Source organism: Lynx canadensis, chromosome A3, assembly GCF_007474595.2.
Source record: "Lynx canadensis isolate LIC74 chromosome A3, mLynCan4.pri.v2, whole genome shotgun sequence".
Lineage (NCBI taxonomy): Eukaryota > Metazoa > Chordata > Mammalia > Carnivora > Felidae > Lynx > Lynx canadensis.
Window position 1 is genome coordinate 91,255,101 of NC_044305.1, and position 144,179 is coordinate 91,399,279.

Consider the following 144,179-nt stretch of genomic DNA (forward strand, 5'->3'; position numbering starts at 1 on the left):
GGCCTTCTTTCTCAGGCTGATGTAACAGTTCATGTATCTTTAAGATGGCAAAATAGAGTCATGGGGGCAGGCTGTAGTGTTTTTTTTTTTTTTTTAATTTTTAAATTAAATTAAATTAAATTTTTTTTGGAGGAGGTTGTTTTCTTTTTGGGCATTTGATTTTCATCCCAGGGTCAACAAAAAACTATGGAAGACTTTAAACTGGGGCAAGGCAATGGATGAGGTATGTATGTCTGAGCCACCTTTTGGGTTGCTATGTGGAGAAGAACTGGAGGGACCTGGAGGCAGGAAGACCAATGAGAAGGCAGGTACAGTGGTTTGCAGTGATCCTGAGGAGGCAGGATGGTGATCTGGATTAGTGATATGGGTGACAGGATGAGAAAGTATAAGGATTATTGAGATAATTTATGGTACTACATGTAGTTTAAGGAACTTTACCTGACAGACAGGGAGACACCAAGGATGGCACTAAGATATTTGGCGTTAAGCAACAGATTGTATGTTGAAGCCATCACTTGAGATAGCCAACACTGGGGAGGTGGTTTGGAAGTAAACGTAATGCATTCAACATGAACATGGTGAGTCTGAGATGCTTTGGGACATTAATTCAACTGGAATGACCAATAAGTAATTAATAATCACATTACTCTGAGTGTGAAATCCTTCCAGTGGCTCACCATTGTCAAGGGTACAAATTCCAAATTTCTCAGCAAGACTTATAACCTACCCTTTTGAGTTTCATTTCTGCCACCTATCCCAGCCACATTGCCCAGCCCAAAGTCAATTTTAGCATGCTCTCTGGAGTCTCAGGGACCCTGTGCCAACTGCATCAGGAACTATTTTCTTTTCTTTTTCTTGCATTCAACAAAGAGTGAGGGCCAGATAACTGGTAGGTGCTGGGATAAAATGGTGAGCAAACATGACCTCGTCCATGCACTTTCCGCGCTAGACAATAATCCAATAATTACACAAGTAATTCTAAATTAAATTAAATTAAACTAAATTAAATTAAATTAAAAATAGAATTGCAAATGGTATCAGAGGTGCTAATGGAAAGTACCTAGTAAGGATAAGAGCCTATACCGGGGTTTTGATGTAGCGAAGCCTGAGAAAGTGAAGATAGAATTGATTCACAGAGGGAGGAAAGTGTTCCTATGGAGGGGTAAAACTTGGCACACTGTGGGGGAACTAGAGAAATATATACTTTCTCTAAAATACTTAGGCCAGGGTTGGGGGTTATTGGGGGGAGTGGAGAGGAAAAGGAACAGAGGAAAAACCAAACCAAAACAAAAAAGCCTTTGGCTGCTTTGTCCCATAGCAGCCGCCGTCCTATCTCAAGTAGTCCCGACCTCGTCGCACTGATTATTGGGAGTTGTAGTCTTGACCTTAGCGAGCAGACATGGCGGCCTCCGTTACAGGGGCTTGCGGGGCCGCAAGGGACCTGTGTCGAAGTTTTCGAGCCGCCAGGGGGCTGCTTCCTGCGCTAGCCTCCGTCACCTGGCGTAAGTGGAGCGGGGCTTGCACACCGGAGGGAAGAGGGAGCTCGGGGCGAGGCTCGAGGGAGGCAAGCCTAGAAGTCAGGAGCAACCCTCGTGGGACCGCGAGTTGGGGGAGATTGCAGGGCTCCGCGGGAGTTCTGGGCGAGTTCTGTTGACCTCTGTCGCCCGCTACTGCAGGGGCCCGCGTGGGGCCGGGCCGACAGCAGAGCACCGGACCTTCGGAGCCGGGCGCGTTCAAGCCGCCGCCGAAACCGGTCATTGTGGACAAGCGCGGTCCCCCTCGTCAGGAAAGGAGGTGAGGCCCAGGCCGGCGCGCGGTTCCCGCTTTTTGGGTCTGTGCGCTTGCGAACCTGCCTTTACTTTGGAGATCTCGCCTTTAAAGCAGAGGTGGAACCCCCACTGCACGAGTTTGTGTGCAGGATTCATGAGCTCGTGTGCAAAGCTCAACCACCTCAGGTTTGTCTTCCCCCCTTTTCCCCTTTTCTAGCGTTGAACTTTCTCTGCAGCCTTATTAAATCAGAACTAAAAGCAAGGATTCTCCCTATTTGAAGCTCTTTGCTTCAGCATTCAGATTGTATCAAGAATTTTCCTCTCAAGTACATAGTATTTTACTTGTTTGAGAAACTGATCATTCCTTGCCTCGGTAGAAATGGATTGGCCAGAGCTCACCCTGTTTTCCTTTCTCTACACACGTGTTTTAGTTTCCTGAAAATGCTATACAGTGATAAAATTTTCCGGTAATTGGTGTCTTAAATTTGCTTTTAAAAACAGTGTGCTTAAGTGACTTCTGGGTGGCTCAGTCCGTTGAGCGGCGGACTCTTGAGTTCCACCCAGGTTATGATCTAAAGGTTGGTGAGATCCAGCCTAGCATTGGGTTCTGAGCTGATAGCTCAGAGCCTGCTTGGGATTCACTCTCTCCCTGTCTCTGCCTCTCCCCTGCTTGCGGCCATATTCATTCATATTCTCTCTCCCTCTCTCTCTCAAAAATAAATAAACTTAAAAATAAATAAATAAATAAAACCCAGTGTGTTTAAAAGCCTGGTTCACTTAAATGAATGGTGGCAACTTTGGAGGTATCTGTAAGTTTAGGTAACCTAGTTGTATAACAACCTTATTAAAAAGGCAATTTTAGCAGGAAAAAGTTGGTGTGATTTGGCTATTCCTTGTTGGTTGGATTATCTCTGCATGCCTATGTGTGTGTGTTTAACATTGCAAATATCCTGTTCTAAGTTGAACATTGAATTTATGGAAGGTAGAGATTCAGAAAACATTTCCTTACACAACTTTTTTTTTTTTAAGTTGAGAAAGGAATATCTCTCGTAAATGGCAACAGTTATTATAATTCAGTTAAATGGGAATGTAAATTGTATAATTACTTTGGGAAACAGTTGAACAAAATTTAGTAATTTTGAGGTTGTGTATACCTTTCCACCCAGTCGGTACACAACTTAAAGTAATATGTACAAGGAAATATGTACAGAAATGAACACAAAAGGTATTTATAACAAACAAAAATGTAGAAGTAGCCTCGATAGCCATCAGTAGGTGAATAGGTAAATGCATTTATACAATGGAGTATTATACGGCAGTGAAAAATAAATGAACTGGAGCCGACATGGATAAACTTCATAAATATGTGTGGAGAAAAAACAACCTGCAGAAGAATTGATATAGTATGATAGCATTTTTATATTGCTCAGACATGCAAATGTAAAGTATAAAATGCGTATGTACGTTTTACATACATACATGCATATGTAAAGTATAAAATGTACAAGGGAAATTCTCCACAGAGAAATCAGACCTATGGCTTTCCCAATAGCCATACAAGCTGACATTACATACCTTGTGATGTGATAGGATAAGATGATCACCTCTATAATATTTTTACCCAAAATGTTTAACCTTGGTCTAGGCATGTGGAAACAATAAACATTTCCAGAATCCAGGGATGGTGTATAAGACAGTAGGTTTTTGACTCTTCAGAAAAGTCAGTGTTATAAAAATACAAAGATGGGGAATAGTAGCAGTTTAAGAAACTAAAGCGAGTAATACCCAGATATAATGTGTGAAGCTTGATGGTGGCTTGGATTGGGCAACAAAAGGCCTTTTCCAGGACAATTAGATACTGTTAGTTCAGATATGTTTAAATACAAACTACATATTAGATTTTGTTGTTGAATTATTGCAGAAGTTCTTAGGTGTCATAAAAGTATTGTGATAAATGTAGCAGAAAGTCCCTATTCTTAGAAGCTTTCTAAAGTATTCTGAGATGAAATACCTTGCTATTTGACATTTCAAATAGTTCAGGAAAAAAATTATATGTATATATAAAGCAAATATGTCAAAATGTTGGCAGTTGATGAAACGAGATGGTGTGTATATGGGTATTCATTGTATTACTATTTCAACTTTTTGGTGGGCTTAAAAAGTTTCAAAGTAGGAAATGAGTGTTGGGGATCATCATCAAAAAGACATGACTGCTGATTGACCCATGGGCTGAACCCCAGCTCCTCACCCCTTCCCTTGTCTTTGGAATGTGGGTTCTGCTTGCCTTTTCTGCTCCTAGAGGCTGCTCCAAAGACATAGCCTCGAGATGATGATGTGGTATTGAAAATACCTACATAGTGTATGTGACTGAGACCACTTAGGGCCTCTTTGTAAATTTTTTTTTAATTATCTCATTTTATTTTTTTAAATTTACATCCAAATTAGCATATAGTGCAACAATGATTTCAGGAGTAGATTCCTTAGTTCCCCTTACCCATTTAGCCCATCCCCCCTCCCACAACCCCTCCAGTAACCCTCTGTTTGTTCTCCATATTTAAGAGTCTCTTAGTTTTATCCCCCTCCCTGTTTTTATATTATTTTTGCTTCCCTTCCCTTATGTTCATGTGTTTTCTATCTTAAAGTCCTCATATGAGTGAAGTCATGATATTTGTCTTTCTCTGACTGATTTTGCTTAGCATAATACCCTCTAGTTCCATCCACATAGTTGCAAATGGTAAGATTTCATTCTTTTTGATGCAGGGTAATACTCCATTGTATATATATATATATATATATATATATATATATATACCACATCTTCTTTATCCATTCATCAATCGATGGACATTTGGGCTATTATTGATAGTGCTGCTATAAACATGGGGGTGCATGTGTCCCTTCGAAACAGCACACCTGTATCCCGTGAATAAATGCCTAGTAGTGCAATTGCTGGGTCGTAGGGTGGTTCTATTTTTAACTATTTGAAGGAACCTCCATACTGTTTTCCAGAGTAGTTGCACCAGTTTGCATTCCCACCAGCAGTGCAAAAGAGATCCTCTTTCTCCGCATCCTCATCAACATCTGTTGTTGCCTGAGTTGTTAATGTTAGCCATTCTAACAAGTGTGAGGTGGTATCTCATTGTGGTTTTGATTTGTATTTCCCTGATGATGAGTGAGGTTGAGCATTTTTTCATGTGTTTCTTGGCCATCTGGATGTCTTCTTTGGAGAACTGTCTCTTCATGTCTTTTGCCCATTTCTTCACTGGATTATTTGTTTTTTGGGTGTTGAGTTTGGTAAGTTCTTTACAGATTTTGGATACTAACCCTTTATCTTATATGTCGTTTGCAAATATCTTCTCCCATTCTGTCAGTTGCCTTTTAGTTTTGTTGATTGTTTCCTTCACTGTGCAGAAGCTTTTTATTTTGATGAGGTCCCAATAGTTCATTTTTGCTTTTGTTTCCCTTGCCTCCAGAGACATGTTGAGTAAGAAGTTGCTGCAGCAGAGGTCAAAGAGTTTTTGTCTGCTTTCTCCTCTAGGATTTTGATGGCTTCCTGTCTTACATTTAGGTCTTTCATCCATTTTGAGTTTATTTTTGTGTATGATGTAAGAAAGTGGTCCAGGTTCATTCTTCTGCATGTCGCTGTCCAGTTTTCCCAGCACCATTTGCTGAAGAGACTGTCTTTATTCCATGGGATATTCTTTCCTGGTTTGTCAAAGATTAGGTGGCCATACGTTTGTGGGTCCATTTCTGGGTTCTCTATTCTGTTCCATTGATCTGAGTGTCTGTTTTTGTGCCACTCTTTGTAAATTTTTAAGATTTGGTGTCTTGCTGCCACCCAGGACAAGCCTGTATGTGAATTCCCTTTGCTGTTACTAAAACTGTACCCTACCCACCCTGAGTGGCCTGCCTTTTTCTTCAGTATCTCCTTGTCCTTAGAGTATGGGGCCCAGTTTCAGAGTATACCTGGGAAGCTCCTGAGAAAGGGGTGAACCAGAAAAAGGAAGAAACTTCATGGGAAGAATTATCACCAAATTTAATGAATTACCCCATAGTAATTAACTGTGGGGGAGGGAAGGGTGCACTGGGGCTTCAACTGTATTGATCATTTATTTCTTAGGATGGGTGATAGGGACATGATTTTTCACTGTAATGTCATTTATGCTTTTAAAGAGGTTAGCTTAGGGGTACCTGGGTGGCTCAGTCAGTTAAATGTCTGACTCTTGATCTCAGCTCAGGTCTCGATCTCAGGGTCGTGAGTTCAAACCCTGCCTTGGGCTGTGTGATTGTTGTGAAGCCTATTTAAAAAGAGAGAAAAGAAGGAAAGGAAGGAGAAAGGCAGGAAGAAGTTAGAGAAGTTAAAGAGGAGAAGAGGGAGATTATTTTTAAGGACATAGTTAAGATTTATATTTGTATTTTTCCAGACTAAATTTATTCAAAAAAATTTTTTGTTTTAGTGTTTATTTATTTTTGAAGGAGAGAAAGAGCATGAACGGGGGAGGAGCAGAGAGAGAGGGAAACACAGAATCAGAAGCAGGATCCAGGCTCTGAGCTGTCAGCACAGAGCCCGACGCGGGGCTCCAGCTCACAAACTGTGAGATCACGACCTGAGCCGAAGTTGGACACTCAACCGACTGAGCCACCCAAGTGCCCATCCAGTGTAATTTATTTTAACACGCACAACTCGATGTGAGGCTTGTGGTTTATGGCCATAGGCTTTGTTGTCTGACAGACATGCCTGTGTTTAAATCTTGACTTGATTAGTTCGTAGCTAATATAACAGTACGTCAGTTTACCTTCTGCAAGCTTCATTTTCATCTGTGAAAGGAGATGATGACAGCATGCTCGCCTAATTGTCGTGAGGATTAATTTATGCTCTCGGTGTGTCGTAAACCTTTAACAGGATGCGAGGTGAGTACTCAGGAATTGTTAGCTATTTTCTTGAGCATCGACAACAGTTTTAGAAATAAATAATCAACTTTTCTTAGGAAGAAAGAATAAAACACGTCAACATCATAATCTTTAATTTTTAAGTTTGCCTTTAATTTTTTTTTATTTATATTCTTCACAGGTTCTTGAGTCCTGAATTTATTCCTCCAAGGGGAAGAACAAATCCTCTGAAATTTCAGATGGAAAGAAAAGATATGTTAGAGAGGAGAAAAATACTCCACATTCCAGAGTTCTACGTTGGTCAGTAAGAGCTGCACGCTTTCATTATTGGTGGTGGGCGGGCTTAGTTTTTTTCACATAGGGAAGAGTGTTTTTCACAGATCTGGGTTTTGCCCAGATGAGATACTTATTCCTAATATATTAAAATATTTAGGAAGTTAGGAGGTTACCTAGAAATGCTGTTTGTGTGTTTCTGCAAGTCTTGTAAAAGTTCACTTCTCTTTTGAATTTGTAGGAAGCATACTTCGTGTTACTACAGCTGACCCATATGCCAGCGGAAAAACCAGCCGGTTTCTAGGGATCTGTATCCAGAGATCAGGAGCAGGCCTTGGAGCTACTTTTATCCTTAGGAATACTATCGAAGGACAAGGTAGCTTCCATTTCATTAGTTTAATTTTCTGGAAAACGGTATCTCAGGTTCTATTTTGTGTTCTGCATGCCGGGAGAAAACGTCTGGAACTTGAAAGTGAAAGGGATTCCGAGGCCTGACCTGGGCCCATGGCCTAAGAATGGGATGAGACTGGAGGCTGCGGAGTAAGCAGTCGGTGCTGTGCTTTCCCTTGAGGACTTCTTTCATCACAGGACGACCACTGTCAGATTTTCCGACCTCTGCCAGCATCACAGGAGGAGACAAGTGACTATTAACAGTGTGGGGAACATTCAGTGTAGGGGGCAATAACCCATGAGAACATTAAGACAAACATAATGATGTCTGTATACAGAGTCACTTTTCCCTAAAATGAATGCCCCCATTTTGCTTTATATTATGATAGTCACCACAATAATCGTTGTTTGATAAGAATTAGAGGAATTTTTAAAAAGGCAAAACTTGTTTGTTATGCCTAATAAATAAGACAGAGGCCCAAGTGGCAAAATTCTAGAAACATTATGAATCGACATGACAGAACAGTAAAATTTTCTTTTTTTCTTTTTTTTAAAAATGTGTATTTATTTTTGAGAGAGAGAGAGCAAGTACCTGAACAGGGGAGAGGCAGAGAGATCGGGGGACAGAGGATCTGAAGTGGGCTGTGCACTGATAGCAGAGAGCCCGATGCGGGACTCATCTTGTAATGACCTGTGGTGCCGTGCATGTCGGAGCTTAGCAGGGCTTACAAGTTGCAGAAATGTGTGCCTTCGATCAGATCATGTGTTTGGAGAAGCCTTGCAGTAGAAAACCATGATCATAGGTGTGTGAGATGGACCTTGGTTTGATATTCTTTCTTTTTTAAATTTTTTTTTTTTAACGTTTATTTATTTTTGAGACAGAGAGAGACAGAGCATGAACAGGGGAGGGTCAGAGAGAGGGAGACACAGAATCTGAAACAGGCTCCAGGCTCTGAGCAGTCAGCACAGAGCCCGACGCGGGGCTCGAACTCACCGCGAGATCATGACCTGAGCTGAAGTCGGCCGCTTAACCAACTGAGCCACCCAGGCACCCCTGATATTCTTTCTTAAAACTGAGATATAATAGTTTCTGCCTTAGTGTTGTGGTCCATTGTGGGTGATAGTCTACATGAAGTACTGAACACTGAATACTCCAAAAATGTTCACTCCCTGTTGCTCTCCCCTAAGGTACTTTTGACTGTTACAACCTGTTTCAACCTTCCCCATCGATACTCCTTTCTTTGGTGTTTTTCCTAGTCCACTGGCTTTAAATACCATCCATATGATGAGAATTTCCAAATTAAAAAAAAGAATTTTTTTTTTTTTAATGTTTATTTTTGAGAGAGAGAGACAGCATGAGCAGGGGAGGGGCAGAGAGAGGGAGACACAGATCCGAAGCAGGCTCTAGGCTCTGCACTGTCAGCACAGAGCTCGACGTGGGGCTTGAACCCACGAGCGTGAGATCATGACCTGAGCTGAAGTCAGACGCTTAACCGACTGAGCCACCCAGGCGTCCCGAGAGCTCCCAAATTTAGATCTCAAGGACTGACCTTGTCCAGGTTCCGGATTTGTACATACAACTACCTCTTTGACATTTCCGGGTGGATGTCTTTTAAGCATACGACAAGCTCAGAATAGGATTGTTTTCCTCACAGTGTGTTCCTCTTGGTTTTTTCTATGTCCATAAGTGGCACCACTGCGTACGTACTTACTTAATCAAAAATTCAGGAGCTATTTTTAATTATTCTCTTCATATATCCAGTCAGTCAAGTTTTCTTGGCTTAATCTCCAAAAATTCCAGTTCTGTTTGGTTCTCCGTCTCCATGGCCACCACTCGTGTCCATGCCGCCCTGCCTCCTTCCTGCCTGCAGCTATGCTGTATCCCTGATTAACTTTCCTGGCCCACTGACTTACTGTGATCCAGCCAAAAAGACCTTTTTCTGTTTTGTTTTGTTTTTCCCCCCAATATAGCAAGTTTGTTAGGACCCAGGGCCTTTGCATTTGCTGTTCTTTCTGCCTTGAGCATGCTTGGCTATTTGTAGTGTCAGTCTAAATTGTGTTTTTAGAGAGGCTTTCCCTGGCTATACTATTCATATACTATTTATTCCCCAGCCACAGTATTACCACTCTGTTTATATTGACTATATGAAATTACCTTAAATTATGAATTGTAAATGAAATTTTGGTGTGTCTATTTATTGTCATCCACTAGAATATAAGCTCTATGAGAGGAGAAGGATTTGATCTATTTTGAGTTCACTATAGGCACAGTCCCTAGATCAGTACTTGGAACAGAATAGGTATATAGGAAATAATGGATTAAATCCTGGTATTAAATAGTGGATGTTAATGTTCATACATATTTGTATTTCTCTTGGGATTATTTCAGAAAACCTCAGAATATACTCTTTCCCTTAAGTGTTTGGTGCTGACAGAGGTTGTATCTTAAACTATTACTTGTAGCATCTTGAAACAGCAATGCTGTTCCTAGCTTGCTTCATATGGAGAGCCCCAGTATGTTTTTTTTTTTAATGTTTTATTATTTATTTTTGAGAGAGAGAGTGTGAGTGGAGGGGAGGCAGAGAGAGAGGGAGACACAGAATCTGAAACAGGCTCTAGGCTCTGAGCTGTCAGCACAGGGTGCGACACAGGGCTCAAACCCATGAACTCTGAGATGATGACCTGAGCCGAAGACGGACGCTTAACCAACTAAGCCACCCAGGTGCCCTGAGCCCCAGCGTGTTTTAAAACCTAGGCCAGAGTGTCCGACTCTTGATTTTGGCTCAGGTCATGATCCCAGGGTCATGGGACTGAGCCCTGCATTGGGCTTTGCACTGAGTGTGGAGCCTGCTTAAGATTCTCCCTCTGCCTCTCTCCCTCACTTGTGCACTTTCTCTCTCTCTAATATAAAAAAAAATTTTTAAAGGAACTGATCTGGATTAAAAAATAAATAAAACTTAGGCCATCCTTAGGAGGGACTTCTAAACCAAAGTTAGAACTTAAAAATGTATTAACTCTTTGCATCATTACTCCTGTTGCCCTTAATGTAGGAGATCAAGTTTTATAAGTAGTTGGGAAACAAACAAAAATGTGACAGTGAAGAATTTACTCAAATTTTCTCCAGGTTAATAGTATCAGAAGTGAAGAGTGTGGGGATGGGCTAAATGGGTAAGAGGCATTAAGGAAGACACTTGTTGGGGTGAGCACTGGGTGTTACACATAGGGGATGAGTCACTGGAATCTACTTCTGAAATCATTATTGCACTATATGCTCACTAACTTGGATGTATATTTAAAAACTAAAAAGAAAAGGAGATGAAGAAAACATTCTCAGGATCTAATCCCTCTTCTGATACTAGACCCTAAACAATTTTAACACTGTTATCATGGTCTCTTAAGATCTTTTTGGGCCAGACCAATAAATAAAAAAGGATTTAAAAAAAAAAATAGTACCAGAAGTGAAGAGATGTGTGACTGTATTTATAGAAGACATTTTTCTTTAGACTATCATTCTAACTCAGATTTTTTTCACTTTTTAATCTACATGGACTTTAATTTATTTCTTTTTCTTTCGGTAATCTTTATCTTAAAAATTACAAATTTACGTCACATGTCCTATGTGCAAAACCCTGTGCTAGTTCCATTATAAAATAGTTTTTACTGTTGTATAAGGCTTATACAGGCGTCTAGGTTCAGATTGTAAGAATATGTTTTCTCTGTTTAGGTGTTGAGATTTGCTTTGAACTTTATAATCCTCGAATCCAAGAGATCCAAGTGGTCAAATTAGAGAAACGGCTGGACGACAGTTTGCTATACTTACGAGATGCCCTTCCTGAATATAGCACTTTTGATATGAATATGAAGCCAGTCGTACAAGAAACGAGCCACGACGTTCCTGTTAATCAGGTATGAGTTGTATTTGTAGAACTGAAAGTTCTATATAGAGTAAGAAAGAGTCACCTTAATGAAAACTTTTAGAAGAATTTTGCTTTCTACTAAACAAATTCTTTCTTTCTTTCTCTTTCTTTTCTTTTTTTTTTTTTTTTAATATCATCTGCAGCTGAAAGTAAAAATGAAGCCTAAGCCCTGGTCCAAACGCTGGGAACGTCCAAAATTTAATATTAAAGGAATCAGATTTGATCTTTGTTTGACTGAAGAGCAAATGAAAGAAGCTCAGAAGTGGAGTCAGCCGTGGCTTGAGTTTGATATGATGAGGGAATATGACACTTCAAAAATTGAAGCTGCAATATGGCATGAAATTGAAGCATCGAGAAAATCCTGATTCTGAGACTCAGTTTGGTTATTTGCAGAGGATGTGCTGACTCCCAGAGGATTTACTTAAAGACCAATTTAATTTTATATACAAGGACATAGTCATCAAATCAATTAAACATTCATTAGTTTATGAGTACTGTTGCAAAAAAATAAAATTAGCATGTCAGTTTATTACTTCAGAGTCAAATCATTACCAAAATTCTTTTCATTGAGCCTGGAATCTGAACACGGAAGTGATGGGATTTCTTTCAGTTTGTGGAATAAATTATAAAAAGTGTATGATATAAAGAGTAATAATAGAGTGAGTATTGATGTAGCCACCTCAGGGTTAAGAGGTGAAACATGTAGTAAGATCCAGGAAGGTTAAGAAATAGAACACGTACTAGGGTTTGAGAAGCTTCTTCTGTGTCTGCAATTGCATCCTTCTCCCCTCCCAGATACAAGCACTATCCTGACTTTGTGTTAATCATTCCCTTGTGTCTCGTTTGATTTTATTGTATACATATACATTCTAAAACAACATAGCTAGTTTTGGAAAACCTGTTGGCAGATAAAAAAGGACAAAATTATCATTATTACATGAAGGCTCCATGGAGAAGGTAACAGTCTTTTGCTCATAGTCTGGCTGCATTTTCTCTGATTGTTTGCAAAAGTCACTTTGAGGTAGTTCGTGGCCAAGGTCATGAGTGAGTCCTGCTTAACAAGAAGGCTCACCACAGGGCATCTGACAATTGATGTCTGGCAGAAATGGGGTTGGAGGGAGTAGACTTCTCTATATTTTCTGGTTTTCAGCTCATGAAGAATCAAGCTCCAGCTCACAGGATAGGTCAGAACTATGCTTCTGTAGGACGATGTGTGTATCCTTGCTGATCCATGTAGCTGAGAGTGGAATGGAAATCTGGCATATAATGGCATATGGTATTGAGGGCAACCCTCAACCTGTTTTGAATTATGCTGCTCAGATCTACCCTCTGGTGCCTGGCTAATTTGGGATTTGCATTGACTTCTCTCCTGTGCTGATTTTTTTCTGGATGTTTTGTTTTTTATTTTACTGGTTACTAATTTATTTTGGTGGAGCACATCTTTTGGTAGCTTTCAGAGGAAGTAGGTATGGAGGTAAATCTTTGGAGTCCTTGCATGTCTGTCCTATTTGATTGTTAATTTTATAGAATTCTAGGTGTGAAGTAGTTTTCCTTCTGAATTTTGAAGATATTGCTACACTGTCTTGTTTCCAGTTGCGTTGAGAAATCCAAAACTATTTCGATTTCTGTTCTTTGTGACCTGAAAGCTTGTAGACTATCTTGCTCCTCAAGGTAATGAAATTTCACAGTGATGTGCTTTCGTGTGGGTCTGTATCCATTATGTCCGGTATTTGATGAACCCTCTCAGTATGCTAACTTGTGTCTTTTGTTTCTGGGAAACTTCTCGTTCATTGATGATTTCCTCTCCTCTGCTTTTCTCTTTTGGGAGAAGTTAATTTGATGTTGGTTCTCCAGGACTGGATCTCTTTCCCCCCTTCCCCAACCTCATCTCTCTTTAATTCAGTCTTCTAACTCTTCTTTGCTCTCATAATTTTAAATCTGAAGATCCCTTTTTGATTTCTGGATGCTCCTTTTCTTACATGGTGCTTTGTTCTTATTTTATATTTTTGCCTATGGATGTCTTCTGTTACCATTCAGTACATTCATGATAGTGTTTGTGTGTTGTTGTTTTGTTGGGGTTTTTTATGAAGTTGTTTTTCTGTAGGATCTGTTTTCTTCAAATTTCTTCTTCTGTGTGTGTGTGTGTGTGTGTGTGTGTGTGTGTATACACACATTTTTTTTTTTTCTTTTCCTGTTTTAGGCTTTTCCAGGACATCTGACAATCCTTGGCTGTCTATTTCTGGTCAAATAGTGGACTAAAAAGCTGATTAGGAGCCTTGGACTTGTGAGAAGGGTTGTTTTTAGGGTTATTGGGGTGGACTTGTTTTGGGAGTTCTGCCCTCCACATATGTGAATGTCTTCGTTTGGTCACATTCTCCAGAGTAGAGGCTTCCAGTCTCCCTCCTGGATGGCAAGGATCTGTCTGCCGGTGTTGTGAGAACCTGATGGGGGAAGAAGCATGGGGTTTCAGTCACTATATGTGTATGTGTTAGCTTGTCCAACTTTCCCCTCCCCACCAACACGCTACTGGCTTGCTACCCTCAGTACCGGAAGTCCAGAAAAACTGTCTTTCAGATGTCTAGAGAATAAAATTCTGGCCTTTTACTGGCGTGGGGAAGGGCTAGACAAGCAATGGTGAGGAATAGAGGAAGGGATATTAGGCATATAACCTCCAAATACTTCTCATTAGGTTCTTCTATTAGCCACTGTCCTTAACCCCCAGCTGCCGGGGTATTGAATCTGCTGACTGGACAATTATGAGGGCGAATTAGGTTGATTCTCACCTTTCTCCACTGCTGGCTTGATTTGCCTTTCTTGAGTCTGCTAATCCATCCGTTTGCTTTGTCAGAATTGTGTTCTGATTGTTTCTTGTCCTGTTCTCTCCTCTGGTTTTGTGTCTCATTCATAGGCTTTCAGTGGTTTGTACTGCTTGCCTCTTGTCCTGTTTTCTCTGTCCTTGTGGATTTGTTTTTTCCCTATGGTGTATTTTAATGGTAATTTGAATAATTCATCTGACAAATTAGCCTATGTAGCCATTTTTTCAATAATAGATTTCTTCTCCAAAATAAATTTTTAGATATTAACCTTGGGGTTCTCAACATTCAGTGCATCCTTGATCTTTTTTACTAATAGTTGTTACACAACATTCTGATTACACTTAGGAAGCAGTGGAATTTACCACTTATATGTATTACTTGCTGAGAAAGCTCAAAAATTTTAACAAGAGTCTGATTGATATTTTTCTTCTCTTTTTTTTTTTTTTTTTTTTTTAGAGAGAGAGAGAGAGAGAGAGAGAATGAGTGGGGGAGGGGCAGAAGGAGAGAGAGAGAAAGAGAATCAAGAATCTCAAGCAGGCTCCACGATGCTGGGCTCAATCTCATGACCATGAGATTGTGACCTGAAGCTGAAATCAAGAGTCATGCTTGACCGACAGCCACACTGAGGTGCCCGATACTTTTTTTCCCTTTAACTTGTCAAAAGATAATCATTAAAGCCTGTTCATTTTTTACCATGGTAAACATACTTCATTCAACCTTGGCAGAGGAGCAGATGAATGATACATCTCAAGATCTAAAGCTGGGTAAATATGATCAGCTCATAAGTACATGTGTTCATAACACAATGCATACTGTTTTCACTCTAAAATTATCTTTAAAATTCTTGTGAGTTTTCCTCCAGAAACAAAGTAAATCTTAATATATTAATTAATGTGTATAGGATAAAAATTTGTATTGTAAGATATATAGCAAAATTTGCCCTTTAACCATTTTTAAGTGTATGTTTCGGGTGGCATTAATTACATTCACAATGCTGTGTGGCCATCACCACTAGAACTTTTTCCTTACCACAAACAAACTCATTAAGTAACTCTCTATTCCTATCCCCTCTCTTCCAAGCTCCTGGTAAATCCCATTCTACTCCTTATTTATTTTTTACTCTTTATTAATTTACCTATTCTAGATACTTCTTTTAAGTGGAATCACAAAATATTTGTACTTTGCGTTTGGCTTCTTTCGCGAATATGTTTTCAAGATTCATCCATGTTATAACATCAGAATTTCATTTCTTTTTATGGCTAAATAATATTCTACTGTATAATTACTATATTTTGTTTATCCATTCATTTCTTGATGCACACGGGTTATTTTCACCTTTTGGTTATTGTGAATAATGCTGCAATGAAGACTGACATGCAGGTATCTCTTTGAGTTGCTATTTTTATATTCTTTTTAAACATATTCCAGGTTTATACCCTGGAATGTAATTGCTGGTACATATATATTTAAATATTCCTTTCCATTTCTTTAACCCCTTTTCTGGATTTGCATTGGGGCTGTTTAATTCCCACCTATTTATGAATTTTCCACTTTCCCTTTTGTCAGAGAGGATACTTTGTATGATTTCAAAGTATCATTTTAAACTTTATGGAAAGTTGTTTTGTAGCTTAACATGTGGTCTGTCCTGCAGAGTGTTCCACGTGCACTTGAGAAAACTAGATTGTGTTGCTGGGTGGAGTGTTTTGTAAACATCTGTTAGGTCTAATTAATTTATAATGTCCAAGTCTTCTGTTTTCTTATTGACCTTGTAAGTGTTTTATCCATTTTGACAGCAGAATGTTGAATTTTCCAACAGTTATTATAGAACTCTCTAGTTTTCCCTTTAATTCTGTCAGTGTTTGCTTCATGTATTTTGGGGGCATATTGTTCACTACATAAATTATTCTATCTTTTTGATGAATTGACTTATCAATATGTAATATACTTTGTTTCTTGTAACAGTTTTTTGCTTATAGTCTATTTTGCCCGATATTACTACAGCCACCTCTGCTCTCTTGGTTACTGTTTACAGAGAGTATCTTTTTCGGGGAGCTTGGCTGGCTCCCCAGTAGAGCATGGGACTATTAATCTCAAGGTGTGAGTTCAAGCCCCATGTTGGGGGTAGACTTTACTTTAAAAAAAAAAAAAAAAAAATATATATATATATATATATATATATACATACACACACACACACACACACACATATCTTTTGTGTCTGGCACTAAAGTGAGTTTCTTATAGACAGCATAGAGCTAGATCTTGTGTTTTGTTTTTTTTTTATCTGTTTGACAATCTCTGTCTTTTGTTTGGAGAGTTTAATACATTTGCATTTAAGTCAGTAAAAAGAATGGACTTACTATTTTGTTATTTGTTTTCTTTATATTTTATACCCCTTTTGTTTCTCGTTTTCTCCATTACTGCTTTCTTCTGTGTTGTTGATTTTTTTGTAGTGAACTGATGGTCTTCTCCATTCCTTTACAGGTATATTTGTTAAATGTTTCCTTTGTGGTTACCATGAAGATTACATTTAATATCCGAAATTTATAATAATCTAGTTTGAACTGATACTAACATAACTTCCATAGCATACAAAATCTCTACTACAAAGTTCTGTTCTGCCTTTATATTATTGATGTCACAGATTTTATCTTATAGAGTGTGTGCTCCATAACGGATTTATAATTGTTTTGTATGCATTTGTCTGTACTTACCTTTACTGGAGATCTTTATTTCATCATACAGATTCAGGTTACTGTCTGATGTTCTTTTTTTTCTGCCCACAGTACTCCCTTTAGCATTTCCTGTAGAGCAGCTCTGATTGCAAGGAACTCCCTCGGGTTTTGTTTATCTGGGAACATCTTCATTTCTCCCTTATTTTTGAAGGATGGTTTTGCCAGATACAGAATTATTGGTTGGCGGTATTATTATTTAAGCACCTTAAATAGTCACCCCATAGCATTCTGGCCTCTATGGTTTCTGCTGAGAATTGGCTGTTACTTTTATTGAGGATCTTTTGATCTTGAGGAAGAACGTTTCTTTTTTGCTGCTTTCAAGATTCTCCCTGCCTTTGTTTTTTGACAGTTTCATTCTACTGTCTTGGTGTAGGCCTCTACATTTATCCCACTTGGAGTTCACAGAGATTCAGGATTTGCAAATTCATGCCTTTGCTCAAATTTTGGATGTATTTGGCCATTATTTCTTCAAATATTCTTTCTGCTTCTTTTTTCTGGGACATTGATAATACATATGCTGGTCTGTTTGCTGGTGTCCCTCCAGTTCCTCAGTCTCTATTCACTTTTCTTCTTTCTATTTTCTTTCTAGTCCTCAGACTTGGTCACTGTAATTGTCCTGTTTTCAAGTTTGCTGATTCTATTTTCTATTTTGGTACAATTAGCTGTTAAACTCTGCTAGTGAACTTTTAATTTCAATTATTTTACTTTCTAGCTTCAGAATTTGTTTGGTTCCTTTTGATAATTTCTGTGTATTTATGGATATTCTCATTTTATTCACCTATCCCTTTTCTGATTTTCTTTAATTCCTTGTCCCTGGTTCCCTTTAGTTCTTTGAGTATATTTAAGACAGTTGCTTTGAAGGCTTTGTCTATTAATTCCGATGTCTGTGGTTCTCCAGGGATGTTTTCTATTATTTTGTTCCTTTGAGTGGCCATACTTTCCAGTGTCTTTGAATGTCTTTTGACTTTTTTTGTTGAAAACTGGACGTTTAAATATTATGGTATGATTCTGGATAACAGATTTCCCCTCCTTCCCCAGAGTTTCCTTTATTACAATTATGGGACTGCAGTCCATTTGTTTACTGATGTTCAGAAGCTATTTTTGCAGAGATTTGATTCCTTATTGTGTGTGATCACTGAGTCTGTTTCTTAACTTGTACTTAGATAGTATTTCCTTGAAAGCCAGGAGCTAAAACAAATACCTCTCCCAGTCTTTGCCAATTGTCTCTTCTGGGTTATTCCCTCAACACTTACCCAGGCTCGCACTAAGCCTAACAGCCCGAGTGGAAAACTTAGGATCCTCTCGGATCTTTTCTTACCATGCTTCTTGCCCTTGGCGTATGTGTGGCTTTCTAAATTTCTTTTGAATATATGCTTTTGAGTATCTTAATTTCCCAAAGGAACTACCCCCCCCCCCGTTCCCCCTCCCCCCCAAGCTTTTTCTCCCAGTCTTTAGGTGATCTGTTGTGTATCTCAATGATATCTTTTCACCCAGGCCTTTGTGGATTGTTGGTTTGCCTTACACCCGTATTTGAGCAATACCTGTTGCTTTCTGGACTGAGTTTAAGGTGAGAGCAGAGATGAGTGCTCCGCTTCAGTCCTTCCACCCATGGATAGGCTAGTGTAGATATAAACCATAATTTGTCAGTGGTCTGTTCTGTTCCTTCCAGCAATGGGGACCAAGGTCCAACACAGAAACTACCGCTGCCATTTTCAAGACTGCTGCCACATCAAAAGGGGAAATAAAAATGTCACAAAGATTTCCTATCATTATGTTTATTATTTTTTCCAGTTTTATTGAAATATAGTTGACTATAGCACTGTGTAAGTTTAAGGTATACAGCATAATGATACGACTTTCATGTATGGTGAAATAATTACCACAAAAAGTTTATTAATAATCATACATATAACAAAACAAACAACAACAACAAAAAAAACATGGAAAAAGTTCCATCCGTATTGTCACAAATGGCAGGAATTCCTTTTTTATGGCTGAATAAGATTCCTGTGTGTGTTTTCCCATTCTGCAGGTTGTCTTTTCTTTTGCTGTGCAAAAAGCTTTTTTAATTTCATGCAGTCCCAATCATTTTTACTTTGTTCCTTGAGCTTTATGTAGGTGGCATATCCAAAAAATCATTGCCAAGACCTATGTGAAGAATCTCTTTTCCTATGTTTTCTTCTAGGAGTTTTATGGTTTCCAGTCTTTCATTTAAGTCTTTAATTCATTTTGAGTTAATTTTTGTGAATGGTGAAAGACAGGGGTCTAGTTTCATTCTTTTGGATGTGAATATGCAAATTTTCCACCACCATCTATTGAAAGACTATATTGAGTATTGTCTGTTTTGTCATGTATTAGTTGCTTTTGTAGGCATGGGTTTATTTCTGGGTTCTCAATTCTATTCCACTGGTCTATATGTCTGTTTTTAAGCCAGGACCATACTGTTTTGATTGCTATAGCTTTAAAATATAGCTTGAAATCAGCAAGTTTGATGCCTCTACTTTGTTCTCCTTTCTCAGGATTGCTTGGGCTATTTGTTTTCCGTGTAAATTCAGGATTTTTTTTTTCTTTTCTGTAAAAAATGCCATTGGAATCTTAATGGGAATTCCATGTAATCTATAGATGGTTTGGGGTAGTATGGGCATTTTAACAATATTAATCCCTCCAATACATGAACATGAGATACAGTTCCCTTTATTTGTGTCTTCTTTGATTCCTTTCATCAGCATTGTATAGTTTTCAGTGTATAGAGTTTTCACTTCCTGTTTAAATTTATTAAGTATTTATATTATTTTTGATGCTATTGTAAGTGGGATTGTTTACTTCACTGATTTTCCAAGAATCGTTGTTAGTTTATAGAAACACTACTGATTTTTGTATGTTAATTTTGTTTCCTGGAACTTCACAGAATTCTTTGGTTAGATCTAAACGTTTTTTGGTAGAATTGTTAGGAGTTTGTACATATAAAATCATGTCATGTGCGAGTAAAGTCAATTTTACCTCCTTTCCAATCTGATGCCTTTGTTTCTTCCTCTTGCCTGATTGCTCTGGCTAGGATTTCCAGTACTACGTTGACTAGGAGCTGTTGAGAGGGGGTGCATTTGTCTTGTTCCTGATCTTAGTAGAGGGAAAGCTTTGAACCTTTAACCATTGAATATGTTAGCTGTTGACTTGCCATAAATGGTCTTTTGACAATTTATAATGTGTCTCAGTGTAGGTCTTTTCAAATTCAACCTATTTGGGGTCTTTTGGTCTTCATAGATCTGGATGTTCATTTTTCTCTCAAGGTTTTGGAAAATTTCAAGGATTATTGCTTTAAATATACAATTGATCTTGAACAACACAGGTTTGAACTGTGTGGGTTCACTTGTGCGTGGGTTTTTTTTCCGATACTGTGGTACTGTAAATATATTTTCTCTTCCTTGTGATACTCTTAATATTTTATCTTCTCTAGCTTAACTGTAAGATTATGGTATATGTATTATATGTTAAATCCATATGCAGAATATGTGTTAATTGTGTTATCAGTAATGACTTAACTAATCAGTAATGATTAGTTAAGTCATAGGCTATTAGTTAAGTTTTGGGGGAGTCAAAAGTTTTATGTAGATTTGCAAGTGTGTAGGGGTTGGCACCCCTAACCCCTGCATTTTTGAAGGGTCAACTGTACTTTCTATCCCTTTTTCTTTCTGGAATTCCCATAATGATATTGTTTCTTTTGATGGTATTCCATAAGCTCCATAGACTTTCTTCACTCTTTTTCATTCTTTTTTCTTTTTCCCCTCTGGATAATTTCAAATGTCCCATCTTCAAGGTCACTGATTCTTTCTTTTGTGTGGTTGAGTCTGCTTTTGAAGCTGTCTATTGAATTCTTCAGTCATTGTATTTTTCAACCCTAGGATTCCTGTTTATTTGGCTTTTCTTTCTTTGTTGGACTTCTCATTGTGTTTATGCATTGTTTTCCTAACTTCCTTTAGTCGTGTGTGTGTTCTTGCAGTTCACTAAATTTCTTTAAGAGGATTATTCTTTTTCTGACAGTGCACAGATCTCCATTTCTTTAGGGTCAGTTGTTAGCGTTTTACTAGTTTCCTTATGGTGTCATGTTTATCTGTTTTTTTTGCAACCCTTGACTCCTTATGTTGGTATGTACACATTTGAGTAAGCAGTCTCTCTTCTAGACTTTTTAGGATTGCTTTGGCAGGGAAAGCTCTTCACCATCTTCTCAGTTTGAATGTTTAGACTTGTCAGCTGGTAGCATCCTTGGGCAGGCGGGACTTGCTATCAGGGTCTATTTTGGGGTAAGGCCACTGCTGGAGCTCTGAGGTGGGCGTGGGATGCTGCTGGCTGAGAACATCGGATAGGACTGCTGGCTTATTTCCCTGATCAAGCAAGGCTGTAGATTGGGCTCTGTGGTTGCCTGGGTTCTCTGGTCAGGCTTACTAGGCAGGATGAGGTGCTATATTCAGCAGCAGGTAGGATTATGAATTAGCCCCCCTGTGCTAGCAGGGCAGCAGAACAGGTCCCAGGTCCTGCACCGCAACTTGTTGGGGGACGTACATGGGACAAGACTGTGCACTGAAGTCTCCGGCCCGATGGAGCCAGCTGACCCTGCTAGAGTCTCCACTTAAGTGTTGCTAGGCTTATGGAGCTTTCCTGGTGTTCCAGCCAAGCTTTCTGGGCCAGCGGGATTCAGGAGCCACCCTCAGCAGTGGGAAGGGCTGTCAACTAGCTTCCCTACCTAAATAGAGCAGGAGAGTGAGCTCCAAGCAGCCTCCCAGCTGTTCCTGGTTAGTTTTCCCACTCAGATGGGGCCAAGAGCTACTCAGCAGTGATTGGGCCTATGATGTAGCTTCCCACCCAGAAAAAGCAGGAAAGCCAGCTCTCAGCATCCTCTTAGGTGTTCGTAGTCAGGCTTCCCGGTTAGGAGGGACCAGGAGCTACACTCGGCAGTGTTACAAATTTTTCTTCTCCACCCTGGGTGGAGCAGAGGGCCTAGCTTGAAGTCTGGATAAGTAGGCTGTTTGTGGTCTTGACCAAAGCTGACTTGCCCCCCAGGTTCTCCCGCTGAATGGTGCCACTGGCTTTGCTCGGAGGATGGTCAACTCTGCCCTGCTGCTCTCTCTGCTCGAGCACAGTGTCCAGTGTCCTGACCAGGCTTTTCTTGGAGGTAAGACTGGGTGGGAGTCCCAGTAAGTGACCAGATGTGCGGGGGGGATGCCGGACGTCCATCCTGTGTTCTCTTTTCCCCCTGGGGGAACCACAGGCTCAGGGAAGGCCTCTTGTTGTGGTGCTGCCTCAGCCTAAAGAGGGGCAACGTGGTGAGCGTGTAGATGCTTCTCTTTTTTAATGGAGTCTGTCTTGGTCCCTGTGGTGTGTGTGTGTAGGGTGCTTCAGCCTCACTTCTGTGTTCCAGGTTTTTTCAGTGGTGTTCATGCATATCTCATGAGGAGGCGCGAAGTCTGGAACAACCTATGTTGGTATCTTGGTGACTTCCTGCCTTTTTATAAGTTGCCTTTTATTTGATCCTGTGTTTGCTTGGTTAATATAAACATGACTGCTTCCCACAGTTCTGCAAAAGTTGGTTGTGACCATTCCTGCTTGTCTTCCAATGTTTCTGTGGGAGGACAAGACCTTGAATCTGCACATTCCATCATGTTGCTCAAGAGTGTGTTGTGTTTAAACCTCCATTTAGCGTTGCAGTAGGGCAATTAATGGTTTAAAAGAAATAACTCCCTGAGCCTTTTGTATAATGCACAGCATTCAAACTGTTAGGTTTTTCCTATTAGAAAAAGAATGATATATTTAACTTTTCAGTTTTCAGGGATAAGCTAGTCTTTAACCCATTAGAAGGGCTCCTCTGTTCCAGACACTGTGCAAGGCATCTCATGTCTCTTATTGTTCATCAAACCTTATGAGACAGGTGCTTCTACTCCATTTTACAAATGAGATCGCTTTAGAGAGGTAAGCAGCTGTTCTGAAGTGGCACAGATGGTGGCTGGTGGGGCTAATGTTGAACCTCACAAATGCCTGAGTCAGATCTCTTTGGTTTTCTGTTTAAAGTTTATTTATTCATTTTGAGAAAGAGGGGGTGGGGAGGAGCAGACAGAGGGAGAGAGAGAGAAATCCCAAGCAGGCTTTGTGCTGTCAGGGCAGAGCCTGACATGGGGCTCGAACCCATGAACAGTGAGATCATGACCTGAGCCAAAATCAAGAGTCAGACGCTCAACTGACAGAGCCCCACCCCAGAACTAACTATCTATCTATCTATCTATCTATCTATCTATCTATCTATCTATTTATAAATGTTTATTTTAGAGCACGCGAGCAGGAGAGGGGCAGAGAGAGAGAGGGAGATAGAATCCCAAGCAGGCTCTGTACAGTCAGCACAGAGCCTGATGTGGGGCAGGAACCCACAAACTGCAATATTAGGATCTGAGCTGAAACCAAGAGTCGGATGCTTAACTGACTGAGCCACCCAGGCGCCCCCTGAGAATTCTTTTAAAATCGGTTTTTAAAAAAGTCTCCAGGGGCGCCTGGGCTGCTTAATCAGTGGACCCTGCAACCCTTGATATTGGGGTTGTGAGTTTGAGCCCCATGTTGGGTGTAGAGATTACTTGAAAATAAAAGCTTTTTAAAAAAAATGTAAAAAGTCTCCAGACTTTATCAAAATACCAAGGACAGTGATGGATTTTAGTGTTTTAAAAAGCTCCTGATGTGATTCTAATGTACAACTAGTTCTGAGAATCAATGCATTTAACATTTTGCCTCCTATAGAAACAGCAGAATGGAGGTGAAATTCAAGGCAGGTCATTTTGCTTTAAATTAGGCCTCTAACTAAAATGCTTGGGGCGTTTTCAGTGAAGGCAGTAGAGTGACCAAATTGTCCTGGTTTGCAGGGAACTTCTCCGATGTTAGCACCAGAAGCCCTGCATCTTAAAAACACCTTAGTCCTGGCAGACTGGGAAGGCTGGCCACCCTACCAGGCAGATATTTATGAAATTTAATGGTCTATAACAGTCGTTTATGATTTAAAAATCCTAGAGGTGTTCCTAAAAATTTGAGCACAATAGGGAAGTCGTTTCCCTATGTTTTTCCCTCTCTAGCTTTAAGAAATCCAAATGGGGCACCTGGCTGACTAAGTGGATAGAGCGTGCAACTCTTGTCCTTGGCGTTGTAAGTTTGTGCCCCACACTGGGTGTAGAGATTACTTAAAAATAAAATCTTATACAAAAATAAGTCCAAGTGTGTCTAGGAACATTCTGTGTTTTTCAGTGAAAAAGCTATCAGTGGTTCTTTCTCACTTTATAGAACATTTAGTTTTTAAGACATTTTTAATCTTTTTTTTTTAAAGTTTACTTATTTTGAGAGAGAGAGAAGGGGTTGGGGGAAAAGAGAGAGAATCCCAAGCATGCTCCTCGCTGACAGCATGGAACCTGACTTGAGACTTGAAGTCATGAACCCGTGAGATCATGACCTGAGCCAAAACTGAGAGTCAGATGCTTAACCAACTGAACCACCCAGGTGCTCCTGTTTTGTTCGTTTGTTTTTGTTTTTTTTTAATTTACATGCAACTGAGCATATAGTGCAACAATGATTTCAGGAGTAGAATCCAGTGATTCATCCCCTACATATAGCACCCAGTGATCATCCCAACAAGTGGGATGGGCCCCTTGCCCATCTAGCCCATGCCCCCCACCCTCAACTCCAGCTACCCTCAGTTTGTTCTCTATATTTAAGAGTCTTTTATGTTTTGTCCCCTCGCTATTTTTGTATTATTTTTGCTTCCTTTCCCTTATGCTCATCTGTTTTGTATCTTAAATTCCACATATGGGTGAAGTCATATTTGTCTTTCTCTAATTTCGCTTAGCATAATATCCTCTAGTTCCATCCACGTAGTTGCAAATGGCAAGATTTCATTCTTTTTGATTGCTGAGTAATACTCCATTGTATGTATATACCACATCTTTATCCATTCATCTGTCGATGGACATTTGGGCTCTTTCCATACTTTGGCTATTGTCGATAGCACTGCTATAAACTTTGGGGTGCACGTGCCCTTCTGAAACAGCACACCTGTATCCCTTGGGTAAATACCTAGTAATGCAATTGCTGGGTTGTAGGGTAGTTCTATTTTTAGTTTTTTGAGGAACCTCCATACTGTTTTCCAGAGTGGCTGCACCAGTTTGCATTCCCACCAGCAGTGCAAAAGAGATCCTCTCTCTCCGTATCCTCTCCAACATGTTGTTGCCTGAGTTGTTAATGCTAGCCATTCTGACAGGGGTGAGGGGGCATCTCATTGTGGTTTTGATTTGTATTTCCTTGATGATGAGTGATGTTGAGCATTTTTTCATGTGTCTGTTAGCCACCTGGATATCTTCTTTGGGAAAGTGTCTATTCATGCCTTTTGCCCTTGTTCTCTGGATTATTTTTTTGTGTGTTGAGTATGATAAGTTCTTTACAGATTTTGGATACTAACCCTCTATCTGATATGTCATTTGCAAATATCTTCTCCCATTCCGTTACTTGTCTTTTAGGTTTGCTGATTGTTTCCTTTGTCGTGCAGAAGCTTTTTATTTTGATGAGGTCCCAGTAGTTCATTTTTGCTTTTGTTTCCCTTGCCTCCAGAGATGTGTTTAGTAAGAAGTTTCTGTGGCCAACATCAAAGAGGTTTTTAAAAAAAAATTTTTTTTTAACATTTATTTATTTTTGAGACAGAGCATGAGCGGGGGAGGGGCAGAGATAGAGGGAGACACAGAATCGGGAGCAGGCTCCAGGCTCTGAGCCATCAGCCCAGAGCCCGACGTGGGGCTCGAACTCACGGACCGCGAGATCGTAACCTGAGCTGAAGTTGGATGCTTAACTGACAGCCACCCAGCCGCCCCTCAAAGAGGTTTTTGCCTGCTTTCTCCTCGAGGGTTTTGATGGCTTCCTGTCTTACATTTAGGTCTTTCATCCATTTTGAGTTTATTTTTGTGTATGGTGTAAGAAAGTGGTCCAGGTTCATTCTTCTGCCTGCCACTGTCCAGTTTTCCTAGCACCACTTGCTGAAAGACTGTCTTTATTCCATTGGATATTCTTTCCTGCTTTGTCAGAGGTTAGTTGGCCATATGTTTGTGGGTCCATTTCTGGGCTCTCTATTCTGTTCCATTGATCTGACTGTCTGTTCTTGTGCCAGTATCATACTGTCTTGATAATTACAGCTTTGTAGTACAGCTTTAAGTCTGGGATTGTGATGCCTCCTGCTTTGGTTTTCTTTTTCAAGATTGCTTTGGCTACTGGGGTCTTTTCTGGTTCCATACAAATTTTAGGGTTGTTTGTTCTAGCTCTGTGAAGAGTGTTGGTGTTATTTTGATAGGTATTGCATTGAATACATAGATTGCTTTTGGTAGAAATGCTATTGCATTTTTAACAATATTTGTTCTTCCAATCCATGAGCATGGAGTATTTTTCCATTTTTTTGTGTCTTCAATTTTTTTCATAAACTTTCTATAGTTTTCAGCGTGTAGATATTTCACCTCTTTGGTTAGGCTTATTCCAAGGTATTTTATGATTTTTGGTGCAGTTGTAAATGGGATCAATTTCTTCATTTCTCTTTCTGCTGCTTAATTATTGGTGTATATAAATGCAACCGATTTCTGTGCATTGATTTTATACCCTGCAGATGCCCCTGTTTTTTAAGGAATTTTTAATGGAGCCCCCTAGACCACAAGAAATGCTTAGCACCATTTATTACTTTATTTAAAAAATTTTAATCATTATTAAAGACAGAGTGTGAGCAGGGGATGGGCAGAGAGAGAGGAAGACCCAGAATCTGAAGCAAGCTCCAGGCTCTGAGCTGTCAGCACAGAGCCCAATGCGGGGCTCGAACTCACAAACTGTAAGATCATGACCTGAGTTGAAGTCTGATGTTTTAACCGACTGAGCCACCCAGGTGCCCCATGCTTAGCACCATTTATTAACCAGTTAGGTCTAAATATTTAAAAATAATACACATATAAAATATTGCATCCTTAAATTATAATTACTAATTGGGTTGTGTGTATCTGCCCCTAAGCAACTTATCAAACCTTGGAATCAAATTGGACATTACTACTCATTTTCTGTTCCACATGGAATTTCATGAGGTACTTGCTTTTATCACAGTGTCAGAAGTTCAGAAATAACAAATAAAACCAGGGAATCACCAAAGTAGTAATTAAAAATAGTTTGTAAACTGGGAGCACTTAAACCAAAACATGGAATAAAGCTCAGGGGTGTGTGTGTGTGTGTGTGTGTTTAAGTTTTATTTATTTCAGTAATCTCTGTACTCCATGTGGGGCTCGAACTCATGACCCCGAAATCAAGAGTCTCACGTTCTTCTGACTGAGCAGCTGGATGCCCCTCAGTTGTATGTTGGTGTGAGCAGTTTATATAGTGAGAAAGCAGTGACAGTTTATTCTAAATTCATTGGTTATATTAGAATTTTCTTAAATGATAGTGAATTGGTCAGTGGTTACCTCATACCAACCTTGGGAAACAGTTTAAGTTTTATTTATGATTTTTAGAGGTGTAAATAAGAAATGACCCAGGTCAAGTCAGTCTGGCAAAATAAGCTAAATTAAGCTTTGCTTGTAGGACTAAACTGGTTTTGCCTGCTTAGGGAATTTTCAAGGCTGGTCTCCATTTGCTTTTAACAGCGGCCTCTGGAAACCCAGCTTCACAAATACGTGTTGTCTTCTAAAGTACTGTAACATGATCTAACGTTGACACGGAACAGCCTTGAGCTAGAAGCTCCAGTGGTTTGTGAGTGGTGTTGAGTACTGCTGTCTCCCTTGAGAATTTAAAATGTCCCACAATGTCCTGTGGGTTACGACAGTGCCCAGGGCATCTCAGCTCAGTTTGGGAACTGTTGGGTCTATAGATAATTCTGTCTTGAAACCATCTACATGAAAATACTCAATTGAATCGTCAACCTGAATCTTCTTTTTACAGGCTTTTTATTAAATGTCAAATCTTTATTGACATTAATTCACATTTCTCTGGACTAACTCCATGCGACTTGACTAAGAGAATATTGGCAACATAAATTAGTCCTTGATTCTCTTACAGAATTTTCCTGGGGGCATTTCTGGTTAGCAGATCACACTGAATCCCTTATGTGAAATCCTTCAGGGCAGTCATTCTAAGGTACTATTCTTGACAGAAATGTGTTAGGTTTAGGTTCATTTGGGTGGAAAAGGGGTTGAAAACCACTGGTCTAGTGGCACCTGGGTGGCTCAGTCGGTTAAACGTCTGACTCTTGATTTTCACTCAGGTCATAATCTCCTGGTTTGTGAATTTGGGCTTTGCGCTGACAGTGCGGATTGGGACTCTCTCTCTCCCCTCTCTCTGCCCCTCCCCCACTCACTCTAACTCCGTCTGTCTCTCTCAATTATGATAAACAAATCCAACACTGGTCTAATGGACTAGGTATGTTAAAAACAAAAGTATCTCTGGATATCCCTACCAGTTTTCCTCGGTTAACATCTAATGACTTTAGAAAGTATCACGAAGAACAATTAGTATGGTATTCAAAGGTACTCAGCCCATGGGTAACAGTGTGTGAGATAGTTCACTATTCCAGACACTTGTCTGATCTATAAAGTATTTTAAAAAATTGATGCACCACTATAACATTCAATAAAACACACAGATCTTAGGTTTTCCATTCAATGAATTAACTTTGAATACACTCCTGTACCCATTATGCAAATCATGTTACAGAGCATTTCCATCACTACCAGATTCCTCGTCTATTTTCATTCCTCCATCGTTTTAGGTCTGTTCTTACGTTGAATCATAAAGTATGTATTCTTTTCTAACTTCTTTCATTTAATGATGTTTTTGAGATTAAGTTATATGCATTAGCCCATTTCTAATGCTGAGTAGTTTTCCATTTTATGAATACACCAGTTATACCTTCTGTTTTGGGCTATTAATAAGGCTCTTATCAACAGTTATGTATACTCATGTTTTTGTGAACATATATATTTTTTTAATGTTTATTTTTGAGAGAGAGGGAGAGAGAGACAGAGGGGAAGCAGGGTAGAGGCAGAGAGGGAGGGAGACACAGAATTCGAAGTAGGCTCCAGGCTGAGAGGTCAGCACAGTGCATGACGCAGGGCTCAAACCCACAAACTGTGTGATCACGACCTGAGCCAAAGTCGGATGCTCAACTGAGCTACCTGGGCGCCCCGACATATTTTTTCTTGCGTAAATGCTCAGGAATGGTTTTGCTGAATTGTATGGCAAGTGAATGTTTAACTTTACTAAGAAACTGATGAATAGTTCTCCAAAGAGGTTGTTCATTTTATACTTCCAGCAGCAACATAGGAGTGTTCCAGTGGCTTCACATTCTTGGCATTTGTGGATGTTAGTTTTTTTTTTCCCCCAGTCATTCTAGTGTATGTGAAATGGTGTATCATGGTGGTTTTAATTTGTACTTCCCAGAGGACCTAAGACGTTGCGTAAATTTTGAATTTTAAATCCAACTTGTCCTTTTTTTTTCTTCGTTTAGTACTTTGTGTCCAAGAAATCTCAAATTTTTTTTTCCTACATACTTTTGTTTTTGGGTTCTACATTTAAATCCATGATTTTGTGTGTGTATGTGTGTGTCTGAGTAGAGATTAAGAGTCAAGGCTTTTTATTTCGTACATTCAATTGTTTCACCAATATTGTTATACTTTCCTTTTCCCACTGAATCAACTTGCCATCTTGGTTAAAATTTGTGTACGTCTGTTTCTGGACTCTTGACTGATTCTAATACCACAGTCTTGATTACTTAAACTTCATGTAAGTTTTTTGTTAAATAGTTTAGTAATCTCTACACCCAATGTGGGGCTTGAACTCACAGCCGCAAGTTCAGGAGTCATAGCTCTTTCAACTGAGCCAGCCAGATGCCTCCTTTAAATTTTGATAGCAGGTAAACATGTCTTCCAACTTAAGGTTGTTTGGCTCTTGTAAGGTCTTCGCACTTCTACATAATTTTTAATATATTAAACCAGTCTTTTTTTTTTTTTTAAGTCTAATGGAATTTTGATAGGGATTGTGAAGTATAAATCAGTTTATGGAGAATAGACCCCTTAACCGAAAACTGTTTTCCAATTCACGAACATGATGTCTCTCAAGTCCAAGTTTTCATCTTCTCAGCAAAGTTTTGCTCTTTACTGCAGAGGTCTCATAGATCTATACATTTGTTCCTAGGTATTTGATGTTTTTTTTGCTACTAGAATGTTACTGTTTTTAAACTTTAAGTTTCTAATCAGATCACCAGCATGCCCCAGGCCTTGATTTTTCTAAGATCTTGGTAAATTCACTTATTAGTTCTGGCTGGTTCTCTTTTTCTTGCGGAGTAAGATTTTCTGTGTAAACAGCCGTATCATTTGTGAATGACTATTCTGAGCTCTTGTGTTCCAATCTTTATGACTTTTTCTTGACTGATTGTATGGCTCTTACAGAACAGTGTTGAACAGAAATAGTGAGAGCAGACATCCTTGGTTTGCTTAGTATTTCACCATGAAGTATGATGTTAAGTGTAGATGTTCTTTTGCAGATGCTCTTTGTAAGACTGAGGAATTTAACTCCTAGGGTTTGTATTGTGAGAGGATGTTGAATTTTGTCCAGTGCATTTTCTATAATCATTGATAGGATATTTTCCTCTGTTCACAGGTAAATCATATTGATTGACTTTCTAATGTTAAATAGACCTTGCCCTCCTGGAATAAAACCTATTTGGTGAAGATGTATTATCCTTTGCTAGGTTCAATCTGCTAATGTTTGAAGGACTTTTATTCTTGTGTTCATGAGGGATATTGGTCTGTTATTGTTATAGCTTTTTCAGGTTTTGAATCATATATGGTATTTCTTGGGAGTCCTCTCCATAAATATTTTGTCACAGGCCTAAGAAATGCAAAAATCAATTGTTTTGAGGTGTTTTTAGTGTCCATTTTTGGGTTCCTAAGAGTCAATATAAGTTTTTTTACAGAATAAGAAAGATGACTTTTTAAAATTTCATATTCTTTATATGAACGAAAAGCTGAAAAAAATCCAGGGAGAGAATTGAGATGTGAGATGAATTGTTAACAGGAAGAAGAGAAAAAATCTGCACTGGGGATTAAGGAAGTTTCACAGATGTTTTTGATTATCCTCCATTATAATATATGACGGTTCTTTGAATCTTGAGGTTCAAACTCCAAGTATAATGAAGCCTACTATAATGAAATTTAGTTAAATTATTGGGAGTTTAAAGCAATTTGTAGTTTTGAAAGCAGTTCTAATATTTCCCATTCTACAAAAAGAAAAATCTCTCTAACCAAATTAAAAATGTAAACATGTCCAACACAGCTTTAATTAAAAATGCAGGGGCACCTGGGTGGCACAGTTGGTTAAGTGTCCGATTCTTGATCTCAGCTCATGAATTTGAGCCCCACGTTGGGTTCTGTGCTGATGGTGGGGAGCCTTGTGGGATTGTCTCTCTTCTCTGCCCCTCCCCCTGCTTGTGCTCTCTTTCTCAAATAAACTTAAAAAATTAAAAAAAAATACAAAAGTCAGGGAAATTTCCAAATGTACACTTTATTAAAACTAAAATTTCATATGCAATAAAGATCTGCCTTTTGTGTTAACACACACATGTACGTTTGTGTAAGAGAAAAAGTCTGAAATGGTAACATTAAAATGAAAACAGCAGTTACCTCTGGGACAGTAATTGGTGCAGGAATGCTAAATGCTTTCTAGAAGAGATCCTATTCTTATATAATTTGTGTAACTAAAAGAGCATTCAAACTGTTCATACTAGTGAATCACAAATAGAAATAACACATCAATCTGTTAAAATATACACAGCTTCAGGGACACCTGGGTGGCTCAGTCGGTTAAGCATCTGAACTTGATTTTGGCTCAGGTCATGATCTCATGGTTTCGTGAGTTCGAGCCCCACGTCGGGCTGTGTATGCTGACCATGCAAAGCCTGCTAGCATTCTATCTCCCTCTCTCTCTGCCCCTCTCCTGCTCTCTCTCAAAATAAATAAATGTTAAAAAAAAAAAAAATACACGGCTTCAAAACTAGAGGTGAAAATGTCAGAAGCCACATGCTGAAGTCCTACAATATAGTATTTTTTTCCCTGATATTCTTTGGGGCAATAATTTACAAAATATATATTCAGGGTCACCCTGGAGTTATTTAATGAACAGATTTAAGAAAAAAATATTAGTAAACTCATTTTGAGAAATTTTCAGTCTCTTTTCAATTACACAAATATTTTATCGGAAAGTTTATTACATGTTCTGAATATTCAAAATACGTGTATCCTAAGCCTATCACCAATGACAAAAACCCTAACAGAAGAGAAATCTAAGTACCTAACAAGTAATGTTAGCACACTAAAAACATCATACATTAAGAGAAAAAATGACAATATGGAAAACAGTAACATAGGATAGACAAAACATTGGTATCTTTAAAACAAAGTTCTTACAAAGCCATTAACATGAGTGGATTTCAAAAAGAATTGCAAATGGCCAAAAAAGTACTAACAGCCAAAAGAATAATTAAAATTTTTTACATCTACTGAATTTGTACTGAGTTAAAAAACAAAAACAAAAACAAAAACAAAAAAAAAAACCTATGGCGGGGGGGTGGTTTGCTGGCTTATTACACTTGTTTTGGCCCAATACATTGGTACGGATTTCTGAAGGACAATCTGACAATCAATAGTTATCAAAAGCCTTAAAATACCTTAATCAGTTAACCCTTAGCAAATGATTCATTCCAATTAAGATTTCCATTTTAATTTTTTGTGAATAGAGACGGGATGAAGAGGACTAACAGATGTTGCTACGGTCAGTTCAGAAGACTCACCAAAGCCAAAGCAGCAAGGTTTCCCCAACTCTTCTCTTCCAGTGGAAAAGAGGTCCAAAGAATCAAAGGGAAGTATGTTAACTCTTACTGCTCCTGTGGGCTTACTTCCTGCAAACACCACAGAGGGGCAGCCTTTCGCGATACCAGAAGGTAAAATAAGGCGAAGGAATGGAGGGAATCCTGCGGGCACCGCCGCCCCGAGCAAATGAGCCATGAGTGATTATATTAAAATCTCACGTTAGTACTTCCCACAGTTTGCTCAAACTTCTTTAATTACTGATTTAAGATGGTCTAGGTGACATTCTTCTATGAAGGATTCTGCTTGATTCAAAGCTTTTATTTTCACCAGAATAAGAATTATTTCTTTGACTTCATCCCTGGGAAACAAAAAAAGGAAAATGAAGTGCATGAGACAGGGAACCATTAATTGTTAATCTGAAAAAGGTTTAAGCCAGTATCTCATATTCCAGACTTTACCTTTTCCAAATAAGCATTCCACTAGAGACTCTTATTAGATGTGTATGCTGGCAAATTTTAATGTGAATGGCTGTAAAAAGTTAAAGCTATCATCAGAAAGCTGAGTTGCGGCATGGGGGCTATCAGCTTGTATGGGCTATTATGGTGGGAGTCTCAGTGGGAATATTTACCCACAGAAATGCTACAAATCTAGGTTTTTTTATTAAAAAGAATTTTTTTTTAAACATTTATTTATTTTTGAGAGACAGAGACTGAGAACGAGCAGGAGAGGAACAGAGAGTGAAGGAGACACAGAATCCAAAGCAGGCTCCAGGCTCTGAGCAGTCAGCACAGAGCCTGAAGTGGGGCTCGAACCCACGAACCGCGAGATCATGACCCGAACCGAAGTCAGTTGCTTAACCGACTGAGCCGCCCAGACGCCCCTTGGTTTTTTATTTTTAAAAATGCTTTAGTTTGATTTTGGAGAAGTGCTTAATCAGAACGCAACTGTACTTAAACCCCTAAACATCTAGTGAGGTGAATGAGACACCCAAAACAGATCTAGCTACTCCTGGGTAAACATCAGGCTGCAGACCTGCACTTAACAATTACTGAGGTTTTAAAATGGCTAGGAAAATGAAAAACACTTTGAAAACATGCTATAAGAGGTTTTTGATTTATAGTTTCCCAAATCCCCTGTGCAATAGTTTTCTGGAAATGCTTACTTTGGAAGAGATTTACATTTAAAAATACGAACTACTGGGGCGCCTGGGTGGCTCAGTCAGTTAGGCGTCTGACTCTCGATTTTGGCTCAGGTCATGATCCCAGGAACTGTGAGATCGAGCCCTGTGTCAGGCTCTGTGTTGCACTGACAGTGCAGAGGCTGATTGGGATTCTCTCCTTTTCCTCTTTCTCTGCCCTTCTCTGCTCAAAATAAATATGTAAATGTTAAAAAAGACATGAACTATTATGCGTGAGGTGTGAGTATAAAATAGTGATTCCTAAGATTGCACATGAAAATATCTACTAATTCTATAGTGATAGTCTCTAAGGACTTATTATTTATTGATTTAAAGATTTTGTTTTTAAGTTATTTCTATGTGGGGTTTGAACTTGCAACCCCAAGATCAAGAGTTGCATGCTCCAGCCAAGCCAGCCAGGGGCCCCTCCACAGAGTTTTTCCAGATGTAGAGTGAAAGTACAAATTTTCCTAAAAATTGCTGAGTGTAAAAAAGAAACCTTGAACTATGCTTATGGAGATACAAATGTGCACAATTACCTGAATTCACTTCTGGATAATTTCTGTGCAGACTGCAACAAGAACTGAATGAAGTTTTCTAGCTGGGGAATAGACATTCTCATGGCAGAGCTTTGGAACCATTTTGCTGGTAAATATGCTGCTATCTGTTAATCAAAATACACAGTCATTGTTTAGTAACAACAGTTATCTAAGGCCTTTTGCTAACATCAATCATCTCATTTAATCCTTATAGTGATCATGCAGGTTGTATATTTTCCCATTTTATGGCTTATGGTTGATTATATTTTGAGAAGTTTTCTCGGTCAAGGGTTATACTTTCAAAAAATCCTATATTTTAATGCTAAGAGCTTAAAATAGGCTATTCTTTATGACTAATCATTAGTGGTATTTGTGGTACAGAATAAATTTAGTGGTAAAGAATAAAAGAATTATGGCTCTGATCTAATTTAATACACTGCTTTAAAAGTTCATGGCAGCATAAAGAGTCAATTACATTCAATTTTTCTTTTTTGGGGAAAATATGCTATAGGTAATGCATGATTGGGGGAAAGTTTGGTAAAAACAGAAAAATGTTTAAGTAAAAAAAGAAAATTTCCTCAGAGCAGAAGACTAGAAGGAAAGAGAGAATGAGAGAAAGAAAAAACCTGAGATCATATACAAAGAAACTCTTTGACAAACAGGTTATGCTATAGTTGGTAATATCAAGATCAGTACTTACAAATGTAAAGTTGGGGAGGAATATATACCCTATACACATTACAAAATGTTAAGTGGAAGTTCTGGAATGTATGCTTTTCAAAACACAGTTGAGGCAAAGATTTAGCCTATTCTTTAATCACCTTTTTCAATTATCCAGAAAAAATGGGGAAACATGGACTGCCGAGGGGTAGAAATATTTAGCTCTTTTCCAAGGTTTAAATACTAGCCCTTACTGGACTGAAATTTAAAGTTATTTGCACATGCTTTTCACTTGTTTGTATCACCAATCTCAATAAGATTTCCACAGAACTCCTTCACTTTTCCATAAATGATCCCAGGACTTAAAGCCACACTGTCTTAGCATGGTTATCTAGCCACAAGCTGTGGAGAGAATGTCCTGTGTCGTCTTCTCTACTTCTCTAGTAGACTCTTCTGGTCAAAGAGGACTAAACTGAACGTGAAATACAGAGCATGGGCATTGAATTCAATTTTGGGGAGATAATGTAGTTTAAAACTATGTGATATAAAAACCATAGCCCAAGAAATCAGAGTGGGGTAGGAATTGCTATCCAATGTTTTATGTTGTTTTAAAGTTTGTATTATAAACATTTTTCCATATTCTGAAATTCTTAAAAATGACTTATCTGATGAACAATGTTTTTGGATATCTAAGTTGTTTCCGACTATTATAAGTGATACTACAATAATATTCTTTGTACTTAAATTCCAGTAGAAACAGCTCTTTACAACAGCAAACCCAAGACTTCACTGTAGTTTCAAGTCAGCCCAGGAATGCCACTTCTTAACCTTCAATCCTGAAATTTCTGGAGAGGCACTAGTGAGGTTGTCATCATGATTAAAAAGGTGGCCTTCTCCTCCCCAGTATAAGACAAACTCCTGGCCTGAAACAATCCTTTTCTTTTGCTAATAGCTTTTTTGCTCCACCCTCTTTCTTATGAAAATCTTTCTTTCTTATGAAATCTTCCATTTTGTACAACTCCTGAGAGATGTCTCTGCTTGCTATGTGGAATGCTGCCCAATTCATTAGATCTCAAATTTACTCCGCTGAATTTTCTGTTTTAACAAATTTTTATGTGCATCTCGGATTTTTAACTTAGGATAAATTCCTTGAGGTAAAATTACTAAGTCAAAGGTAAGAACTTTAAAGGTTTTGTAGCCATCATGCCAGAAGTCTCCAGAGTTCTATCCCCTATTGCAGCAGTGGACTGTTTCTCAGAACCTCTGCACCACACGTTGGAGGTGCCCCTGACATGATGTGACTGTGGTTTCCTCATGCTTTTGACAATATAAGCAATTAGGAAATAACAGCAAAAAAAACAAAGCAAAACAAAACCCAGCCAGCATAACAGGTAAAATAATATCCTTACTGTATTATTTTGCATTTCTCTGATTATTAGTATTCTTAATCTTTTCTATGTGTTTAGGAATTATTAAAATTATTTTTATATATTCTTTTTTGGGTGAATTTCCTGTTACATGTCTTTTGGCCATTTTTAATTGGAATACCTGAATTATTACTAATTTTAAAGATCTTTTTAAAAATGTAGATATTAATCCTTGTTATCGTTTACAACTTTTGTCAGTTTTTCAGCTCCCTTTCTTTTAAACTTTTCATTGTAGAAAATTTCAAACAGGAGAAGGAATAAGTATGGTAACCCCCAACGAACCTATCCTCCAGTTTTAACAATAATCAAATAAATAATCCTGATATTTAATGCTTTTTGATTCACTGAAGTTTTACACATTCATCATCAAATCACTTACCTTTTTTCGCTCATTTCTTCTTTTAAGTTCAAAAGGATTCCCTTACCATCAGCTATATTTATCTTCTTGGTACAATATTTTATAGTTTCATTTTTATACTTTATTTCATCTGAAATTTATATTGGTATTTACTGAGAAGTGAGGATTTAATACTATTTTAGTTGGTTTACCACTATGTACTACTTTTTCTTCTCCCTGCTGGTGATAATTCAAACCAGTATACTAATTCTTACTGAGGTGTTGGTTGCTTTTGGGTTTCTAGTCTATTAAATTGATTTGTTATTATGTGAGTACCACAATTTTAATTATTCTGTTACAAAATAGATTTTAAACTTTAAAGGAAAAAAGTAATCTCTACACCTAAAATGGGACTTGACCTCATGACCCTGAGATCGAGAGTCACATGTTCTACTGACTGAGCTGGCCAGGTACCTCACAAAACAGATTTTAAGAATCCATTCCTACATACTTACCTGGCTGCACTTTTTAACAACATCTGGCCCAGGACTGACAGTAAGAAGAGCTGTCATAAGGTAGCGATTCAGCAGCTTCCCGAGTCCTAGTTCTTGCAACGTGTCATCTGGGAGGAGTCCATTCCAAAGAAGAATATTGCGGAAAAGCTAAAGTACAGTATCAGGTGAGTATGTGTAGCTGTTTCTCTAAAGAAAAACTGTAATAGTTTCCAGCAAACATAAAACACTGGTGAAATTCTTTTAAACTCTCCTTATTAGTACTGGTAGAAGTGTCAGTTTTATTTATTTTTTAAAGTTTATTTATTTTGAGAGAGAGAGTGAGAGTGAGTGATCATGAACAAGCAAGCAGGGGAGAGGCAGAGAGAGAATCCCAAGCAGACTCCCATGTTGTCAGTGCAGAGCCCAACATGGGGCTCGATCTCAGGAACTGTGCGATGGTGACCTAAGCCAAAATTAAGAGTCAGATGCCTGAGTGAGTCACCCAGGCACCCCAGACGTGTCAATTTTAGAAACAGCAGAAAAGATTTTTTATCAATTGCCTAATTCTTTCCAAACTCTATATATTTGCTCATCCTATCTCAATTTTTAGGACTATCACCCCAAATCCATCTCAAATAAGTTCACTGGAGCCTTCCTTTCCAGATCAAAAATTTTCCTCCTCAATTTACATGCCCAGAACCTGGGGCCATGGGGAAGACCACAGGACTCAAGGAAGGATTCATAAAGGACTACTGTTAAGCCAGTGGTACTGGGGCACTTGAGTGGTTCAGTCAGCTAAGCTTGTAACTCTTGGTTTTGGCTCAGGTCATGATCTCACACTTGGTGAGTTCAAGCCTTGCATCAGGTTCTTTGGCACTGGGCTCTCTGCTGTCAGCACACAGCCCGCTTTGGGTCCTCTGTCTCCCTCTGTCTTACCCCTCCCCCACTCACTCTCTCAAACATAAACACTTAAAAAAAGAAAAAGAATGAAAAAGACAACTCCTCAAAAAAACAAAGCCAGTGCTACTGTTACCAATGGATGATCCTGATATACCATCAAAGCTGACAATCTTATTGCTCTAATATATAAGATTAATAATCTGTGAGTCTGGAGATAAACTGGGTAAAACACTCATAAGAAATTCTAACAAAATTAACACTGGTTGCCTTTTTTCCTCCAAATCCATCTCTTTCAGTACATTTTATGGTGTTTTCCATTTTCTTTCCACACTTTGTGCTATATTTACTGCAGTGTCTTTCCACACTTTGTGTCATTGTTGATGCTGCTCCCTCTTCCTGGGAAGTCTTTTCCCTGACTCAACCATGTGATAAATAATGGATTCACCCTATTAAAATCTACACTTGCTGAGGTCACTTACAACCTTCCAACTGTCAAACCCAGTAAACATTTTCAGTCTTTCTCCCAATTCTCTTCGGTGGCATTTAATACCCTGCCTTCATTCTTAAAAACCCTTTGATTAGTTCTCATGATGCCACCCTCTTGTGACCACTCTAAGTTTCACAATAAATTCTAAGGTTTCTTTTAAGACTTCATTTCTCTGCCTGCCTCTTACGTCAGTGTTTCCCAATGTTCTGAGCCTTCTTCTCATACTTCACCTCATGAATCTCTCCCCAGAGGCTGTCATTTCTGACCATGGCTCCAAACACTGCCTAGATGTGGCTGACTCCCAAATTTCCAGCTCAGATCTGTCCCCTGCAATTCAGACACCTATATATATTCCTGTATTTGTCTCACGGGTATCTTCAATTCACTATATCTGAAACAGACCTTTATCTTTCTCCAAACCTATTCCTACTGTATCCCCTCCAATGCCCTCAAAGAATGTCATTATAAGTTACCAAGTTGCCAAAGTCAGAAACTTGGCTGGCACCCTACAATTGTCTTCATATGTAATTAATTAGTCATTAAGTACTTTCAGTGCTTCATCCTAAGTATCTTCTGAACCCAACTTCTTACCATCCCTCCCTATTACCACTAACTTAGCCATGACTTCATCCTTTATCTTATTTTTCTAAATGTTTATTTATTTTGAGAGAGACAAAGCAAGCATGCGCCTGAGCAGGGGCAGAGCAGAGAGAGAGAGAATCCCAAGCAGGCTCTGTGCTGTCATTGCAGAGCCTGACGTGGGGCTCGAACTCACAAACTGTGAGATCATGATGTGAGCTGAAATCAAAAGTCAGATGCTTAACTGACTGAGCCAACCAGGTGCTTGCCTTCCTTTATCTTTTAGACCAGGATAGGACAATGAGGGATTATGGGTTAAATCTAGCTGACTGCCTGGTTTTGTAGAGCCGATAAACTAAAAATGGTTTTTATATTTTGAAAGGATTAAAAAAAAAAAGTAAAATGGTAACGTGAAGATTATGATGTTGAGATTTCAGTGTCCAGAAGTGAAGTTTTACTGAAATACAGCCATGCTCATTTGTTTACAAATTGTTTATAACTGTTTTTGCACTACAAAGGCGGAGCTAAATGGTTCAACAGAGAATGTATAGCATTCAAAGCCTAAAATATTTACTATCTGGTCCTTTACAGAAGTTTGATGATCTCTGCTCTATAGTACTCTGGATTTAAAATTAAAAAAATTTATTTTTGTAGTTTTTGCTTACCTTTACACTCGACCAGAACTGTCTTTCTTGGAACTTTGAATGTGGTGATGTTTTGTTTTCTATAGTGCTAATTTGAAACAGAGAAAGAACAAAATGCAAACTGTTAATCTTCCAGAACCAGAGTTTAAAAAAACTCAGTTTTTTTTAACCAAACTAAGCCTTAACACATTAACAGAATGTACATGGAATGCTCTGATGACATCGAAATTACAAGTACACTTTGATCCAACAACCCTATTTCTGAGAATGCCTTCTATACGTATACAGAATGGTAGCATTGTTGCTAATGGTTTATTACTCACATGCCCACCAGTTACAGTACATTATATGAAGATATATTATGCAGCTTAAAGAATGAAGAAACTACTCTTGTGATGACGTGAAATGACCTCAAAGATGTACTAAGTCAAAAAAAAGTAAGGTACAAGACAATGGTTACAATTGTACTCCTTTCCTATAGAAAAGGGGGGGAAATAAAGACTCCACCAAAACTACTAGAACTGATAAATGCATTCTGTAGTCACAAGATACAAAATTAATATAGAGAAATTTGTTGCATTTCTCTACACTAATAATGAAGTAGCAGAAAGAGAAATTAAGAAAACAGTCCCATTTATAACTGTACCAAAAAGGATAAAATATCTAGGAATAAATTTAACCGAGGAGGTGAAAGACCTATACTCTGCAAATTATAAACTATGGATAAAAGAAAGAAACTGAAGACGACAAAAACACACGGAAAGTTAATTCCATGCTCAGGGACTGGAAGATCCAATACTGTTAAAATGTCTGTATTACCCAAAACAATCTATATAGATTTAATACAATCTCCATCAAAATACCAATGGCATTTTTCACAAAACTAGAACAAATAATACTAAAATTTGTATGGAACCACAGAAACTCCACAAAAAGTCAAAGCAACCGTGAAGAAGAGGAACAAAGCTGGAGGTATCACAATTCCAGATTTCAAGATATATTACAAAGCTGTAGTAGTCAACAGTATGGTACTGGCACAAAAACAGATACATAGATCAATGGAACAAAATACAGAGCCAGAATTAAACCCAAGCTCATATGGTCAATTGATGTACAATCAAAAGGGCAAGATACACAAAGTGAAAAAGACAGTCTCTTCAACAAATGCTGCTGGGAAACTGGACAGCAACATGCAAAACAATGAAACTGGACCACTTTCTTACAACACACACACAAATAAACTTACACCACACATACACAAAAATGGATAAAAGACCTAAATGTGAGACCTAAAACCACAAAAATCCTAGAAGAGAGCATAGGCAATAATTTTTTGACATCGACCTTAGCAACATTTTTCTAGATCTGTCTTCTCAGGCAAGGAAAACTAAAAACCAAAAATACCCTACTTGTTTCATAAAGTAAATCCACATTTCACAGATACTTTCTGGCTTTCTGTGCCAGGCACTGTTTTGAGCGTTCTCTTTATCTTCACAAGGTCCTGTAAAGTAGGCATGAATTTACATACAAAGATACTGACGCACACAAAGGCCCAAAGTCAAATATCTAGTAATGCTAACTCTGGGCTCCCAGAATCTGTGGACTTAACTACTCTGTGATGCCACCTGTCATGTTCTTAACATAAAAAAACCTATGTCCAGGTGTCAGGCATCATACATGGCATACAAAATGTGACTAATATTTTTTTGAAATCTCAACTTGCATCTTAATAGGTGTATTTATATTTGAGAACACTTAATATAGTCCCTTTTGCATTACTTTCTTAAATCTGTATTACATAATTAGCTATTTCATATAATCTAAATATTAACAGCTCTTACCTCTTTGGATATAGAGGAATAAAAACATCATCTTCTATTGCTTTCTTCACTCTCAAAACAATGGATTTAAGTAAGTCCTATTATATAAAAATTTAAAAGCATCAGTGATAGTCATAGGTCTATTTACCAAAAGAAGTAATTTTAACAGTATAGTACAAATATCAATTAGGTACAAGAGAACTTTATTCACCATGTTGGTGCATTTTCATTGCTGTATAGTATATTCTGTTGCATGAATACTAATAATGGGACATTTAGGTGGTTGTGAGTTTGGGGGCTATTATACACAATACTGCATAAAAGTTCTTGTACGTGTCTTTTAACATATATAGGTATAAATTTCTAATGGAATTTAGTTTATGTCTCTACATTCAACTTTGTACACAATGCCAAAAAGTTTCCTGAAGCAGTGATATTTCATTTACATTTCCACCAGCTACGTACAAGAAATCCTGCCTCCCTACATCTTTACTAATAGGTGGTATCCTTTTGTTTTTTAATGTTTGCAATTCCTGGGATATGCAGTCATACTTTATTATGTTTTTTAAATATTTTTTTTACTTTGAGAGAGAAAGAGAGAGGTTGGGGGGAAAGGGTCAAGAGGGGGGTAGAGAGAATCCCAAGCAGGGTCCATACTCAGCCTGGACCCAGTATGGGGCTCGATTCCACAACCTGGGGATCACAACGTGAATTGAAATCAAGAGTCAGTCCCTCAACTGACTGAGCCACTCAGGTGCCCCTGTTATGGTTTAATTTTTATTTTCCTTTTGAGTAATGTCATGATGAGCATCCACTCATTCTTATTTGGCATTTGGACATGCCATTTTGCTAAGTACCTGATTAAAAGCTGCTTGTCTATTCTTTTTTAAAAATTAGATTCTTTCTTACTGATTTGTAGAAGCCTTTTATATATTCTAGCTATGGGTCCTCTGTTGGTTTATCAATGCACTTTGATGTAGTAAATTCACTTTGGCACATGCATTTTATTGTTTGTGTATCAAAAATTGGGAACCAAAATATTCAATCATAGAGACTTTTTAGTCATCATGATATATCCATCCATTGCAAGAAAATATTAAAGTTTATAAAGACTACTGTAGTAACATACAAAATTAAATATTTAATGAGATAAGGGAAAGAAGTAGGATCCAAATGTACACAGTCACTAAGATTATAACTTTGAAGTAAAAGGCTGGATGAAAACATCCTACAATGGTGTCTAGTCCTTGTACTAGGATGAAAATATAAAGGGAGTTTGAATTTTTCTTCATGTATTACCAAAATTTCTATATTACCCTCCTTCTTAAAAAGAAATCCACATTTGAAAAATAAAAATTCCACACAACAGGCTATTTTTCAAGTCAGTGACAATGTGTGTTAGTACAAATTAAGCTGTCAAAAAACTCTATACTGACCAAATTACTCATAAATGTAGAATTCAACCAAATAGATTTTTTTTCACAAAAAGTATTTCTAACTGAAGTCCTGTTTCTTTTTCCAGATATCTATGAATATGTCATAGATATGTGACATGTTCCTCCATGGCCACATATCAATGTTTAATTAATATTAAAAACAAAAATTCAATTTTTTATACTCCAGTTCTTAAACATTCTGATATTTTAAAAGAATAAAGATCATTTTTCTAGGCATTGTCTCCATGGAGTAGTATTTGGACTTATATATATGTAAATTACTGAGTTAGTGTTTGTACTGGAAAAGTTATGCTTTTTTTTTTTTTTCCATTTAATTTAAATGTTTTTGAATGCTGGCCTGGACAAACAGTTTTTTTCTTTTTTAAGCAGGCTCTATCTGGGCTTGAAACTCACAACTCTGAGATCAAGACTTGAGCTGAGATTGAGAGTTGGATGCTTAACCGGCTGAGCCACCCATGCACCCCTCCATATTGTTTGAACTTCTGTTTCTTAAAAATAGTTCTCTCAAACAATGCTATAAAGGACATTATTGAGTCAAACAATGGAAGTGGAACATGGATGGTAGATTAAATATAGTCAAGTTTACTGAAAATGATTAAGTGTCCCATGGTTATGTAACAGACTATCTTCATTCTTAGCAATTAGGCAATTTACTCTCAAATTTGTTCAGGAGAAACAAATCATGTGTATATATGCAATGGGACAGCAAATAGTAAAGCAAATGGGGCAAAATATTAATGATAAGTGAATCTGGGTAAAGGGCCCATGAGCATGCTATTTTTACTCATGAGAATTTTCTCTAAGTTTGACATTTTTTCTAAAAAGACTGTTTAAACATTATTTATTTATTTATTTATTTATTTTTGGGACAGAGAGAGACAGAGCATGAACGGGGGAGGGGCAGAGAGAGAGGGAGACACAGAATCGGAAACAGGCTCCAGGCTCCGAGCCATCAGCCCAGAGCCTGACGCGGGGCTCGAACTCACGGACCGCGAGATCGTGACCTGGCTGAAGTCGGACGCTTAACCGACTGCGCCACCCAGGCGCCCCTAAAAAGACTGTTTAAAACAAATTAGTATATTTTAAAATTCTGAGCTTATTAACTTTGAGTATTCAAAATACATTATTTTGTGGGGAAAAAAAAGTTCTCCAAACAGTAACCACACAACCACACACACACACCTCTATATATGCTTTAAACTAGCTTTGAAAAGATTCATAAGCTTTAGCTAGCTGGTTTTTACACTGCTCTTTATATTCACAGATAATCCTGGGTGGCTTGGGCAGATGTTGAGGCCCTCAAGGGAGAGTGTGGGCAGGCACTCACTACAGCACGAGCAGCTGTGCTTTTGTGTGTTTGTGTATAGGGGTATGTAAGAACTAATTTGATAAAAGGTCTGTTGATGAAAAAAAAATTTTGAAAATTAGCAATCTAAATACATAACTGATATTATTTTCACATTTGCACTAACTAGTCAACTAATCTATGCCTAAAAACATTTAATGATAGGTAATCACTATCTCATGAGGCCACCCATATCTTTGGGCAGCTATTAACTATTAGATTTCAGTTAACAATGAGAAACAAACTTCTCTCCTGTTCTTCCACTCGCTGGTCCTGATTTACTTCTTAGGATTATACAAACAAATCTAATTTCCCTTCCACATGACAATTCTTTAGATTCTAAGACTAATACCTCACTTTTCTACATTTTCTCTTTCCCATACCATCTTAGATACTCTCCATTTAATATACTTATACCCAGAATTAAATGCAACACACCCAGGAAAATCTTATCCGTGAGTATAGCACATATAACATTTTTACTCAAAACAGCACACACCCAGTAAAAAGAATTCCCCTTAGTCTTTCTGTTACTCAAGTGACACTGCTGACTCATATTGGGTTTACTGTCGATTATAGATCTCTCTCTGGTTTACCTATATTGTTTCAAAGCTATTTCTTTCCTTTTATTTATGCAGCTGACTTTTTGAATGCAAGGGTAGTACATAATGTATATTCCTTTCACATCGCATATTTTGAGAGTCCATTTTCTCAGTATTTGAAATCTTTTTGGATACTATTCTACTATCCAGAAGCCTGTGATAGAATTCCTAGCTTTGTGCCATTGACAAACTTTATTACCATGCATTTTACATCTTCATCTAGTTCAAAAAAAAATATTGAACAGGGCAAATACTGAGAAGATATCTCATACTAAAAGACTACCTCCATAGGTAGCCACATCCCTCTTGGTCAGTATTCTTTAGGTATACGCTACCAGTTTCTTGTATCTCACCATACCACTGTTAAGCTTATCATTCCCCATTTGATCCATAAGAACGATCATAGCATACTTAAATACATCACCTGCTCTAACTGCACAGTACCTTATTTATCATGAAAGTAACTGAGACAGTATGAGAGAATTTGAGTTTATAAGCAATCACCTGTATTTAGGCACTCTATCAATGACAGATTACAGTAATCACTACTTTTTTTTTTAAAAAGTCTTCATAATCCACCTCTGTAATCTATTTTAGAACTTAACAAGAATCAAAACTATTCTCACCAGGGATTAGCTTACAGAATCATCTGGTTCTTACTTCGAAAACAGGAACTATGCTGTATGATTCCACTCTTCTGGAACCTTTTTCATCTCTTCAATTTCTTACACATCACTGAAAAAAATACAGTGATCTCACTGGCAAGGCCAACCGTCTTAGTAGCCAGAAACATTATGTAGTTCAGTGATTCTTAACTAGGAGTGACTGTGCCATGCCCAGGGAATATCTTACGATGTCTGGACATATTTTTGGTTGTCAAGACTGGGGAGCACTACTGTCATCTAGTGGGTAGAGGCCAGGAAAGCTGCTAGCATGCTACAATGCACAGGACAACTTCCCACAACAAATAATTATCTGCTCCAAGTGCCAAGGCTGCTGAAACTGAAAAATCCTGATATAGTCAAGTGTCTTACTAATCACACAAAGAACCCATTTTCAATATTCATAGTAGGAGGGCTTCCAGAATAAAAAATTACTGGTCTAAAAACTTCATAAGTCTATCTGTAACACTTTTGAAAGATTTTAGTTATTATAAGTTGCAAAGTGTCAGACCTATTGCTTAATACCCAAGTAACCTTTTACAAGTGACATGGCCCTCTGGGCCCCACCTTCTTCCATCTGTAAAATGCAGTTAAAGTCAACACATTTTACAAGGCTGTGAACATCAAGTGAGATAATGTGAAAGTGTTTAATAAATGGTAAAGCACTGGGGTTACCTGGTGGCTCAGTCGGTTAGTGTCTGACTTTAGCTCAGGTTGTGATCTCACAGTTTGTCAGTTCAAGCCCCACTTAGGGCTCCCTGGTGTCAGCACAGAGCTCGCTTCGGATCCTCTGTTCGCCCCTGCTCTCTGTCCCTGCCCTGCTTGTGCTCTCTCACTCAAAAATAAATAAACATTAAAAAAAAAATGGTAAAGCACTATTTATATTTAGGTTATAATTACATAGTCTCATATAAGGAGCAAACACAGGATTCCATATCTACTTCCTTATAGATCTTCCCTACTAATCCTGGTTCCATGCTCTGTAACAACACAGAATAAATCTATTCCTTCTTCAAATACAGAATCTTCACGCATATCTTCTTCTAAGTTAAATATCTCTACTTTCTGCAATGATTTTCATATGTTATCTGTCTTTATCCTTTTGGAGAAAGGTGAAAAATGCCCTCTTTCCCATCAGTTGCTATGTTTAAATCCTTTACTTTCCATTAGGTCCCAGTTCAAATGCACCTTGAACATAAAGTCTTCCACTGTGAAACATAACTTCTTTCTCCTGTTTCTCTTTTGAAGTTTCATAGCATTTTATCTGGGCTGCTCAGGGAAGGCCACGTGGTCAGTGACATGGGCTTAGGCTTTAAAATAAGATTAATTAAGGTTCAAATCCTGGCTCCTGACTCAAGATATTACTACGAACAAATTTCTGACATTCAGTTTCTTCATCTGTAAGATGAAGCTATCATCCAATTTTTAATAGAGCTGCTAGAACCAAGTGAGATGTCACAGGTATAAGACCTAACAGAGTGCCAAGTACACAGTGGGAATTAAATAAGTGTTCCTTGTCCTCCTCCACCTCTCACTTCCTATTTAATTTATTTTTAAAGTTCATTTATTTTGAGGGAGGGAGAGAGAGAGAGAGAGAGAGAGAAAGCAGATGGGAAGGGTAGAGAGAGAGGGAGAGAGAGAATCCCAAGCAGGCTCCACACTGTCAGAGAAGAGCCCAATGTGGGACTTGAACTCACAAACCGTGAGATCATGACCTGAGCTAAAATCAAGAGTTGGCTGCTTAACCAGGAGCCATCTGGACGCTCCTCACTTCCTGTTTTAAGTAACAATTTATGTAAATCTTATTTCCTTTAAGATTACATGCTTCTTGAAGGCAGAATCATGCCAATTTCCCTCTTCTCCCTCCTACTTCTTACAGTTTCCCTCCTTCATAATAATTCCAAGTGCTAAAATTTAATGGTGTTCAGAATATGAATGTGACATGTCTCCTTGCTTCTCAACCACCTTGGTTATTCTACTCCAGATACTCTCTAGATAGTCAATCTCTCTCAATTTCTTTAAAGTTCAACATATAATTGGTTTACTGAGTTAACTGCATGAATATATGACATTCTCATCAACAGAATGATTAAAAAACAGAGTACCACAATAAAAGTATAAGATTTACTGGACTCTCATCAAGGCCTCTATAAGGTCCCTCCTTATATGTTAAGTAAAACTCAATTCTAAATCATGGTAAGATGAAAACCTATACTCTGAACTTTTTTTAAGGATTTTTTTTTAAATTTTAGGTACAACTACACCCCAATGTGGGGCTCGAATTCACAATCCTAAGATCAACAAGACTCACATGCTCTACCAACTGGAGCCTACCAGGTGCCCCATATCCTATTGAACTTTGAATCTCAAAGGGATTACTGTTCTTAACTTTGGCAGACTACAAATATACAGTTAATATCATGAATGTTAACCCAATTTTAAAATAACCATTAAAGCAAAGCCAAAATACTACTAGATTTTTGCCAAAAGAACAAAGGTAAAGAATTCTTTTCTTTTAGAAGGAACAAATTTGCACTAATTCATTTATGCCTGCTCATCTCTGCAGTGCCAATGTATATTTACAAACCTAAAAGATGGCTGGCTGGACCATGAGAACAAAAATCAGACCACTGAACAGAGAAGAATAAACTAATTAGAATAAAAGCAATAATATGGGTCTTATTACATGTATGTGTATTTTATAATTAATAACGATTGCCATCCCTGTTAAAGTGTTCATAAATATCAAGGTATAGTCTTTCATCTAATTATTACAAAGAGCAAGAAATGGTCAATCCTAGTTTTTATAAATCAAAAGTAAATCTATCTTTCACCAAATTGCGTTCTGGTAATTATTTCTTCTGCATCTTCTATAAACAAACATTTATAACAAAATTACATTAAGTTATAAATAAATCAAGAAGTTTGTAACTCTAGAAATTATTACCTGTTTGCCTTTACTAACTTCATTTCCACAAGTGGAAAGTTCTTCAAGAATCACTGTGCAGTGTGTTATTAAACTTGTTGTCTGTGAGGTCGACAAGGGATCCCAAATGAATTCTACAAAGTCTGAAACAAAAGTTTCAGTAGTGTACAATTTATTTCCTAGATTGCTTTGCCTGTCACGTGTAAATAACTCAGGTCTTCAGAAAAGACTTCCCTCCTTCGTATTAAAATCCATGCCATTCATTACCATTATGTATTTGCATACATCTTCAATTTCCTTGTCCTTTTTGGGCTCTGCTGAACTTGTCTCACTCAATCACAGCCCTAGTTAAATCCACTGGTCATTGAGTCTGTGGCTCCAACTATGTGGCTAAAACTTGGCTAGAAAACAATACACTTTAAATTTATCACTGTGAAACCCCAGTGAACTCTTCAAGCTGTCTAGTAATCATGGTTTCCCTGGCCCATTCCCCCTCCCTCCCATGCAGATGATTATTTCCTGTGCTTTCCTTCCTCTTCACTCTGTTAATGGACTTGACTCTTCTAGATGACTATTTACTTTTTTTCTTCTCTTCCCTTCCTCTCATCTTCAGCTGATTACTTCCTCAACGATGAGAAAACAGATCAGAAGAGATGTTCTACAAAGGACTACCACAGAATCTACACACCTACCTGCATCTATACCCACATATTCTTGTCTTCCATTCTCATGGATAAAGCACCACACTCCTCGCTAAGGCCAATCTTTTATTTGTGCAAAAGGTATCAACCCCTTTGGCTTACTGGAAGATTCTGTTCCCAGAATTCTACCCTCTTTATTTAAATATTTTTAAAATATTTATTTATTTTTGAGAGACGGTGGCGGGGGCGGGGGGGAGCAGGCAGAGAGGGAGACACAGAACTCGAAGCAGGCTGCAGGCTCTGTGCTGCCAGCATAGAGCTCAATGTGGGGCTTGAATTCACAAACTGTGAGATCACAACCTGAGCTGAAGTCAGGTGTTTAACTGACTGAGCCACTCAGGCACCCCCAGAATTCTGCCCTCTTAACTCTGGTATTGCCATTGCTTCTACTGAATCTTCCCTATCAGTCTCCAATTATTCTCTTACATTAAAAATAATGCCTCCCTTGACCCTTCTTTCCCCTCTAGTACGGCCTTATTTCTTTCATTTTATAATAATTCTTCAAAAAACTCTCTGAACTGTCTATTTCCAATTTATCTCCTCCTATTAACTCTCGAATACACTTCAATTAGGCCTGATCTCCAACCATTCTACCTAAACAACTACTTTTACCATCACAGGTGACCCTCACATTGCAAAACCTAATGGTTGATTCTAGTCCCCATCTGATTTATCTGCAACAGTTGATCATTTCCCTCACAAACATTTTTAATAATTTTTATTTATTTTTGAGAGAGAAAGAGAGGGAGAGAGAGAACAAATGCAGGAGGGGTAGAGAGAGAGAATCCCAAAAAGGCTCTGCCCTATCAGTGCAGAGCCCCATATAGGGCTTGAATCCACGAGCCACCAGATCATGACCTGAGCCACCCAGGCATCATCAAACATTTTTTTTCTTGGCGTCTGGGATACCACTCCGAGTTTTGCACCTACCTCTCTGGTCTCCTTTGCTGGCTGCCTTTCATCTCTTTTGACTTTAAAAACGCTGGAGTAACTCAGGACTCAGCTCACTTACCTTCTCTTTCCTATTCATGTTTATCCCTTAGTATTTAAGGTCAGTTTTGCAGCTTTAAATGTCATCCACGTGCTGATAAATTCCAAATTTATGTCTGCTACTTGGACCTCTCCTTTATGCTGATATATTCAACAACCTAGCTGATATCTCTACCTGGATGGTAGGCATCAGAAACTCAACATTTGTCAAACTGAGCTCCTGATAACACCTCCTTACCCTAAAGCTCCTCTCAGTCTTTTCCATTTCAGGAAATGGCGAATTTGTCCTTCCAAATGCTCAGGCCCAATCCCATGCGGTCACTCTTGATTCCTCTCTTGCTCACACAACCAATCCATTCTCAAACTGTTAGTGCTGTCTTTGAAATGTATGCTTAATTCGACCACTTTTCAGCACCTCCACTTTTAACACTCTAGTCCAAGCCAGTATCACCTGTTGCTTAATTACTGCAAAAGCTTAAGTAGTCTGCCCACTGTTCATTCTCAACACAGTAACTACAGCGATTCTGTTAAAATGTTAGGCAGATAGTATCATTCCTCTGTTCAAAACTCTCTGGGCACCTGGGTGGCTCAGTCAGTTAAGCAACCAACTTCAGCTCAAGTCATGATCTCGTGGTTTATGAGTTCAAGCCCTGCATCAAGCTCTCTGCTGTCAGCACAGAGCCCACTTAGGATTCTTTGTCCACCTCTCTCTCTGCCCCTCTCCTACTTGTTCTCTCTCTCTCTAAGTAAGTATACTTAAAAAAAAATAACTCTTCAATTACTTCTTACTTTTTCACTTACAATAAAAAAAATGAAGTCCTTACAAATGATTATAAGGACTCACATAATGTAGCTCATGTCATTTTGTTAACTTCTACCTGCTTTCCACCCTTCCTCATTCTAGTATAGCTACACTGGCCTATGTGCTGTTTTTCAATCAAATTAGGCCAGCTCCTGCCTCAGGGCCTTTGTGTTTGCTGTTTCCACTGCCTTGGATTCTGTTTCCTCAGATATTCATATGGCCCACTTCTTCCTTTCGGAATTGGCCAATTTATTTTATTTTATTTATTTATTTTTTATTTTAGAGGGAAAGCGTACATGAGTGGGGAGGAGAGGGAGAGGGAGAGAGAATCTTAAGGAAAATCTTAAGCTGGCTCTAGTCTAGGGCAGAGACCAACATGGTACTCTATGCCATGTCCCTGGGCTCATGACCTGAGCTGAAATCAAGAGTTGGACGCTCAACTGACTGAGCCACCGAGGCACCCCTAGCCAATCTATTTTACATTGCACTCCTCTTCAATAATTTGTATCCCTTTCCCTTACCTTTTCATCTTAGCCCTCATAACTAATATGTTCTAGATTTTATCTTGTTTATTATTATTATTTTTTTTTACAGAATATAAGCTCCTGGAGGGAAGGGATTATTATTCACTATATATGCTGAAGCAACAACAGGGTCTGACATAGGACAGACCCTTGTAAAACACAAGTTAAATAACAGAAAAAATGAAATAGGTTAAAAAAAAAAAAAAAAGCAAAAAACAAAACAGTGATTTCTCAAGCATCTGGAAAGTTAGGCTTCTAATAACTTTAGAGATAACTGGTCAACTAATACTGAGAGCTTACTATGTACCTAATGTTCAGTACAAGAGACAGCATAAACAAGATTATTAGGTAGGTAGCTGCCTTTGAAGAACTCTAATGGCAAATACATTTATATCAGCATATACAATTATATACAATTCAATGTGTAAGTATCACTACAAGTTCAGAGTGCTACAGGAACCCAGAAAGGTGTGCCTAAACCAGTTCCTAGAAGTGATGTCCATACTGAGTCCTGACAGATAAAGAGGAGTTAGCAAGATAGAAGAAGTGGGCTGGGAGGTTTGTCAAAAGGATGAAACATAGAAGATACAAGAAGAATACAGCTGAAAGTACACAAGTGGGGATGAGGGAAAAGAGGAGTGGAGCTCAGCAAGAGATGGGGTTGGAGAATTACTAAGCAGAGAGGTGATTCTGAAAGACTAAGAAAGTCATGTTAAAGAGTTTAGACTTCATCCCAAGGGCAGTTAAGAATAATAAAGTGTTTTAAGTGAGGTATGACAGAAGCAGATTCACATTTTAGACAGATTACTTTGGTTGTTGTATAGAAAATAGGTTAGAAAATGGAAAAAAACCAGATGTGGCAATTGCTTATGGAAGGACGGAAGGAAGGAAGGAAGGAAGGAAGGAAGGAAGGAAGGAAGGAAGGAGGAGCGAATGACTTGAAAGTCCTGGTTTGAATACACGGGTAGATAGATGGAGATGTCACTTTCTAGACAACGAATATAAGAAGAACAGATCTACAGCAAAGGATTTAAGTATGATCTGACATGTGGACTGTGAGGTGCCTGTTGAACATCCAAGTGGATGTATTCGGAAGGTACTTTGATAAGAAAGATCCGGATTTTCTCCGGTTCCTTTGGACTTAAAATTGTGTAGAGGAGTACCATCCAAAGTAACTTTCTAAATGATGGAAAAAACACATTATATCTGCACCATTTGATGGACACGACCTACATATGACTACTAAGAATTTAGTGTCATTAGTGTGACTGAGGGACTGAATTTTAATTTTTATTTCCTTGAAATGTGTATTTTAATAACCACATTTAGTTACTGGTTACCACAATGAACACAAATATAGATAACACTAAAACAGAGTATGAAATAGCCTAGGGGTTCATGAAGAGTACAAGGGCATCCAGGACAGAACTTAAGAATAAATACACAGTATTAATTTCTCATAATTCTACTTACTTGAGGTTTAATTTTAAGTGAAGTATTTGGAGTTTTCAGAAGAGTATTTAAATCAGTCATATATATTCTGTGCTATCATTAAGACAACTAGGTAAAAGTAGTAACTTAATACAACCATGACTGCACTGCAAGATATGCTGAGAAAAATCTTAAAGTTTTAGCCAAATTGGCTAAGAAGCAATAGAAAGTAGTTGCTTCATCATTTAAGACAGTTCTATAGACTTTGCTATCAAAATCCATTCTCAGGGCCATGGTGAAACAGATCTTTATCAAGTACAATTTCAGTTTAAATAAGCCTTCAGACTGAAGCACAAGCATCAATGCTAAATGCAGATATGAAGATGTAGTAATGTTTTTTAAAGAAAAAATAACAAGGGGCGCCTGGGCGGCTCAGTCAGTTAAGTGTCTGGCTTTGGCTGGGGTCACAATCTTTCAGTTGGTTGAGTTCAAGTCCCTCGTCATGCTCTGTGCTGACAGCTCAGAGTCTGGAGCCTGCTTTGGATTCTGTGTCTCCCTCTCTCTCTGCCCCTCCCCTGCTCATGCTCTGTCTTGCTCTCTCAAAAATAAACAAACGTTAAAAAAAAAATAACAAGAAAGGGGAAGAAGTCAAGGGAAAGGAAGAAATACATGCAGTAGGAATCAAATAAATGACTTAGGGGTTATAAAAGCAACACTAATGTCACAAATGCTAAAGGATGAAGAATACTAGCTAGTCTGGTAGCCAATCACTTGTGCAAACAAGCTCTTTTAACCACCTTCAATTATGACATCTCTTGATTTTTAATGCATATTACTTTCCTTGTGTTTGAAAACTTCTGATAAAAGAATCTGTGACTGTAACAGAAATTAATGATCTCCGATCTGCCAGAGAACAATTTAATTTTATCAAGTTTACAAAGCAGTACCTGTAAGTCGAGGAATAACTGTTTTATTGATGATAGCAGACAAGATTTTCTTATCAGAACCATCTTCCTTCTTTGAATCTTCCATACTGCCAGCCATATATTCTTCTATAGATGTGAACCATGGCATCTGTTTTAAGCCTACAGCATCAAACTTATAAATAAAATTATTAAAGTTATCAATAAATTCTTACACAGTTTATTTTTAAAAAGTTAGTTTTTTCAGTAATCACTAGAGCTTTTCTGAGGAAAAAAAAGAGTAATTCCATATTTTAACCCCCTGTATAAAGCACTAGACCAAGGGTAGGCAGGATGGCATGACTAGGACAAGATGTCTCAAAAATATGACAGAAAACTACATTCCATGCATCACTCATATGACAAATATGCCAAAAATGCCATATTCAGAACCTACCACACTTTACTACTGAAAAAAATATATACATTTGTGAGAATATCACTTAAAATAAATACAGATTTTGTTTACAAAAATTCAATTTACATCATACAAAATTCACTTTTGGTTCCCTCAATTCTCATAGGCACAAGTGTGTATTTTATAGGTGGTTTAGCTTATGAGGCAAGTAGCAGATGGCCAATTATGATCTGTTGAATGAATGAATGAATGAATGAATGAACAGATCTCCACTAGGTGTAACAGAGTACTCAATTTGGCCTGAGTGCTTAACAACGAGGCTCCTGTGCAACAAACTGCTTACCATCTTCTTAGGGATAAGCTTAGTTTCTATACTATGAAGACTGCCTGGCCGTGAACCCACACAGTGAGCAACAGACATGCATGACTGGGGCAGAGAAAGATAAAAGGACATGGTTCTGTCGCCTTCACTTCGTTAAATTTTTATCTTCAGTTTTCCTCTATTCTTACAACTTTGTTTTCTCATTTCCATTTTCTTACTAGGCACATCCACATGGACGTTCCACTATCATTTCAGCATCCATGTACAAAGTAAAACTTCCTTCAAAATCTTTTTCCCTCTGGAAAGTTCCCGTTTCTATTAATGGAACTACCGCTGTTCTAATAACCCAGAATCAAAACACTGGGGTCACCTTTCAATGTGGTGTGTTAAGGTTATTCTTGGTATTTTACTAATTATTTAATTTTAATTCCAATATAGTTAAAATAGTTATATCAGTTTCAGGTATACAATATAGTGATTCCATAATTCCATACATCACTCAGTGCTCATCACAAGTGCACTCCTTAATCCTCATTGCCTACTTCACCCATTCCCTTAACCCTCTCCCTTCCGGTAACCATCAGTTTGTTCTCCACAGTTATGAGTAAATTTCTTGATTTGTCTCTTTTTCCTTTGCTCATTTGTTTCTTAAATTCCACATTTGAGTGAAGTCATATACTATTTGTCTTCCTCTGACTTATTTCACTTGGCATTATACTCTCTAGCTCCATCCATGTTGTTGCATATGGCAAGCTTTCATTCTTTTTTATGGCTGAGTAATATTCCATTGTGTATATAGAGACACACACGCATACCCCACATCTTCTTTATCCTTTCATCAGTCGATGGACACTTAGGCTGCTTCCATACCGTGGCTACTGTAAATAACGCTACTACAAACGTAGGGGTGCGTGTATGAATTAATGTTTTTGTATTTTGGGGGTAAATACCCAGTAGTGTGATTACTGGATCAGAGGGTAGTTCTATTTTTTAACTTTTTGAGGAACTTCCATACCATTTTCCATAGTGGCTGCACCAGTCTGCATTCCCACCAACAGTGCATGAAGATTCCTTTTTTCTGCACATCCTCGCCATCACTTGTTTGTGTTTTTTATTTTAGCCATTCTGACAGGTTTAAAGTGATGTCTCACTGTGGTTTGATTTGTATTTCCCTAATGATCAATTATGTTGAGCATGTTTTCATGTGTCTGTTGGCTGTATGGATGTCTTCTTTGGAGAAATGTCTATTTGTGTCTTCTGCCCAATTGTTAATTGCATTGTTTGGTTTTTTGAGGGTGTTGAACTGTGTAAGTTCTTCATACATTTTAGATGCTAACCCTAATTTATTAGATACGTCATTTGCAAATATCTTCTCCTGTTCAATAGGCTGCCTTTTAGTTTTGTTGTTTCCTTCACTGTGCAGAAGCTTTTTACTGATTCTTAATTCACAAAACCTCCTATAATCAACCCTTTATTTCTCTTCCCTTTATCACTATCACTGTATGTAAGGGATTCACTACCTTGGACTTGGGCTACAGCAATAGCCTTCCAGTATTATCTCACCTGTTTCTTCCCTCCAAGTTAGCCAGCTGCTAGGACTTCCTAAAACACTACTTTCATAATTCTACTCTTCCCATTATTTATCAAAATAAGTTCCTATCTCTTAGTTTAGGATCTGAACCTCTATGCAGCCTCTAGCTCCTGAACTAGGATTTCTCCTTACGTACCTTTACAAAAAAAGTTTTCCTTTTTTTCTCCTGTTTTAAATCTTATATAACCTTCAAATCCTCATTTAAATCCCTCCTCCTCAGTGCAGCTTTCCAAACCAAATAGTCCCAATATAGCATCTCCAACTTCAAAACTCTGGGTACCTATATCACACAGACTAAAATTCTTAAAAGCTAATACTACCTTCACATTTTTCAATGATTTAAAAATGACCTTAACTTACCATAGAAGAAGCTGAAAGACAACAAAAAAGTGTTTCCTTGACAGATGTTTAGTGCTATTCAGCCTTAAATATAAGAGAAGAACCAAGAAAACATGAATGCAGACTACTACCCCAAAGCACTAATTATCAATTCCAACTCTGTGTATTTTAAAGCTAACCTAATAACAAGGGCACTTCAGTAATGAACAGGACAGAATTATTTCTTTCACATGTTAAGCTTAAATACCTTAAGAGGATTCCAATCAATCAACTGAAGTCGGATTAGGGGATTTAAAAGCTTCGGTATGCATAAACTAATGAAAGCTTCATAATAAGAATCAGGAAACTTTTCTCGCCATTGTTGAAATTTCAACAAAATATTTTGGATATTACAAAAATCATCATGTACATCTTCAAAAATCTGCTTGTGATCCCGTAAAATTTCACCTGTAAACAAAAGGAGTCTCTGTATATTTTGCATTTTAAGTTTGTGAGCTTTGCTTCCTATAAACATCATCATGTGTAACGACGTATGTACTCAACAGAGCTGAAAACTTTCCTTTGATATTAACAGATAAATTACCTTTTATTTTTAAAAAATCACTTTAATAGCAATACTGACACTAACAAAATCAACCACTTATTGATTCCCTGCTATTTCAGCATCATAACTATCTTCTCTACAAGGTAGGTGTGACTATTTATAGACAAAAAAATGAGCAAACAACATGAGACTCAGGGAGGTCAATGGATCTAAGATCACACAAAATAGAGACAGTCTTCAAACCCATCTGTTTGACTGTAAAACCCACATTAAAAAAATTTTTTTTTAACTTTTATTTATTATTTGAGAGACAGAGTGGGGGATTGGAAGGGGGAGAGGGGGAGAGAGGGAGGGAGGGAGGGAGGGAGGGGGAGAGAGAGAGAGAGAGAGAGAGAGAGAGAGAGAGAGAATCTGAAGCAGGCTCTAGGCTCTGAGCTGTCAGCACAGAGCCTGACGCAGGGCTCGAGACCATGAGCTGTGAGATCATGACCAACCTGAGCCAAAGTTGGACACTTAACCGACTACACCACCCAGGCGGCCCTGTAAAGCCCACGTTCTTTCAAATATGTGACATTTTACCTATGAATCACTAAAATAATGTTATTAAATTTAAATGTTTTATTTTCAAAAGATTTTATTTTTAAGTAATCTTTACCCTAAACATGGGCTCTAACTCCTAATCCTGAGATCAAGAGTCGCATGCTCTACCAACTGAGTCAACCAGACACCCCTAAATTTAATTGTTTTCAATTAAAAATGATAATATAGAAGGTATACAATAGAGAAATGAAACCAAATTGTTCATGGCTCCTTTATAAAAAATGAGAAAAGCTGAGGGAAAAAACTATAAGGATGCAGAAAACTCACAATGTTCCTCCATTTTATGCCATTTTTTCAAAGGTAGGAAAAATCTTTTTTTTTTTTTTTTAAGTAAACTCTACCCCCCGTGTGCAACTCGAACTCATGACCCCAAGATCACAAGTCATATGCTCTATGGACTGAGCCAGCCAGGCACCCCAGGAAGTCTTAAAGGTGAAAAAAAATGTGTTCCTTTTTCCTTGAATTTCCCCAACGATATTTAAGAGCAATCACAGCAAAGCATTTCCTACCATTTCGATACTTCAAATTAAGACCTATTAGAAACCTGGTAACTGACCTTGGGTTTTTTGGAAGTCAATCATGTCTGCTGAAGACAGTTCATCATCACTAGATGTCCCTTCTTGATGATCACAATTCCCAGAAAGTGCCCTTGCTTGTCTTCTTTGTGACCTATGTTTTGCAATAAACCGAAAACAAATTTAAAACAGTTCCTAAAAACAAAAACAAAACAAAAAACAGTTCCTGCTGAAAAGAAGTACTTTAAAACAAAAACTAGGAGTCATCATTTATTTACAATGTCTAGAATACATACCATATTATTATTATTAGCACACAATTTTGTTATTGTTTTTGGCATTTTAGCTTAATTAATCTGAATTGGTGGTTCTCCCTCTTTTCCTTAAAGTACATTCCCATGGGCTACCCAGATTTTAAAGAGGGGGTAACAATATAATAACCGGCTTCTAGTTATAAGCAAGTCCCAGACCGATAAATGCCATCTTACCCGTTCCTTTTGACTGATCCAATATACCAATGTGTCTTTAAACCCTGGGGGTAAGGACTGTTTAAATTTTGGTTTTATGTCATTCTCACAAATTAATGTTCAGTTACGGTTATTATACCATATGGGCTAACTATGGTTAAGTAGTGAAAAATACTTGCTCAAGTCTTCACTTTATATATAGCTACCTTCGAGATTCAATCTCTTCCAAAATCCATGGAGTTTTTTCACCTACAGCCAAACTTCCATTTGTTGATGTCTCAGCTTTGCCTGTTAACACATAAAATTAATTTCATACTGCAAATTCTTAAAAGAAATAAAATGAAATATTCTGAAAACAAAAGTTGTATTTTGGGTGTATATACATGTAGGTATATATATAAACACACTTACTTTGCTTAAATCGCATACTTCATCATATAACGAAATTATAATGTTAACTCCCTATCACAATATTGATAGGCATTGAGCCTGCTAGCCTAAGATACCCTGACTGGTGAATATAGTTCAGCACTTGAGAACAGTAATAAAATTCTACCGTGTTTCTTTTTCTTGTATTCTTTTTCAGGTGTTTTCACCAGTTTTTTTTTTTTTTTTCCTCATCCCTGAATTACTAGAAATATTTGCATTACCAGTAAGTTATTCATATTATTTGTTACTTTAGTATGTACCATAATTTATAACTAACTACAAGTCATGTGTTTGAAAGTCATTTTGCTTTAATCAGCTACTTGGTTACGATCTCATCTCCTTCACTATTCCCCAACAGAACCTAATCAAAGGAAGGCATCTCTGAAAATACAAAACCAGTGTGAGAACTAAAAGGCAGCATCCAAATCTTATTTGAGATCTTACAGATGATTCTCTACTAAAACCCACCAAAATGTCTTTAACCTCCACACCTAATCCGTGGATCAGCCATGAAATCTTTAAGTTAGATTTCTGACACAGCCTACAGACTATGTCAACTCATCTCAACAAAGTCATTATATAGCCATATACTGTCTCAAATACCAAATGATTAGAAGTTGTAATTTTTATTTTTTTTGTCTTAGGCTTAATTCAAGATATTTTGAAGCCCTAGTTCTAAATATTTTGGGGTTTTTGCAAAGAAATAGGTGAAAGGTTAGTGGGAAAATACACAAAAAGGCATTTTTTTATACAGAAATAAAAATATTTTTATTCTCTAGCTGATAAATCATAAATGATATTGAATATGAAAAACACTAACGTGATAACTGTTGTAAATACGTTGATTCATGTTTTAATTCATCTTGCCTGCGTTTCATAAAGGTCATGGCTTGTTTTAAAAGGAGTGCATGCATGGATGACTCTATTTCTTGGATGCTGATAATCTGAAATACACATATAAGTAACATTTTGTAGGTCATCAATAATCAATTATAAAAAGTAATACTCAGATAAGCATATGTATGTGCTCAATACCCATATAAAAGAAACATTTCCAATACTACCACATTTTAATTAAAAAAAGATTGTGAGATACAGACCTGGCTGCCAATACTTTAATATCGATAATCAATTTACTGCACCGAAACAGCTATAAATATCATAAAAAATGAAAGCAAATGGGTTCGAGTCTGGAATATGGATAGGAGTGAATAGATAAGAAATAGGACATTTTTTTTTTTAATTTTGAGAGAGAAAGCACACGTGCGTGAGTGAGAGAGGGGCGGGTGGGGGGTGGGGTGGGGAGAGAATCCAAAGTAGGCTCTGCACTGTCAGTGTGGAGCCTGATGTGGGGCCTTAACTCACGAACTGTGAGATCATGACTGAGCTGAAATCAAGAGTCGGATGCTCAGCTGAGTCACCCAGGCACCCCCAAATAGGATTCTTTTTTATTTGAGATATTAGGAGGAGAAAATAAAGGGTGCAGATATTTTTCATAAGCCGAGGGGGCAGACTGTAGGAGAGCACTTGAGGAAACTGTTAAACCTGAAAAAAGGGGAGAATGGAAGAGACCTAACCAGACAGGTAAGAAAGCTATGAAGCAAAAATGAATGATTAGTTTCTTACATTTCTTGAGCAACAATTCTCCCCACTCCAATGATGTTCCCATAGCAGCTGCCCTGGGTACATCAATGTGTAGGCCAATGAAACTTTAATTCTTCAAGGATCAATGAATTAAGTTGTATTGCAATAAATACTTCAGAAAGTAACTACCAAGCGACAGTAAAAGGTAGTCAACTTGAAACAACTGGAGAGAAAAAAATCCAATTATTTGGTAATATTTTAAATGTAAATAAAAAGCAATGAAGAAAGTACAGTGTATTTTTTAAATGGTTTGTCTACTTAAAAAAAAAAAAGTCAACTCAAGACCCAATTGTAAGGACTTAGTATGTATAAAACAAAAGCAGACTTATAAAGGGAAAGAATGATTCATAAATCTGATTAACACAAAAATGTCAAATGATCAGGATGTCAAAAAAAACACTGCAAACGAAATCAAAAGACAAACTGGAAAGTTTACCTGTATCAAGTGGCATTAAAAATTTTAAGCAGTAAAGAATTTTCACCATATAAGGAAAAAAAAGGAAAAAAAGAAAAATTGCCAATATGAAAAAAGATAACAAGGCAAAGACAACTCACCAAAAGAGACTGCATGTGTTAATAAAACAAAGGTTTTGTTTGAGATCAAAATAAGTATGTACAAGCAAAAAACATTATTAAAAAAAATTTTTAATGTTATTTTTGAGAGAGAGTGTAAGTGGAGGGGGGAGGGCAGAGAGAGAGAGAGAGACAGACAGACAGACAGACAGACAGACAGAAGATCCTAAGCAGGCTCTATGCTGACAGCAGAGAGCCCAATGTGGGGTTCCAACTCATGAACCATGAAACCATTACCTGAGCCAAAGTCGGATACTTAACTGACTGAGCCACCCAGGTACCCCTGCAAAAATCGTTTTTTAAATGAAGTAAGCTAAAAGTAAAACTGATGCAATCTTTCTGGTATTCAAATAATTTAGCAATGTTTCATAAGCCTTAAAAGATATTTAGAAACTTTGACTTAATAATTCACTTTCTAGGAATTTTTTTAAACAAATGGAATTTTAACACAAAAATTTATATTCAAAACTTTGTTACTTATAATACCAAAATAATTGCAAAAAAACCCCAACTGTCCAATATTAAGGGGATACTTAATATCACAGCATGTCAAAAATGTGTAGGAAAACCCTGAAGGAAATTAGTTGTGGGATTTTAGACTTTAAAAAAAAAATCTCATAGTAAGGGGATTTCTTTATAAAAAGGAAATATTGTATTTATGACCATGTACCTTTTCATTAAGACAGTCAATTAAATTTTCCACATAAATTTTCATGCTTTTATAGAATTTAAAATTTAGAGCTTGATTTGATGAATTCTCTAGTTTCTGGATGGTACTCTTCGAACTCTTGACATCTTGTATGTATTTTTCATATTCCCTCAGGTGTGAGCGGTGAGTATCCTGTAGCAGTGTTAATCTAAATAAACAAAATAAAAATAAATGAAAACTGCCTTGTTTCTCCAACTTTGATTTCTACCACGATAACTATCAATCTAATGAAATTTTTTTTTAAAGCTATCTTACAGAGCCCACCAAGGAAACGGACAAGCCTATAAACCTGTGTTTACGAGACTTGCTGAGCAAAGGACACCACAATGAAAAAGGTCTCAAAGGAAAAGGGAGGAAAGGACACTTACAGGTTTCAGGTGCTTGAGCTAATCAGAGGATAATTCTACAGTGAAAGTTAGTAAGTGTGGATTGATCAGAATTTGTAAACTAGGTGAGTTGCTAGACAATCCAAGGTCTTATATTTGAAATACGGGAATCCACGTGGAGTTACTGTTAAATCAGTTTGTGGTCTTTCTTCGAATACGGGTATTACTGAATAAGCTGGTATTAAAACCATTTGAACATGTTATGATTTGGTATAATTTAATGTTTTATGACTCGATGGTTTTTTTTTTCTTATTAAATTTTTTTTTTTTCAACGTTTATTTATTTTTGGGACAGAGAGAGACAGATCATGAATGGGGGAGGGGCAGAGAGAGAGGGAGACACAGCATCGGAAACAGGCTCCAGGCTCCGAGCCATCAGCCCAGAGCCTGACGCGGGGCTCGAACTCACGGACCGCGAGATCGTGACCTGGCTGAAGTCGGACGCTTAACCAACTGCGCCACCCAGGCGCCCCATGACTCGATGGTTTTATCTGTCATTAGAATTTGATGTTCTTTCAGGCATATTTCCTGTTTTTGCTGTAGTCCCCCATACACTGCTTTATTGATAACACAGCCTACTTTTATTTTATTTTTTTATTTTTAAATATTTACATCCAAATTAGTTAGCATACAGTGCAACAATGATTTCAGGAGTAGATTCCTTAGTGCCCGTTACCCAACAGCCTACTTTTTTTTTTTTTTAACTCTTATTAGTATCACATGTATCAACTAACGTAGCAAGAAACAAATGTCAAATATAATTCAATGTCTGCTTATTTTTTAGAAGTCAGTTATCTTTCTGTATATTTGCCAGTAGAGGAATAAGAAACACTATTTCTTTAAAAATATCTGGAATGTGTTTTCCACTAATATTTGACACTGTGAGTACATTACAATTTGAGAATTAACTACAAATGAAGTAACAAATTCATAGTATGTAGACTTGAACTTTCTTAAAAAAATTCAACTCCTTCAGCTAACTTGCTGTGTATAATGAAAAATCATTAGTAAACACTTGCTTAGACCAAATGTCATCTTTCTTTTTCTTAAAGACCAAAAATGTTTTCTAAGTTTCCCTGGAACAATGACTAATGCATTCGTCTTTCCAAGTTTTTCCTTGCATTATGTAAAGAATAGAGACAGTTAAGAAATAAGACAATAATGTACAGAAAGCATTAAAAAACTGCTTTAATTAAGTGGAATATTATTGGTTATAGCAGTAAGATCATAAATACATATTAAATGAAAAAAGCAAGGTAGAGAACAGGGGATATGATGTGCTTTAGTTTTGTATAAAAAATGGGGCAATATATAAGTATATATGTACTTGTATCGACATACATACAGACTACTTCTGGAATGAAACATAGAAAACCGGGAGGAGTGGTTCTTTGGGGAAGGTGACTTCCTTTTCTCTGTATATCCTTTTGTACCATTTGATTTTGTCTAGACAATAAAAACGTATTTTCTTTTTAAAATAAACTCAGTTAATGAAAAAATAAAATACACTAAATTTAAAATTAAAACCTATCCAGATAAAATGAAATGCTACTATTAGTGATCTGCTACCTTTTTTTCCCTATAATGCATGCAAGACAACTCTCTCAAACACAATTCCAAAAAAGGCAAAAAAACAAAAACCGCTAAGTCCTGAATTATATGCAATTCTAGATGCAACAGCTGTAATTCTGGCTCTTTTCTTTCAGTTAACGAAGGACTATCAGAAGGACAGTAAATAGGGAAGTTATTACAAAAATAATACAGAATCAAGGCAATTTTCATCATTTAACATCACTACTGAAAACCAATCATCTAGAATAGAGGTTGGCAAACTTTTTCTGTAAAGGTCCAGATAGGAAATATGGTTGCTGTTGCAACTACTCAATTCTGTGATGTAGCTAAAGCAGCCACAGACAATATGTAAATGCACAAGTATGGCTGTGTCCCAATAAAACTTTACTTAGAAAACAGGGAGTGGGTGGGGAGTTTGCCAAGTCACTATAATACAGAGGTAGCCTAATATCTAAAAACTGGTATCATCTAAAGACTTTTATGTTTATTTCACTATACAATGCTATTGAATGTCCTTTTCTTTGTCAAACCATATAAACGAACAACTATGACCAATATGTTTTAGTTGCAATATAATTAAGAAGTGAAGCTACTTTAAAGCTGATTTATATAAAAGACACAGGGTAAGAATTCTGAACCTATTACCAAGTATTAGAAGAAAAGTTCCTAAGTATTTAAAAAAAAAAAAAAAGGCAAAGAAAACGTTCTTTATGAATACTAACTTGGGCAGGAGAACCAAGTTCTCTCTTTGTATCACATGTTATATAGGACTATTTAAACTTTTCCTATCATACTCATTCTTTCAAATATCTAAAGAAGCACACTAGATTCTGAGTAGTAAAACAGAAAAATATTTAAGACAAAACAACCTATCATGATGGGTTTGCCTTATCTTTAGCAAAACATACTATTTATATTAATACTCTCCACTTAAGTTTTAATAGTAGGAGAATAAAAGATGTGTCCAGACTGGCAATCTATTTCAAGAGCCATAAAAATATGCATCATTTTACCCAGGTCACCTTTCCTCAGACATTTAAGAAATAATGTAACAGATTAAATAACTTACAAGAACATTCATTATCTTTAGCATTATTTATGAGAGAAAAACTTAGAGGTCAGAATGTCCAACAGAGAAATATTTAAGTAAATTATTATAAATCAAGTATATTAACAAAATATGCTTATTTTACTGCAGTCAAAAAACATGTAACAAAATTTATAATCTTAACCTTATTTTTAAGTGTGCAGTACAGTATTAACTTTATGCACACTGTTGTGAACAGAACTCTAGAACTTTTCATCTTGTAAAACTGAAACTTTATACCCACTGATCAACAATTCCTCCTTCCTCTCCTCCTCCTAACCATGGCAACCACCATTCTATTTTCAGTTTCTAAAAGTTTGATACTTTAGAAAGATCATGTAAATAGAGTCAATGTAGTATTTACCTTTTGTGAATGTCTTATCATTTAGTCCTCAAGGTTCTTGTTGTAGCATATACTGAGATTTCCTTTTTTAAGATTGATAATACTCCACTGTATGCAAAGATTTTTTTTTTTAAAGGTTTATTTATTCTCAGAGAGATAAGCACATGCTTGTGCACAGGGGAGGGGTAGAGAGAGGAGAAGGAGAATCCCAAGCAGGCTCCACGTTGTTAGCGCTGAGCCCTACGTGGGGCTCAATCCCATGAACCCGTAAGATTATGACCTGAGCTGAAACTAAGAGTTGGATGCTCAACTGATGAGGCACCCAGGCGCCCCTGTAAATTGTTTTCTGTCTTATTTTGTGCACATACACACACACACAAAAGTGGAATTGCTGGATCATATGGTATTTCTATTTTTAATCTCTTGAGGAATCTCCATACTGCTTTTCACAGCTGTGGCACCATTTTACAGTCTCATCAATAGCGTATAAGGATTCCCTTTCCTTTACATCCATGAGAACACTTATTGTTTTCACAGTGGCCATCCTAATCATTGTGGCTTTGATTTATAATTTCCTGATGTTTAGTGATGACCATTTTTTTCATATGTTTTTTGGCCACTAGTATGTCTACTTTAAGAAATGTCTATTTTTCAGTTGGATTTTTGTTGTTGCTGAGTTGTATGAGTTCCGATACTTTGGATCAGATAGTGTGCAACTCTTTTCTTACTCCACAGTGTGCCTTTTCACTGTTCATTATTTCCTTTGCTGAACAGAGGCTCTTTAGTTTTAGTTTGATGTAGTCCCACTAGTTTATTTTTGCTTCTATTGCCTATGCTTTTCTTTCTCAAGACTGTTTTGATTATTGGTTTGAATAATCAAAACAGTCTTGGGTTCTTCCAGATTCCATATGAATTTTAGAATTTTTTTCCTATTTCTGCAAAAATTGCCACTGAAAATTTGATAGGGAATGTACTGTCTCTGTTGACTGCTTTGGGTAAAACTGGGTATTTTAACAATATTAGGTCTTCTAATCCATGAACATGAAATGTCTATTTATGTCTTCTTCAATTTCTTCCAGCAAGGTTTTATAGTTTTCATTGTACAAATCTTTTACCTCCTTCATTAAGTTTATTCCTGAATTTTATTCTTTCTGATGCTATTGTAAATGACTTTTTTTAAACACACTCTTTGGATTTTTTATGGTTAGTCCATAGAACCATAACTTTTTGTGTTGATTTTGTATCCTGCAAATTTGCTGAATTAGTTCTAACAGAGTTGTGTGTGTGTGGAGTCTATTTAGAGTTTATGACATATAAGATCATATCTATATAGAGTTAATTTTACTTCTTCCTTTCTTATTTGGCTGCCCTTTATTTCTTTTACTTGCCTGAATTCTCTGGCTAGGACTTCTAATTCTTTGTTGCACAGAAGTGGCAAGAATAGGGGTCCATGCCTTGTTCCTAATCTTACAGGAAAAGCTTTTGGTTTTTCACCATGGATTATGTTAGCTGTGGGCTCTTCCTATATGGACTTTATTATGTTCATAAATTTCCTTCTATCCCTAGTTGGTTGTTTTTATCATGAAAGGGTATTGAATTTTGTCAGGTGCTTTTTCTGTCATCAACTGAGATGATCATGTGGTTTCTGTCCTTCATCCTGTTAATGTAGTGTATCACACGAACTGATTTTTGCTACCAATCATCCTTGTATTAAGTAGATCTCACTTGGTCATGATGTAGAATCCCTTTAATATGTTGTTGAATTAGGTTTGCTAGTGTTTTGTTGAGGACTTTTGTATCAGTATTAATCAGGGTTAGTGGCCTATAATTTTCTTGTTAATATTTTTGTCTGGGCTTTGGGATTAAGGTAACACTGACCTCATAAAATGGGTTTGGAAGTGTTCTCTCTTCTTCAGTTTTCTGGAAGGGTTTGAGAAGGAATAGTGTTAATTCATCTTTAAATGCTTGGTAGAATTCTCCAGTGAGACCATGTTATCCTGGGCTTTTGCTAGTAAGGTTTTGATTCAATCACCTTACCAGTAATAGGTTTGATTAGATTTTTAATTTCCTCATGAATCAGTCTTGGTAGGTTGTACATCTCTAGAAATTTAACAATTTCTTCTTGGTTATCAAATTTGTTGGTATATAATTGTCCATATTAGTCTCTCTCTCATGATCCTTTTAATTTCTGTGACATGTTTTAATTTTTTGATTTGAGCCCACTCTGTTTTTTACTTAGTATAGAGCTAAAGGTCAATTTTTGTCAATTTTACTAATCTTTCACACAAAAAAACAAACCCAACTTTGTTGATTTTTTTGTTGTGTATTTTCTGTTACCTCTGCTTTGATCTTTATCATTTCCTTCCTTCTGTTAATTTTGCACTTAGTTCTTTTTCTAGTTCACTGAGGTGTAAAGTTAGGTTGTTGATTTGAGATCTTTCTTTCTTTCTAATATAAGAGTTTATTGCTATAAATTTCCCTCTCAGTAATGCTTTAGCTGTGTTCCCTGTTTTGGTATATTGAGCATTTGCTTTCATTTTTCTCAAGAGATTTTAAAATTTCTAATTTGATTTCTTCTTTGATCCACTAGCTGTTCAAATGTGGTTTAATTTCTACATATTTATGAATTTTTGCTTTTCTTCCTGACTTATTCATTCCATTGTGTTTGGAAAAGATACTTGGAAAGACTTCAATATTAAACTTGTTACGACTTGTCTGTTACCTCACATTAGATCTACCTTGAAGAGTATTCCATGTGTGCTTGAAAAGAATGTATATTTTGCTGCTGTTGGGTAGAAATGTTCTGTATGTCTGGTTAGGTCCATTTTGTTCAAGATCACAGTTTCCTCATTGATTTTCTGCCTGGATTTTCTATTCATTATAGAAAGTGGGATATTGAAATCTAATATTATTACTGTATTACTATTTTTCTCTTCAGCTCTGTCAGTATTTGCTTTACACAGGTGCTGTAATGTTAGAGGCATATATAACTGTTTACTATAATTCCTGATAAACTGATCCCTTTATATCCTATGTCATTCTGTCTTTTAAAATAGTTTTTAACGGGGAGCCTGGGTAGCTCAGACAGTTGAGCATCCAACTTTGGCTCAGGTCATGATCTCACGGTTCGTGAGTTCAAGCCCCACGTTGGGCTCTGTGCTGACAGCTCAGAGCCTGGAGCCTGCTTCAAATTCTGTGTCTCCCTCTCTCTGCCCCTCCCCATCCTGCACTCTGTCTCTCAAATAGTTTTTATGTCACTACTGTTCTTTAGTGTACTATTTGCATGTGATATATTTCTCAATCCTTTCAATCTCAGTCTCTATGTATTCTTAAATCTACATCAGTCTCTTACAGACAGAATATAATTGGATTTTAATTTTTTTAATCCATTCAGCCATTCTGGTTTTTGACTGTAAAGTAATATTAATACAGAAGGACCTGCTATTGCCGTTTTGTAAACTGCTTTTTTTTTTTAAAGTTTATTTTGAGAGCGAAAGCACCCATGCACACTACTGGGGGAGGGGCAGAGAGAGGGAGAGAGAGAATCCCAAGCAAGCTCCCTGCTGTTGGTGCTGAGCCTAATGTGAGGCTCAATCTCATGAACCTGTAAGATTATGACCTGAGCCAAAATCAAGATTCGGATGCTCAATGAGGCACCCAGGTGCCCCTGTAAATTGTTCTCTAGCTTGTAGTTATTTTGTGCCTTTTCCTCTCTTGCTACCTTAGTGTTTTGAATTTGTAGTGACATGCTCTCAGTCTTTTCTCATTTTCTTTTGTGCTTCTATACATTTGTGTGTGTGTGTGTGTGTGTGTGTGCACACACCATGGGGATTACAAAAAACATCTTATAGTTCTAATAATCTACTTTAAGCTGATAACAACTTCAATCACATACAAAAATTCTTATTCCTTATTTCCTCCACTTGTAACTGATGTCCCAAATCATATTTAAACAATTTTTATTCATTAACAATGTTATAGTTTTTTGTGTTTATCTTTTAAATTTTATACCTGAACTGATTTTTACATCACCCTTAGAATACTACATGATTCTCTATTTGTCTACATACTTAATCTTTACCAGCTTTATATATATTTTAAACCAAAGCTGTGTCAAATTATTATTTTCTTTAAGTAAACTCTACACCAAACATGGGACTTGAACTCACAACCCTGAAATCAAGAGTTGCACGCTCGCCTACTGACTAAGCTAGTGAGGCACCCCAGACAGCCTTAGATTTTCATATGCTTCATGCTACTGGCTGGCCTCCTTCCATTTGAACTCGAAGTACTTTTTTTTTTTTTTTTTTTGTAAGTACACTTCCTTTATTCAGGGTGAGAAACCAAACCAGAATCCCAAACATGTAAAAACCCAAGGTGCTAGAAATACAAAATTAATTCACATTCAAGCTTGTCCAGACCCTGGCCACAAACCCTAGTGAGGTGCATGTGAATACTAAGTCATGGAGAGGGGGACAGGAGTGAGGCCAAGAGAAAGGGTAGAAAGGGGCTCCCATAGTCCCCCTAGGGATCACTTCACAGTGGTACCTCTACTTTCCCAGTGACAGTGAAGGCTAAGTCCTAACCTTTTAACCCCCACCCATCCCTAGCCAGGGCTTTGAATGCCAGTCCCAAATGGTTTTACCCTCTCTTGCCCCATCCTCACTTGCTCAGACTTCCAGCCTCACTCTTCTCCTCCTCCATACTCTTCTCTGTGATTAGTACCAGATTAGGGTACTATTTGAACTACAGTGAAACTAGGGTAGAGAAGTTAGGTACTACTTGAACTACAGTGAAGCAGGGTAGAGACAGGTGAAAAAAGAGCAGTCCAAGAATCTCCCTCTTCATGGGATCCCAAACTATACAATCAGCTCCTCTTTCGCATCTGCTTGGATTTGAGAAAGTGCACTATAGGCATAAGCAGCTATCCTGGAGACCCGCTGCAAGTCAGAAAAGGAGATGGGCTTGCTGGCCAGCACTTGGGACTGGCTGGTAAGACATGGCAGCGGCAGCAGCTTCTTCCAGTGGGTTAGGCTGCTCAGCACAGCCAAGTGGGTGCCGTACTCCCTTGCCTGGCCCGTGCACTTGTGCTGCTTCATGCCCTGGGAGTCTGTAGCAGACACGTCAATGATATTGCTGGCTCCCTTAGCAAGCATGGGGAGAGCAGGGCCTGCTCATCTATGTGAGTGGAAGGCAGGCTGGTAGTTGGGCTCAGCTCCACTGAAGGCTTTAGTAGGGGGCTTCTAGGGTCAAGCAGTAGCAACTGCTCCTCTTGATCTTTATCTCAGTCCTTATTCTCACTGCTCTAGCAGTGACCCATGGCTGGGTTCAAGTGTTCAAGTTGCGCCGAGGAGGGACATGTCCAATGGCAGCCCTTTTAGTCACATCTTGAAGGACTCTCTTTTTAAAAAAAATTCTAATATTTATTTGTCTGTTTTTTATTTATTATTATTTTATTATATTTTTAATGCAATTTATTGTCAAGTTGGCTAATATACATTGTATATAGTGTGCTCTTGGTTTCCGGGGTAGATGCCCATGACTCATTGCTTACATACAACACCCAGTGCTCATCCCAGTGCCCTCCTCAATGCTCATCACCCATTTTCCCCTCTCCCCTCCCATCAACCTTTCTGCCTCCCCCCTATCAACCCTCAGTTTGTTCTCTATATTTAAGAGTCTCTTATGGTTGTAATAAACGATTTCACATCATGATCCCAACTATGACCTAAGTCATATACGGATTATATCCTTCTTTTAACAGAAACTAAAACATAAAAAGGAAAAATGATCTGTTTAAGGTTACTTATTGAGTCATAGGCATAGAACTCAAATATAAGCTTTCTGTTATTTAATTCTTGTTCAACTTTTTTTTTTTTTTTTTAAATTTACATCCAAGGTAGTTAGCATATAGTGCAACAATGATTTCAGGAGTAGATTCCTTAGTGCCCCTTACTCACTTAGCCCATCCCCCCTCCCACAACCCCGCCAGTAACCCTCCATTTGTTCATATTTAAGAGTCTCTTAGGTTTTGCCCCCCTCCATGTTTTTATATTATTTTTGTTTCCCTTCCCTTATGTTCATCTGTTTTGTCTCTTAAAGTCCTCATATGAGTGAAGTCAGGATATTCGTCTTCCTCTAATTTCACTTAGCATAATATCCTCCAGTTCCATCCACGTAGTTGCAAATGGCAAGATTTCATTCTTTTTGATTGCTGAGTAATTCTCCATTGTATATACATACACCACATCTTCTTTATCCATTCATCCATCGATGGACATTAGGGCTCTTTCCATTCTTGGTTATTGTTGATACTGCTGCTATAAACACTGGGGTGCATGTGTCCCTTCAAAACTGCATACCTGTATCTCTTGGATAAAAACCTAGTAGTGCAATTGCTGGGTTGTAGGGTAGTTATATTTTTAATTTTTTGAGGATGCTTCATACTGTTTTCCAGAGTGGCTGCACCAGTTTGCATTTCCACCAGCAGCGCAAAAGAGATCCTCTCTCTCCGCATCCTTGCCAACATCTGTTGTTGTCTGAATCGTTAATGTTAGCCATTCTGACAGGTGTGAGGTGGTATCTCATTGTGGTTTTGATTTGTATTTCCCTGATGATGAGTGATGTTGAACATTTTTTCATGTGTTGGTTGGCCACCTGGATGTCTTCTTTGGAGAAGTGTCTATTCATGTCTTTTGCCCATTTCTTCACCGGATTATTTGTTTTTGGTGTTGAGTTTGAGTTCTTTATAGATTTTGGATACTAACCCTTTATCTGGTATGTTGTTTACAAATATCTTCTCCATCAGTTGCCTTTTAGTTCTGCTGAGTGTTTCCTTCGCAGTGCAGAAGCTTTTTATTTTGATGAGGTCCCAACAGTTCATTTTTGCTTTTGTTTCCCTTACCTCTGGAGACGTGTTGAGTAAGAAGTTGCTGTGGCCAAGGTCAAAGAGGTTTTTGCCTGCTTTCTCCTCAAGGATTTTGGGCTTTCTGTCTTACGTTGAGGTCTTTCATCCATTTTGAATTTATTTTTTGTGTGTGGTGTAAGAAAGTGGCCCAGGTTCTTTTTTCTGCATGTCGCTGTCCAGTTTTCCCAGCACCATTTGCTGAAGAGACTGTCTTTATTCCATTGGATATTCCTTCCTGCTTTGTCAAAGATTAGTTGGCCATATACTTGTGGGTCTATTTCTGGGTTCTCTGTTCTGTTGATCTGAGTGTCTGTTTTTGTGCCAATGTTTATTTATTTTTGAGAAAGAGAGAGAATGAGAATGAGAGAGAATGAGAGAGAATGAGAGAGAATGAGAGAGCGAGCAAGCAGGGGAGGGGCAGAGAGAGAGGGAGATACAGAATCCGAAGCAGGGTCCAGGCTCTGAGTCGTCAGCACAGAGCATGATGTGGGGCTTGAACCCATGAACTGCAAGTTCATGACCTGAGCTGAAGTCAGCGTTTAACTGAATGAGCCACCCAGGCGGTCCTTGAAGGACTTGTAATAACAATTTTTTGTAAGGCAATTCTAATGGTGATGGACTCCCTTGGTTTTTACTTATCTGAGGTCTTTATTTTTCCTTCATTGTTGAAGGACATTTTTACTGGTTATAATTATCTTGGCTGGGAGTTTCTTTCAGCACTTTGTACACATCATCCCAGTCCTTCCAGCTTATAAAGCTTCTGTTGAGAAATCTACTGATAATCTTAGGGGGATCCCTATTACGTGAAAAGGTGCTTTTGTCTCGCTGCTTTCAAATTTTTTTCTGCCTTTGAAAATTTGATTGTCTCAGTGTGAGCTTCTCTGGTTTATCCTTCTCATCTTTTGAGCTTGAACCTGGATGTCTACTTCCTTTCTCAGATTGGTAAGCTTTTGGCCATTAGATCTTCAGACAAGTTCCTGCTCCACTCTCTTCTCCTATGTGGACTTCCATAATGTGTACATTGTTCTGCTTGATGTGTCCTGTAAGTACCTTATGTTTTCTTCACTCTTCTTTATTCTTTTTTCTTTCTGTTCCTCTGACTTGTAATTTCAAACCAATGGCCTTTGATGTTACTGCTTCTTTCTTCTGCTGGATCAAGTAGGTTGTTGACCCCCTCTAGTGAATTTTTCAATTCACTTACTGTATTGTTTGGCTACAGAATTTTTTTTTTTTTAAATAGTTTTGTTTTGTTGATATTCTCACCTTGTTCATGTATTGTTTCCCTGATATTGTTGTGTGTGTTCTCTTATAGCACATTCAGCTTCTAGAAGTAGATTATTCTGAATTGTTTGTCAAGTAATTCATAGATCTCTGTTTCTTTAGAATTGGTTCTAGAGATTTATTTTGCTCCTTTGGTTGTGCCAGGTTTCCCGATTTCTCCGTCTCTCGTTATTTTTTGTTGTTGTCTTGTACATTTGAAAATGCACTTAAGGGAAATAGCTTCATATAGTGGAAGAACATCACCAATCAGCCTGGCTAGAGATTTGGAGGGCAGGGAGAGGTCTTCTCAAATCTTTTACAAGGAATACATCTCCTCTGGGTTTCTATATGAAACTTCCCTATATGAATTTGTGGGTTTTTGAGGTGTTTGTAGTCTCTTGCTCCCTTTGGTGTTTGTCTGAAGTCCTCTAGGCTTTCTGGGTGTGCAGCAACTGAGCTCTCTTTTGTTCTCTGTGGCCCCCAGATATCCAAGGTATGACATTCAGGATGCTGACATAGCCAAGGCAGGAAACAGTCCCTCAGGCAGTTCCTCCAAAAGCCCAAACATTAGATGTATGTTTCACTCTTCTTTTTTCCCTCTCAATGGAGAGGCTGTGAGCTGGGCTTTTTTGTTCTCTCACAAGCAGTGTGGGCTTGCAAGAGTGGCTGATGCCACTGAAATGAAATGGCTTTTCTTACCCATTACAATGTGGCTCTTGGCTTTGAGCTTGCTTGGGATAGTGCAACTTTCTAACTGGTTTCTGGAGTTCTCATAAAGGCTTTTTGGACTGTATATTGCTAAGTTGGTATTCTAGGAAGAAATGAGGTATGCCATAGTTTCCTACTATGGCATCTTGCCATCACTCCCAACTTATTATTTTTAAAAATTAAAGGTTATTTAACAATGCAGATACAAGCTTACAAAAATATTAAAACAAGAATTTAATACTTATGAGTTTTAACCATGTGGTATGTATCTATTATAAAGATTAAAATGACCTATATAGAAAGGAAATCAGTTGTACTAGTGGGGTAACACAGGTGATGCTATTTTTTCCTACAAATATGTTTAATATTAGTGTTTGTACTTAATAATTAAAAAGAACATAGTGCTTTTTTCACTATTAAATGTCTGGGACAAATTATTTTAAAATCAATACTACTTACCTAGTATTTAACTGCTTCTTTATAATTTCTAAATTTACTGGTGGAAATGAAGTGGAAGTATCAAACTTCTTCACTGTCTGAGATTCACTGTTGTAGGAAAGATCTAGGTCTCGTCCCTAAAAATATGAAAATTTGTATTGTTTTAAAAAACTCGTTAATCTTACAAATATCAACAGCATGAGAGAAGACTGGGTATCCAATGTATCACCAGCTGAAAATTCCATGCCTTTGACATTTTTCATAGTTACAATAAAACATTTTTATAATTCTCACAGTTTTAAAATATGGAACTTTAAATATGCATGCAAGAGGCAAATTACAAAATCTTACTTTTCACAAAAGCTTGCTTTTTGGTTATTATTTATTTTAGAGAGAGAAAGAGAGAGTGCATAAGTGGGGAGAGGGGCAGAGGGAGAGACAGAGGGAATCTTAAGCAGGTTCCATGCTCAGTGAGGAGCCTGACGTGGGGCTCAATGCCATGACCCCGGGATCACGACCTGAGCCGAAATCAAGAGTTAGACCCTCGATTCTGGGAAGATGGCGGCGTAGGAGGACGCTGGGCTCACCGCGCGTCCTGCTGATCACTTAGATTCCACCTACACCTGCCTAAATAACCCAGAAAACCGCCAGAGGATTAGCAGAACGGAGTCACCAGACCCAAGTGCAGACGAGAGGCCCACGGAAGAGGGTAGGAAGGGCGGCGAGGCGGTGCGCGCTCCACGGACTGGCGGGAGGGAGCCGGGGCGGAAGGGCGGCTCGCCAGCCAAGCAGAACCCCCGAGTCCGGCTTGCAAAAGCGGAGGGGCCTGACGGACTGTGTTCTGACAGCAAGCGCGACTTAGCGTCTGGGAGGTCATAAGTTAACAGCTCTGCTCGGAAAGCGGGAAGGCTGGAGGACAAAGGGAGGGTGAGCTGCGGAGCCCCCGGACGACAGAGCTCAGTTTGGCGGGGAACAAAGGCGCTCGCCAGCGCCATCTCCCCCGCCCATCCCCCAGCCAAAATCCCAAAGGGAACCGGTTCTGGCCAGGGAAATTGCTCGCTCCGCGCAAACACCCAACTCTGTGCTTCTGCGGAGCCAAACCTCCGGCAGCGGATCTGACTCCCTCCGGCTGCCACAGGGCCCCTCCTGAAGTGGATCACCTAAGGAGAAGCGAGCTAAGCCTGCCCCCCCTGCCGCCGTGCACCTTGCCTACCCACCCCAGCTAATACGCCAGATCCCCAGCACCACAAGCCTGGCAGTGTGCAAGTAGCCCAGACGGGCCACGCCACCCCACAGTGAATCCCGCCCCTAGGAGAGGGGAAGAGAAGGCACACACCAGTCTGACTGTGGCCCCAGCGGTGGGCTGGGGGCAGACATCAGGACTGACTGCGGCCCCGCCCACCAACTCCAGTTATACACCACAGCACAGGGGAAGTGCCCTGCAGGTCCTCACCACACCAGGGACTATCCAAAATGACCAAGCGGAAGAATTCCCCTCAGAAGAATCTCCAGGAAATAACAACAGCTAATGAGCTGATCAAAAAGGATTTAAATAATATAACAGAAAGTGAATTTAGAATAATAGTCATAAAATTAATCGCTGGGCTGGAAAACAGTATACAGGACAGCAGAGAATCTCTTGCTACAGAGATCAAGGGACTAAGGAACAGTCACGAGGAGCTGAAAAACGCTTTAAAGGAAATGCAAAACAAAATGCAAACCACCACGGCTCGGATGGAAGAGGCAGAGGAGAGAATAGGTGAACTAGAAGATAAAGTTATGGAAAAAGAGGAAGCTGAGAAAAAGAGAGATAAAAAAATCCAGGAGTATGAGGGGAAAATTAGAGAACTAAGTGATACACTAAAAAGAAATAATATACGCATAATTGGTATCCCAGAGGAGGAAGAGAGAGGGAAAGGTGCTGAAGGGGTACTTGAAGAAATCATAGCTGAGAACTTCCCTGAACTGGGGAAGGAAAAAGGCATTGAAATCCAAGAGGCACAGAGAACTCCCTTCAGACGTAACTTGAATCGATCTTCTGCACGACATATCATAGTGAAACTGGCAAAATACAAGGATAAAGAGAAAATTCTGAAAGCAGCAAGGGGTAAACGTGCCCTCACATATAAAGGGAGACCTATAAGACTCGTGACTGATCTCTCTTTTGAAACTTGGCAGGCCAGAAAGAATTGGCACGAGATTTTCAGGGTGCTAGACAGAAAAAATATGCAGCCGAGAATCCTTTATCCAGCAAGTCTGTCATTTAGAATAGAAGGAGAGATAAAGGTCTTCCCAAACAAACAAAAACTGAAGGAATTTGTCACCACTAAACCAGCCCTACAAGAGATCCTAAGGGGGACCCTGTGAGACAAAGTACCAGAGACATCACTACAAGCATAAAACATACAGACATCACAATGACTCTAAACCCGTATCTTTCTATAATAACACTGAATGTAAACGGATTAAATGCGCCAACCAAAAGACATAGGGTATCAGAATGGATAAAAAAACAAGACCCATCTATTTGCTGTCTACAAGAGACTCATTTTAGACCTGAGGACACCTTTAGATTCAGAGTGAGGGGATGGAGAACTATTTATCATGCTACTGGAAGCCAAAAGAAAGCTGGAGTAGCCATACTTATATCAGACAAACTAGACTTTAAATTAAAGGCTGTAACAAGAGATGAAGAAGGACATTATATAATAGTTACAGGGTCTATCCATCAGGAAGAGCTAACAATTATAAATGTCTATGCGCCGAATACCGGAGCCCCCAAATATATAAAACAATTACTCATGAACAGAAGCAACCTTATTGATAAGAATGTGGTAACTGCAGGGGACTTTAACACCCCACTTACAGAAAAGGATAGATCATCTAGACACACGGTCAGTAAAGAAACAAGGGCCCTGAATGACACATTGGATCAGATGGACTTGACAGATATATTTAGAACTCTGCATCCCAAAGCAACAGAATATACTTTCTTCTCGAGTGCACATGGAACATTCTCCAAGATAGATCATATACTGGGTCACAAAACAGCCCTTCATAAGTTTACAAGAATTGAAATTATACCATGCATACTTTCAGACCACAATGCTGTGAAGCTTGAAATCAACCACAGGAAAAAGTCTGGAAAGCCTCCAAAAGCATGGAGGTTAAGGAACACCCTACTAACGAATGAGTGGGTCAACCAGGCAATTAGAGAAGAAATCAAAAAATATATGGAAACAAACGAAAATGAAAATACAACAATCCAAACGCTTTGGGACGCAGCGAAGGCAGTCCTGAGAGGGAAATACATTGCAATCCAGGCCTATCTCAAGAAACAAGAAAAATCCCAAATACAAAATCTAACAGCACACCTAAAGGAAATAGAAGCAGAACAGCAAAGGCAGCCTAAACCCAGCAGAAGAAGAGAAATAATAAAGATCAGAGCAGAAATAAACAATATAGAATCTAAAAAAACTGTAGAACAGATCAACGAAACCAAGAGTTGGTTTTTTGAAAAAATAAACAAAATTGACAAACCTCTAGCCAGGCTTCTCAAAAAGAAAAGGGAGATGACCCAAATAGATAAAATCATGAATGAAAATGGAATTATTACAACCAATCCCTCAGAGATACAAACAATTATCAGGGAATACTATGAAAAATTATATGCCAACAAATTGGACAACCTGGAAGAAATGGACAAATTCCTGAACACCCATACTCTTCCAAAACTCAATCAGGAGGAAAGAGAAAGCTTGAACAGACCCATCCATCACCAGCGAAGAAATTGAATCGGTTATCAAAAATCTCCCAACAAATAAGAGTCCAGGACCAGATGGCTTCCCAGGGGAGTTCTACCAGACGTTTAAAGCAGAGATAATACCTATCCTTCTCAAGCTATTCCAAGAAATAGAAAGGGAAGGAAAACTTCCAGACTCATTCTATGAAGCCAGTATTACTTTGATTCCTAAACCAGACAGAGACCCAGTAAAAAAAGAGAACTACAGGCCAATATCCCTGATGAATATGGATGCAAAAATTCTCAATAAGATACTAGCAAATCGAATTCAACAGCATATAAAAAGAATTATTCACCATGATCAAGTGGGATTCATTCCTGGGATGCAGGGCTGGTTCAACATTCGCAAATCAATCAACGTGATACATCACATTAACAAAAAAAAAGAGAAGAACCATATGATCCTGTCAATCGATGCAGAAAAGGCCTTTGACAAAATCCAGCACCCTTTCTTAATAAAAACCCTTGAGAAAGTCGGCATAGAAGGAACATACTTAAAGATCATAAAAGCCATATATGAAAAGCCCACAGCTAACATCATCCTCAACGGGGAAAAACTGAGAGCTTTTTCCCTGAGATCAGGAACACGACAGGGATGCCCACTCTCACCGCTGTTGTTTAACATAGTGCTGGAAGTTCTAGCATCAGCAATCAGACAACAAAAGGAAATCAAAGGCATCAAAATTGGCAAAGATGAAGTCAAGCTTTCGCTTTTTGCAGACGACATGATATTATACATGGAAAATCCGATAGACTCCACCAAAAGTCTGCTAGAACTGATACATGAATTCAGCAAAGTTGCAGGATACAAAATCAATGTACAGAAATCAGTTGCATTCTTATACACTAACAATGAAGCAACAGAAAGACAAATAAAGAAAATGATCCCATTCACAATTGCACCAAGAAGCATAAAATACCTAGGAATAAATCTAACCAAAGATGTAAAGGATCTGTATGCTGAAAACTATAGAAAGCTTATGAAGGTAATTGAAGAAGATTTAAAGAAATGGAAAGACATTCCCTGCTCATGGATTGGAAAAACAAATATTGTCAAAATGTCAATACTACCCAAAGCTATCTACACATTCAATGCAATCCCAATCAAAATTGCACCAGCATTCTTCTCGAAATTAGAACAAGCAATCCTAAAATTCATATGGAACCACAAAAGGCCCCGAATAGCCAAAGGAATTTTGAAGAAGAAGACCAAAGCAGGAGGCATCACAATCCCAGACTTTAGCCTCTACTACAAAGCTGTCATCATCAAGACAGCATGGTATTGGCACAAAAACAGACACACAGACCAATGGAATAGAATAGAAACCCCAGAACTAGACCCACAAACGTATGGCCAACTCATCTTTGACAAAGCAGGAAAGAACATCCAATGGAAAAAAGACAGCCTCTTTAACAAATGGTGCTGGGAGAACTGGACAGCAACCTGCAGAAGGTTGAAACTAGACCACTTTCTCACACCATTTACAAAAATAAACTCAAAATGGATAAAGGACCTAAATGTGAGACAGGAAACCATCAGAACCTTAGAGGAGAAAGCAGGAAAAGACCTCTCTGACCTCAGCCGTAGCAATCTCTTACTCGACACATCCCCAAAGGCAAGGGAATTAAAAGCAAAAGTGAATTACTGGGACCTTATGAAGATAAAAAGCTTCTGCACAGCAAAGGAAACAACCAACAAAACTAAAAGGCAACCAACGGAATGGGAAAAGATATTTGCAAATGACATATCGGACAAAGGGCTAGTATCTAAAATCTATAAAGAGCTCACCAAACTCCACACCCGAAAAACAAATAACCCAGTGAAGAAATGGGCAGAAAACATGAATAGACACTTCTCTAAAGAAGACATCCAGATGGCCAACAGGCACATGAAAAGATGTTCAGCGTCTCTCCTTATCAGGGAAATACAAATCAAAACCACACTCAGGTATCACCTCACGCCAGTCAGAGTGGCCAAAATGAACAAATCAGGAGACTATAGATGCTGGAGAGGATGTGGAGAAACGGGAACCCTCTTGCACTGTTGGTGGGAATGCAAATTGGTGCAGCCGCTCTGGAAAGCAGTGTGGAGGTTCCTCAGAAAATTAAAAATAGACCTACCCTATGACCCAGCAATAGCACTGCTAGGAATTTATCCAAGGGATACAGGAGTACTGATGCATAGGAGCACTTGTACCCCAATGTTCATAGCAGCACTCTCAACAATAGCCAAATTATGGAAAGAGCCTAAATGTCCATCAACTGATGAATGGATAAAGAAATTGTGGTATATATACACAATGGAATACTATGTGGCAATGAGAAAAAATGAAATATGGCCTTTTGTAGCAACGTGGATGGAACTGGAGAGTGTAATGCTAAGTGAAATAAGCCATACAGAGAAAGACAGATACCATATGGTTTCACTCTTATGTGGATCCTGAGAAACTTAACAGGAACCCATGGGGGAGGGGAAGGAAAAAAAAAAAAAAAAGAGGTTAGAGTGGGAGAGAGCCAAAGCATAAGAGACTGTTAAAAACTGAGAACAAACTGAGGGTTGATGGGGGGTGGGAGGGAGGGGAGGGTGGGTGATGGGTATTGAGGAGGGCACCTTTTGGGATGAGCACTGGGTGTTGTATGGAAACCAATTTGTCAATAAATTTCATATTAAAAAAAAAATAAATAAATAAAAAAAAAAAAAAAAAAAGAGTTAGACCCTCGACCAAATAAGCCACCTGGATGCCCCCCATATTATGCAATTTTAAAATTAGTTATAACTATATAATAGAAACGGGAAAACATTTATAACATGTCAAGCAAACAAACCAGAATTTGAAATTGTATGCTATTGTGGTTCCCAAACTACATGCCAAGGCATCCACGTGAACTCAAAGGGATGCTATGAAATATTTTAAATATACATTTTATTTATTTATTAAAAAAAATTTTTTTTTAATCTTTATTTTTGAGAAAGAGAGAGAGACAGAGCATGAGCAGGGGAAGAACAGAGAGAGAAGGAGACACAGAATCCAAAGCAGGCTCCAGGCTCTGAGCTGTCAGCACAGAGCCTGACACAGGGCTTGAACCCACGAACTGCGAGATCATGACCTGAGCTGAAGTCGGACGCTTAACCAACTGAGCCACCCAGGTGCCCTTAAATATACATTTTAAATATAAATGTTTTAAATATTTTCAGGGAATACATATTCATCATTTATTGAACTACTAGTTTTAACTAGTTCATAGCTCCAACATTAGATTGTGCTACAGTCCTTTGATGAAGTCTTATTAGTGAAGGTGGGTTTTTGGTGGATGTAATAAAAAGCAAGTACCTACTGAAAATCAATTTAGAAAGGAGAATGGCAGTGTCTAATCTTGAGGTGTCATGCAGTGCCCAAGAGGTGCACACATTTCATTAGTAAGTGTGGTTATTTAAAAATGAAATTAAAAGATTTTTTTTCTTCAATTTATCAGTGTTATTTTTTCCAAAGACTACTGAGTTATTAGGACATAAATAGTATTAAATTCTATCGCCCTAAGTACTCAATAAATGGAATTGCTTTAGTACTTCTTTTGGCCTAAGGGCATCAGAATAAAGTTAAAGCCACTGTGGGTTCCATGAATGGGAAGTCTGGGAATTTCTGATATACACTATGCCTATAATTAAACAAATACTTAAAAAGGAATTATGCAAACCTGAGCAGAGTAAGGACTGTGACATGTTTTTTTCTCCAAGTATTTTTTTCTCATGCTGTTGCTACACTGATTTTACTAAAAAGGGGAGGGGGAACCTAAATCTATTATAGTTATAAAAACAGCCCTCTAAATCATTTCTCTGGTCAGAGATTTCTAAATACTGTTACAACCAAAGACTTACTTTACTTAGCTTCTTAGTTTTAATAACACAGAGATCTTAATACTTTATTTAGAAGAGCAAATAATCTTTCAAAGCACTGTTTTTTGCTTTGTTTCTTGTGTGTGTGCAAGCGGGGAGGGGCAGAGGGAGAAATTCTTAAGCAGGCTCCATGTCCAGTGCGAAACCCAACATGAGATCTCATGACTATGAGACCATGACTGGGGCTGAAATCAAAAGTCGGACACTTAACCAACTGAGCCACTCAGGTGCCCCTCAAAGCATTACTGTTAAACAGATTAAAAAATAATAACTTTATATTTATGTAATGTATCAGCACTTTATTTTAAATCATTATGATTTTGAGACTTATAGCCACCTACTCATGTAGGTAACATTATCTTCCTATTTTATTGATGAAAAAACAGATTTAGAAACTTTGGGGAGCCTCGGTAGCTCAGTCCATTAGGCATCTGACTTCGGCTCAGGTCATGATCTCATGGCTCCTGGGTTCAAGCCCTGCATCGAGCTCTGTGCTGACAGCTCAGAGCCTGGAGCCTGCTTCAGATTCTGTGTCTCCCTTTCTCTCTGCTCCTCCCCACTCACACTCTCTTTCTCAAAAATAAACACTAAAAAAAAAAAAAAAAAAAGAAAATTAAATAATTTGCTCAAAGTTTCACAAATATTTATTGACCACTCACAACATTAGGCACAGAAGGATAAAACACTGAATAGTTCATAATTGTTGACCTCACAGAGCATATATTTCAGTGGTGTAGCCAGAACCCAAATCCAGGACTTTTGAGCTCAAGAACAATTATTTTTATTAGTTTTGCTCTAAACATATTTGTTTAAACTTTACATTTACACACCTACCGTATGTTGCAGTCACCATAAAACTAAAGATAAAAAAAAATGGTCCCCTTAAGTGGCCTAATAATATGTGGAAGGTGTTTATAATCTAGCGGGAAAAGAACATGGTATATAAGGTGTAGTGAGTTGAACAGTGACCAAAAGGTAAGTCTATGTCCTAACCCCTAGAACCTGTGAATATGACGTATTTGGAAAAAGAGCCTCTGTGTTTGTAATTAAGCGAAGTATCTCAAGATGAGAACATCCTGCATTATCTAAGTGGGCCCTAAATCCAATGTTAAGTGTTCTTGTAAAAGACACATAGAAGCACAAAGAAGGCCATGTGAAGGAGACAGCAAGGGGTTATGCAGTCACAAAGCAAGGAACACCTAGAGTGACCAGAATTTGAAAGACAAGAGAAGATTCTTGCCCCTAGGTCTTCAAAGGGTGCACAGTCCCTCTAACACCTTGCTTTCAGATTTCTAGCCTCCACAACTGTGAGAAAATCAACGTCTATTTTAAGCCATCAAATTTGTGATAATTTGTTATAGCAGCCACAGAAAATTAATATACATGGTATAAAAAAATTATTACCTCTGTGATTTTAACTGCTTTCCTCATCTGCTGCCGTTCCCAAATATCTTGAGTTTCATCTTCCTGACTTTCTTCACTTGTTTCTTCATTTCTAGGTGCTAGGGGAAAAAAAAAAAATCATGAATGGTATTTATCCCTTCTAATAGCATCAGCTAACATTTTTGGGGGGCTTATAATGTGCTGCTGGCTTAGCAGCTTTACATATGTTAACTTATCCTTCACAATTCAGGGAAGAAAGCACTATTATCATCCTTATTTTATAATGAGGACACTCCTATCAGGAATTTAATAATAACTTGTCTGAGGAATGTGCTGAAGTGGAGACCTGAATCTGGGAATCTGTACTCTTCACCAAACTGTCCCACTAAAAACACTTCCATAGTTTCACATATGGAGAAAAAAACTTGAAAAAAAATGAAACATTTGGTATTCCTTAACAGAGATTATAAATTCTTTTTTTAAAATGCTTATTTATCTTGAGAAACAGCAAGAGCCCACACACGAGCAGGGGAGGGGCAGAAAGAGAAGCAGAGAATCCCAAGCAGGCTCTACGCTCGATCTCATGAACCATGAGATCATGACCTGAGCAGAAATCAAGAATCAGATGCTTAACCTACTGAGCCACCCAGGTGCTCCCAGAGATTATAAATTCTACCTGAGAATCTAAATATTGAAAAATAATTTCTGGGTTATAAAGAACCAAAAGTCTCATTCCGAAAAAATATTATTTGAAGTGACAAAAATTTTGGTAAAACATATTATTGTTTATAAATGAGAAATGTGAGAATAGTCCTTTGAGACCCAAAGACTATTGGGTGAGGAAATTTTTTATTAGAGCAGGGGAGATTTTAATAAATGAAGCCTAAAATCTCTGTATATGCTTCCATGTTAAAAAAAAAAAAATCTTTACAAAGGTTATAATGAAAGTTTTCAATGTCAAAAATAAGACTGCACAATTTTTTAATCTGTCAAAAAAGATCAAGTGGAGGTCAGACAATATTAAATATTATTACACGTTATGTTTGGTAATAGTATTTTAATAGATTTATCTTTTACAGACTATGATGTCATTGACCAAATTGGTATTAAATAAAAACCAACTTCTAACACCTTTTAAAATATGAGACATTACATTAAGTTTTTAATGGAGATTTGATGATAGTATATTCCAGCAAAAAATCCCTTAATGTTCACATATTGTAAATAAATTAAGTATGTACTTGTTTCATCAGCCATCCTTTGTCTAAGTGTTTGAGGCTGTGGTGTAAACGGTATTCTCTTTTCATGGTCATCAGGCTCACTCTCAGGATCTTCACCACTGTTTTTCTTCATCCCAGTGATGACAGAGGTATGTTTTACATCCAAAGAAATATAGTCATCTTGGGTCCTGGCCAATTCACGTTTCCTGCGGGCTGCCTGAATAAAAGCTGCATCAGGGATATTTACTGAAAGAAACAAAGAAGGAGACACTGAAAACCAAGCACCAACAGAAATACATATTCCCTGTATTTAAATAAAATAAAAAGGCACATTTTTCTAATTTTTTCACTATTCTGATAGAATGTAACTACACAGCTCAAAACTTACATCCATTATGAAAGAAAATTATTTTTATAGAGATTAAATGTAAATTAGAAAATTAACCAAATCTAGAAGTTTCAGAAAATATACTGATACCACTTCATTTTATCTTTGAGCTCTCTTATTCATCGGATGTTGTTGCTGACTTTTTGTTGAGGGGTATTTCTCACTTCCAGAAGCTCTGAGATTGTGAGGGGAGTAGGGATGTGGAGAGCTGAACATGGAGTTGCTGAGTCAATGAGAACTGTAGACGTGAGAATGATGGGGGAGAGGCCAGTTAAGACTCACAAAGACAGACGCTGTATTATGCCCTGCCCTACCCCAGACCATCCAAGCATATAGGGAGTGAGAAAGAAACTAAAACCACACAGCCAACTCAGTCTCTAAGGTCCTGTGGTGATTTCCACATGAATAAGTGAAAAAGTGTAAAGAAAATAATCAGGTTCATTGAAGAATATTTAAGTGACAACTTTTAATAGAGCCTTGCTTTAGTTCATTAGTTTTTTGTTTTCATGTTTACTTTTGAGAGAGTGAGAGCATGGGTGGAGTAGAGAGAGAGAGAGAGACAGAGGATCCAAAGCAAGCTCTGTGTTGACAGCACAGATGTGGGACTCAAACTCACGAACTGTGAGATCATGACCTGAGCCGAAGTCCGATGCTCAACCAACTGAGCCACCCAGGCGCCCCTAGTTTTAGTTATTTTATAGAGTATAAACCACATTAATGTGGACTCTTCCAACTCAAAACAAGTTTCTTCATGCATGATCTAAGCTGAAATTTATCTTAACTTTCTGGAAAAAGGACAGTTTCTTAAGCAAAATACTAAGGTAAACAAAATGGGAAAAGAAATTTTCACTATTTGAAGCACTTCAAAATGTTAATTAGGGATGTCAAGCCACCAAGGCTCAAGTAAAATGTTCTAAACTTTACCACAAACTGATGCAGATTCTTTTTTTTTTTTTTTTAAGTTTTTTTTTCTTAATGTTTACTTTTGAGAGAAAGGGAAAGAAACCCAGAGCATGAGCGGGGAAGGGGCAGAGAGCAAGCGAGACACAGAGTCCAAAGCAGGCTCCAGGCTTTGAGCTGTCAGCACAGAGCCTGATGTAGGGCTTCAACCCACGAACTGCAAGTTCATGACCTGAGCTGAAGTCAGATGTTTAACTGACTGAGCCACCGAGGCACCCATGATCCAAATTCTTTGAGAAACAGAAAAGGTCATGTGCCTGGAGATGTGAAAACGTTCTAACTTTTGAAACAGAAAAAAAGAGACAATTCAGAAATTACTGACCAAAATGCTTGACAGCAGTCCTAAGGAAAACAAAAAGTGCTTGAATTATGAAATGATAAGTGGTGATCACTAAAAATCAGTATGTTCATTAAGAACAAGGAATATCAAATCAAGTGATTTACTTTTTATAGACTAGTACTAATTTATAGATTAAGATCAGGGAAATGATGCAGGTCAGATGTTTCTCCATCCTCCCAAAGCATTTAATAGTTTCCTTGTGGATAATGTTAAAATGCGTGGGGAAAATTACATATTGCACTGGATTCTTAAGTGGCTGAATAATTACTAAAAAAAAAAGTTGATCATGAAGCACTGTAGTCATCAGCTACAGGGCCTCTGTATTTTGTCTTGTCTGCACTGCCCCTGTTTTAATGATCTTAATGTGATATGAAGATAAAAAGACATGTCTTTAAGGCTGGGAGGGACAGCTAATATAACCTAAAACAGAATTAAGACTCAAAACCTTCACAACAGGCTATATAGCCTTTCTTGATGCTGGTTACACATTAGTATCACCTGGAGATCTTGATAATCTACTGGCACCCAAGCTCCCCATCCCAGAGATTCAGATTCAGTTGATCTGAGGTGGAGCTGAGCAACAGTGTATTTTTACAGCCCTCTGGGAAACTTATTGTAAAATCAGGGTTAAGATGATATACTCAGGTTCAAATACTCAAGTGTATGAATACAAAAACAGAAATACTTGAAGTGGAAATGATGTTTGCAAATGACTTGGTGGGGTTTAATAAGTCACAAGGATGGACTCAGCAGTGAGATACTAGTTGTACATAAAGCTAATCCTCTCTCAAGCTACAATAAAGAAGTAAAATTTCAAGAATATTATCCTCTCTTGTCTAGGCACCAGCATCTAGCTCAAAGGTTCCCACAGAGCAGATGCTGGCCAGACATGGAATGAATTAATAAAGTTAGCATATTGCTGCATAATAACAACATGCAGATTTATAAGTTAAATAATTTTCACATATATCGTCTTATCTAAGGAGTAGAGATTGAGATCATGCTCCATGAGTAACACACTGTATCTGCAACAATATCAAGGCAGATATTTCACTACTGGATCATTCTAATAATTCCACTGTATGAACAAAAAAATAAATGCACTCCTTGGTCCATGTACCAATCTCCAAACTTCTCCCATGCCTTCATATTTTCTCCAGAAAAAAAAAAATGTATCCCTCACAGAACAAGTTTTCAACTCTCAGTGTTTCTGAAATGCACATTTCAGAACGGAAAATTCTTCTCTGTGCTGTACTGTCCTGTACTCTGAGAGACACTTATCATTTCTTGTCTCTAGGGCACTACAGGCCAACAATACCTCAGTCACAATGATGATTAAAAACTATCCCACACATTTGCGAACACTATCTTCTGTCCTTAGGTGGACACTGCTACCAACACTTTATAACCACTGGCTTAAAAGGCCTAATGTGCCATCTTCTATAGCAGTACTGTGACCATTTAAATTCATCCAAATTCAAAATCCAGTTCCTTAGTTGCATCAGCCACATTTCAAGAGCTCCACAGCTCTATGTGGCTAGCGGCTAATGTACTGGACAATGAAGATACAGACCGTTTTCATCATCAAAGAAAGTTTTATTGGACAGCCCTCTATCTAGAATCTAGACAAGGCTTCACCTATCTACTAGGTTTCAATTCTTAATACTGGTTTCATCATTAAGCACTTTTGTACCTTGTGAACTTGTATAAGAAAAAAAAATTACAAGAGCCACTGTTTGTTATTTAATGTTGATAAAGCAGTTATTACTGCGTTGCAAGTGTTTAAAAACGCATTTAGGGGCGCCTGGGTGGCTCAGTCCGTTTGAGCGTCCGACTTCGGCTCAGGTCATGATCTGATGGCTCAGAGCCTGGAGCCTGTTTTGCATTCTGTGTCTCCCTCTCTCTCTGCCCCTCCCCAGCTCATGCTCTGTCTCTCGCTGTCTCTCAAAAATAAATAAACGTTAAAAAAAATGTGTAAAATAAAAAAAATGCATTTAAACAATTACATTCTAAGTTAATTTATTTCTTTTATAAAACTACATAATTTTATTTTCTCAGAAGGGGTCCCAGACTTTATGAGACTGACAAGAGTCCACAGCACAAAACAAGTTACAAATCCTTAAGCTTGAGTAATAAGCCAGAAAAATATTTTCAGCTCTGTGAGCCATGAATTCTCTGATACAGCTTCTAAACTCTGTCACTGTAGAGCAAAAGCAGCCACAGACACTTATTTGCAAAAGCAGGTGATGGATCATATTTGGTTCATAAGTGGTAATTTACCAACTCCTGAACTGATCTTTCTAAAAGACAAAGATGGTCATGCCATTTATTTGCATAAAATTTTCAGTAGTTCTCCCAAATCCTGTATTATCTGACTCCAATTTGTCTCTCTGCATTTTTTGTTGTTCCTCTATCTTACGCTCCAACCAAATATTTTCATTCCAACAACTATTTTTAGTTCTCTGCATATGCTATGTTGTCTTCCCTAGAGTTTTACATTTGCTATGTCCTGTACCCCAAACATCCTAACAAATTCTTACCACCCTTCAGATATTGGCATTAATCACCAAGTGTAGCACACTGGTTAAGAACACAGGTTCTGGGGCAGATTGCCTGGGTCTGAATCCTGGCTCTGTCTCTTACAAGCAGTCTGACCTTGGGCGTGTCATGTAATGGAAAAGAGCAGTCAAATCTGGCACTTTGACAATCATTAGTAATGATGTACTTGCCTCATACTTCACTAGAGTTAGTTGTGTTATCAATAATAAGAACCACTGGTATAGAAAATACTATTAGAAATAAAGTTAACCAAAATCACAATATTTACCAACCTATTGACGAAAATTCTTCTTCCAGAGAGCTAGAGCTGTTGGATGATGAACTGTGATCATCTTTACTTTCTGGGGAATGATGTGTTTCACTCTCTTCATCCGTTGAAAGATCAACCATTCTGGATTCTAACAGGACATTTTTTGAATATAACAAAGAGTCAAGATAGTGGAATCAATAACCTAAATTCTACACAACACATAGCATATATATAGTACAGTGTTTTAATTTTCCTCCATGTATTTGAAGCAATGTACAGATCTTTCTCCATTTCCATTGTTTCTGAAACCAATGGATGATCTAATACATGTACAGACTTACCCTATTTATACAATCTACTTATCTAATAAAATATTCTCTTAAAAGATGCAATGAGAAAAGGAAACCATACAGAAAAAAAAAAAAGACAACAAAAAGTGAAGGCACATTTAAAACAAGAAAGAAAAATAATGGTGGTGAAGTTGAAAAAAACCTAATGTACACTTACTATATGGTAGGCACTGAAATCTGTTTTACAAGGTCTATTTCACACAATTGTAGAATTTCACAATTCCATAAAGTAAATGCCTGCTATTATTGATGAGGACATTAGGGACTAGAGAGGCTAAGTAACATGTCCAGTGTCACAAAGTTACTAAGTGGAGAAGAGGGCTTTCAATCTAATTTCACTCAACTCTGGAATTTAGACTCTCTTTCTACCATATTTCAATGGCTGGTGGCAAGCAGTCCTGTAATGAGCACTGTGGTCTCAAATCACGAATCTCTTTGCTTCTACTCTGTGATTTTGGAAAGGACAGTCTGCCAAACAGTCTATTATACAAAGATAACATTAAGAGATAACACCCATAAGGGTGTTGTGAGAACTGAATGAACAAAATGTGAAGGAATTCATGGTATTATTGACAAGAAAGGGCTTGTCAGTTCACAATTATTTTGTATTTTTTTATAAATTTTAAAACTTAAAGACTACATAGTACTCTTTATCTTTTTTTAAAATTTTTTTTAATGTTTATTTTTGAAGGAGAGAGAGACAGAATGTGAGTGGGTAAGGGGCAGAGAGAGAGGGAGACACAGAATCGTAAGCAGGCTCCAGGCTCTGAGCTGCCAGCACAGAGCCGGATGCAGGGCTCGAACCCACGAACTGTGAGATCGTGACCCGAGCCCAAGTCGGACACTCAACCAACTGAGCCACCCAGGCGCCCCAGTACTCTTTATCTTAAAAATGTCCCACAATTAACAGACCTATGTAGAGTTAAAAAAAAAAAAAAATCTGGAGTTAAGATCAAAACTTAGAAGACAAAGGAATACAAGTACAGATTCCCTCTTTCTTTGCTACTATTTATGACAACCCCTACCTGTTCCCAAAGTGGATGAACACCAGAGCAGTGGTTCTCAGAGCATGGTCCATCAACCTCTGGAAGTCCCTAGGACCCTTTCAGAGGGTCTGCGAGTTCAAAACTACTCTCATCACAATATTAGCATGTTATTTGCCCATTTTAATCTGATGCTATTTATATAATGAAGCAACAGTAGAGGCGGGTAAAACTCTTGGCTTCTCAGTATAAATCAAGACAGTGACAGCAATGTGTAGTAGCAGCCATTGTATTCTTCATCACCATGCATTGCCAGGAAAAAAAAAATCCAGTTGCACTTACCATCCTCAATGCAGCAGTTAAAAGTCACTAACTTTATTAAATCGTGACCTTTGAGTCCATATCTTTTAAATATTCTGTGGAACAAAATGGAAGTGTGTATAAAGCACTTCCGGGTCACGCTGAAACACAATGGTTGCCTCACTGAAAAGCACTTGTGTGAGCAGATGCAAGGTGAACTAGCCACGGTCTTCAAGGAGCAACACCATTTTACTTGAAAGAATAACAAATTCTAGTTATTTCTACAGGTACAACTGACAAATTGTCTCAGAAATGAGTAAAGCTGTGCCTATCACTTCCAGAATTAGAGATTTCAAGTGAAAACTGGAATTTTGTAAAACATATCCTGCACCGTGAGCATCTTTGCAATACTTAAAGACTGATGATTAGCAGTAACACAGCAGTAACACACTAACAGTAACAGATTTTGGGGAAGATACTGTATCATAAAATGTACCAACATTTGCAAACTCTGTGAACCAATGCTTTCCATAGTCCGTGCATGATGCAACCAATCATGCATGGGCAAAAGTTCCATTCAAGTGCAAAACAGACCCGTGGATTTTAATTTAACAGACTGGGGAAAAAAACCTGACAGATAACTGTTTCAGCTGCTTGTTGCAAACTGACCTTTAAGAAAGTACTGTTTGTTGACCTTTGTTGTAACACCAAAGCAGAACGCCCTCAATCATCTAAAAGGCTATTAAGTATTCCTATTACACCCTGTACCTGCGGTTTTCTTTTCATATTTCAAATGAAACAACCTATCACAAGACTGAATGCAAAAGTATCAAGATTTGCAAATGGAAAACAATGTCACTCACTAGTTTTTTGTAAAATAGTTACATGGGAGAGACAATTTTTTTTTTTAACCTCAAAACTAACTGAAAACTGCATTCTTATTAAGCTCCAATTCTAACTGGAACACATTTTATGTAAACATCTTCATGCTGCTTAAATTATAGATTTAAAAACGCAAAGGTACTTCAAAACTACTGCACTGTAGTTCCCGCCATTATTGGTACAGTCTACGGCGTCTTCAATTCATTGTGCTACCTGGTGACATCCACCGTCGTTGTAATCTGCGTTCCCGCAAATAACTGATGAAAAATACAACAAGCAAAGGAAGCGTGCCAAGTCTGTCACCTAGATTCTTCTGATGTACCATTCTGGTTAAGTGTTTTCTAGAAAGCTAACTGGGGACGTTTCCAAAAGTACATGAAACTTTCCCCTAACAGTACCAGAAAGCTTTTTTTTTTTAATTCTATGACGATTAGGTTCTTCGTAAACAGCAAGTACCGCACTAAACCTATATCTGGGGAGAGTTCACCCGACGGTGCGAACACACACGAGCCACAAACCCCAAAGGACTCTTTGTGGTCGCCCCAAGGAGCCCGACTTGGAGATGCGGGCAGCGGGCGAGTGAGCGCTGGGAAGCATGCAGTCTGGCTCCAGGTCGCCGGAATTCAGCACTGCTGGAAGTTAGAGCGGTCACGGGAACCACCGGAGAAGCCCGAGGGCCTCTTCCCGCAGCCCCGCCCCTCGCCCCGCGTCACGTCGGCTCCCCAGCAGCACAGCCTCACCTGGGACGTCGGAGCCTTCAGCGCGCGGAGCCGCCCCCGCGGCGCGCCGGGAACTTGCCCACACTCGGCCACGACCGCGAGGGCCCCGGGCCCGAGCACGCCAGTGCGTCACCTCCGCGCGGCCCCCGCCACTGGGCGGCCCTTCCTCTGTAGGGCCCGGGGCCGCCTGCTCCCCCGGAGCCTCGGGCTCAGCAGACCGCTCCTCGGCGTCATCGCTATCACTGGAGTGGGCTCGGCGCTGCCGGAAAGTCCTCTTCGGCCTGTGAGCCATAGCTGAGGCCCGGGCGCCAAGCGCGCGGTCTCTTCCGGTACCCGCCTGCGGGATCTCTAGCGTCCACGCTGGTGCGCGCTCCCGCTTATAAGGCCTGGCCGCCGCGTGCGCGCGCTCGTTTCGCGCGTCGTCCGCTCCGCCTTCGCCCTGCGCATGCGTGTTCTGCCTCTGTTGCTCTTTCTATCGAGTTCGGTTCCCAGGGCCGCCCTGGTTCTCTGGGCTGGCCTTGCAAAGTGCTCTCTTTGCAAGGCTTGGCTGTGCTGTAGTGTTATGTGGTTGAAAGAGTCCCGTAGCCTCCTCGCGGTGAGCGCCACGATGGGCAGCACTCACAGGCTCTCCTTGTGCAAACCCTATCTAGGAATCAGGCACTATACCCACATCCTAGACTGGAACTGCATCTGCTCTTCTCTCTCCAACCAAGAATTAAACAAAAAACCTGAAGTGGGTGGGGGTGGGGGGTGGGGTGGGGAGGGTGGTGGGGAGATTGCTTCTGAAAGCTAAACAGTAAAATCTACACATAAATGATAGGTGCACGAATGAGCAAATATCAAACAATTGCTCTCAGGTGGCAAGGTTTCAAAAGAACCTGGTTAAATGCCTTGGTCCTTAAGAAAAAAGAATATCTGAGAACAGAGAGTGATGTTGACAAAGATGCACAGCTGTAAGAAGGATGGCAAAAACTGTGGGAAACTTGGACTGTATTCATTAGCTCTTCGGAGAGTGAGGAAGCCTTCACCAGGGACTCTGCGTTGTTGGTCTCCTTGGTAAAGCCCATTCTTTTTAATTTTTTTTTCAACGTTTTTATTTATTTTTGGGACAGAGAATGAACGGGGGAGGGGCAGAGAGAGAGGGAGACACAGAATCGGAAACAGGCTCCAGGCTCCGAGCCATCCCCCCAGAGCCTGACGCGGGGCTCGAACTCACGGACCGCGAGATCGTGACCTGGCTGAAGTCGGACGCTTAACCGACTGCGCCACCCAGGCGCCCCGGTAAAGCCCATTCTTATTGGATGCCTCTGATCATACCATCTGAAGCAAATAACCATTCAGTTCATTTAAATTCTCTTGCTGGGCTTTTCAGTCCATGCTTTAAAGTTCACAAGTCTTTCCAAGAGGCTCGTGGAAAAGATTGTTTTAAGAGAGAAATTTCCAGGTGCTCACCTCCCTCCGTACGTGGCTGCCTGAGAACCCCTACATTCATGCAGCTTCTGCCAATGTAGCCTTTCCTCCCCTTCTTATGAAGAAGAGACACGATCCTTTGTCCATTCCAAATGTACTACAGTACATACCCCCACATGTAAAAGCCTTTGCAGCATGTAAAATTTTATTGTAGGACAAGAAAAAAAAAATACCTCTGAAGTCATCATAACAATTCTGGAAGTCAGAGGTTTCCAATGGCTTACTTTCAACAAAAATGGAGGACCAGTAGCGTCAGCATTGCTGAGTTGGTTAAGTAGCCTGCAGACTCTTGATTTTGGCTCAGGTCATGATCTCACGGTTTGTGGAATCAATCCCTGTGTCAGCCTCTGCCCTGATAGCATGGAGCCCGTCTGGGATTCAGTCTCCCTCTCTCTGCCCCTTCCCTGCTTGAGTGCATGCATACGTGCTCTGGCTCTCAAAAACAAAACAAAACAAACAAAAAACTTTTTAAAAAGTGGAGGGCCAACTGGAGCTGTCAACTACTCAAAATAATGTTTAATTATGAATCACTGATTTTTGCATGGAGTTCAGACAGAGTTCTAAGAATAGATAGGCATTGAGAAGACATACCCTTTCATATGTGGAGGGTTTTCTCAGTGCCTGTATAATATAAAATCAAAATATAATAATGTAACAACCCTATACCATTGTAGCAATAAGTTACAGCTGTCTGTGGGTGCATGAACTAATGTGTGTGGGCAGACCATCTTTGTCATTATGGGATACATTCCCAACAAAAATGTTCTTTTGTCAAGAAAATGTAATGTGTTTTGATGTATTTATAGTGTGTTTTTCAAGCGTGTTGAAGTCCACTGGCCAAAAGCTACCAGGAGGACACTAAGTCAAATAAAGTTTATTTACCTTGTCTCAGAAAAAGAACATACAGACCAAAGAAACCATGCATTTCTTTGTAAGAGGGAGTAGAGTGTGGCTTATTAAAAGATTTGCGTTTGTGGTAGGAACTTTTTTTTCAAGTTTTTAAATTCTAATTATTTAACATACAATGTGATATTTGTTTTAGGTGTAGAATTTAGTGATTCATCACTTACACCCAGTGCTCATCAAAAGCACCACCTTTAATCCCCATCACCCTATTTAACCCATTCCCCTACCCTCTTCCCTCTGGCAACCATCAATTTGTTCTCTATAGTGAAGAGGCTGTTTCCTGGGTTTCCTCCCTTTTTGCCCCCATGTTCCTTTGTTTTGTTTCTTAAATTCCCCTTATGAGTGAAATTATATATTTGTCTTTCTCTGTGTGAATTATTTCCCTTTCTGCTGGGAGTTTTTTTTTTTTTAATGTTTTATTTATTTTTGAGAGAGAGAGAGAGAGAGAGAGAGAGAGTGAGGGAGGAGCAGAGAGAGAGGGAGACACAGAATCTGAAGCAGGCTCCAGGCTCTGAGCTGTCAGCACAGAGCCTGACTTTCTGCTAGGAGATTTTTGAGAGCTTGGGGAAGCAGGGTCAGATTTCGATTGCATAATGTCAAAAAGCTGGGAGAGTTCAGCACCTGGGTACTTTAGTAACTTTTTTCAAGAAATGGGAGGAACAGAACAAGAATCTGGGGTTGGAGTGTCATTAGCAAGAAAGTGGCAGTCACTCAGAAGAAAATTTACCGTCACAGTATGGTCTTGACTTCCAGTTGAGTTGATTTTCACTTTCTTATTATTAAAATTAGAATGATGACTCAATCCAGGATAAAAAATTAGAGCTTTGCATCACAAAAAATTATATATATATATATATGTAAAATATACACACCACACAGATACATATATAAAATGTATACATACACACCACACACACTTTTATAGGGAAATATACATTGATAAATAAGAGACTTTCAAAGGGCACCTGGGTGGCTTGGTCAGTTAAACTTCCAACTCTTGATTTCGGCCCAGGTCATGATCTCACGGTTCCTGAGACTGAGCACTGCATTGGGCTCTGCACTGATAGCACGAAGCCTGGTTGGGACTCCCTCTCTCCTCTCTCTGCTTCTCTCTCTCTCTCTCTCTCTCTCTCTTTCTCTCTCTCTCTCTCTCACACACACACACACACACACACATACACAAAATAAATAAAATTTAAAAAATTTAAAAAATATAACATCTGACATCGGCTCAGGTCATGATCTTGCAGTTGGTGAGTTTGAGCCCTGCATCCGGCTCTGTGCTACAGCTCTAAGCCTGAACCCTGCTTCAGATTTTGTTTCCCTCTCTCTCTGCCCCTGGCCCTTGCTCTCTATTACGCGTGGGCTCTCTCTCTAAGATGGATAAACATTAAAAAAACAATAAAAAATTAAAAATTAAAAAAATTAAGCATAAATGATATTTTATTGGATAAAATTTTGTAGGGCATAAGAATATGAATAGGAGGAGAAAAACAATGGTGTAAAGGGCTTGCATTTTTTATTTTATTTTATTTTTTTAACATTTATTTATTTTTGAGAGACAGAGAGAGATTGAGCACCAGTGGGGGAGGGGCATAAAGAGAGGGAGACAGAATCCTAAGCAGGCTCCAGGCTCTGAGCTGTCAGCACAGAGCCCCACTCGGGGCTCGAACTCATTAGCTGTGGGATCATGACCTGGGCCGAAGTCAGATGCTTAACTGACTGAGCCATCCAGGCGCCCCTAGATTACATTAGGTACATTTAAATGAATGATAGAACACATCCATTTAAAATAAAAGTGCCAAAATGTACAATACACCAGAAATTACATCCTTGGCAACTGTCAAAATTTATGATGAGAACTTATAAATGTATACCTGAAAATGTGATGAGATAATGGATTTATTATTTATTTATTGACAGAGGGTGGGGAGGGACAGAGAGAAAGGGAGAGAGAGAGAGAGAGAGAGAGAGAGAGATTGAATCCCAAGCAGGCTCCGTGCTGTCATTGCAGAGTCCCAATGCAGGGCTTGGTCCCACAATGGTGAGATCATGGTCTGAGCTGAAATCAAGAGTCAGACGCTTAACTGACTGAGCCACCCAGGAGCCCCTGAGATAATGGAATTTTAAAACTTCTGAACGAGTATTAAAGGAAAAAAAAGTGTGGAGTTCACCATCACAGATGACTATAGCACCTCTAGCTTCTTTCTACTGACTATGGAAACCCCAGTTGCTCAAAAGACAGAAAGAACACTTCTTGCCTGGAAAGTGTCATAATAAGGATTGTATTTTTAAAATTGATTGGAGGGTAGAGCTATGGTTAAAATAGACATTGCAGTGCATTTTAAGGGTATATCCTATCAGTAAGCCAATTCTCTAGAAATCCACCCCCTTTCCCAAATCAGATTTCTGTAGCTATGTCTATCTCCTGGGAGAAGGCTAGCAGGATCAGAATAGATACCTAACCATGGCAGATGAAATAGAATCTTTCACTAGGATATTAGCTTTGAGAATGAACCACAATTTATTGTCTCCACACAGTCTTGAGTTAACACTGCTGCTGGGAATGAAGAACTTGACAGCTGAGGCCAGGGTAGTGGCAACACGTTTGACATGAGGAAGGTTGGTGGCTCTTTAGTTTCTCAGGTGAGAGTGTCAGAGGAGATGTAGTGGGTGACAGGGGAGAAACAGGTTGCTGAGCATACTAACTTTGGTGCAGCCGTGAGAAAGACCCCTTCCCCAAGTGTACCCAAGCAGTTGCAACTTTAAAGGGGAAGATGCCCCACGTGTTTACACATGGAGATAGGAAAGGAGTAGCCAGAGAGCAAGAACTGCTCTTTTTCATGAATGCTAGGAGTTTTTCTCTGAAGAGGGCAAGGATAATGCCGATCTCTTTTTCGCCCTACACTCTATTTACAATAATAGGTTGTTAAATTAATCCACTGATTATTAGGAGGCTTTGTATTATTTACCTGTTATATAATTAAAAACTCCAAGTTAGTAATTGGCATATGAAAAATATCAGCTTCTGGAAATCAGTGTCATATTTACTCAGACTTTTTCCCCTGAAATGAAATGACATTTTATTTAGCTTCTCTTGCCCTTGATCTGTGGGTTCTGAGCTCCCTCTAGTGAGACACAGGCTACTTACAGAAGAACTGTGTCAAATAATCATTTGGAAATTGCTTCCTTCTTATTATAGAGCTATTTTTTCACTCTTGTTACAAGTAATGGGTATATATTCACTTTTTAAGCTAAACTATGTCAAAATTTCTCACATGACAAAATTTTGCACAGTCATGTTTATAAGGAAAGTATCACTCTCTCCCCTGAAAATTGAAAAAAAAGAAGTATTGTGGAAATGCATCCATAAAATATGGACCTAATTGTACTTTCACTTTTCGGTATCTAATTTTTGAGCACTTACTATGATAGAAAACTTGTGCTGGGACGAGAGAGTCACAACATACGTGGGATCCTGCTTCTGATGGTCAAGTGCTATTAGCCAAATTAGCCCTAGAGGTTGACTTTACTAGAAATGCTTTTTTTTTTTTTTTTTTTTTTGAAAGGGCAAAGGAAGCAAGAATGGGGAAAAGACAGTCTTTTCAAGAAATCATGTAGGGAAAACTGGATAGCTACTTGCAAAACAATGAAACTGGACCACTTTCTTATACCATACATAAAAATAAACTCAAAATGGATTAAAGACCTAAATGTGAGACTCAAAACCATAAAACTCCTAAAAGCAAACATAGGCCGTAATCTCTTGGACATTGGCCTTAACAACATATTTATGGATGTGTCTCCTCAGGCAAGGGAAACAAAAGCAAAAATAAACTATTGGGATTACATTGAAATAAAAAGCTTTTACACAGTAAAGGAAACCATCAACAAAACAAAAAGGCAACCTAGTGAATGGGAGATTTTTGCCAGTGATATGTTTGATAAGGTGTTAATATCCAAAATATGTAGAGGACTTATACAACTCAACACTAAAAAACTCTAAAGAATCCAATAAAAAAAATGGGCAGAGGACCTGAATAGACATTTTTCCAAAGAAGACATACAGACGGTCAAGAGACATATGAAAAGATGCTCAATATCACTAACCACCAGGGAAATGAAAATCAAAGTCACAGTGAGATATTATCTCACACCAGTAAAAATGACTAGTATCAAAAGATAAGAAATAACACGTGTTGGCAAGGATGTGGAGAAAAAGAAATCTTCATGTACTGTTGGTAGGAATGTAAATTGGTACAGCCAGTCTAGAAAATAGTATGAAGGTTGTTCAAAAAATTAAAAATAGTTATGCCATATTATCCAGTAAGTTCACCGTTGGATATTTACTCTCAAAACCAATGAAAATAGTAATTTGAAAAGATATGTGCGCCTCCATATTCACTGCAGTGTTATTTACAATAGCCAAGATATGGAAACAACCCAAGTGTCTATAGATAGATAAATGGATAAAGAAGATGTGGTGTATATATGCAATGGAGTATTACACAACCATAGAAATGAATGAAATCTTGCCATTTGTGACAACATGGCAGGAGCTAAAGGGCCTTATGCTAAGTGAAATAAGTCAGACAGAGAAAGACAAATACCATGTGATTTCACTTATACTTATAATCTAAAAAACAAGCAAATGAACAAACAAAAAATGAACAGACGCAAATACAGAAGACAAATTGGTGGTTGCCAGAGAGGAGGTGGGTAAGGGGATGGGTAAAATAGATGAAGGGGGTTAAAACAATTTTGGGTATAAACTTCCAGTTATAAAATACATAAGTCATGGATATGAAAACTACAGCCTAGAGAACATAGTCAATAATATTTTAAGAACATTGTATGGTGAGAAATGGTGACTACACTTTTTGTGGCGAGTATTAGTAATGTATAGAATTGTTGAATCAATATGTTATATACCTGAAACTAATATAATACTGTATGTCAATTATATTTCAATAATAAAAAATTGTGGTAAGAACACTTAAAATGAGTTCTACCCTTTTAACAAAAATTTATTTATGTAAAGTTTATTTATTTATTTTGAGAGAGAGAGTGTGGGGAAAGAGAGAGAGGAAGAGTGAAAATCCCAAGCAGGCTCTGTGGCCGTTAGCTCAGAGCTCAATGTGGGGCTTGATCTCATGAACTGAACTGTAAGATCATGACCTGAGCCGTTTTCAAAAGTCAGATGTTTGACCAACTGAGCCAGCCAGGTGCCCCGCTAAAATCTGTTTAAAGATTTTATATTTTTAAGTAATTCCAACATGGGGCCTGAACTCATAATCCCTGAGACCAAGAGTCACATGCTCTACCAACTGAGCTAGCCAAGCACACACCTTTTAACGAGACTATAAGTGTACTGTACAATATTGTACAGCAGATCTCTAGAACCTTTTCATTTTGTGTAACTGAAACTTTATGCCTGTTGAACATCAACTACTCATTCTTTCTCCTCCAAGATTCTGGCAACCACCCTTCTCCTTTCTGCTTCTAAGAGTTTGGCTATTTTAGATACCTTATATAAGTGGAATTATATAGTATTTGTCTTTCTGTGACTTAGCATAACATCCTCAAAGTTCATCCATATTGTTGCACATGGCAGGATTTTCTTCTTTAATGCTGAACATTTCATTATACATGTATACCATATTTTTATCCAGTTATTGGATGAAGGACATTTAGGTGGTTTCCAAATCTTAACTATTGTGAATAGTGCTGCAATGAACACAGGAGTGCATATATTTATTTGAGGTCTTGATTTCAATCCTTGTGGATAAATACCCAGAAGTGGGATTGCTGGATCACATGGTAGTTTTATTTTTAATTTAAAAAAATGTTTATTGATTTATTTTGAGAGAGAGAGAGAGAGAGAGAGAGAGAGAGAGAGAGAATGTGTGTGTGGGTGTGTGTGTGTGTGTAAGGGAGGGGCAGAAAGAGGGAGGGAGAGAGAATCCCAAGCAGGCTCCTCACTGTCAGGACAGAACCCAATGTGGGGCTCAAACTCATGAACCAAGAGATCATGACCTGAGTTGAAGTCAAGAGTCGGATGCTTAACTGACTGAGCCACCCAGGTGCCCCTATTTTGAATTTTTGAGGAACCTCCATACTGTTGTCCACATTGACTCTGCCATTCTACATTCCCACCAATAGTGTGCAAGAGTTCCAATTCCTCCACAACTTTGTCAACACTTACTGTTTTTTGTTTTAAATACTAGTTGTCCTAACAGGTGAGTAGTGATATCTCATTGTAGTTTTGATTTGGATTTCCCTGATGATTAGTGATGGTGAGTATCTTTTACATACCTATTGACCACTTTGGAGAAACTCTATTCAAAACTTTGCCCATTTTAAAATGGGATTATTTGTTTATTTGTTTGCAAATGAGTCATAGGAGTACCTCATATATTTTGGGTATTAGTCTCTTATCATATGTACAATTTGCAAATATTTTTCTTCCTTTTCATAGGTGATTTTTTCTGTATGTTGCATATTTCCTTTGCTGTACAGAAACTTTTTAGTTTGATGTCATTCCACTTATCTATTTTTTATTTTGTTGCCTGTGCTTTTGGTGTTTTATTGAAAAAAAAAATCATTGCCAAGACCAATGTCATGAAGATCCCTAACATTTTCTTTTATGAGTTTTATAGTTTAAGGCTTTGTAGTTTAAGGTTAGAACTCATTGCATTAATATATTTTGAATTGATTAGTTTGTGTGTGTGGTGTAGAATTAAGTTCCATCTTTTTTTTTTTTTTTTTTTTTTTTTTTTTTTTTTGAGAGAGAGACAGTGCAAGTGTGAGTGGGGGAGAGGGACAGAGGGAGAGAGAGAAAATCCCAAGCAGGCTCCACACTCAGCATGGAGCTTGATGTAGGGCTTGATCCCATGATCCTAGGATCATGACCTGAGCAGAAACCAACTCAGACAGTCAACTGACTGAGCCACCCAGGCAACCCCTGGGTTCTCTATTCTGTATTGTTGCTCTATTTGTCTGTCCTTATGGCAGCACCATACTGCTTTTAATTATGGTGGCTTTGTAATATGTTTTGAAGTCAGGAAATATGAAGTCTCCAACTTTGTTCTTCTTTCTCAAGGTTGTTTAGCTATTTGGCCTGCTTTATGGTTCCATATAAATTTTAGTTTTTTTTAAATGTTTTCCTATGAATATCCAATTGATCCAATTAATTAAAAATTATGGAAAACTTCCAAACATATATAGTAAGTACACAGAACAATTTAATATACTCTTATCTCTCAGCTTTGATAATTTTCAACTTATTGGTAACTTGTTTCATCTCTACTCCAATTCACTTTTCTCCTCATATGTGACTTTTCATCCATAATATTTCAGGTATCTCTAAAATGTAAGGACTATACTATTAAAAACCATAATTATAATACAATTATCTCACTTAAAAATAATTAATACTTTTTAACATCATAAAATGTCAATTACTATTCAAATGACAAATATTCATAAACATATATATATACACATATATATGTATATATTTACTTTAAATTTGAATCAGGATCTAAATGAGGGTCAAGATAGTGATTAGTTTATATCTTTTAAGTTTATTTTAATCTGTGATAACCTCTCTTTCACTCTTGGTCTTGCTTCCCTCCCTTGCATTCTTATAATTCATCTGTTTAAAACACTGCAGATTTGTTTTCCAGAGTCTGGTTGTTTTTTTGCTGATTGCTATGTACATGTTGTCATGTTTAACATGCTTCTTTGTCTGTTGTATTTCCTATAAGTAGAGGTTTACTCAGATTCAGGTTCAACTTTTATAGCAAGGATATCTCATAGATAGGGTTATTTTCTGCCATCAAAAGGCATATAGTGTTTAGTTGTCTGTGTGTGTGTGTGTGTGTGTGTGTGTGTGTGATAACAACTGCCATCAAAGCTTAATATCTAGGTCTGATAATTCAATAGGGTTTGAAAATGGTGATATTCTATCATTCATTAAAAAAAAACTTATTAGCTGGAAGGTTTTTTAAAAAAGAAACTTTGGGACACCTGGGTAGCTCAATCAGTTAAATGTCTGAGTCTTGATTTCAGCTCAGGTCATGATCTCATGATTCATGAGTTTGAGCCGTGCTTCAGGTTCTGCACTGACTGTGCGGAGTCTGCTTGGGATTCTCTCTTTCCTTCTCTTTGTCCCTCCCCTGCTTGTGTGTGCGCTCTCTCTCTCTCTCTCTCTCTTTCTCTCTCTCAAAAACAAATAAATACACTTCCAAATTTTTAAAAAAAAATAAGGGTGCCTTGTTGGCTTAGTCGGTTAAGTGTCTGACTTCAGCTCAGGTTTTGATCTCACAGGTTTGTGAATTTAAGCCCCACGTCGGACTCTGTGCTGACAGCTCAGAGCCTGGAGCCTGCTTCGGATTCTGTGTGTGTGTTTCTCTCTCTCTGCCCCTTCCCCACTCATGCTCTGTCTCTCTCTGTCTCAAAAATAAATAAACACTGAAAAATAAAAAAATAAAAATAAAAAAGAGAAACTTCTCATCTAATATTGGGTATTGAATAGTATCATTCATGCAGGAGAAAAAGAGTCTAAATGCTTATTCCTTTCTCTTTATTTAAACATTTTCAAAAAAAAGTTGCTTTATAACATCCCCCTATAATGACCAATTAGTATTTTTCAGGTTTTATATGTGCTCACAGTTTAAACAGAGGATGTGTTTCAGATCACTACAGTTGTTCTTCTAATTGATAGTCAAATTATAGCCACTTTAGCCAAGGGAAACAAATAATGTATACCAATGTTACTTAGGCAAAGAGGAAGAAGTAAGAGGAAGAGGAGGAGGAGGAGGAGGAGGAAGGGGAAATATCAAAATACAGGGTGTTTTATGAATGGCAATATAGGTAGTTCTTGTACAGACCTGGAAAGTAGAAATTGGACTCTTTCCATATCTTTTGTTGGCATGTCTGCTTCCTTATCTCTCATGAGGAATGAATCAACACATTCTCTCAACTTCTTAATTTTCATAGTGGGTAGAAATCCTTTTGAGTTTTACTCCATTCTAGCTTTATCTTTTACTCAGAACCTCCACTATTCTTATCATTGAGAAGCCTCAGGAAAAAATGAAGAGAACATGAAGGGAACAAAATGAAGGGAACTCTAAAACTATAACTATTAAAGTTTCAAGAAACTTCACATTTTCAAGGCTGAATTCTTGCCATTAGCCATGATAGCAATAATGATTCTCCTTCTCGGAACCCAAAGTTATCTCCTTGTGAGCTAAAAAGAGGTTGCTTCGAGAATTTAGGCATTGTTCTCAATCCTAAATTCTAGCCTATTATAAGCCGATTAAGACTGAATGCTACTGGAGACTAATACGGAGCTTCCAACTTAATTATCAACAAGCTGCATTTCTAAAACCTACCCACCTAGGTAGACTCTGCATGATCTGAAACCTGGATATTTAGTCTTGTAAAGGAAACATTAGAGAAAAAAATTTCCTGAAGCCTCAATGGAATAGACATTACCTGGTGATGCTAACAACTGACATCTTGGTAACACTCCAAGGTTTTGATCTCAACTTAAAAGACATATATTACTTTCCTCTGACTATTTGATGTCCATTCCATTCAGAGACCTTAAATTTATAATTTTTAGGAATTGTCCAGAAGGCTCTGACTACAGAAATCTTTTACCCAAGATGACAGAACACATTGCTAATTCCAGAAAAAGTAGCTTCCACCCAAGAAAAGATTTATTTTCTATTTTTTTATCACTCGTTTGCTTTTCCTTTACTGTACCGTCAATCTTATTTATTATTGTAGTTTTGATACCCTCTCTGAACTAAGTAAAAGACTTCTCAATGCAATCTCCCTTATCTTTATTCTATTATTTTGGACTCTGTATGGTGTTTGCCACTTAAGAAAAAAATGAAACTTCCTGATGTGTTTTTCTCAGATCACAGCTAGGCTGTGAATTTAACTGTCTGCTGACAAATTTAATAACTGTTCCCTCAAACCCTTCAAAAGGTAGATTATCTTTTATAGGACCTTTCATAACTTAAATTTTCCTCACAACATTAATCTCAAACTTTATTTAGTCTTGCAGAAGTGAAACCTTGATTTCATGTTAGAAAAATGCTTTTGCTAAAATCATTAGAAGTATATCAGCAAAACCTAGCCTTTCAAAAATAAGAACTAATATTAGGGACATTCTTCCTATAGCAGTCAGTTTGTTCTCTTCAGAGATACACCTACTTTGCACCTCCTTTAACTCCACTCAAGGAATCTGCCCAATTTGAGGAACAAAAATTTTGCCTGTTCCTATTGTATTCATGTATACTTATACTCTTCATGTACTGTCTCTGTTAGAGTACTACTTACATGAAATATACGTGCTTTCCACACACTAATGTAATCTGTGCATTCAGAATAATGGTTAAAGATTTCCAGAAAATTAAAAGTATTGGGAAATCATGTTTCCCTGAAAACAATGTCCAGAATATATAAAAAGAAGCAAGCACAGGCTATTTGGAAAAATTTCGGGTAAGGAAAACAAATTCCCTCTTTATGCTTGGAAAGCATGAAGGAAAACTAACTCCCTCTATACATAGGCTACAATTCCCACAGTTAAAAAAAAGCACTACTGAAAAACAATGTAAAAAATTAGTAAAACTCACAAATTATACACCTTTGCCTCTTATAAACCGATAAACCAGTTTAAATTTAAGTTCATTAGCTAGAGTTATTGTAGAAAGTCACATAGCCTTAGAATTATTTTTAACTAGTGAAGGAAAAACATACGCTATAGCAATTATTTTTTTGTGTTTATGTACTAGAAAGCAAGTAAAACAGTGCATGACTAAGCTAAGGAAAAAGCTACCTGGCTTTCTAAAATAGACCCAGGTAGATTCTGGGACATATTTTCATTGCCTAGGATTTATATTGTAGGCCCCTGGCTCTGAGACTTATTACAAAGGTGAATAAATTATCATTTTGTTTCAGGTAATTGCCCTTTCCTTCCTTCCTTCCTTCCTTCCTTCCTTCCTTCCTTCCTTCCTTCCTTCCTTTCTTTCTTTCTTTCTTTCTTTCTTTCTTTCTTTCTTTCTTTCCTCTCTTTTTTTGCAGTTGGCCAATGTATGTCATCCAGAATCTTAAATGTTACAGCATGACCATTGTCCTGTGAGATGACTCAACAACTCATCCTGTCAGAAGGGAAAAGGGATGAACTGAAACCTTATTAGCTGTAAGTTGCAGAACACCTAAGCTGGCCAAGTACAAGTAGAATTCCCAGACACACTGAGGAGACTGTGAGGCTGTATACCACAGATTTAAATGACACCAATGCTCAGGACTATGGCGTTTTCTCTAGCAATGCTCGGGTGCCATTGGATGCCATGAAATGGAGTGGGGGAAAGTCATAGATTCCATGAATTCATAATTGGGGACATTGAGACAGGGTAGGGCTACGTAGTTAAGGGCAAACAACAGAGAAGTCTGATGGGGCATTGATTGAGTCCAGACTGATTACAGAAGGAAGAGAGGCCCAGGGAAGGTGCCTGGACAAAGCAGACAGGACAGGTGAAAGGAATTAAAGTCTATAGCCGATGAAGAGTTAAGGCAGCAGGAATCAAAGTGTAAGAGAGCTTAAGGAATGGAAGACTAAGTAATAAGAATAGTGGTGTTTTGGTAAACAGCCAGCTCTTCAGGAGAAAAGCCCTAATTTGTAGGGTTTTGCTGCTTTCCACGGTACTGGTTTAGATACCGTCACACTTACCTAGCTGGCCCCTTCAGCTGCTGCTGAAGACCCATGCAAGACTTCAGTTCCCTGAAAGTTCAGATCTCCTCTCTCTTCTTCTAACTCTGCCTCCCCTTCCAGAGAGCACCTCTTCCCTCTGTTGCAGGTGCTCTGTGTTCAGTGAGCAAAGATCCGTCTCTGTGTCCAGTGCACTCAAACACTGGACTGCACTCAAACACTGCTCCTGCCTCTCCCAGAAAGAAAATCACTTGTGAGACTCTGCTGCTCTTCCCTTGCCAGTGACCATGCCTTACGGTCCAGTACCAATAAGTGTGTCCCTAGGAAAGATAAATAATTGGATACCCATTCAAGCTGCCTTTAAAAAATAATTCACCTTTAGGGACACCTGGGTGGCTGAGTCGGTTAAGTGTCTGCTTCAGCTCAGGTCATGATCTTCCAGTCCTTGAGTTTGAGCCCCACGTGGGGCTTTGTGCTGACAGCTCAGAGCCTGGAGCCTGTTTTGGATTCTGTGTCTCCCTCTCTCTCTGCCCTTCCCCCACTCATGCTCTGTCTCTCTCTGTCTCTCAAAAATGAATAAATGTTAAAAAAATTTAAATAAATAAATAAATAAAAATTCATATGGTGTGTACTTCTCTGCAATAGAAAATATGATATAGGGGCACCTGGGTGGCTCAGGCTGTTGAGCCTTGGACTTCGGCTCTGGTCATGATCTCACGGTTCATGAGTTCAAGTCCCAGGTCGGGCTCTGTGCTGACATCTCAGAGCCTGAAGCCTGCTTTGGATTCTGTGTCTCTCTCTTTCTCTCTCTGCCCCTCCCTTGCTCATGCCCTGTTTCTCTCTCTCTTTCTCTCTCAGAAATAAACAAAAATATTTAAAAAAGAAAATATGATATCAAAAAAGTAAAAATAAATAAATAAAAATTCACCTTTATTTACTGGGGACAGGAAAAGTGGATTTTCTATTAACTAGATGCTATATTTACTTCTTTATAGTAAAAATAATTTACCTGGTTTTGTTGAGCCCCATACAACTTCTTAAACTTTATAGGATAACATTAATCATTTGTTATTTGCACATAGTATTTTGTCGTGTAGTATTTGGCTTCAGGATTTTAGCCATCTTGATCTGTGGAGGACTGTTAGCTGGCTACTCTTGGTTTGTAGAGTATAATTAGCTTCCTGCATATTTCTGAAAAATACTCAATAGCAATAGGTCACCCATAGGAGTGTTTTTCTTTAAAAATTATATATATATATTTTTCCACATGAGGGCACTGTCTACTTTGGCTTTGGCAGTTCTCTGAGGACACATTTCCCATTTTGCCCATTGCTGTCGTAGCACCCCTTCTAGATCTGCTTAACTCTACTGCATCTATAACGGTCAGGCTGCAGTTTTACGTGGGAGTTGAGCATGGCAGGTCCTTGCCTTATAGGAAAGGAAAAGTGGGTAGTACTTCTCCAAAAGCTCTTGTCTGTTGTTTGAAAACAATGTGGTCCTCCAGCCTGAGCCAAGCAATCTGTTTGGTGGCCTGGCCTGACATAGATGGTCACCAATGCCATCCATAGACCCTGGCAGAACTTGGGTGACTGGCAATATCTATGGGTCAGCTTCAAGGCTTGCTGGGTGAGGTATTAGATAAGGTTTCTGAGGCCCTGAGGATTTCTGAATAGATATATTCACTGCAAATAGTGGAGTACGTTTGGTACCATGTCTACAACTTACTGGCTATTGTCCCGGGACTGCTGGCCCATCTATTCTCCTAATTACTACAAATCCCACTGGCAAGCACACACTCCTGTGGGCAGACAAATTCCTCCAAGGGTGCTGGGTCTATGGGTGGACGTTCATTCGAATACAAGACTGAACGCTCCGGAACTTTGTACCACATCCTAGGTTCTGGCTACAGGAACTGATGCTTCATGGAATTCTGGGTGATCTGTTCTTGCCTTTGCATTTAAATAATGATGGACCCAGTGTTTTGACCCAAGGCCCAGGAAGCTGGGCACATCTAAGGCCAGTTATCTCATGAGGAGACAGCTGCGACTGACACTAGGCTGCATGAAGTCCGCCTCAAGAGGGCACAGCATGCCAGAACAAGACACGCAGACGACCTAAGGTCGGGGCAGCTGAGGGAGACTGGGGCATTCACAGTGCTCCAGAGGTGTATTATCTGAATCTCTTATCATCCGGTAACTGTCAGCCTGAACAGCCAAGGCATGTTCTATCCTGGAATCTAGGGTGCTATGGGTTCGAGCAGACACTTGCACCCTCAGCAACCCTGTCACCTGAGCTTTTGCAGCTTGGCAAGAGCAGCAGGCAGATAACTACACACAAAAGTGCTGCTCTGAGAACCAGTTGCTCACAGCTGCCAGACTGGCCGGGGCCACATAGGTAGGGGAGCTAGTCTCGAATGTGGGAGACTGTGTATCCCTTCTGGATACCTTACCCAGGCACTTTGACTATGCCATGATACCATCTGGCTAGCTGAATCACAAAAGATGATCCAAATGGGCTTTTGTTGGATCAAAGGCACAACATCATCACTTCTGATATTTTTGACAGGACCATGAAAAGACCCCTGTACCTAAAAGAGCTGCTGTGTCCCCTTGAGATGGTCTTGCTTTACAGGACATTCCTTTTCATGTTTCCATTCATGTCATGCTTTGGGAGTGATGGGCGTTTTCTCTAAGATGCCATACCAGGAATGACCCTGCATGCATCTCGTCCCACTGGCGTCTTGATATCATCCTGCTGTCTGCCTTCTCAGGCTGCTAATCCCCTTGGGATTGGACACAACTCTTAGTTTGTAGCCTGATTTGAAGGGTGTTATATCAGACTCAATTCCTGAAGACACATGGTCAAACAGGACAAATAATTTGAGTGCTTAGCCAATCCATGTTGGCTATCAAAATATTTATTGAGTGAGCGTTTATTGTTTGCCAAGAAGTGCTACCTGTAAATTGAGTATTAGTTAGTAAGACAAAGAGGTAGAGAAGGCAGCTTTCAGGCAGAAGGGAAAACAAGAGCCTTTTGATGGGAGAGGCATGGTGAGTTCAAGGAGCAAGGTGATGCTCATTGTGTTGGAGTGGGGAAGAGCTAGGGAGTGGGGCTACATGGTGCTGGAAAGGCAGGCCAGTGAGAGACATCCATAATGTTACTGACCCTGCTAAGCATTTGGGACTTTATTCTAAATGCAGCATGACTCAAAGATAACTTGCATTTTTATTTCTCCTTCTGGCAATGCTTTCTAACTATAATGGGATTTATATCTGTGATGAGAAGGAAAACTACTATTTTAAGCAAAATTGACTGTAGCAACTTTTATATTATCGGGCAGTGGTATAATCTCAGGGAAGCTGGTTTTGTTTTTTTGTGTTTTTTTGGATTTGTTGTAAGAAAACACCATAATAAACACACCTCAACATAATAAAGCTCATCGATGAAAATCCCACAGGTAATCCCATACTCCATGGTGAAAAACTGAGAGCTTTAACTCTAAGATCAGGAAGAAGACAAAGAGTCTATCTTTACACTTTTATTCAAAGTGTCCATCCACTTTACACTGGAAGTCTAAGCCTCAGAAATCAGACAAGAAAAAGAAACAAGAGACATCCATATTTGTCAAGAAGAAAAACTGTCACTGTTTACAGATGACATGACACTATACATAGAAAACCCTGAAGACTCTATCAAACAACTACTTGCAGTGATAAATGAATTCAGTAAAGTTGAAGGATACAAAAATTAATATGCAGAAATTGATAGTGTTTCTATATACTAATGACAAAGTAGCAGAAAGAGAAATTAAGAAAGCAATTCCATTTATAATTGTACCAAAAAGAATAAAATACCTAGGAATAAACTTAACTAAGGAAGCGAAAGACCTATACTCTGCAAACATAAAACACTGACAAAAGAAATTAAAGATGACACAAATGGGGGTGCCTGGGGGCCTCAGTCATCTAGACACCTGACTTTGGCTCAGGTCATGATTTCATGCTTTGTGGGTTCGGGCCCTGCGTCGGTCTCTGTGCAGACATCTCAGAGCCTGGAGCCTGCTTAGGACTCTCTCTCTCTCTCTCTCTCTCTCTCTGCCTTTCCCCTGCTCGTGCTCTGCCTCTCTCTCTCTCTCTCTCTCAGATAAACATTAAAAAATTTTTTTAAAAAGGATGACACAGGGGCGCCTGGGTGGCGCAGTCGGTTAAGCGTCCGACTTCAGCCAGGTCACGATCTCGCGGTCCGTGAGTTCGAGCCCCGCGTCAGGCTCTGGGCTGATGGCTCGGAGCCTGGAGCCTGTTTCCGATTCTGTGTCTCCCTCTCTCTCTGCCCCTCCCCCGTTCATGCTCTGTCTCTCTCTGTCCCAAAAATAAATAAACGTTGAAAAAAAAAATTTAAAAAGGATGACACAAACAAATGGAAAAATATTCCATGCTCATGGATTGGAAGAATTGATATTGTTAAAATGTCCACACTCCCCCAAACAATCTACAGATTCGATGAAATCCCTATCAAAATACCAACCGTATTTTTCACAGAACTAGAACAAATAATACTAAAATTTGCATGGAACCACAAAAGATAGCCAAAGCAATCTTGAGAAAAAAAAACAAAGCTAGAGGTATTACAATCCCAGATTTCAAGATACACTACAAAGCTGTAATAATTAAAACATTATGACACTGGCACAAAAATAGACACATAGGTGAACAGAATAGAGAGCCCAGAAATAAACCCACACTTTATACGGTCAAATTATCTATGACAAAGGAGGCAAGAATACACAGTGGGGAAATGACAGTCTCTTTAATAAATGGTGTTGGGAAAACTGGACAGCTACATGCAAAACAATGAAACTGGACCGCTTTCTTACACCATCCACAAAAATAAACTCAAAATGGATTAAAGACCTAAATGTGAGACCTGAAAACATAAAAATCCTAGAAGAGAGCAAAGGCAGTAATTTGTCTGACATTGGCCAGAGCAACATTTTTTCTAGATGGGACTCTTAAGGCAAAAAAAAACAAAAGTAAAAATAAACTATTGGTACTATATCTAAATAAAAAGCTTTTGCACAGTGAAGGAAACTATCAAGAAAACAAAAAGACAACTTTGTGAATGGGAGAAGATTTTACAAATAATATATCTAATAAAAGGTTAGTATCCAAAAAATATAAAGAAGTTACACAATTATCAAAAAATAATTGGTTAAAAACTGGGCAGAGGGCTCAAATAGACATTTTTTTCCAAAGAAGACATAGCTAGCCAACAGTCAAATGAAAAGATGCTCAACATCATTAGTCATTAGGGAAATGCAAATAAAATCACAATGAGATATCACCTTATACCTGTTAGAATGGCTAAAATAAAAAAGACAAGAAATAACAAGAGCCTTTTGATGAGGATGTAGAAAAAAAGGAAGTCTCTTGCACTGTTAATGAGAATGTAAATTGGTACAACCACTGTGGCAATAGCATGGATATTCCTCAAAAAATTAAAAATATAAATACTATATGACCTAATAATTCTACTACCGGGCATATACCTAATGAAAATGAAAACACTAATTTGAAAAGATACAGTCACCCCTATATTTATTGCAGCATTGTTTAAAATAGCCAATATGTGGAAGCAACCCAAATGTCCACTGATAGATGAATGGACACACACACACACATACACACACACACACACACACACACACACACACACTCTCAGTCCCTGGAATATTACACAGTCATAAAACAGGATGAGATCGTGCCATTTGGGACAACATGAAAGGATCTGCAGGGTATAATGATAAGTGAAATAAGTCAGACCAAGAAAAACAAATGCCATATGATTTCACTCACATGTGGAATCAGCTCCCCCCCCCGCCCCGTGACAAATGAATAAATAAAAAGTAGAATCAGACCTATAAATTCAAAGAACAAACTGATGGTTGACAGAGGGGAGGAAGTTGGAGAGATGGGCAAAATGGGTGAACAGGAGTGGAAGATACAGGCTTCCAGTTAAAGAATGAACAAGTCACAGGAATGAAAGGCACAGCATGAGGAATACAGTTAATGATATTGCAATAGTGTTGCATGATGATAGATGGTCGCTATACTTGTGGTTAGAGTAGCATAACATATAGAGAAGTTGAATCACTATGCAGTACACCTGACACTGATGTAACACTGTATGTCAAATGTACTAAAAGAAATTATTAAAAGAGACCATTGTAATATAGCTTGATGTGTTTTGGGGTTGAGGGATTGGAGCCTCCTCTGACCTAGTCTGGAGGGGGTAAAGGTAGGATAAAAAAAGAAAATTAAATTGTTTTGCATAATAGATAAGAAAGTTTTCTCAAGGGTGTTTATTTAGAAGTGCAATTTGCTGGGTTATGCAGTCTCACATTCTCTACTTTACTAGGTATTATTAAGTTGCCTTCCATAGTGCTTGTTCAAATTCATACTTGCGTCTGCAGTTACAGAAGAGTTCCTGTTGCTTTGTATTCTCACTGATCTCTGGAATCGTCAAACTAAACTTTACCAATCTCATGAGTGTGCATGTTTTCTCATTATTGTTTTAATTTGCATTGACCTGGTCACTGCTGAGTGTGAACATTTCCTCATATGCTTAATGGCCATTTGTTTTTCATTTTTTGGTGTGAGCATTTTTCTTTTCATAATCTTTGTCCATTTTTCTTTTGGATTTTTCATCTTTTGCTCACTAATATTTAAGTATACCTTATGCATTCCAGATCTATTCCTTTGTTAGTTTTATCATTATAAATATATTCTCCCAGCCTGGACTAGACATAGTTTTTAAACATTCTTTCTGTGAAACAGAAACAGAATTTTTAAAATTTAGGGTAGTAAAATTTATCAATATTTACCTAAATAAGTTGCGCTTTGGGGGATGTTGTTTAAGAAATCTTGTTTAAGATACCCGAGTACAAAGTTGTATTTTCTTTTAAAATTTCCGTTCTTTTTTTTTTAAAGTTTATTTACTTACTTTGAGAGAGAGAGAGAGAGAGAGAGAGAGAGAGAGAGAGAGAGAGAAGGGAGAGAGAGAGAATCACAAGCAGGCTCCACACTGTCAGCGGGGATCCCCATCTCCCAAACCATGAGATCATGACCTAAGCCAAAATCCAGAGTCAGGCACTTAACCAACTGAGCCACCCAGGTGCCCCTAAAGTTTTCTTTCTTATGTTTAGGTCTTTAAATCACTTAGCACATATTTTTGTATAGGATGGAAAGTAGGAATGTAAGTCAGTTTTCTTTTTCTTTTCTTTTCTTTTCTTTTCTTTTCTTTTCTTTTCTTTTCTTTTCTTTCCCTTCCCTTCCCTTCCCTTCCCTTCCCTTCCCTTCCCTTCCCTTCCCTTCTCTTTTAATTGTGGATAAACTGTCCTAATGGCATTGACTGAACAGGACATTCTGCTTTTCAATGTTATTTCTGTCACATACCATGTTCTCTATATTGTTCCTTCGGACTATTTGTCTGGTCCTGTACCAGTATCATGCAATCTTATTACCATGAGTTTAAAATGAGTTTAATATCTGGTGGGGCAAATTGTACTCTGTTGTTTGTTTCCAAATCATCTTGAATATTCTTGGCCTTAATTTTTTCATATGAATTATATGTATATATTTAAAGAATTTATTTACTATGTTTTAAGTGAGATTGGCCTACGTATTTTTTCTTATTCTGTTCCTGTCTGGTTTTGGCATCAGGGTTTTCTATGCCTCGTTAAATATCAGACAGGAGCACCTGGGTGGCTCAGTCAGTTAAGCATCTGGCTTCAGCTCAGGTTATGATCTTGCAGTTCGTGAGTTCAAGCCCTGCGTCAGGTCTGTGCTGACAGCTCAGAGCCTGGAGCCTGCTTCGGATTCTGTGTCTCCCTTTCTCTCTGCTCCTCCCCTGCTTGTGCTCTGTCTGTCTGTCTTTCTCAAAATTAAACAAACATTAAAAAAATTAAAAAATAAGTTGGACAGCTCTTCCTCTTCTATTATATGAAATGGTGTATCTAATATAGGAATTACACCTATGCCATATATTATAGTAATCAGTGGCTATATGTGGCTCGTGAGCACTTGAAATGTGGCTACTAGGAACTGAATATAAATACTCAGTGGATTTCAAAGGCTTAGTGTGGAAAAAAAGTATGTAAATTGTCTCACTAATACTTTTTTTTTTTATGTGTGAAAGAGAGAGTGCACAAACTGGGGAGAAGGCAGAGGGAGAGAGAGAGAATTTCAGGCAGGCTCTGTGCTCAGCATGGAGGCCGATGCATTGTTTGATCCCACGACCTGGGGATCATGACCTGAGTCCAAGTCAAGAGTCAGATGCTCAACTGACGAGCCACCCAGGCACTCCTCTCACTAATGCTTTGAAAATAAACTTTCTACAATCATTATCAAAATGAAATATTTTCATTATTGTAAATAAAAATATTATTAAAATGAATGTCACCTTTATAGTGTGGCCACCAGAAAAAATAAAATCACACAGGGGTTCACATAATATTTCTATGGAAAAACACTAGATTAGATGTTCCTTTAAGGTTTAGTAAAACTCATTTATGAAACTATCTAGGCCTGTTGTCACTTGTTGGGAGAGAGAGGATATTTTTGGTTGTTTATTCATTTATTTAGTTTCAAGTTTTTATTTAAATTCCATTTAGTTAGCATATAGAGTAATATTAGTTTCAGGAGTAGAATTTAGTAATCCATCACTTGCATGTAACACCCAGTCTCATCCTAACAGGTGCCCTCATTAATGCCCATCACCCATTTAGCCTATCCCATTTATTTATTTATTTATTTATTTATTTATATGATTTACTATCAACTTGGCTAATCTACTGTGTATACAGTGTGCTCCTGGTTTTGGGGGGTAGCTTCCTGTGATTCATCACTTACATACAACACCCAGTGCTCATCCCAACAAGTGCCCTCCTCAATGCCCATCACCCATTTTCCCCTCTCCTCCTCCCCCCTCCCCCCAATCAACCCTCAGTTTGTTCTCTGTATTTAAGAGTCTCTTATCATTTGCCTCCCTCCCTCTCTGTAACTATTTTTTCCCCTTCCCTTCCCCCATGGTCTTCTGTTCAGTTTCTCAAGTTCCACATATGAGTGAAAACGTTTGATATCTGTCTTTCTCTCACTGACTTATTTCACTTAACATAATAACCTCCAGTTCCATCCATATTGCTGCAAATGGCAGGATTTCATTCTTTCTCATTGCCAAGTAGTATTCCATTGTATATATATATACCATATCTTTTTTTATCCATTCATCAGTTGATGGACATTTAGGTTCTTTCCATAATTTGGCTATTGTTGAAAGCACTGTTATAAACATTGGGGTACAAGTGCCCCCATGCATCAGCACTCCTGTATCCTTTGGGTAAATTCCTAGTAGTGCTATTGCTGTGTCATAGGATATTTCTATTTTTAATTTTTTGAGGAACCTTCTCATGTTTTCCAGAGCGGCTGCACCAGTTTGCATTCCCACCATCAGTGCAAGAGGGTTCCCGTCTCTCCACATCCTGGCCAGCATCTGTTGTTTCCTGGTTTGTTAATTTTAGCCACTCTGATTGGTGTGAGGTAATATCTCAAAGTGGTTTTGATTTGTATTTCCAGCATTGAGCATCTTTTTGTGTGTCTGTTCGCCATCTGGATGTCTCCTTTGGAAAAGTGTCTATTCATGTCTTCTGCCCATTTCTTCAGTGGATTATTTGCTTTTCCAGTGTTGAGTTTGGTAAGTTCTTTATAGATTTTGGATACTAACCCTTTATCTGATATGTCTTTTGCAAGTATCTTTCCTCATTCCAACGGTTGCCTTTTAGTTTTGTTGATTGTTTCCTTTGCTGTGCAGAAGCTTTTTATCTTGATGAAGTCCCAGTTCATTTTTGCTTTTACTTCCCTTGCCTTTGGAGACGTGTAGAGTAAGAAACTGCTGTGGCTGAAGTAAAAGAGGTTGTTGGCTGTTTTCTCCTCTAGGGTTTTGATGGCTTCCTGTCTCACATTTAGATCTTTCATATATTTTGAATTTATTTTTGTGTATGGTGTAAGAAAGTGGTCCAGTTTCATTCTTCTGCATGTTGCTGTCCAGCTCTCCCAGCACCATTTGTTAAAGAGACTGTCTTTTTTCCATTGGATACTCTTTCCTGCTTTGTCAAAGATTAGTTGGCCATACATTTGTGGGTCCAATTCTGGAGTCTCTATTCTATTCCATTGGTCTATGTGTCTGTTTTTGTGCCAATACCATGCTGTCTTGATAATCACAGCTTTGTAGTAGAGGCTAAAGTCTGGGATTGTGATGCCTCCGGCTTTGGTTTTCTTTTTAACATAAGTTTGGCTATTTTCGGTCTTTTGTGGTTCCATACAAATTTCAGGATTGTTTGTTCTAGCTTTGAGAAGAATGCCTATGCAATTTCGATTGGGATTGTATTGAATGTGTAGATTGCTTTGGGTTAGCCCATCCCATTTATTTAATAGTTATTGGTTCATTTTGGTTTTTATTTCATGTTGAGTCAATTTTGCTAATTTATATTTCTCTAGGAAATTTTCCATTTTACTCAAGCTTATGAGTAAACTTGGGGTGACAAGGTATTTTTTAATACTATTGTATTATATAAAAATCTCAATTCTATGTGTATTTTTTTGTTCCTAATACCTCTCACTTTTTTTTCTTGGTCATTTTTGCCAGAGATTTTAAACCTTATTCATATTTTCAAATAAACTGCTTTTTGTTTTGTTGATAGTCTCTATTGCTTTTTTTTCTAATTAATGAATTAATTCTGAGTCTTCTTTAGTTTTTATTTTCTGTCAACTTTTTTGATTTTTGAGATGTATAGTTAACTCATTTAATTTTTATCTCTTTGGTTTTTTATATATGCATTTAAAGACATAACTGTAACACTAAACATTGCTTTAGTTATATCCATTAGTTGTGTGTGTGTTTTTTTAACATTTATTTATTTTTGAGAGACAGAGAGAGAGAGGAGGGGCAGAGAGAGAGAGGGAGACACAGAATCTGAAGCAGGCTCCAGGCTCTAAGCTGTCAGCACAGAGCCTGATGCGGGGCTTGAATTCATGAACCATGAGATCATGACCTGAGCCAAAGTCTGATGCTTAACTGAGTGAGCCACCCAGGTGCCCCTAGTTGTTTTTTTTTCTTTTAAAGGAATCTCTACACCCAACATGGGGTTTGAACTTACAACCCTGAGATTAAGAGTCTCATGCTCCATCGACTGAGCTAGTCAGGTGCCTTGTCAATATTCACTTGTTTCAATACATAGAACTTTCATCATTATCCTTTTATTTATTTAGGAATTTCTATTATTATTTTGTTTTAACCTATGAGTTAAGAAACCATTTTATCTAGGTTTTCAAACATATGGATATCTTTGAAAAAATGTTCTTTTTACTATTGATATGTAATTCAACTTCATTGTGGTCATAGAAAGAGGTCTGTATGATATGGATTTTTAAATTTTACTTTATTTTTAAAAATATTTATTTATTCTGAGAGAGAGAGAGAGAGAGAGAGAGTGTGTGTGTGTATAAATGCTCACGTGAGTGGGGGGGGGTGCAGAAAGAGGGAGAGAGAGAATCCCAAGCAGGCTCAGTGTTGTCAGTACAGAGCTTGACATGGGGCTTGATCTCATGAACCATGAGATTGTGACCTGAGCCAAAACCAAGAGTCAGATGCTTAACCAAGACACCAAGGCACCCCAAATTTTACTTTATTTGTTGCGACTTTTTAGTTTATAAGTTTTTTTGCTCAAATAATCCATATACTATTTTTTTCCTTTGCTTAATATACTAACTTCTGACTGTGGTAACATGATTGTTTTGTTTTTAAAAACATTTCTTCATCTAATCTTGTCAAATTTTGCTTTATCTACTGTAAAACTTTGCTGCTACTACACGCAAGTTCAAAAGTATTACTCTCTTGTAATTATGTAATGCCCCTCTTTATCCCTTTTAAATAATTCAATTCCATTTTATCTGGTATGAATATTGTTACACCAGCTTTCTTCTGGTTAGTATTTGTCAGTGTGCTTGCCAGCTTCCCTGACTTTTTATTCCTCATTTTCTTTTACTTCTTCTTCTTCTTTTTTTTGTAAACACAATTATAGAGTCAAATATCCTGTGAGGCTTGTTGTAAAAAAACTAGCACACCCTATTTCTCTCCTCCTAGATGAAATACCTTTAAGTTCTTTTAGATGAGTCTCTTAGTATTTATCTCTCCCTCCGTAGTATGCTAATATTGCTCCTTCTCCACTTTTTTTTTTTTTGTAAATACATCTATTGGCTTCTCACTATGGAGCAATAACAGCAAACATATATAGAAGACTTGCTTTGTGGCAGACACTACTCTTACGTGTTTTACATACATGACTCATATAACCCTCAATAGTCCTATCAGGGGATCTGGGGAACTGCTTCTTAAACACTCTCAGCCAGTGTTCTATTTGCAGTATAACTTTCATTATTTCTCCCCATTCCAGAGATCCCTGGTGCTACCGAATCCTAAGCATTTGTGTCTGCAGTGTAAATCACGTTGCTTTCTTGTTTTTCTCACTACCAGCTAAGTCAGTTACCAAGAACCCACTTGCTTTACAGCTTCCAAAATTTTATGGCTAATGTCTCTTTTGTCTTCGTCTTTGTTTTTGTAGGTGTAGGCCTTAAAAGCATTTACTGCTATTTTTAGTGGAATTTCAGACTGGATCACAAATAAATTCATGTGTTTCATCTGTCATTTTTTTTTACCTGCAAGTCTGGTATAGCTTTTTATCCATTCATTCTCAACCTTCCCGTATTGTTTTCATTTAGGTGCATGTCTTAGATATAAAATTAGAATCGAAAAATACTTCTGTCAGTTAAGAGAGGCATTTAATCTGTTTATATGTATCGTGAATTATTTCTACCATTTTATTTTATGTTTTCTCTTTATTATCCTTTTCCTTTGCTTTATTTCCCCCCATATACTGGAAGGTGAAGGTTTCCATATTTTCTCCCTATTTTTTTCCCAAGGAGGTTTGGAAACTATAGACTGTATTTTTTAGACTTTTGTTGGTTTTCCTTACATATTTAATATAAAGTTGTTCAATATCTCTAATCAACTCCTAAACAGGACAAGGGCCATATCAATCATCTGTTTATCATTGAACCCTCCTTTTTTGTCTAGAGTTTTAGTGGGCATATTGGGTTTTTTTTTTTAATTTTTTAAATGTTTTTATTTATTTATTAAAATTTTTTTTAACATTTATTCATTTTTGAAAGGCAAAAAAAGAGAGAGCACGAATGGGGGAGGGGCAGAGAGAGAGGGAGACACAGAACCGGAAGCAGGCTCCAGGCTCTGAGCTGTCAGCACAGAGCCCGTCGCGGGGCTCGAATTCATAAACTACGAGATCATGACCTGAGCCGAAGTCGAAGCTTAACCGACTGAGCCACCCAGGCGCCCTGAGTGGGCATATTTTTAAACATACAAAATTAGTTCCTATTCAAAACATTTTTACAGTTGATAGCTAATTACATTTATCAGCACATTTAAGCACTTGCTGTACCGCCATTATTTTTTTGTGTTCCCTGAAATCTCTCTGGTTTTGCCCTTCTTCTAATAAAGGATTTTTTAGTAGTTCCTTCAGAGAGGGTTTGTTCTTGACAAACTCCCATAATGTTTGTTTATCTGAAAATGTCTTTATTTCCTTCCATCTTGGAATTATAGTATAGATATATTTTTTCTTCCTTCCTTCCTTTTTTTTTCTTTTCCATTCTTTTAACAAATAACAGTGGTGTGCTGAAGCCAACTTATGTTGGCTCATGAGAACCAATTGTCCCTATTGTTCCTTAACCATATTTAGTGTCACATAGCTTGAAATTGGATGGTGGGAGTATATTCCCCGTTGAAATTGGCAAATGCTACAAATCAGAGTTTTGTTTTTGTTTTTTGTTTCTGAGAGCTGGTCACTAAACATTTATCAGCACAGTACTATATATGGGGCACCTATAGTATGCCAGGCCCTGTTTTAGTTGTATTTACAGATCCATCAGGAATCAAAATAGATAAACATCCTGACCTTTGGGAACTTAACACTCTAGTGGACAGAGATAGCAAGAATTGATTAAATAAATTGATACATAAACAGTATTTCTAATGATCATAACTGCCGTGGTGAAAATATAAAGTGGGGGAGGGGATAAGGAGTGTTGGGTAAGTGGGTGGATTTGCAAGGGAAGATTCACTCATTCTTGCAAAGCTCAGAGGAGGTGAGGGAGTGAGGACTGCAGATATCTGATGGAAGAGTGGTCTGAGTAGAGAAAACAACTGCAAAGCCCTGATTCGGGAAGGCGTGATGTCTGCTGTGTTCAAAGAACATCAAGTTGTCTGTTGAGCTTCTGAATGAGATGAAGGCTGGCAGGTGGTGGAAAAAGAACACTTTGAGATGAAGTCTAAGTAGAACAAAAAATCAGATTAGATAAGGTAATATCATTCAGTATGAGGGCTTTGCTTTTCATTCTGAATGATAATGGGAAGCCATTGAGGGGTTTTGGTCAAAGAAGTAACATGATCATAGATTGAAAATAACCAGTCTGGGGCACCTGTGTGGCTCAGTTGGTTGAGTGTCCGACTTCGGCTCAAGTCATGGTCTCGCAGTTCATGGGTTCGGGCCCCGTGTCAGGCTCTGTGCTAACAAACAGCTCAGAGCCTGGAGCCTCTTTGGATTCTGTGTCTCCTTCTCTCTCTCTCCTTCTCCCCTGCTCATGCTCTGTCTCTCTCTGTCTCTCAAAAATAAATAAATGTTAAAAAAAAAAAAAAAAGAAACAACCACTCTACAAACTGAGAGTTGATGGGGAGTGGGTGGGGAATGGGCTAGATGGGTGATGGGCATTGAGGAGAGCACTTGTGATGAGCACTGGCTGTTGTATGTAAGTGTTGGTGAATCACTGAATTCTACTCCTGAAACAAATATTGCACTGTATGTTAACCAACTAGAATTTAAATAAAAATTTGAAAAGAAAAAAAAAAGAAAAGAACCACTCTAGTAACTGTGTTGAAAACACACTCTAAACCTTAGTGATGTTTCTTAACCAATGGTATGTGGTAAAAGTGCTTTTCTAGGACTTTCAAGGCTGAGTGATAAGAACCCTTGCACTTCTGCCTGGGTCTCTTAAATATTTACTTTGGGCATCAGGCACCATGTAAGAAAGATCTATTACTCTGAGACTACCATGCTGTGAGGAAGTTAGAACACTTCATGGTGATAGAGATGCCTAACTGGCCTTCAACTGTAGAGTTATCCTAACCTAGGCACCAAATTGGTAAATAAATAAACTTTATGTGCCTCCTCCTTCAGACTGCCCAGCTGAGTCTGTCAACCCCAGAACAGTGAGAGATAATAGTAAATTGCTATTTTAAACCATTAAGTTTTAGAGAAGTTTGTTGTGCAACAGTAGATAACTGAAACAGAATTCTTAGATAGATGGCATAAGGCTATGAGGCCGGAGGAGCTCATAAGGAAGAAGAGATAAAGGAAGGAAGAGATCCAAAGATTGAACCTTGGACTGTTCCACCATTTACATGTTAGACAGATCCTGAAGAACATACATACATACATACCTACATGTATAAATGCAAGACAGACAGTATCTCTCAATGCTTTTAAGATTTTATTCTGTTGTCTTCTGAAATGTCTTTCTGGAAGAGAAAAATCTGTTGTCAATCTCAGTATTTTTTTATTCTATTATTATTTAAAAAAATTAAAAAAAATTTTATGTTTATTCATTTTTGAAAGACAGAGAGAGAGCACAAGCAGGAGTGGGGCGAAGAGAGAGCGGGAGACACAGAATCTGAAGCAGGCTTCAGGTTCTGAGCTGTCAGCACAGAGCCGGATACGGGTCTGGAACTCAGGAACCACGAGATCATGACCTGAGCTGAAGTCAGATGCTCAACCGACTGAGACACCCAGGAGCCCCCTAAAAAAAATTTTTTTTTAACATTTATTCATTTCTGAGAGACAGAGAGAGACACAGTGTGAATGTGGGAGGGGCTGACAGAGAGGGAGGCACAGAATCCAAAGCAGCTCCAGGCTCTGAGCTATTAGCATAGAGCCTGATGTAGAGCTCGAACCCACAAACAGTGAGATCATGACCTGAGCTGAAGTCGGACGCTCAACTGAGCCACTCAAGCACCTCAATCTCAGTGTTTTTTTAAAAATAATATCTTTTCTTTCTGGTAGCTTTTAAGATTTTTTTCTTTTTTTTTAATGTTCTATAATTCCTCTCTCTAGTTAAGTCTGGGTTTATTTTTATGTATCTTACTCAGTAGCTGTAGTATGTGTTTAATGTGAGGACGTATGCTTTTGATGCTGGAAAAATTTCAGCCACTAATCTCTCAAAAATTGCTCTTCCACTCCTCCCTCTAGTCTGTGGGATTCCTATGAGACATACGTTGACAGCTCTCAATTTTTCCTCAATGTCTCTTACTGCTCTCTCTCTCCATGCATGTGTGTGTGTATGTATGTGCATATATGCACATGTACAAATGTATGTATGTATAATTTTTTCCTCTCCTCACTGTTGTACTTGTGGTGAATCTCAGGCTATTTTCTGCTTAATCAATTCTCTCTTCAGCTATATCCTTTCTACAGTTTGTCTCATTCATTGATTTAAAGTTTTTTGATATTTTCATATTTTAATTTTTCCAAGTATCTTTTCTATATCCACCTATACTTTAAAAAACTTCTGCTTGCTTTTATTCTATAGTTTCCTTTTCTTTTTTAAGGCTGTATATCCTTTATTTACGTAATTGAAAGGCCTAAAATGTTTATTTAAGACTTATTCAGACTGTTCTATAAAATTAATCTCACTTGGAATGAATTCAAGCTCATATTCAGTTTGTTAAATGTCTTTCTTAGCATTAGATATCATCTTGTTATTTGGAATTCTGTTTTATCTTTGTCTTTGGCCTCCCCATGGCTCTTATTATCTGCAGTCCGGCCAGAGCTGATAGTTTTCTTCAGCCTGCTTTCGTGAAGTGTGGATCCTTTACTGAACCTTGTCTTAGGCAGTGGGTGTGCTCTGATTCACTGCCTGGTTTAGTGAGTCATTTTTATTCCCCATTACTTCCTAGGAATTGAATTTCTTTCTTGTTTTTTTTTTAAATGTTTATTTTTTTATTATTGAGAGACAGAGAGACAGAGCATGAGCAGGGGGGGGCAGAGAGAAGGGGAGACACAGAATCCAAAGCAGGCTCCAAGCTCGGAGCTGTCAGCACAGAGCCCCACGCGGGGCTTGAACTCACAAACTGTGAGATCATGACCTGAGCCAAAGTCGGACGTTTAACCCACTGAGCCACCCAGGCGCCCTGGAACTGACTTTCTAATAGCTCCTGTTCTGCTTCTTGACCCAGAGCTCAGCTCCCATTTTGCATTTCTTTTCCATGTATGGCCTATGAAGGTATTTATCTTTTGTTTTTGAACACTTTTTGCTTGTTTTGTCATTTTCATTTTTTAAATTATTACTGCTATGTATTTGCAGCAGAAAGAGTGTTTCAAAGTGTGAATTTACTGCTCTCTCTTCCCTGAGCTCTTGCTTTATATCTTTTTGTTAGAGGTTTAGTGAAGTTTATTGTTCGAATCCTGCTAATTGCCCCTATTCCTTATTTAGGTTTTTGTAGATGAAGTAGAGTCCCAAACTGAGTCAAGGAGTTCAAAGCATTCTAAAGTATAGGCCTGTTTTTTTTTTTAATTAATTAATTTATTTTGAGAGAGAGAGAGAGAGTGAGTGCACTAGTGGGGGAGGGGCAGAGAGGGAGGAAGAAAGGAGATCCAAGCAGGCTGCAGGCTATCAGTGCAGAGCCTGATGCAGGGCTCAATTTCATGAACTGTGAGATCATAACCTGAGTTGAAAGCAAGAGTCAGACGCTTAACCAACTGAGCCTTGCACTCGCCCCTGAAGTATAAGCCTGTTGAGTAAAGTGGATTGAAGAACTGGTGGCACCTCTCTTTCCAATCCTAGACCTTGGGATCTGCTAATTCTGACTTCCTACTGCCCACCCCCACCCATCTCACTTATAGGTCGTGAGGCTTAAAAATGCAGTCACTCCGGCGCGCCCGGGTGACTCAGTCAGTTAAGCATCAGACTCTTGGTTTTGGCTTAAATCATGATCTCATGGTTTGTGAGTTCGAGCCCCACATTGGGCTCTGTGTTGACAGTGTGAGCCTGCTTGGGATTCTCTCTCCCTCTCTCTCTGCCCCTGCCCCTCTGCTCTCTGTGTCTCTCTCTCTAAATAAATAAACTTAAAAAAAAAAAAAAACCCAAAACAAAAAACTTAGTCACTCCTTCCTGCGGTGGTGGTTGTGGTGGGGTCCCAGCCTGGTGATCTTATTTCAGGAGCTAAGTGAGAAGATGTCAAGGGATGGGATGTACTTCACAGTAACCAAACCTCCAAACCTATACCAGAGGCTCACTTTCTCTAATTCTCCAACCATATTAGCACTCTTCCTTCCTATGCGGGGGCCAAGTTCAGGGTCTATGCAGGGTCTGGAAGTGTTTGTACCTGGCCTATCCATGCACTGTAAAGACATGGGGAGCTGAAAATAGAGTATTCTCTTAACACTTCTAATCCAATAATTCTATTTCTGGAAATCAATCCTAAGGAAATAATCAGAGATGTGGTCAAGATTCATGCATAAATGTTTTCCTTAACTTTTACCTATAATAGTAAAAAAATTAAGGAGAAAACCCCTAATGTCCAAAACTTACAGTTCATTTATATGATAGAACATCATATAACTTTTATTCTCAGGATAGTTAGTGATATGGCACATGGTCACAGTATAATACTAAATGGAAAAAAGCATAGTTAAATGTTACAATATGTACTATAATTTAAAATTTTAAAAGCAGAATAAGAAATGTAGAAAACATTCTTAGAAAAAAAGAACCGGGAGAAAATATTCAATGTATTAATAAGTTTCTCTTCTATATTTTCAAAAATTTCTTATATAAATATGTATTACTTTTACAATCATAAAAATACATGGTTAAATTAAAAGACATCTGTCCCTTAACAGATGATACATTTTGATACATAAAGTAGCAGAGTCAAAAATTGGAGGTTAAGCTAATACCCAAACACCTGCTGTTATGAAATTTCATTGTATGTAACTGTGTATAACTTTCTGTTCTAGATAGTTAATGTAAAGATAAGGAAAAGAATAGGAGTTGTGTGCAATTTAAAAACTTTGCTTGCAGGCACTTAAAAAATCTCTAACAGAAAATAAGATCATATACAATCTTTTTATAGCAGGGTGACAAATGTCTCATTAGGTAAAGTGCATGTTGGCATAAAAATGAATGTAATTTATATTTGAATTTTTGGCTAATCAAATGACATATGTTTTATTGTCTTGCAGTTATATTAATGAGCAATATTTAATTAAAAGCTAATTGAATATTCTAGGCAGCAATTATCTTGCAATAGAGATGCCAAATCTGACATGAGGAGGCAGGTGAGCAGAAAGCAGAACTTGTGTAATTTTTCCTCTGGGAGATGGAAGAGAAGGAACCATATCAAGCATTGCCACGGAGAAAGATTTGGGAAGATCTGCCCTAAACCACACGGTTTCTTTTGTTGAATTTTGTTTACATTTTCTCCATAGGGTAAACCATGTTCGATCTAAGGCTACCGTAGTCGGTATTTCTTGATTCACAAATGCAGTTCCATAGTCTCCTTTGAACCCAAGCCGGGGATAGGGGGAGGAGTCTTACCCACTTTCATGAATTCAGACATGGATTTTGTGTCATGGGGCTTGCGTAGGTGTCCTTCCACCTGATGTGGCAGAAGAGAAACAAATAAAAATAAGAAAACTCTTTTAAAGTCAGAGGAAAAGTGGGCAGAAGCCACAGGTTGAATTAAATGGAATCTTTTTATTTTTGGAGACATTTCATTTTATATATACACATATATTTCCCCTGATTTAATGATTCATAATTTATATGTGGTAAATGCACTCATTTTTAAGTGCACAGTTTAGTGAGTTTTGACAGTTGTATACATCTATGAAACCACCAGCACAATCAATATTTAGAACATTTCCATTATTCCGAAAAGTTCCCTTGTGCCCCTTTAGAGTCAATCCTTTCCCCATGTCCCCAGCCTGAGGCAACCATTAATCTGTTTTCTGTCACTGTACTTCTGTTATTTCTAGGATTTTATGTGAAGAGAATCATACAGCATGTGATTGGTGTTTGATTTCTTTCTCTTAGCATGATGTTTTTGAGATTCACCCACGGTATTGCATATTTTATGTAAATCATGGCGCAATCTTTGTTAATGAGACCACTTCATTTTCTCCTACTAATCTGCCCACCCAGAAGAAGTCAGCCTTGTCATCTCAAAAGAGTGAAGTATCTCTCAAGCTTGTGTTTTTGGTATTTTTGTGGCAGAGAATTGGGAGAATGGAAAGTGGGAGATGAGATTATAGAGGTGGGAGGAAAAGAGGACACAGCCAGAGAAACTACAATGATGTACATCAGAGATTCTCAAAGAGGGATCTCTGGAACACCCAGCATCACTAGGGAACTTGCTAAAAATGCAGATTCTTTGGTCCCATCCTAGACCTCTTGAATCAGAAACTCTGAGATGAGTAATCTGTGTTTTAACAGTAATCTGTGTTTTAACAGTAATCTGTGTTTTAACAAGCTCTCCAAGTGATCCTGATGCACATGAAACACATTATATAACAAACTAGTGAGATAGGAAAAGAGAGAGAAGACAGATAAATCCAGTGGGCTGGGGGTGGAAAAGGAGTTTCAGAGAGAGGCCCAGGAGCAGCTGTGGTATATGAAGGAGGTAAAGATTTAATTTAGAATTTCTGTGGATTAGGTACTAAGATCTCTTTCTGGTTTTCAAGACACCCAAGTAAAGATTTGAGCCATTCTGAAATTGTTGTTGTTGTTGTTGTAATTGTTGTTGTTGTTGTGTGTGTGTGTGTGTGTTTAGTAGCACTTTTCTGAGTACCTGTGACTGAATTTATGAGATCTATAGGCATATATCTGTTCATTCTCTACTCCACAAGTATAATTGCCCAAATGGGAAAATGGTGGTATTGAGTAACAAAGTCTGGACAGCAGTTAGAATATAGGCCAGGAGCACCTGGGTGGCTCAGTTGGTTGAGTGTCCAACTTTGGCTCAGGTCCTGATCTTGTGGTTTGTGAGTGTGAGACCCACATCGGGCTTGCTGCTGCCAGCCTGTCAGCCCGCTTGTGATCCTCTGTCCCCCTCCCTCTTTGCTCCTCTCCTGCTTGTGCTCTCCCCAAAATAAATACATATTTTAAGAAAGAAGAAGAATGTAGGCTAGAACTTGTCTTTTAAACTTTGATCCAATATTTTTTCACCACACTTATACAATATTTCTAGGCTCGGAAGACAATGTGAGGAAGAAAAGAAAAACTGCAAGGCTCTGACATTGAGGAGGGGGGTGATGGAACTTTTGAATGAGTGTCTTAAGCATGTTGCAGATGACCCATGGTTTCACAGCACTAGGCAGATGCTTCAGGGGGCACAGCGTGAAGGGTGAGCAAGATACGCCGTGTGAACATTCAGTTGCTTACTAAGACAGTAGTTGCAGTGTTTAGGAGGTGAGGAGAACATTTTGCACAATGGAAAGCTAATGGTGCATTGATTTTATTTAAATCCTCAATTAAAAAACTCCACTGTATGATCTTGGCACCCCTGTGAAGGATCAGTTGATCATATATGTGTAAATTTATTTTATGAGTACCTTGAATGGCAGTGGGGGAAAGGATAGTCGCTTCAGCAAATGGTGTTGAAAAACTCGATATTTACACAAAAAAGAATAAAATTGGATCATCATACCATACACTAAAATCAACTCAAAATGTATTAAACTCTTAAACATAAGATTTGAAACTGTTAAATTCCTAGAAGAAAACAGGGGAAAAGTTTCATGATATTGGTTTAGCAATCATTTTTTGGCTATGACAAGAAAAGCACAAGCAACAAAAGCAAAAATTGATTAGTGGGACAACATCAAATTAAGAAGCTTCTGCACAGCAAAGGAAATAATTGAGAGTGAAATGGCAACCTATAAAATGGGGGAAAATATTTGTAAATTCACTGATAAGGGGTTAATATGCGAAATATGTAAGGAACTCTTACAACTCAAGAGCAAAAAAAAAAAAAAAAAATCCTGATTAAAAAATGAGCAAAGGAGGAGCACCTGGGTGGTTCAGTTGGTTAAGCATCTGACTCCTGATTTCAGCTCAGGTCATGAATTCATGGTTTATAAGTTCGAGCCCTGCATCCGGCTCTATGCTGGCATTGCAGAGTCTGCTTGGGATTCTCTCTCTCCCCCTCTCTTTCTCTGCTCCTCCCCTGCTCATGCTCATGTTCCTTCCCTCTGCCTCTCTCTCTCAAAAATAAATAAACTTAAAAAAATTTTTTAAAAAGTGAACAAAGGACTTAAACACACATTTCTCTGAAGAAGGCATACAAATGGTCACCAGGTATATGAGAAGATGCTCAATGTCACTAATTGTCAGAGAAATGCAAATTAAAATTATGAGGATAAATCATCTCGTACCTCTCAGAATCACTGTTATATGTATATATAAAAAAAAGACAAGTGTTGGTGAGAATCTGGAGATATTTTAACACTGGCACACTGTTGATGGGAATGTAAAGAGGTGTAGCCATTATGGAAGACAGTACAGTGGTTCCTTACAATATTAAAAGTAGAACTGTCATATGATGCAGTAATCCTACTTCTGGATATTTATCCAAAGGTATTAAAGTCAGGATCTCAAGGACATACATACACTCCCATGTTCATTGAAACACTATTCACAATAGCCAGGATGTGGAAACAATCTAAATGTTTATCCACCAATGAATGGATAAAGAATATAAGGTATACACATACAATAAATATTATGCAGCCTTAAGAGAAAAGGAAATCCTACGTGATATCCATATATGATAATGCAGATGAACCTTGAAGACATGCTAAGTGAAGTAAGCCAGTCACAGAAAGACAAATACCGCATGCTTCCATTTGTATGAGATGTCTAAAGTAGTCAAACTCATAAAACAGAGAGTAGAGTAGTGATGGCCAGGGGCCGGAGATAGGGGGAAACTGGGGAGTTGATCAGTTGGTACAGGGTTTCAATTTTGCAAGATGAAAAAATTCTAGAGATCTGTACAACTTTGCACCCAGGCTTAACAATATGGTATTTTGCACTTAAAATTTGTTAAGAGGATCAATCTCAGGTTGTGTTCTTATCACAATAAAAAAAAATAAAAATCCCAACAAGCAAATAGAGGAGGGTAAACAAACCCATTCTCCCTGTCTCTCATCAAAAAAGAAAAAGAAAGCTCGGCTAACATGTGTTATAGACCTCTCCAACATTATTGGGGAAACCCATGTCAACCATACATGCTAGTTTACTCATGTTATGAGAACAAAGGCTCAATGCTGTTTTGAAAGAGAATTTACAGGGCCTGGGTGGCTTAGTCGGTTAAGCATCTGACTTCAGCTCAGGTCATGATCTCACAGTTCATGGGTTCAGGCCCGTGTCAGGCTCTATGCTGACAGCTTAGAGCCTGGAGCCTGCTTTGGATTCTGTGTGTGTGTCTCTCTCTGCCCCTCCCAATTTGTGCTCTATCTCTCTCTCAAAAATAAACAAACATTAAAAAATAAATTAAAAAAAAAGAGAATTTACAGAATGGTTTTTATCAGCCTAGGATTGGAATTGGGTTTAAAGCTTGGGTGACTTGAGGATATAATTTAACAATTTGGGATTAGGTGACATAGGCTGGTTGCAGTCACTTTCAATTGTTTCAGGGGCATAGAATGGGGTTTTCAAGCAGGTTGGTCACTAGAACTTTTAGGGTTTTAGCTTTTTTTCTTCCAGAGAAGTATGTAGCAATGGGGGTAGGCCTTGCTTTTTAAAATCATCTTGGTAAATTTCTATGTTTAGTGTTCTATGTTCAGATCTCATTTCTCAGTCTTTCATTCTCATAAGAAACCATAACAACAGACTATTTTAATCTTTTGTATCTTAAAAAAACCATTTGCATATCATCTATAGAATGATTAAGTGCATGTCAAGTCCATTTTGTACTGTGCTTTGACGAGTTTTAATCTGGGATTATCAGTGACCTTTATTCCTCTTCATTCACCTTTTTTTTTTTGATACAGATGTTACTGAATTTTGGAATTTCTAGAACAATTACTTGTCATTTGTATTCATGGAGTTTATGATGCTAGAGATTTTAATTACATTATCTTGTCTGACTTTGCGTTAAGTTAAAAAGAAACATAAAAGAATTCCCAATCTTCTTATAAGGCAGTTGTCAACCTCTTTATTATTCATTTTACCTGTCCCTGGACCTTTAAGAGATCTATGAATGGTGGGATATTAATTGATACATTTCCCTAGCTGCTCTACAGCAAACTATACCGGTTATCTCTGTGACTTGAGAAATGACTGCAAATGTTGCCTCTATTTTGTAGTACTGATGGCCTGTCCAAGGAAATTAGCAACTAAAACAGTGTTCAATATCTAATCTGGAGATAAAGCCAAGAATTAGGTACAAAGCTTGCAAAACAGATTAGATTGCAATCTGAAAGCCCACACAGCCAGCTGGGCAAAGAAATATTAATGATGTACCGAAATGTGATTTCTGACATCTCTTTTAGTCTCAGAGCTGAGTGATGAAAACATGATCCTCTTTGAGCTACAGAGGAGCTTATAGTAAATTCCAAAATATGAAAAGAGATGTGGTCTTTTTATTACCACTATATCATTATCTTGCATTAATAGCTGTAATTAGTCTGAGCCAGACTATCAGCTGCTATTGAAATATATGGAACTAATTAGACATGAGATATGTTACTGGAACAAGATTGGGAGACTGAAAATTTACACAAATGAGGCCTTCTGAAATGATGAACACAAGTCATAATAATGTTTCTGGAATAAAGCGAAAACAAGGCCAAAGAGAGAATGAAATCAATCAGGTAGACAGAAATCCTACTTTTCCTACATGCATAGTAGGGAAAGACGCCACAGGTAGGGAAAAGGAAATGGGGAGGGATACAGAGACAAGAGACCATAAGATCTGGGGATTTCAGTGAGCCTTCAAAGGAGCAATCATTCTTTGCTAACACCAGGATCAAGTGGGTACCCAGTTTTTTTTTCTTATTGCTGTCTGTTGCATGTACAAGGATAGTCTTCATGCTATTATTTATAAAAGTGAACAACTGGAAACCATTTTAAGCCCCCAAATGAATGAATTCAAAAGATTACATTTGGTATCTGCACATGGCAAAATACTAAGTAGGATTTTTAAAAGCATTTAAGAAAATATTTATGTTGTTTTCTGTAATTGAAAAATGGGTTTCAAAGTCTTACACAAAGTATTATTCCATTTATTCACCTAAATGTATGTCTCTGCATAGGAAAAACACTTATTGACAACATATATAATTTAATATTTAGCACTGCTTATCTTTGGGTGGTGATGTAAGATTTTTGTCTTTATGTCATTTGTTGTTACATTTTTAAGGATTTTTTTGCTTTAAGTATGTGTTAATCCCATAGTTAGAAAAATACATAATGAATGCTATTTAGAAAAGAAAAACTAAATGTGAAAACCAAATCATAAGAGAACCAGAAAGAGATATAGATGAATATTTATTTCATCATTAGCAAAGAGCTTTCAGTGAGGAAAAGCAAAGAAAGAACCTACAATTTTCAAAACTGGAGATATCTGCATTATAAAAATGTTTATAAAGTCAAAAAATTCCAAACTAAATTTAAATTAGAGGAAAAACATTGGAAAAAGGTTTATAAATGTATCAGTAGGAATAGACTAGGTTACGCTGAAGAAACAAGCATCCCCCAAGTATCAAGAACCTAACACAACAGTTTACTTTTTGTTCATGTAATACGCCAGTGTGGAGCAATTCGAGGGTTCTACCAGGTTTAGCCACTCAGAGATCCAGGCTGGTGTAGTTTATGATGTAACTAATAAAATATAAAAAACATATATTAAAATCTAGCATTGGGAAATAGCTTAGTTCTGCTATCTGAATGCCTCATTGGGAGTGTAGTATTAAACTGCAAATTTTATGGGGGGGGGAACTCCACCGCATACAACAATATAAATACACAATAATGGTTATTTATTAAATATGAATAATGAATCCAAATTCCATAATAATATACAATCACTAAAAATAATATTTCAGAAGAGTATGTAGAAACATGGAAATAAGGACTCAATGTATTCTCTAGAGTAATAAGTGGTTTGCAATGTATCAGATATAGAGTATATGATTCTCAGTAATCAATTTGCATAGAAATACAATCTGTATAGAAAAATGATTAGAGTGAAACACAACAAAGTATTTTTATTTTATTATTTTTATTATTTATTTATCTTTATTTTTAGAGACAGAGAGCAAGAGTGGGAGAGAGGGGCAGAGGGAGAGACAATCTTAAACAGGCTCAATGCTCAACGTGGAGTCCAACACAGGTCTTGATCCCACAACCCTAGGATCATTACCTGAGCTGAAATCAAGAGTCGGACACTCAACTGACTGAGCCACCCAGGCACTGCACAACAAAGTGTTTTTAATAGTAAATATTTCCCAATTAGTGATGTTTAGTAATTGCAGCTGATTTGTACTTTAATCTGGAATTTTTCTATATTTTCAAAGATGTCACCAATTACTTGAGAAGGAAAGGATTAGCAGGGGCCCTGCATTTACTCTTTTACTTTATGGAGGGAAGACTTGGGAAAAAGAAAAAGAGGGCTTGGTTAAGTTCCTTTGTGAATGTGCTAATGACAGACCTACTAGCAAACATATCATTAGTATTTAACACAGGGGCATCTCTGACACACTTTTAGCAAGACGTACCTGGTCTGTCTAGAATTGTTTATACTAAATAAACCTGGAATCTATCGGTTTCTGGAGCATGAGTCACTGGAAGATGTCACAAAAGCTATGTACTTACCAAAGTATAAAATAGAGATGTTTCCTGACTACATCATTAAGTATAAATGGTACCTGTATCCATCACATAAAGACCCTGTATGTTAAATCTGGGCCAGAACAAGAAAGAACTTTGGCCAAGGTGTTGGTAGTTTTGGACGTTTCCATGATTTGTGATTATGTGAATTCCTGTTTTTTTTTTTTTTTAAGTTTATTTATTTTGAGAGCGACAGAGAGAGCATGAGCAGGATAGGGGCAGAGAGAGAGGAAGAATCCCAAGCAGGCTCAGCACGATCAGCTCAGAGTCTGATGCAGGGCTCAATCTCAAGAAACTGTGAGATCATGACCTGAGCTGAAATCAAGGGTCAGATGCTTAAATGACTGAGCCACCCAGGTGTCCCATAAGTATGTGAATTTGAAAGTTATTATTAAGATGCAAAACTGAATAAGATCTCTGGTTCTTGTGAATCTAATTTGATAATATGAATCCTTTGTGTTAGCTCATAGGATATTCACTACCAGAAAAAAATGCTTAAAGAACATAAAACAAGTAACAAACTCACAGGAACATAAGGTACATGCTAGATTCAAGAAAATAGAATCACTGGGATTACTTATTACTTGGCTTCCAAAACTATAAATGGTTTGGAAGCACAAGATTAAATGAAATACTCACAAGGAGGCTCTTTGACAATTCTATGATCTACATTACTATGCTCACTAGTAACACCATTGAAATCTATGTGTAATCAAATGCAGGTCCTCAGTTAGTTGGTTGGCTGCATGGAACACTGGTCCTAGTGAGAACAGTTCTTTACTGCCTTCAGTTGGCATGGCTCACTCTACATCCATGAAGAATAAGTCAACTCAGCCAGGAGTTGGGAGATAAAATGGTATATTGGATTCTGAGGTTAAGGTGCCTGGGAATGAAATCTAGGTACAAAATTTACCAGCTGTATGACTCTGAAAATTCAGTGGCCCTTTTCATGCCTGAGCTTATTCATTGGTAAATTACGTATGGTTGTGTCCATTTCCTCATGCATGAAAACTAAAAGTACATGGAGGCTATCACTATGCCAGGGCCAATGGAGGTGCAGTTATTAATTATCTGAATGAATTCACTATTTCCTAAGAGCTTAGCTAATTACTTTCCTGCCTTCGCTGAGATAGGGTCTTCATATAGCCTTCTGCATTCCTCCATATTCCTCCATACCTTTTGGCACATGGTTTTTCTCATGACTAGTTGAAAGCCTGTAGGTTAGAGTACAAGTAAACAAAACAAAACAAAACAAACTCCCTTGTGGAGTTTTGGAGTAAAGCAAATAGAAAGAAAGTCATTTGTACTGATAGGATTTTGGATTCCTAGAATGTGACCCCAGAGTGTTTAGACTCTCTGGTCTAAATGGATTAGACCATTCATGGATTTTGAATATTTTCTGATTTTTATCCTATATAATAATCATCTCATCATTGTTTCCTGTTTTCAGAAAGCTTTGTAATATCAAGCAACATACTGAGCTCCCAACAAGCCATTCAAATAGCATTACTAGGCAGGTGCCCAATGTTGCCAAGGAAAACTGCTCTATTTCCCTCTCAGCTTCATGACTTTATTTAATACTTGCTTGTCAAAGCTGATTGGGATTCCATGGCCCTGATTCCTGTCTGTTCACCCAAGACTGTCATTTTCTATTTCTTCAAATCTTTTGTTAGTAATAGAAATAAGAACTCTTTATGATTTCTACAGCATGAGTTTCTTCCTCACCTTGTGGAGATGCTCATCTTTAACTAGATAACAGATTAAGGCAAGCCTAGTTTTCATGTGTGCTCTAAACAGAGAACTGCGATTGGGTCCAGCTTTGCTTGACAGATGCAGACAATCCCTTTTTCCCACCAGAGCCCAGGGCTTGACTGCAGCCAGAGCCCTTATTGCATTCTGTGTGGATGTCACAGAACTCTGAGCGTTCAACAGTAATGATTCCGAAGTCACATTTCTTTTCAATGGATTCATCTCCTGAAATTCATCTTTCTAATTTCTGCTGTTCTGAATCCCAGCAGAGTTATGATGAGTTTAAGTGTTCATCAATTAATGTCAAAACTCAATGTAACACCTTCAGAACTGCCTTTGACAACCACTAGAATACAAAATGAATTTGCTAATGATCAGTTCTTGAACGGAAAGAGTCCTAGGAAATTTGTGATGATGGGACATGTAAGCTCAGTTCATAAAATATGCATGGGTTTTTAAAATGGGGATTAAAAAAATTGGGAGCACAGAATAAGATGAGGAAACAAAGAACAGTCACATGATACCAAGACCCTGGAACTCTTATTTTTTCAAATTTAGAACTTTTCTGTTCTTTTGGTTAACTACAGTTTACCCTGCTGCTGTTGGAAAAATGTACAGGCTTTTCTGAAATCTCAATTCTTCCCAAGTCATATTTTATTGGTATTTATTTTGTTGTTATGATAGAAAACATGGGCATTTCTATTACTTGTAAGTGCTTCAAGTCAATTCTATATTGATGATTTTCAACAGAATGGGCTTACTTTCTTCTGGGGACAAAGCAATAGTGCATGTGTGTTCCCGTGCAAATTCTCACATGCTCTATTCCTGCTTTATCACACCCATATTGTGAACTGATAGGGCCTTAAAAGTACCGGTTTGGACCCAATTTCTTCAAGGGAGGTTTCCAGTGCTCCTATATTGAGTGTCTGCAGCTCTATTCCAAGCAGGGTACATGGCTCTTTGTCTCTTCTACATGGGCAAGAGCACAATCTTTGGTTTGTTTTTACATGAGAAAGCTTTACTTTTATTTTGATACCCAGAGGAATGCATTGCTGTTGTGTTACAGGCCATGCATAGGTACAGATTTAAGAAATACTGGCAACCGTTTTTTACATTTTTTTCCCAACGAATTCCTGCAATGGGGTATATTCACATCCTCACTGACATCATCTCAGATTCCTTGATATGTTTCTCTCTGCCAAGCTAGCTCGCTGGGACCCCAGGAGATTGCATTCCTTAGTGTGCTGGGGGATGCCCACTGGGGTCTGATGTCTGCCCGTCTTTACAGTCTCCTCCCACCCAGACTCTAATTCTAGACGCTAAGATTAGAGTCCACTTTCTGGGCAAACTGAGCTCTTTCTTTCACAAGAAAGGAGGTGCTCCCCGCCTGGAATGCCCTTTACTCCTTGTCATCCAGAAAGACTCCTTCTCAGCATTAGGCAAAGTCAAGTTCTTTCTCCTCTCTTCTTGCGGCATTTAACACTCCCTTACAGCCTTTATCACATTTGCTGAAGTTGTTTCCACATCTGACTTTTGTGTCACTTTATCCTTGGCATCTGGGAATGGAAGCAGTGCATACTGGGAACCCGATATGTCTTTGTTAAATGAGTAAAAAAAAAAAACAAAAAAAAAAAAAAACCAAAAAAAGCAGGGGCTGCTGGGTGGCTCAGTTGGTTAAGCGGCCAACTTCAGCTCAGGTCATGATCTCATGGTCTGTGAGTTCAAGCCCCATGTTGGGCTCTGTGCTGACAGCTCAGAGCCTGGAGCCTGCTTAGGATTCTCTGTCTGCCTTTCTCTGCCCTTCCCCTGCTCATACTTTGTCTCTCTCTCTCTCTCTCTCAAAAATAAACAAACATTTATAAAAATGAGAGAGAAAACCGCTGAATGACAGGGCTGAGTTGGGTAGTTAGTTGGTATGCGATTTGATTTCAGATTAGTTTGAAGATCCTTCTGCCCTTGTCTCCCTTCTCTGGTAACAAATGCCTAAAATGTCTATTTACAGGCAAATGTAACAGATAGATAGATATATTCAATGCATTTTCCAAAATGCGTTACATGGAACGTGTCCCATAAGTAGTTTCTTGAGTAAGGGACTCCATGGATGAACTAACTTTGGGGACTATGCCTGACTGTACCAGCCTGTGTCAGTTCAGGTCTTCCAGGAAGCAGGTGCCAAAATGGGATTAGACATAAGAGATTTGTTTGGACAGTGCCTGAAGAATATAAAAAGAAAGAAGCAGGCACCAGCAGAAAAGGGGGGGGGAAGGAGGAGGACAGGTAGGAAGAATCTCAGGTTACAGTGCAGTGCTAGGAAAGCTTCAGTGAGAATGGAGCTCTAGAATGGAAATTACCTGTTGGAGGAGTCCCATGTCCCACAGGAATGGGCTTGCACTGGGACCCACACTGTGCCCTCCCAGAGGGAAAACATGGCATCTGCACAAATGCAGTGGTAGATCCAGAGGGCCGGCAGCTGGAGCCATCAGTCAACTTTTCTTTCTGCGGCAGGAGGTCTGAGAGGCATATTTTCATGGCTGTCACACAGGTTTTATTCTAAAAGTACTTGGTATGTATCATTTCACTTGAGCTTTATAACAAACTCATGAAAAAGATAAATTCTATTATTGTCTCCATTTCATAAGGCATAGGAAGGCTGGTAACTTTCCCAAGACCCTACTGACAGATCTGGAATTGGAGCCTAATCACGCTGGCCCCAGACACGGTGAGCTTAACCACTGCATCATATTGTCTCACAATATCCCCTTTTGGAGAATCATAATGCACCTTCTCAATACCCTACTCCACCCTATTGCCATATCCGCTTCTTGTTTCAGTGTGCATAACCACAACCAAGCCTCTGAGAAGTTCTGCAGTAAACATACATGTTTACATGTGTTTAGTCCAGTGCTTTCCAAATTTATTTGCCTATGGAACCCATAATTCATAGTACCGATGTTCTCTAGAACACATTTGGGAAAATAGACCAGTTTTAAATGATTGACAACAAATTCTTCCCCCAAAACAAGGTTCTATGGGAATTGAAAAGACACTGTGAAGGTAAAGCCCCTAGTTGGGCAGAGATAAGTTGTCATAAAGGCAAAGGAGGTTCAGCATAGAGTTCAGGCCTCAGTTTCTCTGCTTTCTGAAGGAGTGGCTTGGTTTGCTAACCCCTTAGCCTCAGCATTTTAGCAGTCAATCATGGATCACAGTGCAGGCTTCCCAGGGTTATGATTCAAATTAAGTATGAATTTACATAAAGGTACTTATTCCAGTGTCTGGCACATAACAGCTGCCATCAAATATTAATTTCCTTTCTTAGTTTTCCCTCATAGAAGAACTAACTGCACTTATTTACCCTTTAGCTGAGGGCTGGTTTTCTCAGTGACAAAGTGTGCCTGCCTGACCAATGTGCAATGGCTCTTTGCTTTAGGATAGTTATTGGGAAAATTAACTGGAAATAGAAATTTTCTGTTGAGAAAAGAATTAGGGGAAATGTTGTGGATTGGAGGGAATTTCCATATTAGGACTTTGATTCAAATCTAGGAGGATTTGGGGCACCTGGGAGACTCAATTGGTTAGGTGTTGGACTCTTGATTTCAGCTCAGGTCATGATCTCATGGTCATGAGACTGAGCCCCGCATTGGGCTCTGTGCTGACTGCGCTGATCCTGCTTGGGATTCTCTCTCTCTGCCCCTCCCCTGCTCTCTCTCTCTCTCTCTCTCTCTCTCAAAATAAATAAATAAACGTTTCAAAAAAAAAATCCAGAAGGCTGTGTCTTTAACCTATGTCTTGGAGGGCAGGAGGACAGGATTAGCTGTATCCCCACTTGCTTCCCTCATATCATAAAGAGAAGAGTTGAGCACCAGGAATGAAAAGGGGAAAGGTAGAGGAAATATCAGCTCTGGAGGGGAGATGAGCAGAGACAGGCTGCTGTATTCTCTTTGCTCCCTGGGAAGGAAGGCCTGAGCACATCCCTGGGCTGATGGCCTTGTGCTCCTCCCTCTCCTCTCCTGCTGTGGGACTCACTGGGTAGCTCCAATTAGTAGGCCCCCCTCTCTGGGCTGTATGGGTGGGGATGGGTGGTTAACAGGTTCTGGGCATTAGGACTTTCTACACATGAGCAAATATAACACTGGAGACATGATCACTTGGCTCTTCTGATTGCTCTTCCACTTTTTCTGTAATCCCAAAGTACAAAGTAGTCCATTGCCCCTTCATTTCCCCATGGAGACTTTGCCCCCTTCTCTCCCTTCTGGGCTCACAATGGACTCCCCAGAAAGTCTCCTCCTCTCTGGCCCTTCCTTCCTCATTCAACACATTTTACATCTTCTTACACATTTTGCATCTTCTTTTTGTTCCTATGTTGGCTCAATTTTTCATTCTGACCCCTTCTCTTTGTCCCTTCTCCACTCTCTGCACAAGTTATTTATATGACAGCCTACCTTCTCTCCTCTTCTAGGATTTGGCACTTTTCAGGATTCCTCCTGCTACACCTGTGCTGCTATTTGAGTATCTTCAGCCTTTAAGGGCTGACCAGGGGCAGAGATGCTCCCTGTCAGAAGACAAGACCAATTGCTTCTGGACACATATCATTATGTAGCTGGCCCTGGCCTTTATGTCTTTTCTGGTACAAAGAAACAGATACAGCAAAGTATAATAGGTGGGCTGTTAGGAGAATTATATGAACAATCCCTTCCCTCTAGCCTAAAGAGACCAGGTTTTATTTTTGAGCCCCGTAGACTCTTTCCCTTGACTAAAATTTTTTAATTTTTTTCAGAAGTAGCAGGTTCATCTTAGTTTGCCTTTTTGTTTTGAAATCCCACTGATCCTTCAAGGTTTACTACACATGCTGCACCATCTGGGAGCCTTCCCTGAACTCTCTGTCAGACAGAATTACTCCCTTCTCTCTGTTCTTAGGGCACCTTGTTTTGATCACCCTAATAGCCCTCTGCCTCAGTGCAGTTTGCATGGGAGGTAGTTTTCATGTTATTCTCTTCTGCTGCACTGTCAGCTACTAACGGCACCTTTTTCAAATCTTTAGCACTGGACTCAGCCAGGTATTCTGGAGGGAGCAATGATTCTCAAGCTTTAGTGGCTGAAAGGTAGAATATACAAACAGACAATTGTCAGACTATCTATGACAATAGAACCTGACCTACAACCAGTGTCACAAGCAGCCTGGGAAGCCAAACCACAACCTTTATAGCCATTTGCCCAGAGCGGTTAGATCTTGGTTGACAACTGCCAGCTTTGCTAATTTTTGTTCCCACTTTCAACTCAGGACCAACCAGAGAATGTGAAATATGTTTCCAAACCAATCCCATAGGATGTCCCACTTCTAGTTAGCCTCCTTCAGCTTTCTTACATCAAGAGCCTCCAATCAGGGCACACCTGAAGTCTTTCCTTTCTTCCACTATAAGGCTTTCCCACACCTCTGCCTACCTTTGAGTTTCTGCCAATTGGTGGCTGGTTCTTTTGCTATAGCAAGCTCTGAAAAGTAAGTCTCTGCTTGTGCTCATTTGGATGATCTTCTACGTGGCACAAGAATCACCCAGACAGGGACACCTGGGTAGCTCTGTCAGTTGACTCTCCAACTGTTGATTTTGGTTTGGGTCATGATCTGAGGGTTGTGATATGCAGCCCCATATTGGCCTCTGTGCTGAGCATGCTGCTGGCTTGATATTCTCTCTCTCTCTCTCTCTCTCTCTCTCTCTTTCACCCCTCACTCCCCCACTCACACACACACACACACACTCTCCCTCTCTCTCTCAAAAAAAGAATCATCTGAAGAAGTTGTTAAAATACAACCAAGACCCTAATTTAGTAAGTATGGTGGGGCCTGAGATTCTTTCTGCATTTTTTTTAAAAAATTTTTTTTAACGTTTGTTTATTTTTGAGACAGAGAGAGACAGAGCATGAACGGGGGAGGGGCAGAGAGAGAGGGAGACACAGAATTGGAAGCAGGCTCCAGGCTCTGAGCCATCAGCCCAGAGCCCGACGCGGGGCTCAAACCCACGGACCGCGAGATCGTGACCTGGCTGAAGTCGGACGCTTAACCGACTGCGCCACCCAGGCGCCCCTCTTTCTGCATTTTTAATGAGCCACCAGATGACTTTGAGTAGCACTGAGATGGAATGTTTAGGTGAAGTGATACTTTTATGAAATATTAATCTATGTTCTCCTTCCACCAAATTTCCTTTCCTTGTGCCTTGCCCCATCACACAGGGAGGCTGTTCTGAGTTCAGGTTCTCAGGGGAGAAAAGAGGCAGGCAGGAAGGAAATACTCAGGGACTTTCCTTCTGGTTTTTGTTTCACAAAAGTTAAAGGTTTCAAGGTAGTGATTTTTGACATGGGGCTCTTTTTCTCCTTGCAGGAAATATTTTGCCTTTCTGGTTGTCACAGCTTAGGGGTTATCTAGTGGGTATGTGTAGGATGCTGCTAAACATACTACAATCTAGAGGATACAAAGGATACAGTCTAGAGGATACAAAGAAGTATCATGTTAATGTCGGGGGAAGGATGAGAAACCCTAATATAGAAGAGTAGAGAGTCATAGATGGAGTGTTTGAGAGCAGCAAGGGCTTCCCCCATCTTTTAAGGTTACCTGGATTGCAGGAGCTGGACAGAGGAAAAGAGATGAGAGCAGAGTCATATGTGGGCTATCTCCCCATATACAGGGGCCTTGTACCAATGTTCCCTGGATAGAACTGCAGGGAGACAAAAGACATAGCAGGGAGGGCTGCGAGTTGAATCCAGATCAAGAGGGACTGCTGGACAGCTTCAGAGATGACCATCCAAAGCTACAGTTGTCCCTTAGCCCAAAGCATAGAGGTGAGAGAGAGAGTTGCTGCAACGTGATCATACCAGGTGATGGGGGTGGGGGAAGGGATATCTCAGGGATAACGATGAATTGATGACCAATAGCCAGATGGGAGGGCTCCTTGGAGAACAGATGGCATAGAGAACCAGAAAGGACTCCCTCCCCTTGCCTTGTACTTCGAGAGCCCCTGAAACCTAGATACAGTCCTGAAATAAGAGGCATGATGGACCCTAATAGGCTGAGATTAATTTCTAGTATAATCAGGACCTGTGGGAAAATAAATCTTCCTGTATTTTTCATTGTTCATGGATAATCTGCTCTGCTCCAGAAACCTCACATGTGTATACAGGATAATATTAATGAATACGGATATTAAAAACTTAACAGGATCCCAAATAGAAAACAGGCTGAATTAGAGAAAAATAAAAAGAATATTTCCTGCACATCTGAATTTTGGCCTGAGATCCTAATAATTAAAAGTATCTACCCCCACATTCAGCTGGACATTGAGAATTAAAGCCATGCCTTATTGTCCACATTAATATGACTTTATGCTATTCCTCTGTCTTCATTAGCAGAACTTTACTATTTGGGCAAATGGTTTGATTGTTCATTATAGGAACTTCCCCAAAGACCCATCAACTCTTCAATGGAAAACATCAACAGACAGTTTAAGCCTTGAGTTTTTAAAATCCCTCTCCCTAAAATCCTCACTTTACTGTTTCCACCAATCCTAGACTATTGAATTGTAATCTTGCACAATCATAATCCAACCACCAAGTTTTCTCCTCAATCCCCCCTTGAAAAAAATCAAACTTCCAATTCTTAATACATTCTGACCTTACCTCATCCTTTCTTGGTTGCTGCCAAAGCACTGCTAGATGGTTTTCTTCCTTAGTTTTGATAAGCAGTGAACTCAGCTTTGTCTATTAACAGGTTGTGTTGGTGATATTTGGGGAGCCAACTTTCCATGCTCGGATATGACAGTAACAATTAAGGGATGCTGTCTTGTTCCCAAAATTTCCCCTTTTCCTGGGCCTCCTTGTGTCCTCAGGCATCCTGATTGCATACATTAACCCACACACATTACGGATGGCCTACTGGATGCTTGGCATGGGTGCAATTTGTTCAGTATTCCTTTGTTGATTGCAAAAGATTCATGTTGTGTCTAGAGGCAAGGAGGCAATGACCAGATGACCAGCAGAAGCAAGTGATTTGGTTCATAGGATTCTTATCTGGCCAGATGCTTCTGGGCTTCATGGTACACCTGGATAGGTTGAGTACTGCTGGGGAAATATAACTAAAAACAGAGTCTTTTTCCAACCTAGAAAACCTCTCCACAAAACTAGTAGAGAAAGAAAATGGACTTATTGAGTAAGTATTAAACCAGAATGTGATGTGCATCACAGGCAATCTGCTAAGAGATTGCAAAGACAGAAAGGAAGCTCACTCCCTAATATAGCCAAGCAGAC

At 38.4% G+C, this 144,179-nt stretch overlaps 2 protein-coding genes and 1 pseudogene across 5 annotated transcripts; 1 reads left to right on the plus strand and 2 right to left on the minus strand.

Moving 5' to 3' along the window:
* The first annotated feature begins 1,365 nt into the window (after window positions 1–1,365).
* MRPL19 (mitochondrial ribosomal protein L19) lies at window positions 1,366–11,771 on the plus strand. The gene is made up of 6 exons (XM_030310964.1): window positions 1,366–1,502; window positions 1,677–1,794; window positions 6,841–6,959; window positions 7,174–7,308; window positions 11,047–11,228; window positions 11,383–11,771. Exons 1-6 carry the CDS (start codon window positions 1,400–1,402, stop codon window positions 11,602–11,604), a joined length of 879 nt encoding a protein of 292 aa, XP_030166824.1. The 5' UTR covers window positions 1,366–1,399; the 3' UTR covers window positions 11,605–11,771.
* A 19,588-nt stretch (window positions 11,772–31,359) lies between these two features.
* GCFC2 (GC-rich sequence DNA-binding factor 2) lies at window positions 31,360–93,313 on the minus strand. Of its 4 annotated transcripts, none has more exons than XM_030310965.1 (17): window positions 92,994–93,313; window positions 89,761–89,886; window positions 85,263–85,487; window positions 84,043–84,140; window positions 74,963–75,078; window positions 62,202–62,388; window positions 60,135–60,258; window positions 59,092–59,173; window positions 58,460–58,572; window positions 57,007–57,206; window positions 54,135–54,285; window positions 48,761–48,882; window positions 41,769–41,845; window positions 39,949–40,015; window positions 37,339–37,485; window positions 34,400–34,524; window positions 31,360–33,041 (listed from the first exon to the last, which is right to left on the minus strand). In XM_030310965.1, exons 1-17 carry the CDS (start codon window positions 93,262–93,264, stop codon window positions 32,924–32,926), a joined length of 2,349 nt encoding a protein of 782 aa, XP_030166825.1. In that variant the 5' UTR covers window positions 93,265–93,313; the 3' UTR covers window positions 31,360–32,923. The 4 variants fall into 4 exon arrangements, 3 of the variants coding, with proteins under 3 accessions (XP_030166825.1, XP_030166826.1, XP_030166827.1); XM_030310966.1 differs by lacking the exon at window positions 92,994–93,313 and adding an exon at window positions 91,114–92,949; XR_003967825.1 differs by lacking the exons at window positions 31,360–33,041; window positions 34,400–34,524; window positions 37,339–37,485; window positions 48,761–48,882 and having other exon boundaries at window positions 39,993–40,015.
* On the minus strand, window positions 69,273–70,948 carry LOC115510763 (annotated as a pseudogene).
* Window positions 93,314–144,179: the final 50,866 nt, after the last annotated feature.

Excerpts from the sequence above, each read along its gene's own strand:
- MRPL19 (XM_030310964.1), top strand. The coding sequence starts at position 1,400 with ATGGCGGCCTCCGTTACAGGGGCTTGCGGGGCCGCAAGGGACCTGTGT. Across the intron at positions 7,309-11,046 it reads GAATACTATCGAAGGACAAG|GTGTTGAGATTTGCTTTGAA; the intron begins GTAGCTTCCATT and ends TTCTCTGTTTAG. Across the intron at positions 11,229-11,382 it reads ACGACGTTCCTGTTAATCAG|CTGAAAGTAAAAATGAAGCC; the intron begins GTATGAGTTGTA and ends TATCATCTGCAG.
- GCFC2 (XM_030310965.1), bottom strand. The coding sequence starts at position 93,264 with ATGGCTCACAGGCCGAAGAGGACTTTCCGGCAGCGCCGAGCCCACTCC. Across the intron at positions 59,174-60,134 it reads GTATTTACAACAGTTATCAC|GCAAAGCTGAGACATCAACA; the intron begins GTTAGTGTTTTT and ends ATGTGTTAACAG. Across the intron at positions 40,016-41,768 it reads ATTCCTCTATATCCAAAGAG|CACTATAGAAAACAAAACAT; the intron begins GTAAGAGCTGTT and ends GTTTCAAATTAG.